The sequence below is a fragment of the Hippichthys cyanospilos genome, chromosome 8 (assembly GCF_059441005.1).
Source record: "Hippichthys cyanospilos isolate Australia breed blue-spotted pipefish chromosome 8, RoL_Hcya_1.0, whole genome shotgun sequence".
NCBI classification, from domain to species: domain Eukaryota; kingdom Metazoa; phylum Chordata; class Actinopteri; order Syngnathiformes; family Syngnathidae; genus Hippichthys; species Hippichthys cyanospilos.
This window is the reverse complement of record NC_142376.1, coordinates 8,445,736-8,567,631: the sequence shown is the minus strand read 5'-3', so window position 1 is coordinate 8,567,631 and position 121,896 is coordinate 8,445,736. Positions and strand designations below refer to the sequence as shown.

The 121,896-nt window shown below is 39.3% G+C and overlaps 9 protein-coding genes across 16 annotated transcripts in view; 5 read left to right on the top strand and 4 right to left on the bottom strand.

Annotated features, from left to right (window-relative positions):
- Positions 1-560: 560 nt before the first annotated feature.
- On the bottom strand, positions 561-7,724 carry LOC148420052 (polyunsaturated fatty acid 5-lipoxygenase-like). Its single transcript, XM_088421459.1, has 14 exons — positions 7,480-7,724; positions 5,139-5,337; positions 4,988-5,069; positions 4,800-4,922; positions 4,437-4,543; positions 4,188-4,360; positions 3,970-4,116; positions 3,698-3,901; positions 3,544-3,630; positions 2,871-3,049; positions 2,677-2,798; positions 2,499-2,599; positions 1,765-1,935; positions 561-1,689 (listed from the first exon to the last, which is right to left on the bottom strand). Exons 1-14 carry the CDS (start codon positions 7,630-7,632, stop codon positions 1,510-1,512), a joined length of 2,028 nt encoding a protein of 675 aa, XP_088277585.1. The 5' UTR covers positions 7,633-7,724; the 3' UTR covers positions 561-1,509.
- A 1,614-nt stretch (positions 7,725-9,338) lies between these two features.
- Positions 9,339-17,074, bottom strand: LOC148420051 (polyunsaturated fatty acid 5-lipoxygenase-like). Its single transcript, XM_088421416.1, has 14 exons — positions 16,822-17,074; positions 15,476-15,674; positions 15,322-15,403; positions 15,127-15,249; positions 14,455-14,561; positions 14,169-14,341; positions 13,809-13,955; positions 11,402-11,605; positions 11,242-11,328; positions 10,831-11,009; positions 10,273-10,394; positions 10,018-10,118; positions 9,774-9,944; positions 9,339-9,582 (listed from the first exon to the last, which is right to left on the bottom strand). The coding sequence occupies exons 1-14, from the start codon at positions 16,969-16,971 to the stop codon at positions 9,403-9,405; spliced, it is 2,025 nt and encodes a 674-aa protein (XP_088277542.1). The 5' UTR covers positions 16,972-17,074; the 3' UTR covers positions 9,339-9,402.
- A 414-nt stretch (positions 17,075-17,488) lies between these two features.
- slc25a16 (solute carrier family 25 member 16) lies at positions 17,489-44,038 on the bottom strand. 3 transcript variants are annotated; one of them, XM_088420851.1, is made up of 12 exons: positions 43,592-44,038; positions 38,846-38,995; positions 22,399-24,490; positions 22,111-22,242; positions 21,200-21,292; positions 20,983-21,116; positions 20,811-20,874; positions 20,283-20,404; positions 20,114-20,180; positions 19,806-19,968; positions 19,661-19,729; positions 17,489-19,583 (listed from the first exon to the last, which is right to left on the bottom strand). In XM_088420851.1, exons 4-12 carry the CDS (start codon positions 22,208-22,210, stop codon positions 19,427-19,429), a joined length of 969 nt encoding a protein of 322 aa, XP_088276977.1. In that variant the 5' UTR covers positions 22,211-22,242; positions 22,399-24,490; positions 38,846-38,995; positions 43,592-44,038; the 3' UTR covers positions 17,489-19,426. The 3 variants fall into 3 exon arrangements, with proteins under 3 accessions (XP_088276977.1, XP_088276978.1, XP_088276979.1); XM_088420852.1 differs by having other exon boundaries at positions 38,846-38,989; XM_088420853.1 differs by lacking the exon at positions 22,399-24,490.
- Positions 24,401-57,904, top strand: tet1 (tet methylcytosine dioxygenase 1). Its single transcript, XM_088420850.1, has 12 exons — positions 24,401-24,736; positions 26,268-28,252; positions 47,427-49,539; positions 49,679-49,769; positions 51,195-51,288; positions 51,398-51,606; positions 51,931-52,081; positions 52,205-52,294; positions 52,425-52,562; positions 52,687-52,863; positions 52,956-53,103; positions 54,457-57,904. The coding sequence occupies exons 2-12, from the start codon at positions 26,390-26,392 to the stop codon at positions 55,293-55,295; spliced, it is 5,913 nt and encodes a 1,970-aa protein (XP_088276976.1). The 5' UTR covers positions 24,401-24,736; positions 26,268-26,389; the 3' UTR covers positions 55,296-57,904.
- Positions 57,905-58,943: 1,039 nt separating this feature from the next.
- On the top strand, positions 58,944-65,240 carry eif4e1c (eukaryotic translation initiation factor 4E family member 1c). Its single transcript, XM_088421395.1, has 7 exons — positions 58,944-59,030; positions 60,156-60,238; positions 61,857-61,952; positions 63,260-63,323; positions 63,405-63,518; positions 63,653-63,792; positions 64,344-65,240. The coding sequence occupies exons 1-7, from the start codon at positions 59,013-59,015 to the stop codon at positions 64,456-64,458; spliced, it is 630 nt and encodes a 209-aa protein (XP_088277521.1). The 5' UTR covers positions 58,944-59,012; the 3' UTR covers positions 64,459-65,240.
- Positions 65,241-66,029: 789 nt separating this feature from the next.
- Positions 66,030-72,306, bottom strand: LOC148420047 (transmembrane protein 150A). 2 transcript variants are annotated; one of them, XM_088421393.1, is made up of 8 exons: positions 72,074-72,306; positions 71,924-71,990; positions 70,967-71,014; positions 70,827-70,889; positions 70,677-70,744; positions 69,659-69,789; positions 68,544-68,721; positions 66,031-67,443 (listed from the first exon to the last, which is right to left on the bottom strand). In XM_088421393.1, exons 2-8 carry the CDS (start codon positions 71,986-71,988, stop codon positions 67,256-67,258), a joined length of 741 nt encoding a protein of 246 aa, XP_088277519.1. In that variant the 5' UTR covers positions 71,989-71,990; positions 72,074-72,306; the 3' UTR covers positions 66,031-67,255. The 2 variants fall into 2 exon arrangements, with proteins under 2 accessions (XP_088277520.1, XP_088277519.1); XM_088421394.1 differs by lacking the exon at positions 72,074-72,306 and having other exon boundaries at positions 66,030-67,443; positions 71,924-72,011.
- On the top strand, positions 71,931-77,226 carry LOC148420046 (NFU1 iron-sulfur cluster scaffold homolog, mitochondrial). 2 transcript variants are annotated; one of them, XM_088421392.1, is made up of 8 exons: positions 71,931-72,035; positions 73,691-73,779; positions 73,867-74,002; positions 74,122-74,188; positions 75,223-75,334; positions 75,402-75,465; positions 76,069-76,243; positions 76,713-77,226. In XM_088421392.1, exons 1-8 carry the CDS (start codon positions 72,007-72,009, stop codon positions 76,779-76,781), a joined length of 741 nt encoding a protein of 246 aa, XP_088277518.1. In that variant the 5' UTR covers positions 71,931-72,006; the 3' UTR covers positions 76,782-77,226. The 2 variants fall into 2 exon arrangements, with proteins under 2 accessions (XP_088277518.1, XP_088277517.1); XM_088421391.1 differs by lacking the exon at positions 71,931-72,035 and adding an exon at positions 73,213-73,305.
- Positions 77,227-77,863: 637 nt separating this feature from the next.
- Positions 77,864-92,846, top strand: ccar1 (cell division cycle and apoptosis regulator 1). Of its 4 annotated transcripts, none has more exons than XM_088421896.1 (26): positions 77,864-77,894; positions 78,714-78,880; positions 79,787-79,968; positions 80,052-80,150; positions 80,814-80,846; positions 80,935-81,125; positions 81,697-81,823; positions 82,012-82,131; positions 82,782-82,971; positions 83,080-83,212; positions 83,963-84,118; positions 84,211-84,436; positions 84,823-84,936; positions 85,732-85,898; positions 86,532-86,742; positions 87,814-87,897; positions 88,382-88,570; positions 88,641-88,832; positions 89,535-89,774; positions 89,854-89,980; positions 90,174-90,256; positions 90,666-90,806; positions 90,884-91,004; positions 91,091-91,273; positions 91,513-91,718; positions 92,145-92,846. In XM_088421896.1, exons 2-26 carry the CDS (start codon positions 78,763-78,765, stop codon positions 92,217-92,219), a joined length of 3,708 nt encoding a protein of 1,235 aa, XP_088278022.1. In that variant the 5' UTR covers positions 77,864-77,894; positions 78,714-78,762; the 3' UTR covers positions 92,220-92,846. The 4 variants fall into 4 exon arrangements, with proteins under 4 accessions (XP_088278022.1, XP_088278021.1, XP_088278020.1 ...); XM_088421895.1 differs by having other exon boundaries at positions 90,663-90,806; XM_088421894.1 differs by having other exon boundaries at positions 83,068-83,212.
- A 15,154-nt stretch (positions 92,847-108,000) lies between these two features.
- stox1 (storkhead box 1) overlaps positions 108,001-121,896 on the top strand; it is an 18,633-nt gene continuing 4,737 nt past the window's right edge. The window contains exon 1 of the mRNA XM_088421592.1: positions 108,001-108,466. Within this exon, the coding sequence (XP_088277718.1) occupies positions 108,139-108,466 (328 nt within the window). The 5' untranslated portion in view covers positions 108,001-108,138. The remainder of the gene's footprint in view (positions 108,467-121,896) is intronic.

The window sequence follows — 121,896 nt, the reverse complement described above, 5'->3', positions numbered from 1 at the left end:
GCATAAAAAGGCTTCCTAAACTGTACATGGTCGTTTTTCATTTTAAAAAAAAATGAATTAGCGGTATTTTTTTTAATACTGTACATGGTCTGTACTGTACAAGCCTTACTATACATGGTCAGGTTGTTTCACAAAAAAAAAAGCCATACATGGACATTTTTTTCATGAAAAACCTTAGTAAAGATAGTTCTTTATTTCATGAAAAAAACCTCACTGAACACGGTCAAGGTTTGTTTTAAGGTTATTTTTGTGATAAACCCTACTAAACGTTTTATGTGAGAAAAAAAAAAGCCTTACATGTTTGTTTTATCATTAAAAAAAGCCTTAGTAAAGAAAAGCCTTACAATACATGGTGGTTATGATTATTTATTTTGACAAAAAAACCTTACAATACATAGTCGTTTTTCCAAGAAAATAAACTCAAGAAATAGTGGTTTGAAAAAAAAAAAGGGTTTACTCTTCAAGGTAATTTTGAGGCAAAAGGTCTTATTTTAAGTGATCATTTTTTTCATGTATAAAACCTTACACAAAAAGACAAAATACAAGATTTATATGCAAAAAAATCAGAACACTTTTATTACATGTTGAGGCAAAGTAAAGAATTTTAAAAAAGCATGCATGCAGCATGTTTGCTTTCAACTCAGGGTTTGTTCCGTAATTCTCCGCGTACAAGTCACCTCATGTCGACCCTCTTTACTTCAATTTGAGTGAATTTTACAAAAACGTGAGTACAAGTCTACCCCTGACAAGTGGTTACGCATATCATGGCTGTCCGAATAAAACACCCTGTGTGTGTTATTAAAGGACAAAATTGCTGTACTTTTAGACCTATTCCTTCCATCATATAGCGAATAACATACCGTTGTGGTTGTTGGGGGGGCAGAAACGAAAAGTGTGAGGCAATATGTGCGCGCGCGCAGACAAATGTTGACTTTATGTTACAATAAAACTATTTGAAGCTTCAATACTTGTTTTTTTTGACAGATGAATACGAATTTGTCTATCTCCCCCCGCCTGCTGACATCCACGTGTGCTATGCCGTGCTCCTGCATTTTTGTCATGAACAGACAAGTCAAGCCATATTTTCCTTTTCATAATGAGTCAAAGTCCGCCGGAAAAATGATCAGCCTCGTTGACAACAAAGACGCAATAAGGCGGCCCTTGACGAAACGGATGCATACTATATCGAATTAGACATGTAAATAATCATTTTAAGCCTTGTAAATGACTTGACTTATTTCACATTTGTATTAATGTGATTCAAACAGAAAATTGGTCTGGTTTTGAGTTATGCAGGTATAAGTCGACCCCCCCATATGGGGGTTGAAAATGAGGGAAAAAAATTGACTTGTACACGTAGGAATACGGTATTTAGGACCTAAGCCATTGAGCGAATTTGCTGCTAGATACACCATGGATTCCTGGATGCTAGCTTGGAAGTTCAAAACGTTACTACAGTTAGCTCACAATTTCCCTATTTGGATAGTAAAAATTTGGAGATTCCTGTGTTTAAACAGCGACACTGTTGGGTATCTTATCGGGGGACATGTTGTGGTAGGGCATTTTCTGTCCCTCATTCCGCCTCTTGATGCTGCTGCTGATCTCTGTCAGATTCTCCCGGAAAGTCTCCATGGAAGCTTTCACCGACTTATCCAGGAAGTGCTCGTCTCGGTATGTTCCCAAGAAGAGCTGGAAGACGGAAAGCACAGCGTGCAAGTGGAGGCGGCTTTCTCGAGTGCAGACTTGTCAAGACGGATGTCGTACCTCATTCTTCTGATACTGGCTGAGGGCCCAGACGGCCCCCAGGTGCCAGCTGGAGCGTCCTCGATCAGGGAGGCTGTCCATGATCAGTGCGGGATTTGCCAAACCCTTTTGATCGGGCGGGGGCTTTCGCATGGTGGACGGGGCGTTGGGAATCCAGGAATACCAATCGTACTTTGGAAGTGAAAAGAAAATTTCAATGTCAATGTCAATGTCCTGATATTTGTGACAGCTCCAACAAAACATAAAAAGACTGGGTCTCAGGAATTATTTTTTGACGATTTACGCTATACTATATATGCTTTACGGCATCAACAACTGTCATGACCTGTGGGGTTGGTTGTGTTTATGTTATTTTGCCTCCCTCTTCAGCCGCTTTTAGGTAATTGTTCTTATTTTCTGTTCGCGTCAAACTGCCTGCGCTGCACCACGTGATGTTAAAGCAAGAAGATGGTGATTCGTGTCGTAACGAAGCTGGAGATAATCGATATCAATATAAGGACAAATAATTTAGTCAAATGTTCAATTTATGATTCATTTAGTTCACATTCATTGAACGTGTTAAGGATTGCATTCAGTAAAATAAATAATCATTACCTCATTCACTGCCAATGACGGCTAGAGACGTCAAAGATTCATTCTTACTGGGTTATAAGTCAGTAAAATGAGTTAAATGTATCAGTCTAGAACACCCGACAACAATTTTTTTTAATAGCTATCACAAATCTATACTATACTTGTCCAAAGTTGACGGCTGCATGTTGGGCTGAAGCATTGAATACGATGATGGTTAAATATTCGATCAGTTCCTCATGGGATTCAAGCGATCTTGGGAATTCTACACAGGAAGACACAAAAATTCAATAAGCTAGCGTATTGTTTATGATATATCAGTAGTGCGTCAGGGATACCCACCACAGTCGTTGAAGTCTTTCATACCATAATCCCGCACATCTTTAACGAAGGCCTGGATTTCCTCATCTCCCTGCACCTTCTCATCGCTGCTGTAGTAAGTGCGGATCACATCCGAAATAAAACTACAAAAAGGAAGATCCAAGTCAAGAACGGAGAACCAAAAAATTCTTTTTGTTGCTCAAAACAGTCTTCACCTCTTGGTGGCCTCCCACACTTTGTAGCCGTCATCTCGGTAGAAGTAGGCGGGCAGCTCCTCCTTGCTGTCCACGCCACGAGATTTGATCATATCGGGGAAGCAGAGGGACCGGAAGGTCAGGGTCTTCATGGTCTTCTGAATCAGCTGCACATGACCACCTCCACCGGTTGCATTTGCCTTGAGAGAAAAAAATTAAATAACAGACCGCAGACTTGAAAACCCTAATTTGAAACTCTAGTTTGAAATCCTACTTTGAAAACTCAATCACAGTTTAACGCCCTAATTTGAAATCCAACCCTATATTGAAACTCCAACTTTGATTTAAAACCCTACTTTGAAATGCTAACTATTCACATCTTTTAAGTTTGTTTCATGTGTTTTTTGTTTCATGGTTGACCCATTGAACACACATTTGTTTCCCAGGTGGATCGCTCCCTGGTGGCTAGCAAAAAAAAAAACAAAAAAAAACAAAACAAATCATAAGACGCACTGGACTATAAGCCGCAGGGCTCAAATCATGAGAAAAAAGGTGCATCTTGTAGTCTGAAAAATACGGTAGATGGATAATTTCCTACGGTGCACCTGACTATCTCTCACAGAAGACAGTGGTTGAAAAACACTGGTTACGAGTGATGCCCGCCCACCCCGTTGGCCTCACCCTCTGCACTTACCTTATCAAAGAGACCACGTTGACAGATGAGTTGCTCTCTGGCCTTGGTGTTAATAGCGATGGTGAAACGCACATGTGGAATAAGAAGCTGCAAAGGAGCGCGTCGTTTGCTACTTCTCATCCCTTCGTTCAGTCTAATGAACCAGAGTTTTTACCTTAAAGACGGGGTGGACCGCGGGGAGCTGCCTGAACATAGCAATGGCAAACATCTCTGAGATCAGATGCGTTCTGAGCAGGTGCGTGACCGTCTGATGGTGCTGGAAATCGGATGAGCGCACCCACATCTTTGCTAAGAGCCAATCGTATTCGCTGTCTGTGGGCAGGAAGATTGGATTGTCCTCACCGGGAGTCTGACCCAACTGTAAGGCGACAAGGGAAAATATTGTGAAAGTAGAACAAGGTTTGCACATAACCGATAGCGCCGTACCTGAATGGCTATGGGCACGATCTCGTTCTGGGTGTTCTTGTACAGGAGACAGATGGGAGCTGTCATGTATTGCGGGGTCCTCGGGTCTGTGTCGTTTGCTTTAATGCCATCCAACACTTCATAATCCACCATGTAGATGTTACCTGCCTGGAACGATGATTCAAGCAGGAAAACCAGTACTTTCAATCTAATACTTTCATTTAAGTAAGCAAGTCTACCTTGACTTCCTGTTGGAGAGTCAACTCCCTCTCCAGGCTGGAAGCAACCATTTCATTGGTGACTGGTAACTTTTCAGGAAGTTTGTTGATCTTGCGGATGAGGACAGGATTGCAGCCGTTCAGGAACTGGTAGCCGAACATGAAATCCTCTTTCCAGTGTTGCATCACATACTCTGAAGTTAGTAATTCAAGTGAAAGGTGAACCATCAAACAAATATGATGTAAAATGATCAATAGTATAAATTTGACCTGAAGTTGGATTTTGGATCTTCAAAAAGATCTTCTTAAAATGGGCAAAGTCGTCCCAGGATGACTGGAACATGTGCAGGAAGTGGTTCAAGAGCAGATTTTTGATTCTGGGAAAAAAAAAAATCAAATTCATGCTTATAATGAATAATTATATATATATATATATATATATATATATATATATATATATATATATATATATATATATATATATATATATATATATATATGGTTGTTTTTTTTTTGTTCGACTACTAAAATGCTTGATTATCTATTTTCCAAAATCAAAGTAAGCCACAACACAAGAATTAGAACATACGGATTATAGTTGCTCAAGGATATTCCAGGCTACACAATACATACGCTTTCCTGTAATTTAATACAAAATCCACTTCTTTCTCGCTGTCAAACTGGACATCCCGGGGCAAATCTTGGTGTCTTTTTCCATCTATGCTCATAGGAAACCCGGGCTGCCACTCCATCCATCTAAAGTGGGAAAAATCGGTTAGTTTCCCGTGCCCATTAATAGTATAAAGTCAAATGAAGCACACCTGTAGGTGTTCTGTCTCATTTTCAGCTCTTCTTGTCTGTGCTGCTTCAACAAGCCGATTTCATCATCCTGAGGCAGGCGAGCTAACAAACCAGAGATGCTGAATGAGCAATTGAAATGAATATCTTGTCCTTTATAAAATATGACAATACCTCGGCCATCCCGTAGGACCATTTCTTTGTCATCTACCAGCCAGCGGTAACACGGGAACTCCACATTGTCTCCGCCTGGAGTCCTCACTGACACGTATCTGCAGTACCAGTCGTCCTTTGCCAAGTGTATTTTCTTCTCCAGTTTGACCAACAAAATTTCACCTAGCTTGTCCTCCACCTGGACTGGGTAGGAATCCACCTGCGGGCAAAGACGCGTGTCATCGGTTTCACCTTTACGCGCGATGTGCTCAAATGTTTTGGCACTCTCAGTGTGTAAATTGTAGAAAGTGATTATCAACTTTTTTTTAGTGAAATATCGTTTCAGCCAAGTACTCCTTAACTTGTGCATATTGTTTTGGGGTATAAAAAAAAAGACTTAAAACATGTCATCAGTGTCTGATTTATTAAATAAACGTAAGTTGTATTGGGCCACAAAAAAATAATCAATCTAAAATGTCCTCTTTTGGGTCATAGAAACAATCTGGTATCAAAAAGAAATAACATTGGTAATTATTAATTAATGTTTCCACAAATAAACTGCCATACCTGTTTTGGGATTACAGTAGAGATATCTTCACAAAAATAAATCATTCACTTGATTATTAATAGATATTTATCCCCCCAAAATAATCAATATAAAGTGTCAGATCTGTTCTTAAAAACAAATGATTATAAATAAGTATTTGTCCAAAGAAAAATATTCAATTTAAAGTGTCCTCTTTTGGGATCATAGTAGAGATGTGTTCACAAAAATAAATCATGAACCTGACAGGTAACGAGAGGTGGAAGCCGGAACTAAGTTGGAAATAAAACAGATGTGGTCTATCTTCTGGACTTTCTAAATGAAATGTGCCAAGAGAGATCACTCCAAGAGTAGTTCCAAAGTTTAAAGAGCTCCTTCCTTCAGGGTGGAGATCTAGTGTCCTGTTACGCAGGACAAATAAGGTCAGACACTCCTTTTTTTTCCCAGACCGATAAGATTACAAAATTCTCAAGCACCATCAAGCGCTAAAGTAAAACCAGTGCATAATATGATCTATGTATGATCTTGTTTTTACCTGTCAAAAGTCAACATTTTTACTTTTTGAAAAAGCTGTACTGTTTTCAATATTGTTCACAGTTTTTGTCCTGAATTTTGTCTTGCAAGATGACTTTCCACGAAAAAAAATAAAAATTACACTGTAACTGATGTATTAAAAGTTAGCCACGAGTGTCATCTATCCATTCATTAAAAAAAAAAAAAGTAGTTGTAGTTTTAGCCTTGTCACTGGCACACAGCCTAAGTATTAGGGTTTGCACGATTATGGCCAAAATAATAATCACGATTATTTTGGTCATTATTGAAATCCTGTTTATTAATCACGATTATTCATCATGTTATTCATCAACATGTCAATTTATTGCCTTTTTTTTTTTACAAGTAGTATATAAACAAGGCTTCCAGGCTTGATACTTACAAATAATAATGATAAAACATGGCACAAAACAAGGCAAAAACTTGGCACACAGGGCAACACAGCTAACTTAGTTGCTGGGTGCAAACCAATGAAAAAAATAAGCCTACTTAGAACTAAAACCGTTATTTACTTTTAAGCTAATTTTAATCAATTAGCCGTCAAAATGTCATTTTCCGTCACTTCAAAACAAATTTATTTCAGTTTATTTGTCAATCGCACTTTTTAAAATGGATCTCAATTGACTGTTGGGAAACAATACCCCCTAGTGGTAAGATGGCAAAATGCTTGATATGACTTGTAATTTTAAAAAGTGCTTGACTTTTTAAATAATATCGCAAATGATCAGCTTAATTAATCGTGGCAGCCAATATCAAGATCGCAATTAAAATTCGATGAATTGTGCAGCCCTACTAAGTATTTTACACGATGAAAATTATCGTCCATGGCACTGAAAGAGGTAAGCAAGGTAAAATTTTACGAGTGCAGTATTTGGGCCAATCCTTTGATTTTTACATCCAAAACATTTCAAATCAATAAGGAAAGAACTGAAAAAGGCACTAGGGAGCTGAAATTTCACGAAAATGGTGACAATGTCAAACTTCAACATGGCACGAAGATTTAGTTATCTTATCACTTATCACTAAGTCCTTTGGTGTAAGAAAATGACCCAAAAATGATCAAAATACTCCACAAGGGTTAAGCTGTTTTGTCATCAGAAATGAAGCGCAGGACGTGAATGTGGTGCTGTTTGCATAACTTCTTCAGGCAATATTTTGGAATGCGACGTGTTAATCTAAGACAGCTGCAGATGTTTTCTTACAGCGACTTTGTTGCCTTTGTTTTCCCTGATCATCTGAAGAATCGCGTAGGAAAATGTCTCTTACCGATCCCCTCTCAAAGTCATCGTGTTGAGGTTTGTCCAGTCGAGTCTTCTGGCTGCAGCCCTCGGTGCCCACCAGTGTTACAGCGATGTAGTTATCGGTCCCCGACCTGCCTTGTGTCCCGGTGGCCACACTTACAATGTATGTGTACGCCATTGCTGTCAGGAAAATTGAAAAACTCTAATAGACAAAGTCTTTGAAATATGAAGTGAGAAGAAGAGGGCATTGCACTGCATTTATAGTCTCCTCCCTAGCCCCTCCTTAAATACTCCAGTAAGAATCTTATTTTAATCTTATTTTAAGAAGTTTATTTTAAGGCACATGTTTTATATTATAATTTACAATGTCACAGAAAAAAAATGCTACAAAAAGTCCAGTTCTGTCCTGTCCACTCCCTTCCGGTCCTATCCGATCCTGCCGCATCCTGTCCTGTTTGTGTTCCTCCCTCAAAGAGCGTAATCTAGTTTTATCCTAGCAAATTTAGATAATCCTGTCCTATCGAGTCATGCCGCATGGTTCCTTATTTTGTAGTCATTCGTCAGTGGAGCACTGGCGTCCCAGTCCTATCCTGTCCTACAGCACTACTTCACTAGTCCAGTCCAATCCTGTCTTTTATTTACTACTTGTTGCGTTACTTTTTCACAGAGTGTAATCTAGTTTTATTCTGTCATATGTACTAACTAGATAATCCAGGCCTATCCAATCCTATCCCATGGTTCCTTATTTTCAAGTCATTTTTCAGTCTTTCAGTATTTTTTCAGTTCACGGATTTCTCCATCCTGTCATACTGCGACTTGTTACGTCCCTATCTGGTATCGCCTTGCTTCCCCAGTCCATCTAAAGATCGAATCCAGTCCCAGTCCATCCTGTCTTGACCCGTTCAGTCTGGTTCTTCCCCATCCAGTTATAGTCGCATCTTTTTGGAAGTTGCATCAAATCAAGTCTGTTCCAGCCTTTTGTGTCCAGTTTAGAGAATTTCCCATCCTGTCATAGTCAGACTTGTTGTGTCCATTCCTCACTGGGGGTAACACTGCATTCCTTGTCATAGTTGCAACTTCTTACGTCGCTAGGAGGAAGCACAATCATTTTAGACCATATACAGATATGATTCGGTTTTTGCTTGTGACGTTCATTCTAGTGTCACAGTTGCAACTGTTGCGTTAGCTTCCTTACAGGGTGTAGCACCGCCATTTCAGGTCACATACAGATAAATGCAGTGTTATCTTGTCACGTCCAGTGCAGTCCAATTCTGTCGTTTTGCACCGCCATTTCAGACCAGATACAGAAAAAAAACTCAGTTTTATCTTGTCTTGTCCTTCCTTGGTCTATCACAGAAGCTTCCCAAATCACATATGCAGTGCAGTAGATTCAAACCAATTCTGTTCCGCCATGTCTAAAGCCATTTTTACTCATCATCTGTCCCCTTTCAAACCTCCGTTCATTCGTAAAGCACTTGTAATAAATATCCATCTCAAAATAGGTAACAGAAGGAGTGTATCAAACTCCTGTTGCGCAGTTTAACTTGGAAGCAATGCTGCCACCTAGCGTACATTTTTAGTGTGCAACTGTCTTCTGAAGAAGCTGACTAACAATTCAGCAGTAGTAGTTAAATATTTTACAGAACATACAGTACCACCATAAAAAATTGCTCTCCAAGAGCCGCCACCATGAACAGAATTCAAATATCAGCGTAAGAGGTTATCAAGTTTGTTCTTTTTTTCTCCAAGCGGTCTAATATTGGTGTACTGGATGAAAATAAACTTTAGTCACTTTAATATTACAATATTGAAAAGCTAATTCCATAATTATTCATATACAGCTTGCTTACCACACTTCCACACAGAAGCCCAAAAGCTGTTAAGTATAAGTAAACGTGTCATTTTATTGTTTTCATTTATGAAAATAAGCAAAAAACTGACATGTCCCTCAAACAGCGACACTGTTGGGTATCTTATCGGGGGACATATTGTAGTAGGGCAGTTTCTTTCCCTGGTTCCTCGACTTGATGGTGCTGCTGATCTCCGCCAGGCTCTTCCTGAATTTCTCCATGGCCTCCTTCACTGGCTTCTCGATGAAGTGCTCATCGGGGTACATTCCCAAATAGAGCTGCAAGAGGAAAGTTTACAACGACACATTTTTTTTTTAACCCTTCTCATGCAAAATGGTAATAACGGACGAATTCATGCACATTCTGGAAGAGCATAACTGACTTGCTGTGTGGTTGCATTTCTTTCTTGCAAGAAATCTCATTTCCTCTCTTGTAGATGTTGTATACTGTACATCATTTAAAGGCCCACCTCATTGTCCTGGTATTGGCTGAGGGCCCAGACAGCTCCCAGGTGCCAGCTGGAACGTCCTCGATCCGGGAGGCTTTCGATGATCAAGGTGATATCAGCCAAACCCTTCTGCGTGGGCGGAGGCTTCCGCATGGTGGACGGAGCGTTGGGAATCCAGGAACACCAGTCGTACTTGATACAGTCACAACGGGTTGACAGTTGGGAAAATACATTAACATTTGAAACGCACATATGTTGTACGTACTTGTCCAAAGTTGACTGCTGCGTGTTGAGCCGATGCAGTGAACACGATGACGGTCAAGTACTCAATTAGCTCCTCGCGAGATTTCAGTGCCTTGGGGAACTCTGCAAACAATTGGCAAATCCCCGTGATGACGTAAGCTTCTGAGACGCAATCAGACACCGTGACCAAATAAAGGAAGGCTCGTTTCTCAACACCTGACCTCGTTTGTTCCTTCCGTGCATTTTTTATGTTGACATTAGATTTCGGTTTACTTACCACAAGACTCAAAGTCCTGCATGCCGAAGGTGCACACGTCTTTAACAAAAGCCTGGATTTCCTCATCTCCCTGCACCTTCTCGTTGCTGCTGTAGTAAATAGTGACTATGTCCGAAACAAAGCTGCAAAAAAAAAAAAAAGACGCAATCAAGTGTGTAAAGGAGCTTACATGAATAGTCAAGTTTGAAGCCCTAACTCGAAGCTTAAAAGTGAAACACATGATTAAAACTTTAATAAACCCAACCCAATTAACCCTTGTGCAGAATTTATGTCTAGCTCTTTGGTATATACACAATGGCATTTCACACCAAAGGGAAAGCAATGAGAAAAGACACTAGGTAGCTGAAATTTCACCCGATGATGACAACATATCAAATTTCAACATGGTATGACCATTTAGTCATCACACGAGCAAAAGTGTGTCAAAAATTGTCTAAATAATTAATAAGGATTCAAACCCTACATTGAAAGCCTAGCCTGTCTAAAACCCCCAATGACAAACCGTAATCCCTGCTTGAAATCAAAACTTAAAACCCCAACCCTCAAAACAGGCCTCACCTCTTGGTGGCTTCCCACACCTTGTAGCCATCGTCTCTGTAGAAGTAGGTTGGCAGCTCCTGCTTGCTGTCCACTCCACGAGATTTGATCATGTCGGGGAAGCAGAGAGACCTGAAGGTCAGGGATTTCGTGGCCTTGCTGACCAGCTGCATGTGACCACCTCCGCCTGTGGCGTTCGCCTTGTCGGCCGGAGGAAACACATTTGAAAATCAAGTACATATTACAAGTACATGGATGAGCAGTCGTTTCCAGTAGTTTGTTTTTATTCGAGTGAAAGAATATGATATTGATATTGATATCAATATCAATATCATATGATATTGATATTAAGTGATATCAAGTGAATTCTCTGCACTTTTTTCCCATAACCCCAAAACAGGTTCACTGAAGATGCTCCCCACATAGACTTACCTTGTCAAAGATGCCACACTCACAGATGAGCTGCTCTCTGGCTTTGGTGTTAATAGCGATGGTGAAACGGACGTGTGGAATGAGTAGCTGTTGAGGAGCACATAGGACACCGGCTTGTCATCTTTCCACTCACTGATAGATTCATCGATGAGGGTCTGACCTTAAAGACGGGGTGAACGGCGGGGAGCTGCCTGAACATAGCGATGGCGAACATCTCTGAGATCAGATGCGTCCTGAGCAGGTGCGTGACTGTCTGGTGATGCTGGAAGTCGGCCGAGCGAACCCAGATCTTTGCCAGGAGCCAGTCGTACTGACTGTCCGTGGGCAAGAAGATGGGGTTGTCCTTGCCTGGAGTCTGAGACAACTGGGAGACAAGCAGAGACGAGAAAGGTATCTTTTGATTCCAAAATCTGCATAGTTTTGATTTATTGATAGACATGTCCATTTCGGAATTTCTACAAGAACAACCTACTTTAGTTCTTGACTTTCATTCCCCTACAAACAAAAGGTTCAAAACAGAATTCACCAGTGAATGATGGCAAAACACATTTTTCTCAAAATTAGGGATTTCAACTTAGCAGCATTCATATTGCTGTAACGTCGATTTTTGATTTTATGCCATGTAATATTTTGAAGGGAAAGAGTTAAAATATATCAAGATCGCAGGTTAATATATATATATATATATATATATATATATATATATATATATATATATATATATATATATATATATATATATATATATATATATATATATATAGATAGATAGATAGATAGATAGATAGATAGATAGATAGATAGATAGATAGATAGATAGATAGATATAGATATATATTAGGGATTTCAACTTAGCAGCATTCATATTGCTGTAACGTTGTCGATTTTTGATTTCCTGCCATGTAATATTTTGAAGGGAAAGAGTTAAAATATATCAAGATCTCATGTTGTATATATATATATATATATATATATATATATATATATATATATATATATATATATATATATATATATATATATATATATATATATAGATAGATAGATAGATAGATAGATAGATAGATAGATAGATAGATAGATATATAGTTATATATATATATATATATATATATATATATATATATATATATATATATATAGATAGATAGATAGATAGTTATATATATCTATATATATATATATATATATATATATATATATATATATATATATATATAGATATATAGATATATATATATATATATATATATATATATATATATATATATATATATATATATATATATATATATAGAGAGAGAGAGAGAGAGAGAGAGAGAGAGAGAGAGATACAGTATATAGTATTTTAGTATTTTTCACACTATAAGGTGCAACTAAAAGCCTTCAATTCCCTCAAAAGCTGAGCGTGCACCATTTTGGGGGAACAAAAATATAAAATAACTTAATCATCATGTAAATGTCTTCTATTTTTACTTCTGAATTTCAGGTATAAATGTATTTTTTTACAATTAAAATTGTTATAAAACGCTACTTGAGATTTTGATATGCACCAATTTTTAATCAATTTATACGGGGACAAGGTGCAAAACTTGTGAGTTTTTGTAAAAGAAATTGTGATTTTTATAAACTAAATCCAGAAACCGTTTTTAAATCACCAATACATCATATTTTCAGGATTTTGGTTTCATTTTGATTAAAAAAAGAAAAAAAATGTTTAATATTTAATTGAATAATAATGTTATTTTAAACTCTTAATTTGTCATGGCATTAATATAAACAGTTTTTAATGTAATAGAGAGGTATTTTTTCACATTCTTCAGATAGTACTTTCCACAAATCTTCTTTATTCTTAATTTGTGATTGTTTAACTGACTTAACTGATAGTTTTGTTGACATTCCCTATAGTGCAGCTCCATCAAGTGGATGCATAACACAACCCCAGTCACTACTTTAGCTTCTATTCCATGTGACTTATAATGTGGTGCATCCTACATTTGAAAACAGTTTTAATAGTGCAGAAAATACAGTATATATTTAAATTCACACACAAAGGAAAGACAAAGATGGATGTTTGCATAGTTTAGCTTAAAAAAAGTTGCTAAAATGTTGCTTGCCAGCTCTAAACCCATTGGTGAGAAGTTTTTAGAATTGTTTCTAAGAAAAGACTATAAGTAAAAAAGTTCTGTAAAGACGAGTCAAAATTATTAGTTTTGCTCACCAGATGTAATTTAAGGAGTTGTAATTATAGGAATTGTAATTTAAAGGATCAAAGGAAGCTATTACAAAAGTTTTTGAAACGATTTTTTTTTCTCAATAGAATATAATGCAAAAAATATATATTTTTCCAAAAAAAAGCAATGACCCTCCTTTGACAAAATTAAGAATTGTATAAAGTACAAATATAGAGAATAAAAGTAAATAATCATCAGAAAATTGCTCACGTACAGATACCTAAAAATCAACCTAAATACAATAACAAAGTATCAGTACTCTGTTATTTAGTATAACTTTACTAGTTGGGAAATGATTGTAAAAGTGGTGTAAGACTTCATATATTACCATACCTGGATGGCTATCGGCAGGATCTTGTTCTGTGTATTCTTGTAAAGAAGACAGAGGGGAGCTGCCAAGTACTGCACGGTACACGGATCTGTACAGTTTGGTCTGATGCCATCCAACACTTCGTAGTCCACCATGTAGATGTTACCTGCCTGGAGCAATGATTGAAGTCGGACACGTATCGGTCGATTCATGGATTATACTTCTGTTACAATTTTAAATGACCCAAACCATAACGGAATTAGCTGTCCAAAAGGGAAACATGGAACAGAAAAGAGGCAAAGAACTGAACCTTGGGGAACACCTTGGCACTGGGGATGTCTGTGATATCGCAAGATAAATTGCAATGACTGTGGTAAGTCTACCTTCACTTCCTCTTCCAGAGACAACTCTCTCTCCAGGCTGACAGCAACCATCTCGTTAGTGACGGGAAACTTGTCTGGAAGTTTGGTGAGCTTTTGGATGACGACAGGATTGCAGCCGTTCAGGAACTGGTAGCCGAACATGAAATCCTCTTTCCAGTGTTGCATCACGTACTCTGAAGTGAAATTGAGTGAAAGGTGAACTATCAAACAAACATGAAGTGAAGTCATCAATATATAAAATGTGAAAGAAAATACAAATAACTCAAAAGACGAATCCGTGGCTGACCTGAAATTGTGTTTTTGATCCTCAAAAAGATCCTCTCAAAATCGGCAAAATCGCTCCAGGACGTCTGGAACATGTGCATGAAGTGGTTCACAAACAGGTTTTCGATTCTGAAAAAGCAAATTTTTTAATCAATTCTCTGTTTGTTATGCAACAAAAGATATCAACAGAAGGTTAATACATTCACTGCCAACTTAAAGAATTTTTTTTTTTCTATCTATAGAAATGGCTATAGATAGTGGTAGTGAATGGCTTAAGTCGAAAGTGTGGAAACACTCACTAATTCTAATTCTTTTTTTTTTTTTTAAATCGTGAATAGTCATAAAAAGTGGAAAAAATCTTCAATGTTGGCATCTGTTGCCCATGCTTTGCAAATTTCATACTTTTAGTCAGCTTGATGACGTGGAAGATGTTTTAGGAACTGAAATGGTCTCCAGTTCACATCTGTGCATTTTCAAATGTTAGAAGCCTTAATTTCTTGACCTCCTAATGCGTTCAAGCTCATTTGAACTTGACGGTCTTTCCAAACATTTTGACTTGAACTGAAAAGGTTTTCCTGCAAGATACATACACTGTCTCTCCATTTTATAGAGAACCACAGTCACAATTATCGCACACAGCTCCTAATACCGCGCAGTTGAGGTTTACAAATAAGCAATCGGGGGCAATACATACGCTTTGCTGTAGTTAAGTACGAAATCCACCCCCTTCTCACTATCAAACTGGATGTCCCGGGGCAAGTCCTGATGCCTGTTTGCATCAATGCTCATAGGGAAGCCGGGCTGCCACTCCATCCATCTACAAGTTTCAAGATTTCTGTTAATAATGACGAGAGCTCAGTAAGAAACTTCAATGTCAGATAAAGAATACCTGTAGACTTTCCGCCTCATTTCCAGCTCGTTTTGCCTGTGCTGCTTGACCAGACTCGTCTTATCATCCTGAGGCAGGCGAGCTAACAAGCCAAAGAGATGCAAAGGGATGGACTGATGAGGATATCTAACCCCTGCAGTTTATTGACACTGACCTCGGCCATCCCGTAGCACCACTTCTTTGTCGTCCACAAGCCAGCGATAGCACGGGAACTCCACATTGTCTCCGCCGGGAGTCTTTACAGAGATGTAGCTGCAGTACCAGTCGTCTTGCACCCAGTACTTCCTCTTCTCCATCTTGACCAACACAAGCTCGCCCAGATTCTCGTCCACCCTCACCAGGTAGGAATCCACCTGGGAAGAAATCCACTTCTTGCATCATCTGTTCGCTAAAGCAGTGGTTCTCAACATTTTTTTTCTATTATATAACCCCAGGGGGAGTGATTCAACTTTAGAACTACTTTTAGTCGTGGTATCTCTAGGCATATTTTATTCAGTAACTCCAAAAGATAACTTGTGTAACGTCATGTAACGTCAAATTTGCATCACTATTGACAATGTACACTGCATCTATGAAAAACTTAATGTAGTAAAACCATACCATAAGAAAAATTAGCAACGAGTGTTTTCATGTTCCAATTATCCATACATTCGTTTTCTACAGTCGCTTAATCTCACTAGGGTCGCTGGTTTGCTACATCCTGAACTGGTTGGCAGCCAATTGCTTGGCACACAAGGAGGAACAACTATTCTCGCACCCAATCACACCTATGGAGAATTTAGAGTGTCCAGTACACCTAGCATGCATGTTTTTGGAATGTGGAAGGAAGCTGGACTATCCCGGAGAAACACACGAAGGCTCGGGGAGATCATGCAAATTTCACACAGAAAGCCTGGAGCGAGCTGGAATTGAACTTGGGACTTTGAACTGTGAGGTGTACGTGCTAACCCATCGATTTGCCTCATATTCCAATTAATTTGCTCTTAATTTGAAAAAAAAAAAGAAATACTGATCCTGTCGCAGCATCCAGTAAACATTACATTAGACCAGTCCATCTCAAATAGTGTGGGTGTTGGGGGGGGGCGATGCTGGCGGGTTACCCTACGTGTGTAACTGCAATAAAACATGGATTGACATCATTTATTTTTGGGGAAATTTGACGCACTTGGGTTATTTTATTGCTGTTCTAGACAAACTTATTCCTATCACATTACCCTAATTTGAGACCACTTTTCGAAAGATAAATCCTTCAAGCATTCTAATAGTGTTTCGTGTTAGCGTGTTATTTTGTCATAGTGCTTAATTCCAGAACAGTTGTGCTATCTTTACTGAGTTTGACTCTATAAAGAAGCCATTACTTGGACAAGGTGTGCAATAGGTCGGTTAAAATGTCATCACTGTCTTTTCCATTGCATCTTCCTCTTTTAACATCAGAATGGTGTACTGTATCACATACCCAAAGTATATTTTTCTCAGCAATCTTTGTGTGGACTCACTTACCGCTCCTCTCTCAAAATCATTGTACAGAGGTTTGTCCAGCAGAGTCCTATCACTGCAACTCTCTGTGCCCACCAGCGTTATGTAGATGTAGTCATCTGTCCCTGCAAACCACTGGCTCCCAGTAGCAATGGTCACTGTGTACGATGGCATTGATGGAAAGATTCCCCAAAAAAAAAACACTCTCCTGGTTTCAAATGCTAAATTCCACTGCCCATTAATGTTTGTTAGGTCCCAAAAGTGCACTTCTCACTTTTTCAGATGTCCTCACTACTCTTATGCAAATGCAACAAGGATGTGTAACTCGGTAAAGCAAATGTGGGCGGAGCGTTACAGGAACAGTAGATTCTCCCTGCTTCATTCAACCTGAGGACACACTTTTTACCTTTTACAATCCAAAACAGGAAAAGGAGTGTGTTTAATCGAAGTCTCATATGAGACATCACATTTTCTAGTCAAATCAGTATGTGACACTGGACAATGTTAGGTAGTATGCCAATGCAAATAACAAAGTACTACAGTGCATCAAGGCATTGTGACCATAACCATCAATTATTACCTAGTAAAAGTTTAGATAAAACAGTGAAACTCAATTTCCAAATTCGATCATCATCGCAATGAAAAAAAAGGGGTGTGCAGGCCTGTTTTTATCACATAGATTTTTCAATAATAGGACACATATTTTGTTTTATTTTGCATGACTTTCTTCAGCTATAAATGTAAACCACATCATTTCTGTAAGCAAAGTCACTGCCCAGCGGGCAGCATGTATAACAATCAATAAATAAGAAGAAAAAGGTAAACAGTTAAAGTGCAATTTTTTTCCCCTTCAGCCCATTGGTTGATCCAAACATGTTGGATCTAACAATCATCACAGATTAGAATATGGACATCAACAAGAAAAATCAGAGCACATAAGAATATATATACCGCTATCACGGAATAGCAAGATTATAAGATCCACACGCATTAAGGATCTGTGTGCATGACAAAAAAATAATAAAAAAAATCATGATACAGTTCAAACTTTGGCAGAAAACAATAATAATTCACAAACTGGTCAGTTTTAAAAAGACATTTAAACAAAAGACAGTCTGCATACTGTTTGTAGACTAGGCAAATATGCCACTTACACCCCATGAACACTTATAAACACCTGAATCCTGAATAATACATTTAGATAGTTTTCAGTGTATCAAACTCATCACAAAAAATACAAAGAAATATGTGGATTTCATGACACTCAAATGGTAGAATCATTTACTCTTGTTTCCAGCTGCTTGTGGTAAACATGATAGTGATGGTAGGTGGAGTGGTACCCTGATTTAAGAGTTTTTTGGGATGCAAGTCGCCACTGGACGCTTTTGTCTCGATCTTACGAAATAAATTTTAGTTCCAAACACAAGAACGGGTGAATGATTTGTTTAAAAAAAATACAATAAAAAAAGAGGTCAAGTGATTGATTCAAGCTTTTTACTGCCACTCCCTGTTTAAATTTAGTGTAAAACCAAACATAATACAAGAAGAATTACTGTACGCATATGTTTTCAACCAAATCACAAAACGTATAAACATCAGCAGGCAAGATTCTAACACAATGCAAAAATCCAAATAGTGGCTAATGAAACTAGCAATTATGTTGAAGCTGTCTTTAATAGGGCAATGGCCAATACTAGATTCTAACACCACACAGAAAATCACAGCATTACGTAAAAGATCACTGCTCTAAAATGACCATTTGGAAATATTTGGGTGAATAAAAATTGCACTTTTATCCATTTATCATAATCTATTATAACCTACTTTTTAAAAAATATATATATACTACAAAACTAGAGTTTGAATCACTCATCTGATATACGACCCTAGTGTGGATAAGCAGCTCTAGAAAATGGATGGATGGATGGATTGAATATATACAGCGTCTCTATTTCCTTGCCCCCACCTTACGGTACGCATAACTGCAATTGCCATCAGTAAAGCGGTTCATTTATTCAACTGCAATTAGCTGATCATATTGTGTCCCTTCAAAATAAGTTCTAGTTATGAGTTTTTATGAGGTTTATTTTAAAACTGAACTGTTAAAACCAAACTCAATCATCAAACCAGTCCATGTTTACCAATAAGCCACTTACATTTCAAATACTACAGAGAGTTTGACAATACTTGAAGGCATATATTCTTCTTCCTCTTCAAAAAAAGAATGACTATTTCTGCAAGTGAGTCAATTGTCACCTTGTCACTCATGAATGTTTTCTACTCATGTGTTGGTGTTACAATGCCCCTGCTGGCCAGGAATTTAAAGGACAAAATTATGATGCGTAAACTGTTTAATTCAGTACACTGTACATATATTTTAATTCAGTAAAATTCTAGAGAGGCCAAATTTTTTCCCATTAAAAATACTTTTGAAACTTTTACTGATGTGGTTAAGGAACGAAATGAATGTATAAGTCAAGGCACCACTGTAGTACAGAAATGAAGGAAAAAGTAAAAAACATTTGCTCTTCCTTCCCACACGACAATAACAGATTCACTGTGGTTGAGTCTGAAGAGTTTAAGACATACCGAGTAATCATCTGAATGAGTCAGATGATTGATGCGAACTCTAGTTGAGGTGGAGGAGCTGCTTCATGAATTCGTATGTGGTGAAGGCCACAGCCTGTGAGGGCACACAGCGAATATAGTTGAGCGAGAGCCCTCTGTACAGGCCGTTCTTGATGCCATATTCCTTGTAGACGTAGGACAGGGTCTTGCTCAGGGAGCTGCTCAGGGGCACAAGAGACAATAATCAAACATTTGTTTTGTGAATAAAATGTCCGGTAACAATATTGGTACTTACACACACTTGTGTGCGTCAGGAAGCACCGATCCCAGCTGCATCCTTCGCCGTGCCACATCTAAGGGATAGCTAGTAGGGGAAAAAAAAAAAGACTAATCAACAGGCTGTCACCAGGCCTCGTCACATGTCATGCACTCCCACTTACGATATCGTCTGGGCGATGGCACCAGCAACCCCTCCACACAGCAGGTTGACTTTGGTCTTTAGAACAAGGACATCTGGGTTGTCCGATGACGGGCGTCCCAGCGTCTCTGGGAAATGTTTCAAACCAAGGCTTTTCAGGGTCCCAAAGGTGAAGAAAGAGAAACCTACAACGTCAAAACACACACTTTAAAATGTACAGGTTGAATTTCTCCAAATGGCCTGCACCTTTAATCCAAATTTTTTTTTGTATATCAGAAAATGTATATTTAAGGTACCACTGGGTTTACAGATATCGATGACTGCAATCACCTGCATACGGGGCCATTCCAATAAGGGTGGGGGTGAGTCCCCGATAGAAGCCCCAAATTCCCCCTTCCTATGCCACAATGCAAATAAAAAGAGCACGATAAGTGACCAGGCAGTGACAATAACATTGACAATCATGCTTTCTTTTTGTATTTATGCAGAAGTTGCTCACCGTCAGATAGATAGTGTGAAAGGCATTTGCAATCCCAGTGTAGCGGTGCTCCCCAGTCACCTGGAAGGCCAGTCTGGCTCGAACCATGTCCAGCGGATAGGTGCATATTACTGCCGTCATACCTGACAAAACAAGCATTGAGCATTTATCTGTACAAATCCATATAATATATTGCACACAATAGAGCAATAGTAATGTAATGGTATTACTACAGGGTCAACTGCTTGGCACATTCTCCAGGCAGTGGTGAAGGTGCACATGGTGCATTCAAAAATTGAAAAAACATAACAGTTAAACCTAAATAACACAGATACCATCAAATGGGGTCAAAGTAATCATTTTATTGTTCTATAGGCTGAGCAAAAAACAGTCAGTAGACATGTTCTTAGCAAATAATGGATGGGGACATAATTTTTGGGGACATAGATAATTTGTGATTTGATTAGGGGACATTGATACTTATTTTAATTTTTTTAAGGAATTTAAGATTTCATTTAAGGAAATACCAAAGATTGTTTTCTAATCTACCTGCCATGGATCCAGCCATCAAGCGGTGAATATGTCCAGAGATCCCAAGTTGATTACTAAGCAACTGTGGAGCAAATGAAAAGGCATCTGTTGGTGCAAATTGTCATTATAGGCCAAGTGGAACACATTTTCCCTTTAAAACATTGACTCCACAGTAGAGGGAGCACTGTACCTTTTTATAATTGTCAAAGGCCATGAACTGGATTGCGCCATAAGGAAATATCCTCACCATCATTGCCCCATTACCCTTGTACAGGCCACGGAACCCTTCTTTTTTTGGCACTGCTTTTAAAGTTGAAAAAACACCTGCACAGAAAGAGGTACAAGAAAGTAATGTTTCTAGAACTATGGGGTGATGTAAATGATGTTTTTTTTTCTAGTCATGTTACCCAGGTGTTTGTAGTGGGGATTCTGGGCCTGAAGAAGAATCTTTACTCGGTCTAGAGGAGCAATTGTAGTCTTGGCACAACATCCTGCGACACCTACGGCAGAGAAGCATTGAATGAACATGCTTCTCAATCTAGCAAATACACTGTATAATGAAATGCTGACTTTTCAACTGTCGCTAGATGGGACCATAAAGTAAGTGCCTGTTCACCTCAATGTACCCCTTTAAAGGAGTACACAACCCCTTACCCTTACCTACCAGAACCTTGTTCCAGCCCTCACTAACATTTGAAAATCAAAGGGAACGTTGCCTGGCGTACTGTTGGGCCTGTGCTACAATTGGATCGCAAGGGTGTGTGGACTGGCTGTGATAAACAACATCAGTTACATTGCAGGGATGTTTCAACTCCAACTCGCTAATGAGCCGTTTGCAAAACAAAATGACTGTTAGAATCACTAAATATCTTGTCGTCAAATGAGAGGACAGTCTAACAACAGTGAAAACCTATTTATACAGTTTATCAGCAAAAAAAGTTGATTAGGGGTTGAGTAGCCCAATAAGAAAGAGCAAAATGTGTAGACATATAATTTATTATTCATAGGGATGTATTCTTCATCCTATTCATAAAATTAAGACTGTGAATGTTTCCTTATATAGCTATATGCTTGTTACAATGCCCCTAGGTGGCCAAGGAGCACATACGAGAAGTACCACAATGTTAAAATAAAAAAAAGCTTATCTTCATTCATTTACTGGTGTAATTCAACTGAACAATAGGGACAGCAACAATGACAATACTGCTTTACTTCTTTAGTTTTGTTTTGAAGAAGGAAACATCAGGCAAAGCAGGAAGCACATTTATTTGTGGTGCTCCGAAATGACGTGGCTCAATAACATTGTGTAAGTTCCTACCTCCAGCTACAAAAGAGCGGAGAAAAAAGTAGTCTCTTTGGGCTGGAGTGCTGCTTAAGGTTGAAGGTGTGGAGACAGTAGCAGCAGCCTCCGATGTCATCCTGGATGCTCACAAATCCACCGCATGCATAGCTGTGTACATATCGATAATACTGTCACTATTAACACGTGACATTAATCGTTATCAATGTAAATGACTTTAGCATTATTTATCCAATAAACCAGACTTTTTTGCGTTGAGTGAAATTGACATCAAGACATAAAAATATCGTTCTTTACTGTACTTACGAAGTGACATTTCTGTACATTCGCCGCTAACGGCAACGTGGAAGGTCGATGGAACGAATATTCCCACAGGAAGATGACTTCTCCGCCGCCTTTTTCCTCGACGAGACACTCGCTCACACAAGACGCAAGCGAACCAAATATTGATGTCACCAAACATTCACGAGCTGACAGCCGAAGCCGTCAAATAAGAAGATAATTCAATGATTCGAGGTTCACGTAATATTTGGACAAGTGCCCTTCGCTCTTGGACCTCAAGCGCTCACTGGTGACGTGATATGACGTCATTTTAGCGCGCCACGGAGAAGTCGCGCATTGGTTCTAAATCATTTGGAAGACAATTGTATAAACAAATTTATTAATACATACTGTAAATGCAATAATTTTCTGATTTATGACGATTGCGTCCTACGTTTTAATGAATATTATTAAGTTACACCAATTGTTTAAATAATTAAAAAATAGTTTGATTACATTTTCATATAACTGTGCATTAAATGTACCTGGCAGTGACAAAATGGCCTTGCAAGGGGACAGCAGTCAAATTGTATACAGTACTGTACTTTTTCTGTAAATATTACACATCCAAAAGCCCATCCAAAAATATTTGTAATTGAAAATAGTTGCCACAAGATGACGCCCAAGCAATGTATTACTATCAGACTTTTAGCCTAAGAAAAAAATGGGTATTTTAGTGACTTTAAAATCAAAATCCAAAACATGTCTACAAATGCAACACCGTACTGTATATTTATCCCTCCTTCAAAATATAAAGTTTTCCCTTTCTAAATCTGATTATCATAATTGTACATAATTCCCCCCAAAATATAACCAAGTAGTCAACACTTTTTTTATCAAAGCAATACAATCTTTTTCTTGTTTTACAATAATAATTATTTACCCCCAAAAATGCATGAGATTTTAACTTGACCAAATACAAAAATGTTCTTGAAAGCATATTGTAGGAGCCTATTGTCATTGAAAATCTTTTTTCTTGAAAATATTTTTTTCTTGAAAACTACCAACGTTCCGTGGTCGTAATATTTTTTGTTGTTGAAAATACGACTGTATTCTTGTCAAATATAATAACGTTCTCTCAAAATATTTATTTTTTTTATGTAGATAACACAGTAAACAAGTTTCTCATAGACATGCTTTGTCCCAGATCTTTTTATCATGTACTTTTTTAAAAAAGAATATTGCTTTTTAAAAAGTATAATACCTTTAAAATATGTGAAATTTCTCACAAAAAACTAAAGAAACGGAAAAATGGCAATCGAAAACTCAAACAAAAACCAGACTAGAAAATTAGAAGCAAAAACCGCCATTAAAAGATAAAACACTATGTAAAAGCATACGAAAATAGCAATCACAAGCAAAAAGATAACAACACATTACAAAAGACAAAATTCATTAAACAATTAAAAACAATTCATTAAAACAATTCATTAAAAAATATCACAATTAAAAAATACAAAAGAAACATCTGCAAAAAACAGATTCCTGATTGCAGTTGTTTCTCGCAAAGTTATTTTTTTGTTTGTGATTTGTTTTTATTTGTATGCTTTTTTTGTTTGGATTCTTGAGCATTTGTTTCATCTTTTGTACTTTTTAAAAATGGTTTACAATAACGTATTAGTTTGCCGAGTTATTTGTTTTTAATAGGAAAATAAGGAAAGATAAATTCGACTCCTCAAAAATATACAACTATACTCTAATTCAACAGTCTTTATTACAATGATTTTTCCAGAAAAAACATAAAAACATTGCATACAACAACCTTTCTCAAAAAAATAAAATAAACAAGACCCCGCCCCCTAAAAATGTGTGCGACTTATTTCAGCAGCAACTTTTTCTGAGAGAAATGACTTTTTTCACACTTGATGGGAGACGAGTGGCGGGAAAACGCAGTGACACGCGTTTCTCCTTCCGATCCGGGACCCACTGACAGCTGCCATCCGTGTCTGGTTTTCGCGCCTCCCTTCCAACCCGGAGAAGACGAGCTCGACCGGGGCCGAGCCCGAAGAAGGTTGGCGTCTGGTAGGAGGGAACGAGGAGCGCGGAGAGCGAGCGAGCGGGGCTGCCCTGGCTGTGGCTGTGACACAAGAGGGTTTGACGTTTTGACGGCGCGAAGCGATCGAACCGCACGGCGACGTGGCCACCGGGGCCCCCCAACCCGCCCGCCTGTCATGTCCGCGTCGGGGCGGGAGCCCAGCAGCCTACCCACTCGCCATCAGCAGCGGCGGGCTAAATTTGCCGAGGAGGGGAAACGCATACAAGGTCTCGCTGTCTCCGTGGAGTATTATTAGCACTTCAGACGGCGCAACTGGCTTTCTCTCTGGTATGTCAAGCATTTTCTGCCTCAAAAACGCGTCGATAAACCCACACGAGCGACAGATCTGTGTGAAAGTGGCGTTGGTCTTCGTCCCCTCCAGTCACCCCCCCCCCCTTCCAACTAGGCGATTTAAACGCGGACGGTCAAGTGCAAAAAAAAAAAAAAAGAAAAAAAGAATAAAAGGGCGACGCAGGAGTCGTTTGTAAGGTTGTAATAAGCACATTTGACAACAGGATCTGGCCTCAAGCCCTACTCAGCAACGTGCTTTGCCCTTTAAACTGCTCAAGCCAAAGAGGAACAGCTCTTATTTGTGTTAAGAACAACTTATTATGCTTATCTATCTTTGACTCGACGTTTCTGACACAAAGCTGTCAGACAGGACATAAGTCAGGCGTGGCCAAACTGTCACTCTAGACAAGGTGAAGACAAGTTTGGGAGTTTTTTTTATTGTTATTTATCTTATCTGACAATTAATTTAAAAAATTATTATCGGTCTCATTGGACCTTAGCTAAACCACCTAGCAGTTCAGAGGTTCTGGTGTCAAATCTAGGCGCCGGCCTTGTATGTTTTTCTCATGTTCTCCCAGTACTTGGGTTGGTTTTTCCTCTGTGCTTAGAATTCCACATTCCTACAACTTTTACATAAAGTCCACTGAAGACACTAAATAACTGGTGTCAAACAAAAGGCTTGAGGGCAAGACTTGGCTCATCACGTGATTATTTTGTGGTCCACTGAAGCAAATCATGCCGACTTCAAACTGGATCAAAATTGCTACTTATCTTCACCTTTGAGATATGTGTACTTTTTAATTAATTTTTTAAGATACAATTAATCACTGAACAAGACCCTCTTGGGCAAACTACAATGCAGCATACGGCAACCCAACAACAATCATTTGCAGAAGGGTGGGGGCACACGAAAGGATCTTTATGCATTTTTGTGTGTAGTGTTTAGGTCTGTAAATTAATACAATAAATGCTCTAAACTAAAGAGAATGTTTTTAAACGGTCTAGGGTCCCAAGCAATCAAATGTGCTAGCCTAATAGCAAGTCTGACCCTGCTTATTCTCCATATATATATCTTCACACACACACATAGATTACATTCTTCTACTTTGCACTACTCACAGTGGAGTCAAAGGTCCAACGACAATGGTGCCGTGACCTAAGAGTTTAATTCATTACATTACCAAGCTCGTAACTGGTACTGTAGTGGTAGATGGAATAAATCATTTGCTCCAGAATATACTTTACACAACAGATGTTTTACAACACTTAGAAGATTTCCAGTGATATAGTTTCTCTGGAGAAAATGATATTTTATGTTAATCTTTAATTTTTTTCTTGCAGCTATCAATATCTTTAAAGGATTTTTGGCTCTGTCCTTCTGAGTCATTTCCAAGATACTGTAGAGGATTGTGAACAAGATTTTGAAACAAGACACAGATTTTAAAACCAAAAATGGAGGGTGATTTGGCACATAAGTGTTTCGCTGTGTTTTTATTATTCTGGTTACCTGTTCATTCTTTCTTCATAGGTCATGCACCATCAGCTTCCACACCCAAATTGCAACAAGAGAGGTGGATTTTAGATAGAAGTTTGATAAAAATCTGGCTCCCATGCTGGCTGTAAAAAACCCTCCCCTCCATACACTCAACCATGCCAGCCACCACCAAATCCGCAAGGAGACAAACCCCCACTCAGAGAAAAAATGGCCAGAAAATCGCAGGTACAAAACGGAAAACCAGCAACTCAAATAAAGGCAGAGACCGAGTATCGGAGCGCCTCCAAAAAGTCCCAACTACCCCCACAAGGTCGAGTGCCAGGCCTCAGGCGCGGTCGGGCCGGAGCTCTCGAGGACGAAGTATAGGTAGCCGGTCGTCAGGCCAGGGCAGTGCATCCCCTGGTAGAGTTAACCGTGCTCTAAGTGCAACAGGATCCACAAGGCTTAGAGGGTTGAGCAAGGTGACTGACCGTTGCAGTGAGTTAGATGACACCCTGTGTCGAAGAAAGTCTCCACGAGGGGCGCAGCTGTCAACTGATTCCTTCTCGCCACCCAAAATATGCAGGGGCACAAGGAAGACCAGGGGAGGGGCCAACACCAAAACCCAGCCATCAAAGACGAGGAACAACAACCCCACTACTGATGATGACCTCAAAAAAGCAGATCCTGAGCAATTTCTGCCGGTTTCTCTGAAAGATTTTCAAGGCCCTGGTCATGTCAAAGGTGCTAAAGAAGGAAGCCCCCTCAAAGCTGACTCACCGCCCCGCAATGACAACATGGAGGACTGTGTTCCACGAGACAACCAGACAAGCATAATCAGTGAGGTTGTGACCGAAGCCACTGCAGGTGAAAACCTGGAGCCGGACCTCTGTAATGACGGAAGTCAAGATAGCCCCCGTGAACTGGATGCTACAAGGGTTGCCTCTCCTGTTTTGCAAGGACTGCAAACGCCATCTTTTACAGGACACAATTCCAGTCACGTCAAAGATGATGTTTATGTGAGCTTGGGAAAGACAAGGACTGACAACATGGTTGACTCTGTGATAATTCCGGACACTGTGGAGAAAATTTCAGAGGACTTGGATAAGCTCGAACAAAAAACGGGCGTTCCAAAGGAGCTGGCCGATGGAGAGGGACAACCAAAACAGTGCAATCCTGCTGAGTCTCTCGTCAGTGCTTCAGTTCTATCACAACCTACAGATAAATGTCAGTTCATGGAGGGATTGCCAGAACAGTTGTTTGACAAGGTGCTAACTGTCCCAAACACAGCTACCTCAAATCCCACCAAAGCTCCCAACGCCTCAGAGTCACCAGAGGTTCCGAGGGAGGCCAGGACACAAATGCAAACTATCGTTCAAGGTGCTAAACCTCTAGTTCTGAGATCCTCTGCTGTACCAGAGACCTCTATGTCACAACAGACCAACACAATAGCAAGGAGTACCCCTGTTATTATCCGGAGTGACTCAGTGAAAGCAAGGAGCTTCTGGGAGCGTCTGCAAAGTCTGGAGAACCCTCCCCTTCCTTCTCCGCAAGCCAAAGATAGAAAACCCTCTGTAGAACTATTGGAGAGCCAGGCTAAGACTCCTGCTGAGTGTAATCCAGTTCTGACTGAGGATAAGATTGCAGCAGTCTGCGCACCTGAGCTAGATCTGCCACCAAAGATCTTAACCCCTTCTCTGGACGGCAGTTCAGCCTTCTCTTGCAGCTCCGAAAGTACGCGCTCCTCCTTCTCCTTGGAAACAGAGTCAGAGTCAGGCTACGGGGAATTCTCTGTTCTTTCAGTATCCTTGGGGTTAGAGGGAGGAGGACCCCCGCCCTCTTGGAATCAACAGCAACGCAAGGAGAGGCGAAAGAGGAGCAGGTGCGGGAGGTGCGAGCCGTGCCTGAGGACCATCAGCTGCGGCCGGTGCAGCTGCTGCCTCAACCGCAGGACCGGCCATCAGATTTGTAAACTGAGAAAGTGTGTGGAACTGAAAAGGAGGCGGCAGATCACTTCGCTCACTCTCCCTGCTGTACAGGTTAGTTTTTCTATTTTAGCCCAAAACCCCCAAGATCTGTCTTACCCTGAGAAGAAAACTGAACATTTTTAGTGGTACACTGAGATTGCCCAGACATGGTGCAGCCTTCCTGCGAAATATTTGAGTGGGGGGAAGGGGCGTGGAGAATACACATCCCATGTGAATGCATGTGTGACTAAATTGAGTATGCTGGATGATGCCTTCTTTGTTTTCATGACCAGCAGCCGCTCAGCACGTGGTTGCAGTAAAGCGCCTGTTATGTGTTAGTTTGTGTGTGAGACCTCAATTATTAACACTGAGATTTCTTCTCTTTGATCTTTTTCAATATGGTGCCATAATTTTTCAATGTTTTGTTGAAAACAGTCCAAGTAGAGGGTACCTCGTTGGCCCTGTGTTTAGCACAACTGTCTCTTAGTTCTCAGGTTCTGGGTTCATATCTCGGCTGTGGCATTACTGTGAGGGGTTTCCTTACACATTTCACAGACATGCATGTAAATGTCATTGAAGATCCAGAATTTTCCTGTGTGAATATATGTGTCAAAGGTTAATTGCCTCAGTGTATACTGGGATTGGGTAGCAACCTGTCCATGGTTCCCCAAAGTCACCTGAAGTATGCGGATAATGTGAAGAAACCCCAGTGTTGACATTCGAACTCTGAACCTCAGAACTATAAGTCATACCTGCCTTCCACTAAACCACTGTGCTGTCCCTCTTTCTTTTACGCTTATATATACATATGTATGTATGTATGTATGTATGTATGTATGTATGTATGTATGTATGTATATTGGACACCCTAAAAAGACAACATGGTGGTTAAACCCTAATGTTGCTTTGTGCTCATCATGTGTCATACAGCAGCTGTTTCCTAATGCAGCTAATGGGTCAAAATTTGTTTATGCGATAACTTGTTTGGGGATGATTCTCCCTACCTTGGGGCCTTGGCATTGTGCCCAAATTTTTATTATGACACATGCCTATTTGTGGCTCGGCAGAAATGGCCTCATTCATTGATGAGGGTTTTCTGAGGCACGCCGTGCACCATGTGCGTCGCACAATGGTGTCCATGCGGCTGGGGGGAGGGAGAAACTGAATGTGAGGGTCCATGTGGCTCTGTGTGTGTGTGTGTATGTGAGCGTGCGAGTGCATTGACTGAATCGCTCTCCCCGTCAGAGGCATAGGCAGATTAGGACTGACTGTTATATAACACCTGCAGACTCATTCAGCGGAGACCTTTGAGCGCCATTGCCGAGCAGAAGAGGCGACACGGAGGCAGGAGTCTGCAAACGTATTATTAGGAAGTACCCAAAATGTGGGTCAGTCTGGGCTTGTGTGGCTTTAAGGCTCACTGGGATTGGTTTATCTACACACATACAAAATATACTTACACACGTGCATGCTGGCTGGTAGAACGTAAACTCCCTGTCAGAATTCCTCTCATTCAGAGTGGACTGATTCTTCTATTTCGCTGAACTAACATGACATTGGCACTCATCTCTAAGGTTGCAATACATTTTTTCATGGAAATAACAGATGTAGACCTTATTAACTCTACCGATAAAGCAGTGGCTGACTGACTAGTAGTAACATTTTAACCAGCTTAACTGTCAAGAGTAGCTGACCTGAAGAGACTCAAGCCCCAAACCTGCTAACTGTGAGGAAGATTCACTAACTGCTATTCCACTGTGTTGTCTAAATACTATCCACCCTGTTAGTCACGGTGAATTGGGATGAACCTTTTTCACAAAAAGCAAAAATCTGCAAACAACGGACGAACCCCAAGAAGATGTTTGTAATTCCCGCGTGTGTAGATGCCACATGTTGGAAGCAAAGCACCTAAAATAAAAAAAAGGCTTATAAAAAAGGCTTATAAAGCGTTATAGCCGTGGATTAGCATGTACAATTATGAACACAAATAACATAAGCTACTACATTCAGTAAGTAAATGATAACCTTGAACAAAACACTTTAACGTGTGGCTTCCCAATAACATTAGCTAGCAGATAGCCTCAAAAACGTTGCCCATACTGACATGACCCCGTGCAATCTTAAATGAAAATAAATTGCCAAACGTAGCACATGTAAGGCAAGGTAATACCATATATTATGATATTTTAATTCACAGCTTGTATGGGTGCCCATTGAGTCGAGCCGAGGGTGAGCATTACAACCGCATATACCAAGCACGCGCCATTACAATATGTAGCAATACTGTATGTCAATATAGGCTCGGTGGCTAGTCTTGCTGATGAAGCTCACACACCCTTCCTGACAAACGTCTCTTCCACATGATTGTGAAAAAGGGCAGAGGCCAAGTGGAGCAGCTCGTGTAGTGGCTTGCCTATAGCTGTTCCTGTTTTCCTCAACACAGCGAGCACTAACGCCCACTGTGGTTTGTTTTGGTCCCATGTAATAATAGTAATAATAACAGAAGACTGATTGTAAGGAGCTGAAAATATACTCAGAACAATTTGGCCAACAAAAAGCTTCTCTGGTTTGGGTGAGCAGTATTGTAATGGAGGTTTCCCTTTTTAAAAAAGGTCTGGTTTCACTCAGGCTTGCTTGATGGCTCCCTCATGGCCTCGCCTTACGTCGGTCAGTCAAGAGAAGGCCTTGGCCCTAAAGGCGCACACACATGCACATTAGCACCGCTCGCAAAATGCTGCCTTTCATAGTACAAAATCCCCCTTCAGAACAGTCCTTACATGGGACAGCACAATGACTGAGTGGTTTGCACGTCTGCTCCAGAGTTCTGAGGTTCGGGCTTGGATTCATCACTGTGGATTTCCTGTGTGGCGTTTATATGTCACCAGAGTGAGGACTATATTGATCAATCTTAGTCTTAACATGGTAACCCTCTTTTTTATGGTTGACCAATAGACAGCTAATACAGTATCAGTAAAATCCCCCTCTCATGCCAAACAATACATATGGTCATCATCTATTTCAAACCAAGGGGAAATGACTGATTTTGAAATCATTTAAACCTCTTCAGTCACCCAAAAGTGCCTTGTTGAATTCAAACACAAATCCCTCTAGAATGATAAAGAAATTCCTGGAAGGGTAAAATTGGGTAGGATAAAATTTCCTTCAATTACATTTTTCCCATGGGAAATACAGTCATGAAAACTTTGCAGGCTCAAACTAACCATTCCAAAAACCTTTATAAATTGGACAAGAAAGACTGAAGTGGACGATTGCAAAAATCAGTCAGCAACTCATCGAACACAAAGTATTGTTCACGGATTGACAAGCTGATGTATAGTAAAAACTATGCGCCTGTATCCGGTTTTAAGGCTCCACGTACAATATACTCCACTGCATTTTTCTTTTTTAATCAACCACATGACACGATTGTCAAGGAATAAGCAGTATGGATGCCATCCAGACAGTATTTGTTCCACATTTGGGATAGGGAGGTAGTAGTATTTGAGACACACCTGATTTTGTGTTTTTCACAAAGTGGTCTTGTGCATTTTTGACTTGATTTTTATAACTTCAACATTTCAAAGCCAAATACCGGTGATTCTAATTTTGAATGGCATCTTTAACGGAGCTCCGCTGTTGGCCACTCATGAAAACCTGCTGCTGAATACAACACGTTGCGAGACACACTGCTCAGCGGTTAGTGTGCTGTGGGCTTGATGTGATGCAAAATACACAAAAAATGAAAATATTCCAAATATGTCATTCTTTTGTACAGGTGCAGACAGTCATAACAGACCGTTCTGTGCATGGTTTTCAAGTTCCCCACTGAATACTGTTGCTACTGCGCATCATAAATAAAGACATTTATGATGCACAATTTGAAGATTCTTATCTTCCTTGATGTAACACACACTGATGACTCTAAAATCCATTTTAGTCCAAAAAGTAATAAGCAAAATATTTGTTCCTCATGACTTCCAGTTCTCACCACTGTCTGCAAGACCGTGCATGCTGTCAGGCTATATTTGCTGGCCGAGCATCCCAGAGGACTTAATTTGAGCTTCCCATAACCTGCTTTAGCCTCCAACTAGCTCGGCCCAGCTCCTTCAGCCAGCTCATTAAGCTCTCAGACTTCTTTTTTTAAAAACTGTGGCGGTGAATTTGTAGTAACCCAGCTGAGATAACACGTGTATCATGAAAACACTTGCACATCCCCCAGAGAGAGAGGAGAGAGATGGAGCTTTGGGGGATGTGCAATTGTTGTTTCGCCTCACTAAAGCGGTGCATTTATGTGCATCTATGGAAAGCTGTTTGAGCATTTAACGTTTGATATCCAGTTGAAGGTCAATTGACAACGATGCATTTTTTCCCCATTACTACTATGAACAACTGTATAACATTTTTCATAAGAGTATCAAGGACATTAAACTTGCCATAAGGCTATTTAAAAATGTATTCAAACTGTACTATTTTTCATTTCTAGTATACATCGTAGATGTCCTAATTTTTGTAATAGGACAATTTTTGCATATAACTAGGACAACAACATTTTACTTGTGTGGTGGTAAAACTGCACCAGATGATCAGATGCTAGTAGACAATGTTATAAATGTTGCTTGGTGCAATTTTGCTACTTTGGCACTGAAAGGGTTAATTGCCACACATTGGATGTTGATCCTAAATGCCAACTAAAGCACAGGTTTGCCTCACTAGTAGCAAGCATATTGTTGTCCTACTAGTGAGGACAAAGAGCATGTTACTACAAGGACATTAAGATGCGTATCAATGGCATCAAATACATGATCACATTGCTTACCCGATACACTACATGCTTTTCATTCATTAATATTTGAATGTTCGGGTTCATGTACAGGGCTTGTACTGCAGCAAGCCACCCTCTCTATTGTTACCAAAATGGGACCCTCCTTAATGTAAAGCAAGAGTGATTTGTTTTGAGCAGACGCTCCCGTCAAGCCGTTTCCCCCCACTCTGAGCCTTCAGAGGTCTTCAGTGCTGACGGTTGCCACGGCGACCTCATTGTCTGCCGCCCACCTTTGACCCGCCTGCCTACTCTGACAGAGTATTCTCAGGGTCATAATGAGGCTTAGCCAGAGATAACCGGCGGACACGCACCACCGCCACAGTTTAAGACTTTGAACTCAGTAACCTGCATCCAGGTAATTAGGGTAAACTATAATCTGTATACCTCAATCTAGTATTGAGATGTTAGAATATTAAAATACATGCAGTAATACTTCATCGTACCCGTTTAATTTATTTGTGATCAAGCTTGTAAAATAATTTGATTCATAATGAATAAATGTGCCCACTGAGATAAGTTAACACACCATTAAGCTTTTCCAGTCCTCCAAATAACTAGTTCTTGGTTACTTTTTTTGTAATGAAGAAAAACAGCATGGTGTTGTATTAATAATAATGGTAAATCCTTCTTTTGTGTGTGTGTGTGTAATTACTCGATGTATTGTGTACCATTCATGTGTTGTCTCTCAGAGGGGCATAGCCTACTAAGTGACATGCTGAATATGTTTGGCCAGTTAGTCCCATGTTAGAATACAAGTTTGCATTTTGGCCTAAATATATGATCTAAAACAATGCTAATTGATGAAAGTACCTCTGAAATAAATACAACAATTAGTTGACAAACAACACAAGCTAAATGACAACATTTACAAGGAGCTGCTGTAAACCACAACTCAAGCCCAGACTCTCACACACCATCTTAGGCTACTTTCAAACAACAGGGCTTAATGCTTAGTTCTGATTTCTTGTGAAATTCAATTTTTTTGTGAGATCGGTCATGTTTACAAATAAATAAAGTGTTTATGGAGGTCCCACAATGAATGGCCGAATGAGTACCTGGCTATAAATGGATGTCATACCAAAGTAGGACTATTTTCAATTTGTCAAATTTTCGGAGGGAATTGAGAAGGAGGATCTTTTTGTTTTTTTGCCTCATCCACCATTATTATTTTGTTTTTCTTCCAACCCGTTTCAGCCTTTTTGAGGGGAGAAATGTGATGTTTGTTGCTTGTCGATCATGTTTGGGTCCAACAAGTTATCTAGCCATTCAGACTGAAATGAATTGGTTTCAGGACTTGAAGAGGCCTGATTTGCATTCAAAGAAAAAAAATGGATGCGTGTTTTTCAAACTCATTAAAAGATCAGATACATACATGTCATGTAGCACAGGGGGCCAAAAACAATTGGAATTGGGTCACTTCAATCTGCTGTCTGAACACAGCTCAAATGCCCAGCCCTACTCCAGCTCCTGATGTAACTCATTAAGTCATGCTACTTAAAGGCACACAACCAACTCACAAATAAACTACTTTCTTTACATTCACACGATATAGCGCTATTTTTTATGTATCTAAAAAAAATGCTTTAAAGGGCTGGAATAAATGAAATACATATCAATTTGTTTCAGTTGGGAAATTTAATGTCATATAACGTAGGTGTAAAAAAGGTAATGAGCGTGGTCACAAATTAAACTCAATCATCAGATTCCCCCCACACTCAAGTGTGGGTGCTTTCTCAATCGGCAGAAGGACGCACATGTGCACCGCCATTCATCGACTAAACATGTGGGACAGAAGGAGTGTCCGCGTGGTGTGTTCAAAGCGTCAGGGACGGTGCCAACATTTCCATCGAGCCAACCTGCTTTGCCTCTACCTCAGACTCTGTTCAATGCAGCAGGCCTATACTGTATTTCCTTTCAAGCCGGTCCAAGCCAATTAGCTGGAAATTAGCCTTGTAAAGACAGATGCAAGTAACAGCCACATTGCTTGCTTAGTAACCCCAGAAAAGTGCAGAAGAGGAGGAAATGTCTTTTTTATGAGAATGTGGCTCTCAGTTCTTCTGCCAGAGGCCAGTAAACTTCAGTGCAGATGTACTGATGAGCACGCACACTGCTTAAAAACAACCGGAGATTACATGATGGACGTGCTGTAGTAGCCCAAACCAATAATGCAAAAATGCAAATGCTTTTTCTTCACCAAAAGTGAACCAATAGACCAGCGGTTCTCAAATGGGGAAACGAGTACCCCTGAGAGTATGTGAAGGCATCTTTGAGTATAGGTGGAATTCCAACAAGACTTCTACAGGTACCAGCAATTCCAACATCATGTATTTTTTTAAGCAGTGAAAGTAACAGTACAGCTTTCTTTTCAAACTAAAAGCAAATTATTTGGCGCATGTTTCAACATTCTGCTAAATTGTGTTCAAATGAGTCCTTTGCAAAACATTGTATGCCATCATTTTGTTGTTTTACAGATGCTCATTGTCCAGCCAAAAATAAAACATGATGTTACATGGTCTATCGTCTTGAGTCGATGACTAAATTAATATCCATACAGGTAGTTACAACATTTATTAAATCAGGCATGGATGGCAAAGCTCTCTTTTTTAAGTTGGATTATTTTTTTCTACAGAGGGTACATCATTTAAAAAAGGTTGAGAACCAGTGGCCTAAGTTTGTGACATTTTGAACCTATGTGCAATTTCATCCAAATTTCATTCATTACCCTTTACTTGTGTGGTTCATTTGTGCTTTAAATACATGTGCGCACATGTGCTGACTCACCATAACACAAACTCAAAAAGCCTTTTCTGCTCTCCTCACAAGCAGCCACGAGGCCCCTGCGGGGCCTGGGAGGGGGTGGGGTACTTGCTTGCCTGCATAGTTTGCGCATGTGTGTTTTTTGTGTCTCTGTGGGTCAACGCGTACATTTGCGTAAACTGAACTCGTGCTCACCTTTCTGTGTCCTTCCCAAGGTGGAGATTATACAAATTCAGATTTTGCTGAAACTCTAAAGCTCCAGAATAGTATTAGCTGGAGTCAGCATGCGTTGAAGGATTAAATGATATACTTTAAACTGTGTTTTTTTTTTTTCATTTATTTATTATATATATATATATATATATATATATATATATATATATATATATATATATATATATATATATATATATATATATACACACACATAAATTGTGTTTATAAGCTACATAGGTTGTGCTTTTAAGATTACTGTGCTTTTAAGAAGCCGTAAATTGCAAATATTTGAAAACTAGCTTGACGTATGGAAGCATGATTTTGGAAAACAATGTAGTGGCGGCTTTTTTTTTTAAATCAAGATTTTGATGCAACTTAATATGTATTTTTTCAAGATACTCTTTTCACCAGTTTGAATAATTATTTTCTGCAATTTAAACAGTTTTAGTGCAGTTTTTTTCGGCTGTCCTGTATTTTTTGGTCATGATATTTTCATGACAATTGTTTTTATTTTTACAGGGCGCCTCTGTTGAGGAGTCCTTAGCATGTCTGTCTCACAGTTAAGGAACCAAAGTTCAGTTCTAGCTAGCTTTGGCGTTCTTGTGTGAGGTTTGCATATTCTCCCCGAGCCCGCTTGGGCTCTCTCCGGGCACTCTGGCTTCGTGCCACACTCCAAAAACATGCGTGATAGGTGTATTGGACACACTAAATTGTCCTTAGGTGTGATTGGGTGCATGAATGGCTGTTCATTCCCTGTGCACTGCAATCTAGTTGGCAATCAGTTCAGAGTGTCCCCCGCCCACTGCCCAAAGTTTGCTGGGGTAGGCCCCAGCAAGTCTGTAACCCTTGTGATGATAAGCGGCTATAGAAAAGTGATGATTTTTTTTTTTTTTTACATTGTTCTTCAACACACGAAGAAGGATAATAGCACAACACGTGTGGGTATATATTATTTATCCTCTGCAAAGAACCAATTTAATGACAATTTGTTCCACCTCTACGTCAATTTATGTCTGAATCGCACTGTCCCACAGTTGGCCAAGGCGCATTTACACAAAAGACTAGCACAATGTCTATTGACCTGAAGCAAAAAAAGTGCCAAAAATGTTTTTCATTCCTTACATTATTATGTCATTTCGGAAGGCACAATATTACATTGAGCCATTTTCTTATGGAAAGAAAGCCTTGAATAAATAAATGAATGTTGAATCACAAGAACGAGGAGAAAACAATTCCAATTAAGATTTTTTTCAAACTGATCAGAAATGGAATTGCAAAACAATGAACACAAGATCAAAATTCTCAGTGTGCACCTTGTACTGCTGTCTTTGCAACATTTTACATCTCAGTCTCTCCTCTATTGCTCCATCTCAAAATACTCCTTAACTGTAACCAATATTCCACTGCACCCTTCATTTTCAGCTTTTAAAGGTGCCACATGTTTTTTCTCTTTAATAAGGAGTCTGGCTCTTGTTAGGAAGAAGTAGTTTGGACATTAATCACCTTCAAATACATTACATGTGAGCGGCTCCACAACACAGTCGCTAACTGTCCCGAAACATCTGGCAGCTCGAACCCCACTGGAGCCCGGCCCAGCCAAACGAGACCGTTGCCAACAGTTGTCATTAATGCCGCAGCTAATGTAAATGTGCTTCTCATTGGCCAACGAGTGGTGACAACCGCAAGCAAACAGGAAAGCACACATTTTGGTCTTTGGAGTCAACATTAAAAGACTAAAAATAATCAGTGTTAATCTAGCAAACATTTCCATTTAGCAAACCCGGGGTAGGAAGGTGGTGAAAGATTATTTTTGACTTGAAAGTTGGACTTTTTCGTCACCCAAGATGAAGCACTCGACTAGATTGACACCACTTAGCCTGTTCTTAATTTAGCTTCTTTCTTACCACCACTAAAATGTTATTCAGTAATGCTTGAGGCGGTTTTTGAATTTATGTACAGCAATATCTCAGCAGAATTATTTTAGAAGAATGTTCATGATGAGTGAGTGGTAATATTGGGAAAGGACACAACTCATTTCACACATAATACAGTCTTATCTTTTGCCTTCATCTTTTCCAGTATGACTAATATCAGTACAGCTTGCTGAGATGTTTTTGACTCGCTCTATTTGCTGGTGTGGGGCAAAAACGTAATTTTAAACATTAAAATTCCATCATCAAAGAAAGAAAACAATTTTCAACACATTTGATTGGTCAATCATTTGTCAAAATAAAACCCTCATGGGTGGACTGGCCTTTATTTGATTTTAGTTTTTTTTTTTTTTTTTTTTCAATATTAAATTAACCAAATTGTCACTTATTTTAGGCCTAGCACCGATAATATTTATGTGTTTGTATTACACTGGAACCGGATACTGTCCATTGACTAGGAGCAAATCTGTGACAAAAAGTGATTTATTTTGTACATTCTATTTATTTAAGTCATTACTCTATGCCAGGGGCTGGTCACAGTATTGGTTTGGTAGATTGTAACCACATTCTTATGGGCGTATTCAAATTAACATTCTCATCTGAGTGATATCATAGTGTTTACAAGACCTAAGTGCAGTCCTTTTGAGTTGTACCAGCAAAAAACAAAACTATTAAGGTTTGTTGTGCAGTCTTCAGTGTTATCCTCACAGCCACAATAACTCAAATGGCAGTGTGCATTCAACCTTACCTGAATGAGTGACTGCCCCCCCCCCATTTTGCTTAACAAGCATGATCATGGAACTAATTTAGTTTCACCAAATGTTGTGGCATAATACATTTTCACAACTTGTTAACACAACTTCAAATTTGACAATTGTACTTTTATCGGAAGATATGGATTTCCTTTAGCATGAAGTAGTTGTATTGCGCATACAGTACCGTTCAACTTTCTGGCTTTGGTAGTCAGGAATCGATCCTCCTCCACTTCTTGTTGTTTGCCCCGGTGTGTAGTTAGTAGTTTTTTTTGCCATTGTCAAACCTGTTCGACAAGCAGTGGCAGCTCCCAGTTTAATCGCAGCTCATCTGTAACTGACACAAGATGGTATTAACATTGTATTTTGGGACAGAGGTATACACTTCCTACATACCTAATTATTCAAATGACAAAATTCAGTTTTGTTTTGTTTTGTTTTTTTGCTTACAAGTGGCACGATTGAGATTTGGTACTAGAAAGCCGAAAGACAGAAAATGCATAGAAGCTGATATCTTCGGATTAGAATCAGGCTTCCAAATGTGGAGAAAAATCAGGTATTAAGTATCACTATCTGATGACTGACCAACAAGCAATCTTGCTGTCGATGTTTTATCAAGAAATGAATATTGTGAGATTGCATGGCAGACTGCGGTGTTCTGTGAAGCCCTTTAACACTTGTTATAGACTGAGGTGTTCTTTTTTTAAGCCTCCTTTAGCAAGCATTATAAGGCCATACGTTTACTGACCCCCAACTTAGGATATTTCCTCTACTGAACGCAACACAGCGCAATCATTTCCGCTGTGTGTGTTGCGAATTGTTTGCCTCCTCTATGAAATGCTCAGCTGAGGTGTCCTCACTAGAGTGTTACACCCAGCCACATGGTCACACTCCACTCATGTTGTCCTGGTATGACCCTGACGTCTCTTACCTTTAAACTCGCTCCTATCTTTTTTTGTTCTTTGTCTTGTGCTCCCTAACTCATTGTTTGTCTCAGTATATCAGGGTAGTGAGCATCCTTTCCCTCTAATCAGCTGCGGTCATCATAAATAACGCACTTACATACAGTTACACAGCGCGTAGTATCATAGATCACATGTCTTATGTTGAGGAAGTTATTTGCAAGGGAGGTCAGTGTCACAGTCATGTGAGGGCAAGGAATGCGCTGTATAAAAACACTTCAGACCAGACAGAACTTTTTGACACTGATTTAATATCCAAAGTAGTAATGCCTAAAATAATTGACAGAGTAATTTTTAGCTAAGAATTAGGTTGAAAGCATTTTATCCATGCGGCAAATTACTGTACATAAAAAAAAAATTCGACAATAAGCTGCCTTAGCTTTATTCACGGAAATTATGGGAAAGTAGGACATTTCCTAAGAAAGTGAAAAGGGAATTATATTGTACATTGAAACATTTGTGGTTCAAGAGGTGACAAGCTCTAGTGGGGACTGGGTCGGGCCATAAAAAGCAAACCCGAAAAGGCTTAAGAAATACCCGTAGATGCCACAGGATCGCTCACAACATTGTTTTTTCAGACAGCGATTTTGCTTTTAAATAAGTCATCCCCTCAAAAACTCAACTTAGTTTTGCTCTGTCTGTCTGTACCATGCCATCAAAAGGTCACAAGAGGGATCCCAAACAGTACACGACTTTGACTACATCCTTTCCAACAAGATGCTAAAAAATTGTGCCCAGAACTACTTTTAGACTGGGCTTTGCTTTGTCTAATAGAAGCTCCTGTCCAAACGCCAACATAGTTTAACAAGAAGTCAAGCTTATTCGCTACTTTTATTTGAGACAGGGTTTTGGCCTGTCTAATACAAGTTCCTTCACTTTAACTCAGTTCACTTGCCAGTCCAGTAAAAAAAATATCTTTAATTTCAGTAGTCATCAATGGCAACGAATAAGTCAACATTGTTTTTGTTTTCTTTGTTTATATACTTTTCTGCTGGACAGGGCTTTACTCTCTTCATCTGTTTAACTTTTAACATAGTTCCTTAGCATCAAACAGCCACAAGATGGTGCTAAAATAAAAACTTCTGAGCTCTTGAAGCATCGTAAGGAACTTCAGAATACTAGCGATCAAGTAACTAGGTCCCCCAGAAAAATCAGTGAAAGGGGAATAGCGAATCACCAGTAAGCATGTGAACAATGTATTTCTCTTCCTAATCATTTGCATAACATTTTACTCCACAAAGTCTTAACAATCAATTCTGTTAACTGAGATATCACTGTAACGGATCCTCAATTTTCCCAACAAAGAACTAAGGGAAATTGGTTAAATTCCAATACTTAATATCCCCAAATGGTTCAGTTCAGCTTCAGTTCTTTCAGTAGCACCACGTGGTGCCTTAGGGGTTAATCTCTCCTAATCACAGTGTGTGTTGTTCACAGAGCCAGATCCAGCCCATGTGCACCGTCCATTCCACAGCTTGCCTCCGATCCCTGCGCATAGTGCTGGAGTAAAAAGCCCACATAGGGGATCCTTTGTTTAGGGGAGTCTAGGCATGGAAGATAATTTACAAACCGCGAAGGTCCTCACGCCATTGGCTGATGAGCCCCTGTCTGCCTCTTGCCAAAGGCATCTCGTGTGTGTGTATATATGCATGTGTCTGTGTGTGTCTCTCTGCGTGTCTCTCTTACATGTGTGTATGTAACCTTCAGCTGTGGCAGTTTGGCTACTGCCGACCATAGTCACCTTTGTCATGACACCCAGGAGCTTGCCCTGCGCCAGGCTACGGTAGCCTGTCTTTTGAGGCAAAGCAAGATGGCTACCAATACCTTTTAGTGGGTTGAGAGAGGGTGGGTTGGGGTGGGGGTTATGCTGCCGAAAACAGAGGGGCTTCCTCCCAGGACGGATAAGGTAAAAAAAAAAAAAAAAGGCTAAGTGTGTGACTTAGTGGCAAAAGTGGAGCTGCAGTTGAGCTCATCCCTTGGATTTAGCTGATTGGAGTGCTTTATTTGGAAGCTGGTTTTGATTCTGACTGAGGACCTTGAGGGTGTTTGGCTTGTCGTTTCCAGGTGGGTTTAAAGGACCTCTCTCCGACAGCGCTTTGTTTCGGGACAATTTTCTTGCCCCGCGTCATTTTGTATTACTTTCAAGAGACCCTTTTCAAGAGCCGTACTTGTGCACCTGCTGTTTTTCTGATGAGCTCAGCATGTTTGTAATCCTAACAGATTTGTCAGACAACACCAACAGCAACTATTTGCTTCTCCCTTTCCACCAACACAGTTCTTTATAAAGTTTTATCATCGTGGTGCTTTTTTTTAAGGGCAGGAAATGAGCTCAAGTGAATGAAGAAATAGTCTCACGTGTGTAGACAAGCACACACGCAAACCGCTCACTTCCACTCTCAGGCAGGAAAGGGGGACACGCTTTTTTTAGCATAGCGTCAAATCAACTCTTTACATGCTGTGATGCGTGTTTGTTTCCGAGTAGAAGCGGAGAAGCACTCCAAACCTCCCTGGAGACGCGTCGCCCAGAGAGAGGTTTGTTAGGATTCAAGCGTCTGTGACACCGGTGTTGCTAGGGTTTGTCTCTGAGCGTGTGTAAAGCTCTCAGTCCCAAATACTCAAGTGTTTTGTCAACCCTTAAACACTTACACAAGCAAGAGAGTTATCTAAGGAAGAGCAAAGAACATCATTTGTTCTCATGGAAAATGTTGCACACATAATGAAAGCTTTTAGAGAATTTACACAATATCCTTGATATCCAGCTTATGCTCAGTGTACTAGTATGCTTCTTGTCCTTGCTATTACAACAATTCAGCACAATATGACTGGTAATGTTTTCCCACTACTAGAGCCACTTTTAGCCTCCTGGTGTGAGATTAAACCTTACTACTGTACTACTGTGCTGTTCTCGTAAAGTTACTAGACGGCGTGAAATGTAGAACTGTAGTTGGATTGGCAGTACAGGTATAACAGTACTTGTACTCGTGCGCTCTTGGTACCGAATTGTCTTAGAAGTAAAGTAGAAGGTACAACTATAAGGTGGATTTTAAGAGTATCAAAAAAAAAACCTTTCCAAAAATCTATTCATTCAATTTACTTGATATCCATCTTAAGGTACAATGTATTATAATCATTCATTTTCATCATTGCTAATAGGACTAATTGAACATACTTTTAAGTGGGCAACAACATGTGGCAAAATAGTGCACTAATTGGTACATGTGTGCTATTAGTGACATAATGAAAGTCTATTACTTCCCCTAGCACTTCACCAGGAAACTAGTCGCATGCAAATGTCAACTACTAGCATGTAGTTGTATCACTAAGCCAAAACTGACCTACTGTGTTCAGAAATATCATAATGTAAAAAAGACATTACAATTGTGAAAAAGTTCATTTTACTGGTGCGCCACATAGTCTAATTAGTCAAGATAAAAGGCATACTAGTGCAAGAACCTTAATCTGGATGTCAATATCTACCGGTTAATCACTTTGCATGTGACTATAGGTAACGTGAGGCAAACAGACACTAAGACAAGATCCTGATAAGCAAATGATGCATATGCATTGATATTCTGCAATAAGAAATATATATTTTTTTGTAATTGCAAGGCTATAGGAAGAATAATTAAATGGAGCTGCACCATTTGATATGAGGTTTGAAAAATCCACAGCATACAACACGTGTGTGTGACGCAATATTGGAAGACGGCCAGCAACGCTTTGTCATTGACAGCAGTTTTTTTTTGCGACAGGCATCTCCCCATAAACTGAGCACTAGCCTCCTTGAGTGTTGCCAATCTTTTCTTATACAGTATGCATCCAAAGGTTATCCAAAGAATGCATGCATCCGCATGTGCGTTATTGATGCAATCGATTAAGATGACTAATTCAAAAATAAAATAATAATAGAAAAAAATCATATACTCATAGCTGAACGAAATTAGACAAAGGAAAATTAAAACTACTTGTACCTTGATTTTACAAGATCTCCAGTTGAAGAATTCTGTGATGTCCCATAGCCTACCGCACTGCTCAGCAGATCTCAAATTAACTGGGCTCCTTAAAATTCTTTCATTCCGGAATCGCTGTCAATCTGGAAAAACATAGAAATATAAGTTATATATCTCATAAAATGAACGAAACACACTAGCACACAAACACATATTTAGCATACTGAATTAAAAACGATAAGAAAGCCCCGCTAGCTTGTTAACATCCATTGAAAACAATGGAAAGTAACGTTAACTTAAGGTATGTCTTGATAAATGTAATCTCTTGTTTTCTACTGTGCCTAAACATTTTATAAGTATGATGCCTGAATACAAAATGACCCTAAAAAGCAAACGTTTTCGGCCTCTTAGCAAGGAACAAAGAAATATTTATAATTAGCTTTCCTGCTGTCTGTTACTCTCTAACTTCCTGTTGTCTGGACCCAAACTTCCTGTTTTCCAAATAAGCTACAGGAAATCTAGAGGCTCAGAATTAATATTATTTACTGAACACACGATTTTTTATGTTTATAAGCCGTCTTTTTTTTATAGTTAATTATAGCTTTGCTTTCTGTTGTGAGCCAAAGTCTGACATACAAGTGCGCTTGAGATATGTTCATTTAAAGAGTGAGAGGCAAAATAAAACATTAAACAATTTGTACACTTAATTGGCCAATTTATATTTATAATCTTATTTGTTTGAACAATTATGTGCTATTTTCATTCGATAAAAACTGAATTATGGAGTATCTACTAATTTTAATTGTGAATTTTTACTTGCTTTTTCATATTGATGAAATGTTTAAAAACAAAAACATGCATATTAGTTTGATTAAAGACCCTGAATCATTGATAACTGTGAATGTAAGCATGATTTTTCCTATATGGACCTTGACAGGCAACCAGTCCAGGGTGTACCCTACCTTTTATCCACACACTGTTGGGATAGGCTCCAACTTCCCCACAACCCTAATGAATGGATGGATAGACCATCAGCTACATAGCCTACACAAGAAAATTGTTCTTCAGTTAAGACTGATTCAAGTCAAAGCTTCTTCAAAAATGATGTCTAATCCTTGTATCTTTTTTTTTAATACATACCGTCAATCCCAGGTACTGCCTATTGTTTTCCACTGGTTAATAGTATGGCAAAAGGTTTTGAGTCATTTGTTAATCAGCAACGGGTGCGAAAGATGTAGCCAAGCTGTAGCTCAAGTCGGTCATAATGCCTGCTTGCCTGCTGCCAACAAAAACAAGACTCGTCCACTGTGGAATCGGAGGTTCCATAACAATAACAAAATGTAGTGGTTTGCTTATCTGCATCCACGTTTGAAATGTTAATCGTTCTTCCTCAGTCCGTGTGTGGTCAAGAAAAAGGCAAAACATGTACTGTGATGCTTAGGGGACCTTTTTCCTGTCAGAGTCTATTTCCTTTCCAAAATGTTTTTGGAGGCTTGTATTGAAAATATTAAAAAAGTGTTTGGAGCATGGCAGGTTTAATGTTTTGGATCATTTCATAACAGTTCCTCTGAGGTTTGGCCTTTAGGTTATGTTAGGACAACTGACTCGTATGGTACAGAACTATAGTGTATCACAATTAAAGGATATCTGGTGACTTACATTGTGCATTTGTAGTTTGGAATCAAATGAAAATTTTATACTCTTTTCAATGTGCTCATGTGAAGTCATCAGTCCTTGAAAAGAGGCATTGTTACATGTTTCCACAAGTATAATAATCCAGACTGAAATGAATTTTGTGAGCTTTGGTTCCTGTCCTGTGTCCTGCTTTTCATGCTCTTTTCCTAAAGTAATAAAATAAGCTCAAATTTGTTGTTTTCCCCCCAGTCAAACGTGGGAACTCTTGTTTTTTTTTTCACTCCATTGACCTCTTCCTCTCTTTTAACTCTGACCCATTGTTGTCCAGTCCAGGATGTCTCTGTACTTTTGGAGCAGATCAAATCCAGAGTCATGTTTAGAGTCATGCCTCAAGCCAGCTCTAAAGTCAACAGTTAGAATGAAATACAGTTGTTGATCAACTTAAAGTGGAAACCTAAACATGCTCACTCAATATCTTAATATTTGGTCAGTTAGTTCATTGGGGTGTGTTGAAACTGATTATGATGATCAATGAGTCTGTTTGACACTGATAGCGTTTGTGAGGCGTTTCTCCCATGTAAAAAGAGAAGCCATGCAACTCCATGAGATGAGCTCTCATGTTGCAATCTTCCTGTCACACACTGAAACAGCCTTCAAATCCCCTTTTCATCTGAGTACAGCACATCTTTTGTTTATGTAATGTAATTTCTTGAAATAATAATTTGTGGGTATTTGTTAACTGTAAGTATAATCATCATTATTTTAAATAATTCATACAAATTGTTTATCTTCTTTTGTAGTGAATTCACGTTTTGAATTGAAATGACGGAAATAAAAATGATCATGACATTGTATTATAATTAAGATGCACCATATGTACAGGAACCAAGAATCAAGTTTAACACGTATTCTATGTCAACATATCAACTGGCAGAGGCGTCAGTTTCTTCTTACACAATCGTTTATACAAATAAAGCTCTCCACCTACTTCTAACAGACATTCTGTGGCACTATTTGTTGAAATATGATAATTACATCAAAATCCTGGACTCTCTGATATTCACAGACTTGACGAAAGAATTACTCTTTAAGTAGGAGTACAGGTCAACTCATGTAAGTGAAAATGTACATACAGTACAGATGAATTTTTCACAGCCACACAAATATGTATATATACTGTATTAGCCATTTTGATACCTTGGCGCAGTGAAAAGAACACAAAGTACACAAACTTGCATGTTGTTTCATACCAAGAGTTGCTACGATTACCTCAACTTTCACATATATATTATCTAAAAAGGGTCATAGCGTTATAAATATGTTCCAAGCTTTGCTAACATTGCACGTTGAGAAAACTGAAAGCCTAATTAGCTAACTATTGGAAAATGCTATCTTAGTATATACTAAAGAAGTATATATATTTTTAAATTACATCTAAAGTTTTGAATACCAAATGCTGGTGGTTTTTAGGCTAGCAGAGGACACAACACATTCACTGTGAATCATTCATGATTGTAGCCGACTACATTAAAAAATAATCTTCACGCTTGCTTTTTAAAATGTGATAAGATGTAGTCATAAATGCACACCGATATACATTCTTTAATTCTGTTCCTGTATCCGAATCAATCAAGATCACAGCTGAGGTTGATATAACACTTTTATTGATGCCTTTTTTTATGTTGTTGGAAGAAGTAAGCGCTCATTTGGACAAAGTGTGCAAAGTATATCTGTTTTTAAATAGAAAAGCAAAAAGTTGCTTAAAATAGTCAAAATATCATTGCTTGAAAATTCTACTGAATTACAACAACCAAGTATTCGTGTGCATCTGTGATGCAATCTTCTTGGTGTGCTGCAGATGAGAATATGCACATGTGCCTGTACACACACACACACACACACATGCATGCTCCCACACTCAAAACACACTTACGATTGGTAGTGATGCAATCCTAAACCTCGCTCCACTCGAATCATCAAGTTATGAGTCTGGCAATACTCAGCAACTGAGCCCCCATTGAAACCTTGAATGTGCATCTTTTGTTGCCTCATGCTTGTACTCTTTGTTTGCCACAATATTTTCAACCGTCTTGATGGTGGAGGTGGCGAATGCCCTCACCATGCTGAGAGGAGGTTTGTTGTGTTCTTGACTGATGCTGAGTCACGCATACCAGCACACCACAGTGAGTCACCATTTTCTTTCTTTCTCCTTTTGGCACAGGTGGTTCCAGAAAGCGTGTCGCTCAATGGCAAAGGGGAGGCACAGATGGATATCACCCACATGGCGGCAGAGGAGGACGAGGAGGAGGAAGGGCACATACGGCGTACAAAAACTCCTCCCGTCACCAACTCGCTTCGGCACAACCCGGACCTCGGTGGACAGCCGACACTTCAACGAGAGCTCGGGCTGCAGCGGAGCAACATTGCACTTCATCAACATGTACGCTCTTCTGTGAATTTCCACAACGGCTCTACCGAAGACCCGACAAAATCTAATGGTGCTAATGTGACCGCCGGGTGTCACCCTGACCTGAAGTCTGCATATCACAGGACTACAATGGCCTCTGAGCCTCAACGAAGCATAATCACCACTCAGAATGGACCCAAGACTTCTCTGTATGACATGTCAGGCTCACTGAAGAGGATAAAACTGGAGGAGGACGAAGAAGCAATTGCTGCACATTTTAGCGATAAAGATGATGTGTGCGAAGACCCTCTGTCCACATTGGCGGCGGTGGTGTGTCTCTCCGTCACTGAGAGGCGAGGGCTTGAGGAGAAACTCTTTAGCTCACGTCCTTCCGCTCTTCGGTGCATCAAATCAGAACCACCAGATTTGCACTTAATCAAGAAAGAATCTGAGGACTTTAGGAATGAATTGTGTCGCACTCAGGGGAGCCCACCAACGGCTCCCCAGACTATCAAGCGTGAACCGCCTTCAAATGACCTGTTACCAAGCGTGCAGTCTTTGGCAGAGAAGAGGAATCTTAGTTTTGACCAGGCTGTCGCCATTGAGGCCTTAACTCAACTGGCAGCTATACCTCAATGCACACCAGTGTTCATTAAAACCGAAGGAAAGTATGAACCTCGAGATTCTACGATCACACTGCAAGCAACGTCAACGCAAGAAGCGAAATCAACAGCAGGAATCCGCTACAACAAAGTCTCTGTCATAAGCTCACCAATTCACCAGAGGTCAGTGATACACCCGCCCGTGGCCAGACAGAGTAATGTCATCCAGCGTTGCCAGGGCACGAGGCCGGCTAACCTGTCAGGTGATGGTAATGTGGTACCCGGTCGAAGGATTTACCAAAGCTTTGGCTCCCATCCCATCAAGTCGGAATATGACAACATGGATCACCGAAGCATGAAGCTTGGTAAAGATCATGAACGTCGTTTTTGGGAGGACCGGGAGAGACCAAGGACAATGAGGAATCGGGACGAGGAAGAAGTGGCCGCACAATTGGCCGATTTGGCTTTCATCATTCAGTCCCGGCAGAGCCAAGTGTCCCAGGGCAATCACATGAAGGGAACCCCCGTGTCAGCCATCAAATACAACTACCACTCACAGTTATCCCCCAGTCAGAAAAAGACTCCTGTAAAGAAAGCTAAAACAACTCCTTCAAAACCCCGGAAGAAGAAGATCAATGAAGGACCACAGGAAGGAACCAACCGGAGGACCCCTCTCTCAAAACGTATGGCTAATGGAGACGCATCCCATCGAAGCAGAGGAAAGAAAACTCCCCTGCTTGGCAAATCGGGTCTCCACCATAGGAGGAATCTGTTTCTTCCTCAAGCTCAGATTGATCTGAAGAGATATCAAACTGACTCCCAGGAGGAAGCAAGGCAACTCATCCATCAAAATACGCAGTTTCAGCACTACAGGACCAACCAGAGCCTCGGCCCTGAAAACCAGCTGTTGTCATATCTGCACAATCCACTCCACCGCCACAATCCTGATGAAAGTCCAGTACACGAAAGGTGCTCGTTAACTCAGGTAGCACAGCCCTGCCAAAGGCTGTTACACGGTGCTGACCCCGGGGCAGGTCACCTCGGTCACGTCCCCGACCCCGGTCCTGCCAACGGGCTCTTGGGTGCTCGGCAGTCCCCGCCTCCAAGCCAACAAAGCTACTATAAACTTGAGAGGTCAGGACCTGTCACTGTCTTATCTACGTCTACTGACATAGATGCAAGCCATTCGGCGGAGTCGACTCCATCCAAGCACAGTGTCAACAGCTTTTTGGAGTCTCCAATGGCTTTTCTGGACACCCCGACAAAGAATCTGCTCAACACTCCCTCTAAAAAGCTGTCTGATCTTCCTTGCTGTCAATGCGTGGGTGGGTTGATTCTACTAGGCATTTAAACATTTAGTTTTGAACTTACTTCTACTTGTTGGTACACTTACCTGATTATTCCCACAATACCATTGGGTCCTCTTGTCAAGCGGGGTTACAACTGATTATTTTTCTCCTGCAGACCAAATCATTGAAAAAGAAGAAGGTCCTTACTACACTCACCTTGGAGCAGGACCCAGTGTTGAAGCTGTGAGGGAACTGATGGAGAACAGGTAGACTACTATTCCGCCATTCACTATGACTATTGAAAAAACATTTTGACAATTTACTCCATATCCGTGATATCTATGTTAAGGCGTGTGTACTAGTATTCTTTGTAGTAACGAGTCAGGCAATTCAAGCAAGTGAGCGTTTAAAGTACTGTATATGAACATTTATTCACAGTGTGCTAGTTTTCATCCATAATTCAGCACACTAGTAGGATGTTGAATAAATGTTCAAACAGCTTGCTGTAAAGCCTTTTAAGCATTTATTTACAGTGAAGTAGTTTCATTCATAATTCAGCACACTTGTAGGGTCTACAAGCTTTATACAGTATAATGTATTACCACTACTGCAACTACGACTACTACTACTACTACTACTACTTACCACTACTACACCTGAGATGATTGTTATTATTTGGCTGGATGTGTGTGGGCGTGTTCTCCACCGAACACGCTGAGCATGTCAAGTACGGGCTTGACGGAATGCAGCGAGGTCACCGCCAAGGTGCCTGCCATTAAAAGGGAACACGCTCAGCATGTGCACCTGAGACACACATATGACACTACGCTCACACACACAGTTACAAAGAACAAGTTGAGGCCGGGAAAATGTGATGTAACCGACATGAGAGACTGTATATAACATCAGTATTTAGGTTAGGAGTGTCAAACATGTTTTCATTTAGACAGCGTCATAGTTATGGTTGCCCTCAGGAGACCGTTTACAGAAAACAGAGAAACCACATCAATGTTCATGGCGAGAGAGAGAATCTGTGCTGTACTGAGTTTGTTTACTGGAAGTCAAGGCAGTTACCATCTTGTTCTAAACCTGTGAATATACAGCTCAGGGACAAAAAGAGAAAACTCCAAAATTGTCTGTTACGCAGATTTAGCGGTGGATATACTGATGCCTTGAGAAAGGAGTTCATTCATTGGATGGCCATGGTCGTAACTCAAATCACTCGAATCTCAAATCATCTTTCCCTAAACGAATGGAATTGACAATCATCCATTTCATAAACGACAAAATGAATGTTTATGAACATTTTGATGGTTTTACCCATGTTAGAATGTTAATTTCTCATCTCCAAAATGTTGTTTTCCTTCATTGATCCATTTCAAATGGATTCGATGCTGCCCTACCAGAGCAGACTTGAGAGTGTTATTATGAAGATAGCAGGGTTTTTTTGTTTTTGTTTTGATTTTTTTCTGGGGTGGTGTGGCAACCGGGAACCCAAATAAAGATCCACACATCATAATTTACCCTGTATTTTGTAATTAACATTTATATGCTTATTTTTGAATGGAGGTAAACCAGAGATTTTACAGGCCACATAAAATTATGTTGAATGCCAGATCTGGCCCACGGGCCTTGAGTTAGGCTCACCTAATGAATTGTCAATGTCTCTTATGCATATTTGTGTGTGGCAGATATGGCGCCAAGGGAAATGCAGTGCGGTTGGAAGTTGTAGTCTACACTGGAAAAGAAGGAAAGAGCTCCCAGGGATGTCCAATTGCTAAATGGGTAAGTGACAACCACGACCCAATATTTATTCATATGGACTATGTATGCAGTATACATGCATGAAACATGTAAATGAATATTGCGTATGCGTATGTATTATCACATATAGGTGGTCCGACGTGGCAGTGAGGAGGAGAAGCTGTTGTGTTTAGTACGGCAGAGGCCAGGGCACCACTGTGACACCGCCGTGCTGGTCATCCTCATCCTGGCCTGGGAGGGAATTCCGCGGGCGGTGGCGGACCACCTCTACCAGGAGCTTACGGAGACCCTCTTCAAATATGGCTCTCCCACAAGCCGACGCTGCGCCCTTAATGAAGAGTAAGCATTTTAGCTTCATTTATACAGTGTTTGCAGTATGCATTTTGACTGTTTATTTCTGCGTATTTAAGTCTTGCTATACGGTTAAGTGTGTTGCCATTTATGCAATAGGATTTGGATGTTTATTTCTCAATATGATTGTGTTGCTGTCTTGGAGGCTGCTGATTCCCAAAGGCTCAATGACACATTCCTGATTTTACTATGGAAGCCAGTATGCACCACATCTATGCAATTTTTCCTTCCAGGGCCTGAACTGTGATTTTTATGAGCATCAAGAAGTTAGTGTTGATGTGCTTTTATACTTCTCCCTTCTCCCCTCCAAAGTCGAACCTGTGCCTGTCAAGGGTTGGACCCGGATACCTGCGGGGCATCCTTTTCCTTCGGCTGCTCATGGAGTATGTACTTCAATGGCTGCAAGTTTGCCCGTAGCAAAGTGCCACGCAAATTCCGCTTAATTGGTGAATACCGAGAACAAGTAAGTCATTGTTGTCAACGATGGATTTATAAATTGTAATTTGATGGTTCTCAACCCTTTTAGACAAATTTCCACTTAAAAATCCTGTGGGTTTTACTTTCTACTAATCTTTATGACTTTTAGGAAGAAAAGGTAGAGAAGAACCTCCAGAGTCTTGCCACTGACCTTGCACCACTGTACAAGTGCCTCGCTCCTGAAGCCTTCCAGAACCAGGTACAAAACATAAAAGTCCAGTAATTACTCTTTATGAACCTTTAGGGTTCCTAGAGACTTGAGACAAACTCCAACATGATTTCTTCTTTGTCATCACCTCCAACCAAATGTTGCTGGTTCTCTTCTCTAGGTGGAACAAGAGGAGAAAGGCAATTCCTGTCGGCTTGGCTGGAGGGCGGGACGTCCTTTTTCGGGAGTTACGGCTTGTGTGGACTTCTGTGCCCACGCTCACAAGGACAACCACAACATGAATAACGGCAGCACTGTGGTAAGCGAGTCACTCTATACACTGCAGCCGCAGTCTCCTCTCCCAACCACCAAGTGGTCCTGGCCCATTTGGTACAGGGTCAAACAAAGAAATTGACCCTTGGTTCCTTCTTTATCTTATTCAGGTTTGCACTTTAACAAAGGAAGATAACCGCGCGGTTCGGAATATACCTGAAGATGAGCAGCTCCATGTTCTTCCACTCTACAAGATCTCCGACAGGGATGAGTTTGGTCGTGTTGAAGGACAGTGGGCAAAGATACAAACCGGTGCACTCCAGGTTTTGTCATCCTTCCCAAGAGAGGTCAGCAGAAACTGAATTTTCTAACACGGGAATAGCACCAATAACGCTATGAAATGTGAATTAGAACATTATCTATGTCTGTTTCTTGGTAGGTGCGTCTGCTAGCAGAGCCGGTGAAATCAGCGCGCAAGATAAGGCAAGAAGCTCGTTTGAAAGCTCAAGCTGAGAAGCTGGAAAAGAAGCTTGGCCTGAGCCCTCTCACTCCTTCTAAAATAAAACGAGAAACCCCCACCAAAGGTGGTAAGTCCAAGGCGCCGTCATTGGTGAAGTTACACATGACTTTCAATACATATTCAGTACCAACACCAAGATCAAACATATTGTCTTATGGGACATGGTCAAACTGTTCCCCATGGGAAACATGCATAATTAAATTCACAAAATGCATCACTTTAGAACATAAGTGTAAACTATCCAATCTGGCTGTCGGTGAATAGCTTTGTAGTTATTTTTTTGATGCATCGTGTTAGTTTGATAGGATTTCAAACGTTTACTCTATCCCCCTGGCCTGCAGGCGATTCCTGATGAGAGTGAGGCAGGTCCTAGTCAGTCAAGAAAGGATCTACCAGGAGTCAGCTGCTGTAGAAAAAGACTTTATGAGGAAGGAGAGACAAAAGGAATCAAGACACAAGAAGCAGGGACAGAACAAGGAGAGATGGGAGGTGACACAAAGAGAAGCAGATGACATACCAATAGGATTTACAAAACAAATGAACCCGACTCTAACGTGAAACTCCCTGTGTTATGATTAGATCATGCCATACAGTAGATAAGGGCTCACCTGTATAAAAATAACTGTGTATTGTTATTACTGAACCAAAAATAAAATGTCAAGAGATGTGTACACAACTAGTACCTGACTACAAAACAGCCATAGATATGATTAGGTGGCTACAATATTCTCATTTTGAAATGCATGCCAACAGCGATAATAAGATAATGTCCATGCTTTCCATCACCTTTGATGGACAATGGCATCTGCTAAAATGGGCGCCACATTGATACATGTTTTAGCCTAGTTTAGTCTACTGTAAACATGTGTATCGATGACAAGAGAGCAGCGCAAACAGAAAACAAATCCTGGAACAAACAGACTTTCAAAGTTACTGTACAAAGGGGCGCTTTGAATGGAGTGGATGCAATTTTTTTCATTGAGTCCTGGTTCGTTGCTTCTGTTAAATCGATTCCACTGTATTTGGAAACAAATCAGGAAAAAGTATATTGCAGGACATTTAAATCAAGGTGGCAAGTTGACAGCATCACACACAGAGGTTGTGGATCGTGGGTTCGGTTCCAGCCATGCCCTTCTTTGGTTGAGTTTGCATTTCCTCCCCATGCCATCTCTGGGGGCTCCAATTTCATCCCGCATTTCAAAAACATGCATGGCAAGGATATTGGACATTCTAAATTGTCCGTAGGTGTGATTGGGAGCAGGAATGGTTGTTCGTCCCTGTGTGCCCTGAAGGGGATATCCCGTTTACTGCCCGAAGACAACTGGGATAGGCTCCTGCATGCCCACGAACCTCATGAGGATAAGCGGTTAAGAAAATGGATGGATGCTATTGAAATCAATATGTTTTCTGTTTCCAACAGAGCAACATACCCTTTACAACAAAACATCGCCTCGCCCTGGCAGCGTGGATCGGTGCCAGACCAGCACTTACAGTCAAAGCACCAGCAACTACTACCAACAGAGGGACCTCATTTCCCCCAACCAACAACACCACCCGCACGGGTTCCCGTTAGGAGCGAACAGCTCGGTCTCGCCGTATCAGCCAACCAGCCATGTGAACTACCCCTGTACTTTTAAAAGTAAGCCTGGTGAGGCGTACTCACCCCTGCAAAGACCCTTGGCCAGTGAGAGCGCCCCTCCATCCTCATCCTTCTCCCCTCAACCTACTTCTGAGGGCCTCTACAGCAGACTGAACGGACTCCACAAGTTTGAGGAGGAAGTGAAGCAGGAGGAGGTGTGGTCGGACAGCGAGCACAACTTCCTGGACCACGACATCGGCGGAGTGGCAGTGGCGCCGTCGCACGGTTCCATCCTCATCGAGTGCGCGAGGCGGGAACTGCACGCCACCACACCCATCCTCAAACCCGACCGCCGTCACCCCACACGCATCTCCCTGGTCTTCTACCAGCACAAGTCCCTCAACGAGCCAGGCCACGGGATGGCCATGTGGGATGCCAAGATGGCCAAGAGGGAGCGGGAGAGAGAGGAAGAAGAGGAGGAGGAGCGATTGAGGAGGGAGGAAGGCGGGAGTGGAGGACGAAGGGAGAATGAGGGGGGTGCCGGGTTGGACGGCGAGGGCACATGGAAGGCCAGGGACGTCCCCACACGGCAAACGTGGACGCTACCGAGTGACGGAGTCATCACCGTGTCCCCTTACGCTCTCACTCAAGTGACAGGTCCTTACAATAGCTGGACTTAGTCAACACACACACACACATGCACACAAACACACACACTGTGCTTATTTATGCCTTACCTCAATCAACTTGAGACTGCTTCTCTTGTTTTTTTTTCTACCTGGTTTTAATCATGCTCTTCTGATCCCTGACTATAGGAAGCCCTTTGAGTATTTATTCAATATCCTTGATAATAAGTTTAAGAACTTTTGATATAATTGGACAACTTTGGCACTCAAGTAGGACAACTATTTGTTAATAGTGAGGTAAAACTGTCCACTAGTTGACATCTGCACTCTCTTAGAAACATTGTTTTATCGTGTTTTCGATAGCATTGATATCCATCTTTTAAGGCCCATGTACTAGTATGCACTTTGTCCAAACTAGTAGAACATGTGTCAACTAGCCAATCTAGTCATAGTATGTAGTTGTCCCATGCCAGAATTGTCTTACTAGTGTAGAAAAGTGTGCAAGTTCACACATACAGTTAAGGCTTTATTGAAAGCTATTTCTGCATTTATTCTATATCAGATATCCATCTTAACCTTATTTGGCATGATGGAACTTTTTTTTTAATCCCTGATATCCATCTTAAAACACATGTACTACTCTGCTCTTTTTTCACTACTTGTGTTCAATCTTAAAATAGATATCAAGTATTTCAAGTCGTAAACAGCTTTCCATACTATTAGAGCATGGATGCCAACTTGTGCACAGTTTTGCCTCATTAATAAACATAGTTTTGTTACAAGTATGCCCAGTGTGCAGAAATGTCATGCAGTTAGGGAAAAAAAAATACTAGTAAGATGGAGTCATTCTACCACTAACCTGTCTTACTAGTTTAATGGTAGGGAGGAAAAGTTATGCATAAGACTGTTGTGCTTGGATAACAAAAAAAAAATACTCAAACAGCTAGCTTTGTGCTCCTCGTCTTCCTCGGAGCAGAAGACATATTTTGGGGCTTTTATTTTTTTTTCTTTTGTTATAACTGTGAGTTTTATGTTTATAAAAGAGATGGTGCTTTGAAGCATTTTAAGTAATTTTGTAACTGGTTTTATATATACGATATATACAGCATACAGTGTATATGTATGCACATGATAAAGAACAAAAAACATGATTATTTATTTCTGATCATTTCTATTTAATTTCTGGTGTTAAGCCTGTTTACTGCAAGAGCTCTATGATTTGATAACCTGTTGCATCACAATTAGAATGACAGTGGTACCTTGCTTTCGTTTCTAGTTCAGTGCCATTCTCACTGTACACACTATATCATTTCTATATTTACTACGGATGATCTCATGTAGCATTATGGCTTCCCATACCTGCTCTCCTGGTTTCTGTTATTACTGAAAGAAGTGATTTGTTGTCTGGAAGGTTGCTAAGAAGCACTTTTTTTTTTAATCATTTTCTCTCAAGCCTCACTTGAAAAATTGTCCCAAACGTTTGGCCAAATTATGTATGTACAGATTGGGAATTTTATATGAAAATATATTTTACAGTTTTATTTTACAGTTTTCTTGCATTTAAAAAAACAAAAACAAAAAAACACTTAGAATTCAGAGCAATTATGATTTACATCAACAACAAAGTGCTTATGAGTGGCACTTATTTCATGTATGTTCACTTTCTTGAAAAATTGGAATGACCAGAGTTGGGATAATAGGATTTTGGAACTTTTTCTGACTCTATATTTTATTGGTGCTCATTCAAACATATGGTTGTCACTTATGCCAAAATATTGCCAGTTAGTACTGTATTTGCATACAAACAAATCTGTAAATCAAGGTGCAAAAAAAAAAAGAAAAGATTTCCATCATCTAATCGATTTTTTAAAATATTAGACTGGGAATGAGAACCCTTTATTTCAACTTTTGTTGGGGGAAAAATCATTTATTTAAGCAGTCATAGAAAATGTCATACTTTGAGTCTAAATAAGAATATTTGATTTTATTTTGAAATCCATTACATCATTTAAAGTACTCTTGAAAAAAATATCTGCACAAATGTCACACAACTTGTAATGTAATTTACTCTCGGTGCTAGTAGGACAAGTTAATTCACTGACTCAACCTGGTTTTATACTTTATATGGATGGTGCTCTTTTTAAACTGAAAAAAAAAGTACTGGAACCAATACAAAAAGTTGTTTTCATGCTGTTTATCATGATGTATTTGTACTAATCATAGTCCAGTTCTAATGTCTTCTGGAGCTGCAAACACACAATTAAATGAATGTAAGCATGTTTGGAATCAATTGATTTGTAGGAAACTCCATTTTGAAAAACACAACACGATTCAATTATTGTATGAGTCCACATTACAAAACGATGTTAATTTTTTTTCCATCAACGACAAGCTATCACCAGCATTGAAAAACTTGGAGACAAAAAAAGTTTTTACTCGTTAAAACCTTATGTAAATATGTATGTGAACAATATTGTTTTTACTGTTTTGTGTGTAGACTATGGATTCTCGTATTTTGCAACAGAATTACTGTATGCGGCAAACAAGATTATATCCATTTTAGACTTGAGAAAAGACTAAATTTTGCATTTCTTTTATGGATGTCTGATCTCTTTTGAGATTGTGAAATAAAGTCATATTTATATTTTGGACTCAATCATAAACCTGTTTATGGTGTTGTCTCCTTTATAGGCCTCTGTACGTACAATATTGGCTCTGCTTTTATTTAATTTTGTAAGGTGCTGTTTTACAGTTAACCCAAAGATTAATGTTTATTTTCACAACACAGTGCAGTGCTTGAGGACGTACTTCATTGACTCACTGTTGTGGAATTTAGACTTTGTTCTCTTCATGTCTAAGGATGAGTCACTCACCTAATTTGATGTGGGGTGACTCCGGAATCAATGATGGATTGGCTTTCAAATACGAGACAGTAGACGTAATTTAAAAAAAAAAAAAAAAAACATTTAAAAGAAACAATAATGTAACAAATACATCTGCATTTTTAAATTGGGTAATTTATTTCAAAGTCTTTCTAAAACATTTAAAATATGACAAAAACAATATTTTTCATACATTTAAAAACGTTTTTAATGAAGTATGTATTATCATTGGACATTAGGTCTGAAATTAAAATGTCGTTATTGTATGTCAAAATAATCGTTTTAGACTAGTGAGAGTATTACGTTTTTGGACTGCCTCACCTTCAGCAGACAAACATACCATTCCCATATATTTTTGTATTTATTTTCACATTCATTTTAAACGTGGAAAATTAACCTTTATTTCGGATTTTCTTCAAATGACAAGAGGTGTTCATTGATATTCTATGTGGTCAAATTATTGCCAGTCGTTTAAATTTGTGATAAATGACTTCCCGTTCTGTACTGTACTAGACTTTTTTTCTTCTTTTTTTTTTTTTTTTACTGTAGTAGACGCCAGTTTGTTTTTTTATATTCTAGACGTCATGAGATAGCATTAATGTCGTAAGGATGCCCATATAAAGTTATGTAAAGTTTTTGCTGTGATTGGTCAGTCATATTTGGGCGGTATTTGGTACATATGTTGAATTACTTTTTTTTATTCTAATTTAGAAAAACAGCGTGTCCATTATCAAACGTGATTGTTTTTTTTCTTATGATAAGGGAGTGGTCATATGTATTTATGTAGCCCTGAGGTGGTCAACTTTGTTTGGGTGAAAGCGGCTTCCGTACGTGAGAGGCTACGTTGTGACGCAGTGGGCTTAACGGGCAGATCATTTCTACTGTCAAGATGGCGACATCGGAACCGGTAAGTGGAGCAAGCGCTAACTCAGAAAATCGACCGGTTTGCCTCGCAAAAAAGGCGGCCGCATTTCTCTTTATTTCCCCATGTTGTAACTCATGCGAACCTAGTTAAAAGACATCTGATGTTTTCCATTATGTCCTTGTGGTGTCGTTCACCTCGGGCGGTTTCTTTTTGGCGTGGGTAGCTGTTAGCAGCATTTAGCATCCAGCGAGTGACTCACTTTGTCGGCTGGGAGGGAGGTTTAGCTAACTAGACGTCGCATCATTCAAACTCCATTCAGTCACTTGTTGGGATAAAATAAACGAAAACGAAAGTGTACCTAATATAATTGAAAACGAGTCTACGATTTCGTCGCAGCTTTCATAAGCTTTAAATGAACATCGTCTTGAATCGTTAATTAAATTGTGACACGTGTGTGTATGTAAGCTGGAAGCTATGCTAGCCGTAATGCTAACACCGCAGACTAAATAAATACATCATGAACGACAAAGAAAACTGCGGCACTGTTAACAGTCGTGCTTTTATCAACGTGTCAATCTGTAAATGTCCGATTCGTAGTCACCATCAGCTGTGAAGAAGTTTATCATGAAGTCAACTTGTGTGGGCTTTGGTTTCTGGAACTTAGATTTGATCCGTTTCTGTTCATCATTTTGCCCATTGCGTGATCTGAAAAGCTACATGACTGCGAGTTCATGCACACAAGCTAAAATACGCGATCGCATATTCGCTCGATATGTTCAACCAATGTTGGTAACGTTGCCATTCCAAGCCATCGATCTTTCGAATCAGCTCCCATTGAAATGAACTCAAATGGTGTTATTCCGTTCCTGACTACACAAAACCACCACATCGTTGAGCGTATTTTTTTAATTGAGAATAATATCACTAAATTAGTGACATCAAATTTCAAGCAGCATTGTGGTGCCTTAATGTTGACAACGCCGTGTACTGTACAAATCCCAACTAATAGTAAACACACTATACTATAGTATAAAGCCACAGTACATGTTCAAATGGAAAACAAAACTATGTTTTAGGTATGTTCCACATATTAAGTTGCTCAATAGTGATTGGTATGATGTGCTTAAATAAAAAGTACGAGCACCAATGTGTCTTGTCTTCTTGTAGAAGGCAACTGAAACTGAAGAGTCGCAACCTGACAGCCAAATCGCAAACCAGGAACAGTACATCAAACACCCTTTGCAAAACAGGTGAGTAAATGCATGAAAATGAAAATGGCCCATGCTTGTGCTTCTGAAACCCAAAAGAAAGATCATCCCCACCAGATACCATTTATGGTAGAAGTTTTGTTTTTACATGGCAGAACACAGCATAGGAGGGAAAACACCAGGACGGCCTCTATTGAACACACTTAGTTTAGTAGCTCGAATGACTCGAAAAATATAAATCAAAAGCAAATGTACAGAACAGTGGACACAAATGAACAGTCTGGGTCTCAGGTGAACATATGAATTTCTTGTCTTGTTGCTAGATCTCATAACCTAATAGATAATACTGTATCTGCCAGTATGGAGTAGTACGGGAAATTTAAGTAACAAATAAACGACCATAAATATTATGAACGTGCCAATGAGAGTGAAAATGTCATGATTGTGAACTAATGTTACTTATGTAGGACACGTTACAGTTTACACTAAGGATTTCTTAAAAATATTTATCTAAATGCATTTGTATAAAAAAAACAAATCTGTTTTGTTTTTTTTACTCTAAAATATCATTTTTTAAAGCCAAAGTAAAGACATGCATTCAATAGTAAAGTGATTAATTATATCAAGTACTTGCTCTGAGACATTTTCTATGCGAACCTTCATGTGTAGTAAAACAAAGTTTTTGAAATGCCTTGTCCAATGCAAGTCTAATGTCCAACCCTTGTGCAGTATTTTGACTATTTTTGGGTCATTTTCTTCCACATCATTCTCATAAGGGATGGCACACTCCAGGTCGTGTGATAACTGCTCGGGCCTTGTTGAATTTTGATGTTGTCACCACCTTGGTGAAATTTCAGCTCTACTTTTAATGCTTTCTCTTTGATTTGAAAGTCTGTGGTCCCTTGAAGGACTTGTCAAAATGTCCTAAAATGGCTGGCAGTGGATGAACAAAAAAGCGTTCTAGAAAAAAAGAACAGGAAACTGAGCAAAAAAATTAAATCCCGCTATAATTCTTAGATGAAATAATTTGTTGCCATTCTTGACTGCAGTTATGGGAACCTATTCATTCTTTTTTGACTGTGGTCGTTTGTTAATAGTTCTCATTCTAAGTGGTTTCTGGACCATTCCACTTGTCCAGGCTTATCCTGTATGTCGGTGCTGCCTCGTGTTGTTATAGTAGACAATGAGCATCTTCGCGCCTGGTCCACTGTTGAAGAGTGTAAACAGACAGGCATATACCCTATCAGTGTTTATGGCTTGGGTGCAGGATGAGTGTGTGTGGCCGGATGGAATAAATGTAGCAAAGGGGAGTCATGGAGTTCAGCTGATGGCCCCACGTTGCCCCCACTGTCCCCGCCCACTCTCCAGACAAATGAAAGAATCACCTCAGTGGCCATAAACAAAGGCTGCACTTGTGCTGCACTTTTCACTCTTGCCCAGCATTCATACGCATTGCCGTCTTCCGCTACATCCCTCATTTATTGCTCTAATCAAATCATGCTTGTTATCGAAACGGGCAAATGTTGGACATGTGAGCGTATCAGAGACTATAAGAGAGTGTTCGTCCATTAGAGACCTCATTAATTCATTCAAATGTTTTTTTTCCACCACATCTGAAAACTGACCGTTTGTTGTTGTGTGTCCCCCCCCCCCCTCTCAGATGGGCCCTGTGGTATTTCAAAAACGACAAGAGCAAAAGCTGGACAGAGAACTTGCGACTTATTTCCAAATTTGACACAGTGGAGGACTTCTGGGCGTAAGTAATCTTTGCTTGTGCAATCAAATCAGCATTTTAATCACTGTCCTCCCAGGAATTCCATGGTAGTATTTCCATATGTTTTTTTTTGTTTTTGTTTTGTTGGCGGGGGGGGGGGGGGGGGGGGCGCTCAATAATTTTGTAAAATAATATTGTGTTTTCGCTCCTTTGCTGTGTTTTTTTTTTTTTTTTTTTTACACCAAGGTCCACTCATGTATTTTTCAGTAAACACAAAACATTTATCTGCAAATGATCAATGACATAATCTGAAATGGTTAAATGGCTAAAAGGATTAATTAATCGAATTTCGGTTAGTCGTGTTGGCAGAGTTTAATACACATCTGACTGCCCTTTTGGACAACTGTTAAAATGGGCGGCTCTGTGGCGCAGTGAATAAGCTCGTCCACCTCAGAGTTCAAGGGACCCGAGTTCAAATCCACCTGGCTCCGGCCTCCTTGTGTGGAGTTTGCATGTTCTACCAGAGCCCGCGTGGGTTCCCTCTGGGCACACCGGCTTCCTCCCACACTCCCAAAAAAAAACATGCATGGCAGGTGAATTGGTCATACTAAATTGTTCTTAGGTATGATTGGGTCCGTGAATAGTTGTCTGTCTCTGTGTGCCCTGCGATTGTCTGGCAAACAGTTCAGGGTGTCCCCCGCCTTAGAAAATAGATGGATAGATGTTATCATTGATTTCATGGCAAGAACCAAGCCGCTAACCCAAGAAAAACGAGGGGCCATCCTAAATTAGAAGTTGAATGAGATGGTGTCCAAACCTTCGGCCTGTATTTTTTTTTCAAAATATATATCTCAGCAATGTTGAAAACCAAGCTTCAATATCAACTGTCTAAAGGTGCCATGAGTCACCACCATTGGTACTTGTCTTTTTACCATACAAGAAAGGATCCAGACTAACTTGAAATATCTTGAAATATCTTGAAATTTCAATCACTAACGCAAGTAGTTTCAGAAAGAATTGACTTTGAATGAGTACTATTTCTAAATCATGTCATTGAACAGACAAATATAAAACTGAAACTCTCGAGGGAGAAGACAATCTCGTCTGAGCAGATTGTCTCTTTCAGTAATATTTCCCAGAACAAATAATGGCAATTGAAAGTGGCTGTTCCTTCTTTTTACTGTTATGAACTGGACATGACCAGTTCTCAATAATATTTTTAACATTGCCTCAGCACCCTCGCTGAGATTCTCATCTGATCCAATTTGCTTTTATAGAGTTGCATGCCATTCATTGGTCAGTTTGATTCATTATTTCTTTTTCCTGAGCCTATGATTTGCTTCTTTCAGATTATACAACCACATACAGCAACCCAGCAAACTCGTCTTTGGCTGTGATTACTGCTTATTCAAGGTAGGTTCTCCTGGCATCCCACAAAGCTCACACATATGCTGCTTGTGACAACTGTAATTAAACGCCTGTGGGATGTTCCAGGATGGCATCAAACCCATGTGGGAGGATGACCGCAACAAACTGGGGGGGCGGTGGCTAATGACCCTCAATAAAGTCCAGCGGCACAATGACCTCGATCGCTACTGGATGGAGACGGTGAGTCCACACAACAGTATTTCACAGTAATAGATTCCATTTGTAAAGGATTTTGAGGTATAATATTTGTCTAAAAAGAGATGCATAAATACGGTTTTGATTGATTGAATGATCGATGACATGTGTTTTCACAGCTTCTGTGTTTAGTGGGTGAGTCGTTCGATGAGGCGAGTGATGATGTTTGCGGCGCCGTGGTCAACGTCAGACACAAAGCAGACAAAATATCCATCTGGACCAGCAACTGCCAAAACAGGGACGCCATCATGACGATAGGGTAAGCCAAAATGTCGGCCAAATGGAAGAGTGGAATAAAATCCTGGCCAAAGCCAAGATCCTATGGCATTTTAGGGGGAAAATGCTGTTTTGAGCATATAATTTTGTTTGAATGTATTTGAATTTCTTTTCAATTAATTTGCCAGTCGAAAATGTCTACTCCTCATTAGCTGCACACTTCTTCGGTTATTTCCTTGTTTGTAAGAATTTGCATCTAAGCGCTGAGGACACAAAAGGTTCCACCAGAGGGCGCCGAAGTAATTAAAGTAAAAGTCAAGTCAAAGTAATTCAACAAAACCCCTGTCAAATTTTAAAAGCAAATACGTAAAAGACAAATTAAAAAAAAAGGAAATAATAAGAATGTTTGACTTGTTCATGATGTAACCTTTTTGTTGGTTTTGTTCATTGAATGATAAATGTTTGGGGCTAAACTTTTCTTTTTTACATTGATAAACAAATTGAGCACAAGAAGACGACACAGGCCTTATAGTTATTATAGTGTTCTATAGTATATTATTATAGTGTATTTTGTTTGTTTACTTCCCATTGCAGACAAACCTATAAGGAGCTTCTGAGCATCCCCAGCAAAGCCATGCTGGGCTACCAGTCACACGACGACACGTCCAGCAAGAGCGGCTCCACCACCAAGAATATGTACTCCGTTTGAAAGGCCCCACGGTTGCTGCGTTTAGATTTTAACAACATTTGCAAGTCCAAATCATCATCATCGTGGTAACATTTTCACTCATAGACAACTACCACAGTGTTATTCCTTTTCACAAAGAAAAAAATCACTACTGTTCAATTTCAGTGTGTTCTGGTTTGCAACATGGCAAAAATAACAATGTTTTTTGTTTGAGGGGAACCATATGCATCAGAAATAGTTGTTGGGCGGTGTTAACTTGGTTTATTTTGTCAAGTGTTACACAATGAGCTGACACACCATCTGCAAGAAGCTACAATATCTTAAAGGTTTGGTAATTAAAAAAAATAAAATAAAAAAAAAATCATTGCCACGTTCCCCAGTGGTTTAGATTTTTAAGGCCACTTATTGTTTCAGCCATGCTGGAATTGTGGATTATTGCTTGTAGTTTTTGTTTTTTGTTTACCCCCTTTTGCCCTCTTTACATTTATTTATAATGTATGCCTTGCAGTTGAGGTCAAATTATTATTTTTTTTTTTGTTACGGATGAAAATGTTGACTACTGCATTCTTAGATGACATTTTTTACAGTGTACCATACAGTAAAGATACTTACGCAAATTTTTTGTGTACTTTTCACTGTTATCTCGCTAACTAAATTGTAGATAGACACACTCCCTATCGCACTCTCTATTGATGCAACTTTAAAAGATAATTGTGGAGTGACTTGCATAGTGTATCTTTATCCCCCCCAAGATGTATATTACTTTCTTTCAAGTAAAGGTTCAGTGCTTTGCATTAATACCACATGCTACCCCGTGTTGTTTTTGTGGTACAAGCAGAGATCTCAAAAGTTGCTTTAAATGCTTTCTTTTGCAGATTTGGTTTATTTTATTATTATTTTTGCCCCTATTCGTATCCGTATCTGATCTTTTGCTGTTAGTTTGAATGACACAGCTCTGATTTTTTTTTTTCTCTCTCCCCATTGCAGCTCGGGCCACTTGAATATGTGGTACTAAATCCGATGCGTATCAAATTTTTTTGACATGTGACTTCAGTCTGAACAGCCAGGTCGCAAAACCTCTGACTTGGAAGTAACAAACAAGAAACAAACTTCACAATTCTGTATTCAAACAGGCGAACTAAGTTTGGAAAAAACGAAACAACAATAGTGGGCGAGGCGGAGATAACCCAATGAAGGGAGAATGAGGGGTATTTTGTCTCTTTCTCGCTCGGAGCAAGTGAGCTGCTTGCCCGAAGCAAGCAAGAGAGACATTGCTGGAATGCACAAAACCCCATGACAAAAAAACTTCCCCCTCCCCTCCTTAATTTGCTCCTTAAATTTTTACAGATTGAAAACATTCAGGCTCCAGTATGACAGCTATTTCAACATCCCCAGGTACTTCCGTAGACATTACCGTTAAGCACACTCTGTAATGTCATAATTTCCACAGTGTGCATGTGAGACCGTTTCAAGCCGTCTGCCATTCAAATACAGGTCATATCCATGTCACATTTTTTTGGAAATGGGAACGGCCACTCAAAAAATGGGAATTGGATTTAAAAAAACAAAACACCGAATTGAGCATTGAGCCCAGCAGTGTGCTCCTAGCCTTAGAGACCTTGTCTTTAAAACTGCTGCAGAGACAATTTTTCAGAGCCACTTTTTATCGGAGACAAGATGGCACATTCTTAACACTATCATCTCTCGTGGAATTATGGAAAGCTGTTTATATGTCAAAAGCAAAACCTAGGCAGAGCTGCAGTGAGTTTTGGTGGGATGCACAGGAAAGCTTTAGCAAGGTGATGTGCAGTTAGTCCTGCTCGCGATGCCTTGAGATGTGAGTTAAATTAGTTCCATGACCATGTTTTCACTGAAAATTCATCACGAAGCATCTTTGCCCGTCGAAAAATAGAACGTTTGCCAAAAACAAAAGATTTGTCATGTGGAAAAAAGACACCCAGTAAGGTTTTGCCATAGTCTTCACCAATAGTTAAGTCTATGGTTTTACTTTCAAATATACATCAAGGACATACATAATTAAATAGAATGTAAACTTTTTGGACTGCAATTGCACATTGTGCAACACTTGATGGTCAGCTCCTGAGTAAGACACTGTAATTCATTTAGAAGTCATTGCTGAGGATAAAGAATATCACACATTGGGAGTATTGTTAGTCTAAACGTTGCTGCACCATTTGTGTTCCAATACTGGTTGCTGGAGGAGTTATAACAATCAAACCGTAGCAGTAGCTTGGTTAGCCTGTCTGTGTTTCCCATTGTATTAGCATTATGGTAGCAGACAAGTGAGCAGATGGCAGTAAACAGCTTGAATCTTTTTTTCTTTCCTCTTCAATTGTTCACTATTTGCCGAACTTCACTCAATTCAATGCGTATAGCTGAAATCTTTGCCAAGTCATATCATACTATCATTCATTCGACAGCTCAAATCTTGAAACCGGTGACTCCCAAAACCTCACTTCGCAACACTCTGTTTTGCGTGAATGAAGTCTTTCATAAAAATTTCCAGTACCTTACGATTACAAAAGCTGTTTGCTTTAAGCACATGAACATCAGCCAGGTTTGACAACACACCTTGACAAGTCGATGTCAGCATCCACCAAAATAGGCATGACCATTGTCCCAGCAATCCAGTGCTACAGGATTTTTTTTTTTTTTTTTCCAAACCGAAGGATTAAAGGCGTTAACGCAACATAGGCTGTCTTAACAATGAAAGCTCAGCCATTAATAAATATGGTTTAGTTCCAGCTACCCCTTCTTGGGCTGGACCTGGGCAGCCTCTTTGCAAGTCTTAAGTCTGTCAGGCCAACATGAAGGGTCTCTCCTCTTCGCGTTGGCTGTACAAATTGGATAACATGTAGGGGGAGAAGAAGCTGAATTCCACTATGTAGCTGAGCTCAAAAAGTTCCAGGTTGGCGCTCAGGATCCACTCGAAAACGGCCGAGAGGTGCACATAGTAGTAGTCGTGGTGGGCAAAGCAGAAAGCGTCTGAGAGGGAATTAGGGTTATGGATTATCAGGATTCAGGGAGAAAGCGGAATACAGTATCAATGGACACATTTTCTCTGATAGTGGACCACAGCTTCACATTTTGTGATTGTTTTTTTCTGTATCAAAACTATTTTAAATTTAAGAATTCAAAGTCAATATCTTAAACATAGACAGTTTCCCAGAAAAAAATTGTGTATATGTCAGAACATTTTTTGGATCCTAGCGAAAAATAAAATTTATTATTTATTTTGTAGAATTTTTTGTAGGGAAATTGTTTATAATTTAGTATAACTTGTAAGAAAATGTGCCATTTGTACTAAGTCATTTGTTTTTTAAATTTGAGAAGTTTTGTATGTTTCAGGAAAAGTCAGGTTTATAAAAGTGTCTAGAAAAGTTATTTTTTTTGGAAAATATGCAATCGGAACACCAGAGAGTCATACAAGGAAAAATACTTTTTTTGGGGAAAAAAAAGGGTTTTTTTGAAAATGAAAGTCATCGTTCTTAAGAGGCAAAGGTACTTTTAGATTTTTTTTTGGCAGGCGCATTTTTGCAAGTTGATTTTTTTTTGTGTACATTGATAAAGCTCTGTTTTTGAGAAAAACATTCTTGTTAGTAAAACGTTTTTTAGTTAATATTTTTTATAAATCCGAAAAATTTGATATTTTCTTTAAAAGTTATCCATTTTAAATGTATATGTATAATGCAAAAAGTTTAATTTCCAATTTGCCTTTTTTTTTTTTTAAAGACTTGTTAAACCATTGAGCAGCTAAAAACAAAACGACTGCAGTGAAATGTGACTCGGGCAGGTTGAGACAATACATGGCAGTGCTGTAGCCGGGCCCACTTTGTCAATAGGAGGACGTTATCTCAGATCAGAGTTGGCCAGGTCTCTCACATCCTGTTCCAACACCACTAAATGACTCGATTGCACAAATACAGCATGGCGCTTCTTCAAATTTTTACACAAAGTACCACCTCAAAAGTATACATTTAGTATTTTTGTGGGTCACTTTAACATTACACTGTACGAACAGTTAATTTTGTGATTTCGCAATCACTTCGACAATCGCAATAATAAACGATTTTAAAAAAGGATACAGCAAAGGGTGAGGATGGTTTGTTGCACCGTGGACACGACACGTAGCGGGTAGAGGAGGTTCTCGTATCCCGTCAGGTGACATCTATCGGTCAGTACGGTGAGCAGGACCGTGTAGCAGCAGATGCACATGAAGCTTATGCCGGCCCCCACGTGGTGGAGCAGGGTCAGGTACCCAGGCTGGGGAGCATGAGAACAAAATGTGTAGAATCCAAAACGAATGTTTTGTTTTAACCAGCGACTTTTGCTCATTTTTCTCGAACAGCAATACAGTCTCTGGGTCGATATGACCCGGAGATGTGTGCATTTATCCAAATGCGTCAAAAACTCTTTTTCCATTTTAAATCTACTCCCCAAAATAACAAAGGCAACACTTAATTTACACGTGTGTTACTTTTTTTTTTTCTTCCTTTGGTATAGTATTTGCATCCTGGGTCAATTTGACCCAAGGTAATGCCTTATTATTTAAAAGCTTCATAATTTTTTTTTTGTTGTTGTAACCCTGCTAACTAACAAACCTTGTCCCCCCTCCTCAGAAACTGCAACAATATTCTTGAGTAATTTTGACCCAGGTGGCTTATTTCTCAATTAATTGCAAAAAATTTAAATATAGTTACATTACATTCTAAAAGCATTGCATAGTGATGGCATTTTCGATGTATATTTTATACATTTTATACATCAAGCTAAAGAACTCCATTTAACTTTCATATGGGTCAGTTTGACCCAGCACGAAACCGGAGGACAAAAAGCAGAGTGAAAAATGACTGACCGGTCACAAACGCTACTGTAGGTCTGCCACTGCTATGTTTATTATGTTAATGCCGCTTAATAAATTGAGTATTGCATGACAGTGACATGAATAAACATGGAATGAATGACCAGTCAAGGAACAGCCTGCTATGTGTTGAATGAGGATTATTCTGGTCAAAAATCTTTGAACTGCATTTCCAGTCTGTCAACCGTGCACTTCCCTAATTTGTAAAACAAGCCTGGGTGCATAGTTTAGGAATGGCGTGTTATCCTAACACGTGTGAGGACCCCTAAACAGGTTTGTTTGCTGATTGTTTTTTTTTTTTTTTTTGCTAGCTAGCTAGGTATCTGTTCTACAACTTACGTTGCAATTTCCGGCAGCGAATGATCCCATGGAGGCCACCACGCCAAAGGCCAACGCAAACCTGCTCAGGGTGGCATGACTTGCGTTTTTTTCCATGATGTGGGCATGGTGGAAGATGCAGAAGAGGAAAACTTCAAAAATAGAAGGTCATATCAACACAGGTTTCTGTATTTTTGTTTTGTGTGTTTTTTTTTTTTAATATATACAGTGCATCTAGAAAGTACCAAATATGACAAAGGAAATATTTAATTGTGGTAATCAAAAAGGTATAATGTGCAGACCATCATTTGTCAGTTTAAAAAAATAGTGTATAATATGTGCACCGAATCTTGGCCACAAAATAGGCAAAACATGCACAACAAATCCTTATACTAAATTAGAAAGTGGTCAAGCACCACTTTGTACCCACAATATACTAATTAGTGGCTCCAAAATACTTAAATTTTGCAAGGTAAAATACAAAAAAAACATTGATTTGTGGCTACAAAGTAGCAATCACATTCACACAAAGTAATCATTTTGTGACAAGGATTAGGTATATTGTGTGTGCGATATAACAATTTTGTTGCCACAAAATCCTAATTAATGCCAAACTTGATGTGCATGCCAAACAATTTGTGCGCATTTGTGACCGCTTTAAAGCCATTTAAACGACGAATTGACAATATAGTATTAATGTGTCCATTAATACTGTATTTCCAACCTTACTTAAGGTATAACTTAAGGTATAACTTGTGTCGCAGGTTCCAATGTAGGCGTGCTTCTTTTGCATACCAATGAGTACATGTTGTACATGTCATTGGTTTGAAACATACACACTAGTGCTTTGTGCTTAGGTTTTACCTTTTTCAAGGACACAAATGATCTTTTTATCGCCATGTTAAGTTTTGAGGGAAAAAATGGAATTCATCTAGGAACAAGGTTGTACCATAAAAGGTGGACGAAATAAAATTGTAATTTCCAGATGCACTGTATTGTTTCCCAAGTCTTGCTTCAAGTCTTGAGTGAGTGAACTCACACAGAAAGGAGCCGGCATTGATGACCGCTGTGAAAAGTGAATTCTCCGGGGCGTAGGTCCCGCTTGTGCTGCACATTTGATTTTTGCATTAACTGTACTGTAATTATAAGTTCAATAATACAGTCCCTGATGATTTGGATAAATTCTTACCTTATGGTGGGTACCTTACAGCAGTTAGTAGTGTGATTGGCTGTACAGAAATTCTCCCCCCACCTTAGAAATTACAACATCGTCAAGAATTCTTATTATAATTGTACTGCTTTTCTTGTCATCAATGAGCTCAAACTCACCAGTCAGTGATCGAACACACGTGTTGGTTGGTGTAGGCCAAGCCATATCTGGAAATGGAGACCACACGCAATCCAAAAATAAAAGATTAAAACACAGAAAAAATAAAGAAAATGTGAATTAGAAAATGTAATTATAACTGCAAAAATTCCATTAAAAATAGTAACATTGAATTAAGCACTACAAAGTTACATTGAAATCCTTTACAAGAAGGTCATTAGAACAGGATGTAAACAAAGAAACATCAAATCAAACAAGTTCAAGTAAGCAAATAAGTAAAAATATAAAATTCAAAACTTTTTTTCTGTGATTCTCTGACTTTTTGCGAAGTGCCCCTCCTGTCTCTTGTTTATTCAGAGATCACACGTCATTCAAATGATACGAAATTTCAATGATGTAACCAGAGTTGTGCAATTTAGAAGAATATAATTTCAAAATGTCACAATTATGATTTAACAAGCAACAATGACTTTTTCTATGCACTTCTTAAGCGCTGACGCTAACCCTATCTAGACAGTAGCCCCACTGTAAAAGAATGAATAAATAAAGCACAACATACTGGTCAAAAGTTTGAGAACACCTTCAAATTCAAACCCTCTCTCACACATCTAAAAGCTATTGATTCTTGAAAACCATGAGTGGTTCCACATCATAAAGCTGACTAAAAAAATACCAAATTGCGCAATGGTGCCTCCTTTGAAAAATCTAAAACATAATATGAACTTTATTATATGATTTCTTCAGCGTTGCTGCGTAGTCTGAATGACATCATTATTCATTTACAATGTAAGGGTTGAATTTGAAAGCATTTCCAAACTTTTTATTGGTAACGTCCATAATTAAAGCATGATATACAGTAGTCTAACTGTTATGTTTCTTAAAATTATATTGATGAAACCCATCACAATTCCGCACGGTAACTATAAGGAAGAGGGAAAAAAAAAATCAAGGGTACTTACATAGCCCACGTTCCGATGAAGGATGTCAACGAGAGGGCCAAAGGAAAGAAAATCCACAGCCACATGTCTTGGAAAAGGATGGAATGATAACAAATAAAGTGTGCACTACTACGTAAGTCACTGTGCTCTTACTGCTAGCTTTATACCTACATGCTTCTTATCAAGTCCGAGATGTTGCAGTGTGTTCTCTTCACTTCACTTGGACTACAAGTTCGTCTCCACCCTGCCTACTAGTCACACCTCGCAAATGTGCTAGAACAAAGGCGACGTAGGACGTGGGCTGGAACACCAGTTTGTTCTTGAAGAATTGCAATCCCGGTTTCATTGTGTCTCAGATAACAATTATCTATACTTATTTTCATTGGTCATTCATTTGTGGGAATTCTAAATCATCCAGTTGCATTTTTCTTGTTTGTTGAGGATGTTTCACCGTCACTTCAAAAGGCTTTTACTCACAGAACAAGTCATATTTAAGTAAAAACTAATACTTCTTCTGACGGTTAACTTTCCCTAAAATGCCTCTGATCTAAGAAGCCACAGTTGACACAAACTCAAATATGATTACATAAAGGAGAACATGCTGGCGCACTTATTTTGGCTTGTGAACCTTCACAACATTTGGTCATACTGTGCGTACCACCTTATCCATATATACTTTCTCCCAAAGTAGAACATTACACAATTGATAATTAAAAAAAAAAAAAGTGTAATTACTTTTCTCCATTTAAAAATGTAATTCTCAAGCATCGTCACCTTTTTTACTTTAAACGGAACAAAGAAATACAATGTTGTTTGAAAATAAAGTATATTAACTAAAAATATAAATTGTAATAGAGAAACCAACTGCCTTTGTTATATATAAGTATAATATTTACCAAAAAACGGAAGCTCCTATAAATACCCCCCCCAAGCAGGCATAAAAAAGGTGTAGCTCAGCATTAACTTGCTCGAAGTCTTTTCACGCATTTTCAGCTTTTATCTGTAGAAACATTTCACTGAGATCATTTTAGAAGAAGGGCTTTTATGTGGGGCGTTAAAACAAAAACAAGGTTCTGTAAATAAAGCTTACACTTAATATATAAAACACAAATACATGAATGAATAAAACAAACCAATACACGGTGAAATCAAATCATGCATTTTTTATTATTTGTTTGAGAACCACTTGATAATAACAAAGTTAAAAACTTTTTCGGTTAATTTAATTATTTAATGCGCGAATCTGCCATGAGGAACACACTTATTTTGATGACGACCTGGGGTTATTAAATACAATATGACGTCATCATCCTCATTTTTTTCAAAACAGTTAAGATGGCGGCGCACACTAGATGGGCTCTGTGTACATTACTACGGACGGCACGAAATACCACTTTGATTCGGTTTGACGTTTCTACCATTACATTGTTTCATTTTTTGAGCATTGTGTGAGCCTGGCGGGATGAAGTGTCAAGTTAAACGCGTAGTTTACATGTCGTAACGAGTATAGCTAACTCATTAGCGTGCTTTTGCAAGGAAGCAGTTTTTCAATCGAAACATTCGTCTCCCCTTTGTGTCGATTACGTTCGACAATTTACTTGGTAATTGTGATAACAAGCATGTCTTCATAGAGTGTACCGCTGATATAGTTTTAAGTTTGAATTAGCTTCGCCCTGATTACATTTCAGAGGTTTGCACAAGCTAATTGCTAACTATGCGTTACTAAGTAAAGCAAACGGATTGACTCTTTTCCCTGCATAATAATGGACAAATTCCTATTGATTTAAGGTTTCCAGAGAGGACTGGAATTTCATACCACACCCTCTTTGAAAGGAGAGTCCCTTCTGAACCCACCTCTAGAATCACGCACGGCCCAAGTAAGCAGCTGTTTGGATCTCTTGACCACTGCCAGCCATTTTCTTCACCCAACTTGACCCTCGTCTTGCTCGATTTTTATATTGTAGTACGACAAGTTTCCATCCAGACTGAAGACACCCCTAACCCAAGAAGCTTGAAGTTTCTTCCAGATAAGCCAGTTTTAGGAAGCGGAACACTGGATTTTCCTTCTCAGAGCTCAGCCGAGTGTTCATCTTTAGCGAGGTTTGGATTGTTATTTTTTTTCCTTTTACTCTTATATTCTCCACTATTGTTCTGCCATTTTTAATTCTTCAAGCTTGATTGAGCACACAATAACATGTCAGCATCCGTATGTACTACAGAGACCTATTTGAAATCGAGGGAGTGAAAAGTGTGTTCTTTGGCCCAGATTTCATCACCGTCACTAAGGTAAGCAGTACGTCAGGTTTCCACGCACTTGGGTCATTGGAGTGGTGGGAGTGACCAGAATTACACGTTTTTCAAGACCCATGTAGTCTTTTTTAAACGTTTGTTTTGAGAGGGAAAAATGTCACACCACTGGGGAATTTTTGCAATGAGCAAGACAGCTCAGGTACATACATTTGTTAAAAAGAGGCTTTAGATGTTTAATGGCGTTGGAGTCAAACTACACTTAAACTAAGAAGGTTACACACTGCCACAAAACTTTTACTTTATCCCTATTTGCTTCCTGCTAATACAAAATGAGAAATGGGATAGATACACTTAGAAATAGCTTCATTGTCAAAGTATTAACCTCCGCAATTAGAACTAAATGATGACACAAAAAAATGTTAATGCCTCGCTGTTTGCAGAGGACAGGCACTGCATATAATGGGTGCCCACTGAAATCCATTGGAAATGTTTTTTTTTTTTTTTTTAATTGTTCAAAAACCTCAAATGAACAACCATGTTATGGGTGGTTACTGTAAACAATAATATGATAATACTCACTGGTATGTTTTTATCCCGCATAATGAACTGAAACTAATTATGGTTAAAAGGAATATTCCACTGATTGACTTGTATTACTTGCTTTTATTTTAAGCAGTGAAAAGATATGAATTAGACTTAATTAAAATAATTGCAACCCTCTTGTGCAATTAAGTTTTAGAAACACGTTTTGCCACTTTCTGTTGATTGAAAACATCGCCTGTGCTGAAGGCTCAAGTAATGGCCAATCCAACTTCAGCATGTGAATGTCACATGAGCAACACGAGGGTTGGTACTCAAGCTTTGAGCACAGGTGATGTCATTTTCAGTTGATAACAAGTTGAAAATTGTGTTTTAAAGGTCTTAACTGAACATCATAATTTATCAAATTACATTTTTTTTCACATTGTCTTTATTTTTATTTTTTTATTATATTTTGTTTATGAACCATACCCTATCGCAAAGCACAAATATACTGAGAACCTAAACAACCATGCTGTGTTCTCTAAAAGATGGACGAGGACTTGGAGTGGACGGATATCAAGCGCAATGCGTTGGAGGCCATGGCTAAATTTTTTGAGAGCGGTGACCCCATCACAACAGGAGACGTTCACCTAGAAAGCAGTGAGTATAGGATTAGCTGAGGCGATAGCTACGAAAATGAATCAAATGTGGACTTTGTTACATGTAGGTGTCTCCGAAGATGACGACGAAGTGGTACTGATGATAAAGGAGCTTCTTGACACCAGAATTAGGTAAAAACGAGAGTAATATTTAGGCTTGTGCTGTGGAACATATTAGCTAACATTCAAGTGTCTAATTTTTATCAAGCATTTTCCCTCATTGTAAATATTGAAAATTGAGTTAATTCATCCCAGGTGGGACAAAACCTTAAACTGTACAGATAATGTTATGATGTGTGTTACTGACATTGCTGTAATCTTAACAGTCGTCTAAAGAAATTCAAAATTCAAGAGATTTATTGTCATATGTATGATTGTACCACACGATGAACTTCTGAGTGTTGCACTTCCCCGAGCAGCACACTACATTCCACAATCGAGCAATAAATAGCAAAAAATAAATATCAATAAACAACAAACAAAGAATGGTGATAATAAAGTAATGCAGAATATCATGTTGAGCAAAATTTTAATGCACGAGGAGGAGGCAGATAAGTTGGTGAGGGATTTTTTGAGAATCCGGATGGCTTCTAGGAAGAAGCTGTTTGCCAGTCCTGGCCCTCAGGCTCCTGTAGCGTCTGCCTGATGCCAGCAGTTCAAACAGATCGTTTTGTGGGTGTGTCTTGTCATTGAGGCCTAATGACTAATGTCTCTCCATTCCTCTGATCCATGCAGACCGACAGTTCAAGAAGACGGCGGCGATGTGGTCTTCAAGGGCTTTGTGGATGGCACGGTTCAGCTGAAGCTGGTGGGCTCCTGCACGGGATGCCCTAGCTCCACGGTGACACTGAAGAATGGCATTCAGAACATGATGCAGTTCTACATACCTGAAGTCAAAGCAGTGGAGCAGGTGACTGTTAACTGACAGTACCGGGCAGAAGTTTGAAAATGCTCTCTAATTGTGTGTGTGTGTGTGTGCACGTGTGCTTGTTTTTTAAATGTGCTTTTGTAAATCAATATTTAGATCATCAACAGTATGAAAACATAATGATTGAGTTATTTGGTGAAGAAGTACGATCATAAAAATGAAGTGTTTTACCATTTACTGTATATTCCTAAAAGTTAGACCTTTTGCTAAGATAACAGTTTTTCCATCTCCGTCAAACATACTTTATGACCTGGGATGACTCTTAATCTGTAGCTGCGCGTTATTCAAGATTAATAGCTTCCATTTAATGAGCTTGTGTTTTGAGACCATATGAATTTAAAGGTGTTATCAATTTTTTGACTGGTACTGTAGACATCATAATGTTATACAATCAATTTGTTTGTAGAACAAGCATCATCGTAAACGTGACTGGTATTTTCTTCCCATGTAGGTGGAAGATGAAGTGGACGAAGTCAATGCAAAGGTTTTCTCAGATCTGGAACGAAAGTTACAAGAGTAATCAGAAAGTTGATTCGCAAATGTGCCAAGTGATCAGCTCCGCATCACAAAGAAGAAAAAGGACTTGTTGCTGTGCATTTGTGCCTGCTCTTTACTGTTAAAATAGTTTTCACGTTTCTTCAGAAATGTCAAGACATTAAGCGAAAGAAGCTAATGTGCTGTGAAAATATACTTTTTCAATACTGTGTCAAATTTTGTCAAGTTGCATTTGTGGCGGCTGCAAATGTCGTGCTTTATTTATTTTTCCTGTATAAATACTGTATTTTTGGAATGTTTTGCACAGTCTCATGGAGAATGTCAATGATGTAATTCCTGCTCTTTTAAACATATCTATTGGGAGACTGTGTTTAAGATGTGGAAGGAGGAAAATCCTAAGTAAAAAACACAGCTGTTTTGTAGTGTTTTGCTCTGTGCACTGCATCACAATAAAGTTCACAAAAACTGGACACTGACTCACAATGATGTTCATTGTAAAAGCTGTTTTTTTTTCCACACTTTTCAGCGTGATAAAGATTCATCAAAAAGTCATCATTACAAACAATGCAGTGAGACATTTAATCATTCAATAAAACCGTATTTGGTCATACATTATTTATCTTCTGCGCCGAGTCGAGTTATTTAGACTACTTATAATTACTGGATTTCAGCGGTTATTTTTTATAATTTGAAGACAGGTCTGCATGGAAAATCGTTATATTTGACATCCATTGAAATGTTATATTTCTTTTAAAAAAATGGATAAACCCCTAATACCCCCTCCCCTCAAAAAAAACAAAAACAAAAAAAAAACAGTTGGATAAATGTACGAATAAGTGCATCTGGGCTTGCCGAACCGCTTGGTTTATTATGCAGTATAGTACAGAGGTCCATGTAAACCATGCCTATACTGCCCCAAGTGGCCAAAACGGGCAGCGGCAGAATATTCCATTGATGCGAGGTAAGAAAACAAAAAGAAATATTTTATATTTTTTATTCAATTAAGTTACGAATGTATGTTTTCTTTTTTTACAATCAGAAAATTATAGAGTTATTTTACCGATTTATTTTGTTGTTGTTCGTTGCGCGCATGCGTCGTATTGGTCTGCTCTCCAACGGCCGTGTGCAGTGGGCAGCGGTAAGTCAACCTCTTTTGGTACTCATTGTAAAAAAAAGCCCAACTTAACCTCACAATTTGCTCTTGTTACTTTCCGCCTGATGTCAGAATGACGTGTTTTGCAACCAGGCTTTTTACCGTATGTTCGTTACTTGTGTTTAGCGTTAGTGACGACGAGTCAGCTGCTCTTGTCAGCAAAACATTCGCTTCGGCCTCCATAACAAATCCTGCACGAGGCTACTCTGACCATGAAGCTAATGCTAATTGTTTCCTCGTGGTCCGTGTAGTATTTATCTTAATAATATTGGTTCTGAACTCCAAACATAGTTGGAGCAAGGCATACCCCAGTCGTTCAACCGCGGTGATTTAAATGCGTATCAGAATTAACGATATTTAGTTGATATTTTTAAGCGTTAGCCTTCTGCCATTTGATAGTGGCTAAGTGTAGCCTGATAGCTTTCGGGATTTGCTATGTCAGCAGGTGCAATTTAAGTAAAAGTCTGGCTAATAGCAAGTGTAATGTGTCAAAATGGTAACATGCCAGCGAGTCGTGGAAAAGTAACGCTTATTAGCCGCTATTTGTTGTTAAATGGGAGAAACTATTAGTCTGAACGCGTTTCAAAGCAAGATTAAAGTAATTTACGTTCAGTTCTTTCTACGTATTTTGACAAATTAAAGGTAAAGATATCCGTATACTCACGTTGTAACTGTTGGTTTTTATCAGCTTGAAAATGCCCAGCTCACTATACCTCGATCAACGTGTGCTTTACTGCCTATACTTTACTAGTCCTTGATTACGTCATTTTCATTCATTGCTTTTTTGTTGAATGTATTTTTTAGGGATAAGCAATAAGCCACAAGTGGAGACGAGCTTTCATCCAAGTGAGTCATGGCCCAGTTTGGGGGACAAAAAAATCCGCCCTGGGCGACTCAGTTTGCCGCCCCCTCTGTGTCCCAGCCAGGCCACACGGGCCACACGGCCCAGTCGCTTGACATTAACTTGCACTGTGAGTATAACATAACACCCGCTAAAGTATGATGAAAATGGAATTCATTGTGAAAGTACAACATCAACAATACATTTAATTTAATCTCAAGTATGTTCTCTAAAGCTCAGGGTGCAAAAACCTGTGATTCATGGTATGTACAGTACAGGCCAAAAGTTTGGACACACCTTTTCATTGATTTGTTTTTTGAAATCACTATTTCCTTTGTTGAGTTTCACTGGAAGCCTCAAAATTAAAACTGAACGTGTGGAGTTATGTACGTAAAAATCTATGTATAAAAAGATGAAATAACTAACCCTTTTGTATATTCTTGTTTATTGAAAATAGCCACCTTAGCTCTCATTACTGCTTTGCACACTCTTGGCATTCCCTCATTGAGCTTCAAGAAAAAATTTTTCGGTAAAATTGATTTCTTTTCACTTGCGTTCTTATTCACATTGAGTTGCAAAATTTCTTCTTTATAAATGGAGCTGGGACCATTTTTTTTTCTTCTGAAATTCATCTGAAATCGCACTCAAAAAGTGATTTCGTTATCAAATTAAGTATAGACAAAACCTTAACCACACCTGAAAATGGCTAAATAGGTTTAGAATCCCTTTTTGAAAAAAAGAAAAAATCTATATCGTGTTTTGTGGTATTGTTGCTCACTCTTCCATGAAATAAACTGCAAACTTTCAATAAAAAATCCTCAAATTAGTAAGAAACTGTAGACACCACAATGATCTATACCATATACTGTAAAATAAGATTCACAAAAGTGCCATAGCAGTAGATTTTTTAGGCGTTGAGTGGTGAAAGCAAATGCCACAGTCACTGCTGAACAATCTGAAATATATGCCAAAAATACGACTTTGGTTTCATCTGAAGACCCTCATCAAGTATTCTTATGTTTCTGTCTTCCTGCAGCTCTAGGCGTGCAGCAGCCTTCCCTCCTGGGAGCCTCTCCCGCCGTTTACTCTCAGCAGCAGTCGGCCTTGGCCGCCGCCTCTCTCAGCAACCAGTCGGCCGCCAACTATCAGTTGTCTCAGCAAACGGCCGCCTTGCAGCAGCAGGCCGCCGCAGCCGCTGCTGCCGCTGCACTGCAGCAGGTCAGTCACGGCGCGAAAAGTGAGTAGCGGATGTGTAGAAACGGCACACTTGAGCCTTATCAGCTGGACGCGCGTTTCTGTAGTCGCAGATCAATTCGGCCCTTCAGCAGTATCAGCAGCAACAGCAGCAGCCACCCCCACAGCAACCGCCGCAGCAACCACTGTACAGTGTTCCTCATCAGGTGATATATGCTCTTTGCATCACATCGCAGGGATTATTTAATTAACAAGTACAAGTGCTGCGCTCTATTTCTTTAAGCCTAGGACCGTATACCCAAACACTCTAAAAGTAATTAACAATTGGCAACTCATTTTTTGAGTGGCCAAGTATGTGTCATTCTCTTTCATTTTCACAAAGAAGGAGCTGATAAAAGGCCTAGAATAATTTCATGTGTGGTCTTATTAATTTGGAATCCGTTGGGATCTTACTATAAGCTTCAGAGCCTGGCAGTGTCGATCAGTGAAGCGTGCCATCATTAAGTTGAAAAATCCAAACAACTCTCAGTGCTCTATTTTGTGTGTGTGTGTGTGTGTGTGTGTGTGTGTGTGTGAGTGCGCACACACACACGCATTTATTTATTTTCTGTAGCCACTTGTCCTCATTAGGGTTGCTGGCTTGCTGGTTTCTATCCCAGCTATATCCAGGCAATAGGCAAGGGACTTTTTGCTCTAGTCAACTAGTAATATACAATAACACAGTAGCCACAATTACAATAAATATTTGTTTAGAAAAACACTTCATTGTATGAAGATGTATTAAAGTGCTTTTCAAAGTACTTAATTGAATGTCAGCCAAGGACCCCTACTTTTAAATGTTAACTCCTTTTTTTTTTCTCCCCCCCAAGCTTCCACAGCCTCAACCAGCACTGCTATCACAGGTATGCAATAATCAGCATTGCAATGAAAATCCCCTCGAAAGGTAATTTGGTTAGAAATGTCTTAATACTTCTCCTTGCTATTCCTTAGCCACCAGTAGCTTTGCCCACGAGCTTGAGTCTATCCAATCCCCAGCAGACGGCCCAGATCACCGTGTCATATCCGACGCCACGCTCCAGCCACCAGCAGCAGCCGCAGAAACAGCGTGTCTTCACCGGCGTTGTCAACAAGCTGCACGACACATTCGGTTTTGTGGATGAAGATGTCTTCTTTCAGCTCAGGTGAATGAGAGCACAAGCAGCGCTCAGTTCTGCAGATACTGTAGCTAAGACTTCTTCAAATGCTTTCTCAACTCACAACCATCGCAGCAAACAGTGTGCTGTACTTGGAGCAAAAAATTGTCATACAGCAAAAACAATATATTAAATAACATGACAGTCGTAAACATCTCAAAACACTAAAACATTACTGTCCTATGCTGACGCAAAAGCCATAAAATAAAATGTTGTAAGGCAAGTTTTGAAGAGGAGTTTTGCCTAAAGTATAACGGGAGCGGGTTCCTAAGTGAGATACGGGCACCAGATCCTGCTCAATCAATAATAAATTCAAAAGCTGTAGATACAAAAACAGCACAGGCCCCTGAATTGAACCCTGTGGTTCATTGTATGGCAGTGGGTTAGAGCGAGACTGAGAGCAGCCAACGTTAAGATCAAAAAATGTTGTCAAATAGGATTTAAGTTGGATCTTCAGTCTTTCTTTATGTTGTTTGTCATGAATGTTCATTCAAAGCACAGAGAAACCCGCAAAATATTTTTTTCAACCAAATTTACATGCTTGTTTGTCATCATCTAGCGCTGTCAAAGGGAAAACACCGCAGGTGGGCGACAGGGTGCTGGTGGAGGCGGTGTACAACGCCAACCTGCCCTTCAAGTGGAACGCCCAACGCATCCAGACCTTACCTCAGCTCGCAAACCAGTCGGTGAGCGCATTTACAGTTTGAACGTGAACATGTACATTAAGGTGGTGAAATCCTTTGGTGCGCCTCCCTTTCAGTCTTAGGTCTGAACAATTTTCACTGAATGAGACTTCAACATGTTTTTATGCCCTATTTCCCCCCCGTCCTGTTTTTGCCACTGATTGACTGTTGTGTTCTCAATCCCTCCTCAGCATCAGCAACAGCCTCAGCCTTTACCTCAAGCTTCCCCACAGCTGGGCAGCCTTTACAATGAGCCCGGGATACAACTGCGCTACTCTGACTTGCACGCCGCAGCGGATGGCAGACAAAATGTAACCACATAGACCTTCAATCACACACTCTCTGTCCTTCTGCTTGCTTTATTATTTGGTTCCGTTTTTAACTTCAACCATAATCACAGCTCTCTTCTCAACAGTATTTGCTTTGGCAGTTTAACCCCCCATTTTTTTTGTAGCGCCTTACGCCTTATCATGGAACCTTGACTTTGCATGTTTTTGCTTAGGTGCTGTCTTAATCTAGATACCATACAATATATGTGTGCATTTAAATAACTTAAGTTTTCTTTCAGCTCTGTCTCGCGTTATTATGGTAGAAATGATTGCAGTAAGATGCAAGTAGTGCCTTTGTGCTGTGTGAAATAGAGGGCCTAACTTTTATGGTGATGTTTTAGCAAATGTGATTCCTTGGCTTCAGGTTCTCTGATTTCAGCACCATTATGTTTAAAATTTTAAAATGATGCCATTTCATTATTTTCAAGTATAACACTGTAAAAGAGACGGATTATGAAAACTCACAATCCTCATTGATTGGTAAAGCATTCTTCTAATTTTATCACAGTTTAAGGGGGGCATTTTAAGACGGTGAAATCAAACCCCTCAAGATGCAGAGTGACACAGACATTCATTCTTTGTTATTTTTAATTACATTTTTCATCTTCCCTTTTTCCCATTTTATTTTCTAGAGTCACCCACCACCTCCTAACATGATGAAAGCTCCCCCCATCCTTCAGTCGCTACCTCCTCCGACCACGTTCAGTGTCCCTCCCCCGGCTGCTCCTCCTTCTTTACTTCAGGCCCAGCTGTCTGCCGCCTCACTAGGCCCTCTGCTCCAAAACCCACCTCAGCCTCTGCTGCCACAGCCGCCTCCGAAAGGTAAAAGAGAGTTCACCAGTGTAGGCTCACCTCTGGATAAAAATGATTCATATTTGGGTGTGAAACAGCCAAAGCCAGTATGACATTGTTCTCTAGCTGTGTTTTCAGGGGGTCTTCTTCAGCCCCCGGTGAGACTCATGCCACAGCCTCAGCCTGTGAGACGGATCGAGCCTCCTCCGCGCTTCCCTCCTCGCAATGATCGCCCCCCTGAGCTCATCCTCCGCAGTAAAGAGGATCGCAGGTCATTGCGGTTTATCAAACTGTTGACCATTTTTACATGACGCCTCACGTTTTCTGGTGACAGAAGGCAGAGCTTCTCACCGAAAACAAACCCTTTTGTGTCATTTAATTTAGAATTTGAGAAAACATGAAAACTATATATTTTTGCCCACTTCACTAGACTTTGCGCAGATCTAATCAGATTGGCAGATATTTTGAATTTTATATAACGTTGGCGATTGGTTGGAATGTCACAGTTGCAAACACAGTAATTTATTCCAAGGATGTTCTGTGCCACCGTTAATCCAATCCTCAGTTTCTCATTATATGCTGTCAGTTATTTCCCCAACACACACACACACATACACACATATATATATATGCGTATATATATATATATATATATATATATATATATATATATATATATATATATATATATATATATATATATATATATATATGCGTATATTATGCATGTATGTGTGTTTTCACGATACATTGAATGTTTATCAGGTTTTTGGGGACAACCTATATCATGGGGTTCAACTGCACTATAAGTTATTTATATGCATGGCAGGTTTATTCATCTTCTGATTGGATATGTAATCACCCCTCACGCTGCAGAATTTTGATTACGTAAAGCCTGCTTTTACATTTCTCTACCAACTTTGGGGCCTATTGTTTCTAACATGTTCAAAAGGACCATCAAAAAGTTACTAGGGACACTTTTTTTTTTATGCTTTTTTTTTTTTTTTTTTTTCACCTTTAGCCGAGACAGAGAGCGAGATCGCAGGCGGTCGAGAGAGCGCTCGCCGGTGCGCAAACGCTCCAGAGAGCGCTCCCCAAGACGGGAGCGCTCGCCGCGACGTCCTCGCAGGGTGGTCCCTCGTTACACGGTTCAGTTTTCAAAGTTCAGTTTGGACACGTGAGTCGAACACTGCCGCACCAGATCAAAGATGGGAATTGGGCAATAGTGCGAAACGTGTGACATATTTTTGTTCCCCCCCACCGCAATAGTTCAAGCTGTGACATGATGGAGCTGAGGCGGCGCTATCAGAATCTGTATATCCCCAGTGACTTTTTTGGAGCAGCCTTCACATGGGTGGACGGCTTCCCTCTGACGCGGCCCTTTCAGTTCAGCAATGCATGTAACTTCCACATTTTGCACAAGGAAGTAGATCCTTTTGTCAAAAATACAGCTGTGCTGGATCCACCTGATGCCAACCACACGTACAGTGCCAAGGTAGGCTTCGTCACTGTTTCACAAACCCCTTTATCTGACTATTTTGAAATAATATGAATTGAAATGTAAATAATACGGAGTGTTTTAATTATGCACGTATAATTAAAACACTCCGTGTTGTGCAGTATTTCATTTAATTCAATGCAAAGGTAGAAATAAAAAATTTGAAGCGACAATTATAATCACAAGGAAAATACTTTTCTGATGCCTGATACTACCAAATTCCTAAACAAAAAAGAATACATCTGGATTGTTCGTCATCACTTCACTTGAGATTGTTATATTTTGGAGTTTCCTTAGCTGTAATTTAAATATATATATATTTTTTAATTTATTGTTTGGCGACAGTATTATGATTGTGACTTTTTTTTAAATCTTTTCTGTAGGTGATGCTGCTCGCTAACCCTAGTTTAGAGGAGTTATATCACAAGTCATGTGCCCTTGCAGAAGATTCCCAGGAGGTCAGAGACTCCTTCCAGCATCCTGCCAGACTCATCAAGGTACCTGTCGCTCTTCACTGCAGATTGACATCATCTTACCTCAAGACTTCAAATCAGGGATGTGTCTATCAATTATTTTAATACATTAATGACATTTTTAAATTAACCCGATTTTTTTTTTTTTTTTTTTAACAATTTAATTTTCACTCACATTTTCACAAATTGACTGCTGTTTTTTTTTTTTTTTTTTTTTTTTTTTTCCCCCAATTGCTGTTTTGGGCCATAGGAAATAGATTAAAATATTGACTTTTCCAAAGTAAAAGCAAATATTTGTAACGTTCTTAAATAACGGATTTTGTTTAAACACAATGACCAGTCTACTGTCTAAATCAGAAAATGCTTGTTCTTTTGACACTTAAATGAGGATTTAGGCATTTTTAAGTTTATCAACAATTAGTCTGTCAAAAATAATCAAATTACAACCATCAAATAAGTTGATTACAAAAACGAAAGTTGAAGCCTGACTCAAAGATTTGCCGTAGATAATTTTTTAATAGACGATGAAGGTACTGCGAACTTGGGTACCATCCTGTGTAGAAATAAGATGGTATGGCAAACAGACCGGAGGAAAAAGCGGTTAAATAAAATTTTGGGATGATTTCACACTTGAACAAAGAGGATAACCTGCGCTGTCTTTTGCAAAACTGAACTAACGTACCGCATGAGCACAGCCAGTCAGGGGAACGGTAGGATAAGATTGTTGATCTGATGCCATTCTATCTGTTATCACTCTTCTCTATCTAACCTTTATTCTTCGGCTTTCCTCTGTGCCCTCGCTACCTTCTTCACATTCAGTTTTTAGTGGGAATGAGAGGCAAAGACGAGGCCATGGCCATCGGTGGCCACTGGTCTCCATCTTTGGACGGAGCCGAGCCAGAGAAGGATCCCTCAGTCCTGATAAAGACAGCCATACGCTGTTGCAAGGCACTCACAGGCATAGATCTTAGTCTGTGCACTCAGTGGTAAGAGCTCTCCTTCTCATTCGTCAGTATGATCTGAATATGTTTCGTGTTGTTAATTTATTACCACTTATTTACTATCATTTATAGAATTTCCATTTTGTTTGTTGTCGTCTCGGCTCTCTTTCTGTCACTCTGAATTGACACACACATTTCAGCGTGATAACAAACCAAACACTCGGGACTGTAGCTGGGAGCAGTAGCCCGGACCAGACGACACAGCTGCCACTTTTGTTTTATTCTTGTGTTCCTCTATTCTCCTTGTTTTAAATATTACATATTTATTGAACTGGCTTTCACATTCTTTTCTTGTTTGCACATTCAAATGTATCCCAGGTTAAAAGCGGAGCTCTGTAATGTGGGGTGGGAGGGCTACATGGGCTGTGATATCATGTGATGTTTGTCAACCTTCTCAAACTGGCTCCCGTCACCTTGACAACCGTTGGAAAGCAGCAGATCGGGCCCGTCTGTGTTTGTATGTGAGGGAGGGGGTCACTGTAAAAACTCAAAAGGTCATTCGGTGAAGGAAGTGAAGGCAGGGATAGCTAAAGAAGGTTAGCCCTAGCCAGGCTAGCCCGTTGTGCTTTTCCCTGACCAGAATGTTTCTTTCCAATGCACCCTCTTCCTTTGCGACAGGTATCGTTTTGCAGAGATTCGCTATCACCGGCCAGAGGAGACACACAAGGGGCGGACAGTCCCCGCTCATGTGGAGACAGTGGTTTTGTTTCTTCCGGATGTTTGGCATTGTCTTCCTACCCGCTCAGAGTGGGAGGCGCTGTCGCGGCGACTCCGGGAGCAGCTGGCTGAGAAGCTGTCGGCCGAGCGAAAGGAGGCGGATGGAGAACAGGCACTGAACCCGCTAATCCCTCTCTTCTCATTTCCGCTTCTCACAGGAAGGCACAGGAATTTACAAAAAAATAAGACACACACACCTCACGCCACATGCCCAAAACACTGACACAGTTTACTACTCCAGCCAACCTCACCTAGTTGTCCTCTGTGTACCCCTCCACCTATCCCCTTCCTCTTCTCCTCCATCCCACCATCAGCACTCAGCACCTTCCCCCACATCCAGCAGACACACACAGTGGCAGCAGTGAGACTAGCTTGTGTTTGTTTGTGTACGCTCCCCTTTGCAACTGGTAAAACAGCTTCCAGCTAATTTTCAGCTAATCTGGGTCCAATCCTTTGAATTTCTTTCTGCAGTTGCCTGATAATTCCAAACATTCTCTTCTTAATTTGAGGTGATTTCAACCAGTGGTAATTTGTTTGTTAAATGCTGGCATGCGGAACTGGATTGCTGCTGGAATCTGTGGAGTCAGTTGCATGTCGACAATGTGTTTTTTTTTGTAGCAATGTCTTATTTTCTTATGATTTCTCACACCAAATTGATTGGGATACGAGAGCCTTCCCCCAAGTCAAGTGTTCCTTGTCTGTGCTTCTTGTTGGCTTCTACGTTTTCTTATTTGGACAACATGTAGATTTTTAACGCTTCCAGTGCAGATGAATGAACATGTAGTTCCTTAAATCCCCCACAATTGGCAAAGCTGGTAGTTGTTAGGGTCACCCTCAACCCATTTTTTTTTGGTTATTTATTTATTTATTTATTTATTTTACTTGTTTGTGTTCCACAGATTGATTGTTTTGGCAGCTGGTTGCTAAAGAGCTAGGGAGCTTTCCTGTGTACCCCTCAGTAGCAGTGGATTAAAGCACAGTTGAGCTCACTAGAATGAGACCTTTTTAAAAATTTGTTTTGTTCTTTTTGTTTGTTTGTTTGTTTGTTTTTTGAGGAAACATTTGTGATCTTGCACGGATCACCTTGAAAGATTGCGAGGATCAAAAGCAACATGCTGACTTTGTCCTGTCCCCCCTCTTTTTTTTTCATACTCTCTTTCTGACTCGATGACTTTCTCTCAAGGAGGAAGAGGATAAGGATGGTGATGAATCCAAGGATGTCTGCACCCCTACTCACTGGACCAAACTTGATCCGAAATCAATGAAGGTAACGTTTAAGCACACTTGGTGTCAATCATTTTGGTCCATAACCCTATTGCAGTAATGCACGGGTGTTTTTCTTTTCAATTTTAGCATGTCAGTAATAGATATTAGAATCCGTTTTAACGGGTTTTAAAATACCGCTATGTTCGCCGCCATACTAGTGGACAGAAGCTGTGGACAGAGTACATAAAATATTTGAGGTCATCGTTGGCTAATTTTAATTTGCAAGCTACACTCTGTGTCAGACCTCCAGCTGGACTGTGGTCTAACTCAATTTGAGCTTTGCTACATTGAACTCCAGGCCCACCTCATTCAGCATTCTTGTTTTTGTGACTGCTGTGACAGATGGACTGGTACATTGCCTCCTTGATATTTTCTACTGAGGTTTCTTGCTTCATGGCGCCAACAAATGAGCATAAGCATGTTTGTGGTGCAAATTTTGATAGCACTGTGTAAATCATGGTTTCGCATTCCCAACTGCGATGTAGGTGAATGACCTGCGCAAGGAGCTCGACTGCCGCGCTCTGAGCTCCAAGGGCTTAAAGTCACAGCTGATTGCCCGACTCACCAAGCAGCTGAAGGTGGAGGAGCAGCTGGAAGAGTCCAAGGAACCTGAGAAGCCTGAAATCAAACCTCCAGAGGAGGAAGAACTGTGCCGCACCGAGGAGGACAAAGAGGTGCATGAGGCTTTTCGTCGCTAACAATATGAAGTTTGAGATGATTGAGACACTATCTCATCTTTGCCAGGAGGAGGAAAGGAAGAAGCTAGAGGAGCTAGAGCGCCAACGCCGGGAAAGACGCTACATTCTCCCTGATGAGCCCACCATTCTCGTTCACCCTAATTGGGCAGCCAAGAACGGCAAGTTTGACTGCAGTGTGATGTCTCTCAGCGTACTGTTGGACTACAGGCTGGAGGACAATAAGGAGACCTCTTTTGAGGTGAGAACTATCGAGACACCATGTTTGCCTATGGTTGAACATGTAACTGCTTGCAGAACTCATTGAACCATATGTTCTAAGTTAAATAGACTCTCAAGTTAAATATTTCTTCTTGGCATACGGAGGAAGCGTGACGAGAAAAGGTTAGATCTAAAGGGCTGTATCAAGGAAATACAAATTTGGAAACTTCAACCATGTTGTAAAGTTAATTTCTCACGATAAACACTCCCAAAGTGTTATATTTCCCTCTTTGATGTATTTCCCCAAAAATCCTTCCTTATTCTGCGCTATCAGACGAAAGGACCTCCACTGTCGCCTCTACTTGTTACGTCACACGTAGAAGGAAGGCCCTTTGTAGTGCCTCCAAAACGCCCGTGCAAGAGTAAATACATGCCCGCATTATTCGAGATCATCACTTTTTTTTTTTTTTTTACTTATGGTTTCATTCGGGTGTTGGGGGGGAGATATTTGCACCAAGTTGGCCAAGTAAACATGTTTGATTATTAGTAACAAAGTTTTACTGGAGAAAAATGTTCAAGTGGCAAAAATATGTGTTTGTGAGAACACGGCCGAACTATCTAGTACATAATTCACCCACAGAACTGTTGTTATGAGTAATGGTTTTTCGAGTCCATCGATTTGATCAGACAGTAAAATGCCTGTTTTTGGTCCATTCATTCACTCCGCCATCTTGTCCTGCAGGTTTCCCTCTTCGCCGAGCTGTTCAACGAGATGCTGCAGAGAGATTTCGGTTACCGCATATATAAAGCCCTTGCTGCTATCCCTGCCAAGGAAGAAAAGAAGGAAAAGGAGAAGAAGGCAAAAAAAGAGGCAGAGAAAAGGGAGCCGGAAAAGCGGGAAATAAAGAAGGAGAAAGACGAAGACAGTGACGAGCCAGCAGCAAAGAAATCGAGAGAGGAAGATGAGGTTGAGAGGAGGAAGGTGAGCAGCACAATACCTGCCACTTTCATGAGGGCTTATTTGTTTTCATGACATGTTTTTTATTTGCCCACGTAAATAGAGTGATGACAAGGTTGTGAAGAAGGAAGAGTCACGTGACGAGGACGACAACGAAGATGATGGCAGCACAGCCAACGCAGACGAGTATGACCCCATGGAGGCTGAAGATGAAGATGATGACGATGATGGTAATGCTCTTTTTGTTTGTCAATTTTGAAATCTCGTTAATTACAATGGTGGCCAATGATGAGAAATCATGCACCACTCTGAAACGCTGATAGATCCAGTTCCACTTTCTCTGAGGCTGTTTGTGTTGACCTTTTAAATTCAAACATCATGGGAAATATGTTCACTTTGACACTTTAAATTTTGGGCTTTTAGACAAGGATGATGATGATGAGAGAGAGAGAAGAGACCGCAAAGATGATCGCAAATCTCCAAAAGACAAGAATTTAAAAGACAAGGTAAGCTGTTTCAGTTGAACTGTTGGAGACAGATGTAAAAGTTGCTCAATTTGAAACTTGGTTTGACTGCATTTTACATAGTTTGTCACATTTAAGCAGTCTTTGTCAAATAGGAGGGCTGGGGGCGATGCAGGGAAAAGACTTTGTTTTTGCCATGTGAAGTGTAATCGCTATAAACTAAGGGTTGGATAAAAATGTTACAGTTCTAGGTATACTTAGACAATTTGTAGAGGATCTTTATAGTCAGTATATCTTTATAGTCAGTGTGGCAAGTGTGTGTGTGTGTGTGTGTGTGGGGGGGGGTCTCTTTCTTAGGGGTGACTTTGCAAAATATAATTGAGAAGCATGGCCATAAAGTTACATTGCCTTTGCCATAAAAGTACAATATGGTGTTTTGTTTTCCCAGCAGGACAAGAACCAGATGGTCACGCACAACAAGGAACTGCTGATGGCATTTGTTTACTTTGACCAAAGTCACTGGGGCTACCTGCTGGAGAAAGACTTGGAGGAAATCTTGTACACGCTTGGGTTGCACCTTTCACGTGCTCAGGTCAGCAAAAAAGTAAAACATCTCATTCGGGTCACTGCAAGCACTCAATTCCTAATGGTTCATTTTGTCTATTTTAGATAAAGAAGCTGCTGAACAAACCGGTAGTACGAGAGTCGTGTTATTACCGCAAACTAACAGACAGGCCCAAGGATGAGCACGATTTGTCCCCCACTGAACCACAAACGGAAAATCTCTTAGGTAAGGCCACGTTTGACGCTGACTGCACAAAAGTTAGTTTATAAAAAACAAGAAAAGAAAAGTTAATTGTGTTTTCTTCATGTCAGGCAACAGAGATCTACTTCCCGCTCCGAAGCAGTGTGCTCGATCAGAAAGCAGCGAGTCTGGTAATTTGATTGTGTACAATGGCGCCATGGTGGATGTTGGCAGCTTGATGCAGAAGCTGGAGAAGAGTGAAAAGGCACGAGAGGAGATCGAGCACAAGCTCATGGTGCAGGATGCTAAGATGGGTAAATATTTAAGCTTCAGCTCCACCTGTTTGAATGGCTATTAATGATTTCTGTGATAGGTGATTTTTTTTTTTTTTTTTTACAATTTTTTAAACATCTTATAGCTGTTTTTAATTCAGTAGAGCAAAAGCATTTTCAGAGGTAGGCAGATACCCAAACATTTACTTGTGTCCTCCCCCCACACTTGATGGGTGGCTGCCACTTCAGCTGCCATCAAAAATGTCATGTTTTTATGTCAGAGGAAGACGCTAAGGTGAAAGCCCAACTGGAACAAGACAACAGGGCCTTGTCAAAGGATCTGGATGAGACTCGAAGCACCCTGAAGCAAACGGAAAATGCGCTGAAGGATGCTGAGGAGCAGAAGAGCGTCTACCACCAGCAGTTCACAAAGACCTGCAAGACTCTGACAGACATGGTCAAAGGGCTCACGGCAGTGATGACAAAGGTAATCACTTCCGCATAAAGTACTTGAAAGCACAAGTTGCCTCCGAACAAAACTGGATGAAGTACAGTAGTGATTGAGTAAAAATGTTACATTTGCTGACCTTTGTGAAAGACGATTTTCTGACCATGTAATTTATGAACCAAAGTATTTGGAATTTTATTCGATTTTTGTTTATTATAATTATATATTCGGATTGACAATAACTAGCACACATGAACTTTGTCACCACGTTAATTGATTGCCTAATAAGCTCACAACTAAAAGGTTTGAATTCTTGGGAAAAATAGTATTTAACTCTTAGATTAATTGTTGGAGAGGGGCACTTCATTCACTGTGCAAAAAAAATGCTTGACATGTACCACTGGATTTGAATTTTGTTTCCCCCCCCCAAACCTTGAGTTGCATTGAAAATGTTTTTCCCCACAGGATCAAGATGGAAATGACCAGGAGGAAAATGTTCCACTTCAAATGAACGGCGCCGAAGAACAAGCCACCTCTTAAATGAGCAATGGCCAACCTGCTGCCTGCGGGCCATATAAGTGGCCCTCCATGCAATGCTAAAAACAAATAAAACCTCAGAGGAACTAATGGGGAAAGACCCAAAAACTTTAAACCCAAGAATATGTTTGTGCTGACATGAAAATGACCCCCACCCACACTTTTTTTTTTTTTTTGCATGCCCCTTTGTGTGGGGAAAACGTTCTCTACTGCTGTCATAACAACTGACTTAAAACACTCGTTGTCTTCACTTGTAAATATTCACTAAAGCTATTTTAATTGTTCTGGACCTCGTCTCAAATCGCATTTTGGGTTTAGTCATTAATTTTTTTATTGACCTGTGTACATATTTAATTTTTACAATGCTTCGTCGAGTGCTCGCTTTCTAACGTTTTTTTTCCCCACATCTCTTGTGCCAGTTTGTGTCATAGTTTTGCAAAGAAGAAATATAGGTTGTTTTTTTTTTTTTTTTAATAAGCATTGCCGATGGTATGTGCAAAAGAATTTCTAATTATCTGTATTTAAATGACGACAACTTTGGATTTCACGAGGGTCAGCTAACTTGTCTTGTAAATAGAACCCTATCCACTGTTTAAAATTGTGTAATAAACACAAGGGTTTTTTTTTGTATCTATTTGCACTGATTTGATCATTTGAAGTGTTTTTGGCCCAACTCACTGATGCCTATACATCCATCTACCACTGGAAAGTCACTGTGCCCATGCTTGAAAGGGGGACAAACATTTGGTTTCAGACTAGAGGATGCAGTAGTGGAAGCTATTGATTCTCTGGCAATTTTTACTACAATTTAACTTGACTTAGCATTCGACGTATTCTAGTTGTAGTGCCACTTCTCGCCGGCAGAGGGAGGCAGTCGCTAAAGTTGTGACATGCTTGTGTTCGTTTTCTAACATTTTATTTGAAGCTCTGTTGACAGGTGGGCTTCAACACTAGTGGTTAAGAATGTGACCCGTGACTGAAGGGCCTTTGGCTCGATTTCTCGCATGATGTGCCCTTCAGCGAGCCATCAAACACCCTTCAGGGTATTGGAAAAAAATTCCGATACTTCATTGAGCCATCAATGGTGAGTGCATGTCTTCTGAAAGATGTGGAGGTTATTAGAATTTACCCTAAAAGTAATCAAACACAAGGTTTGTACTTGACATGATGCCTTCGGGATGAAGAATAATAATCTTGTTGCAACACAGGCTTTAAGTGGTGCTTTATTGGATCTTTTTACCTTTTGAACTTTTTCCTATTTATGTCCCCTGATGTTCTCACACCTACATGCCCACAGCATTCTCTACACTTGCACAATCTTGAAATCCAATACATTTACACTATATAAGAAAATGCTTGCATTTGAAAGAAACCTATTGGAGGCCTGAATTTTCGATTGATCTATGTACATTATTGTCTTGTTGGTTTACGTAGGCTAACCATCTTGTTTCGGACTGACACCAGCCTTGTTTTACAGCATTGGGTACTCATAAATGCTCCTGGTGCGAGGTTGTATTACTTAAGATAGAAACCTGACATCTTGTATGTTCTTTCCTTTGTTTTAGTTCATGTATCGTATTTTAATTTGGATACAGCTACACGGTGACTACATTAATTAGCCCAACAGCTCACAAGGTAATAAAAAGAATACCAAAAGTATTTTGGAGAATTTAGTTCTTCATCACCAAAAGAGCACAATAATTTGATGTTTTTGGTGGCAGTATCCCTAGACTACAGATGGAAAGGATCTTATAGCTATTTCTGGTCTTGCCCACTTATTTGTATGATGTCCCTGTTACATAAAATAGTGAAAATACCTTTGTACAGTCGCTAGAGCAAAGAAAGTTAAGAAAAACTTAATATGAGCTTTGTTTGGTGTTAATTGAGCACTTTAAATGTTGGCAGATTTAAAATAACTTTCTAAAACACATTTGTGCCACCACAAATCCCATTTTAAACCTTCTGGAAAGATTAGTTTTTCCCTCCAATGTAGTTGTGCTCCTAAGTAACATTCATTTTGGAAAAAAAAAATCACAGGAAGCATCTCTGTGCAGTGCCTGCAGCTTGTCTGTATCATTTCCTTGAGAACAATGTGCATCTGTCAGCCAGCACTTTGCTTATGTGACTTGCTTTTGTCTCGCTGCTCAGCACCCAATAGTTGACAAACAAACCTCATTTGTTTCCCCCACAAGGAACAGACACACGCGGAGACACAGCCTTTGCACTTGCAAGCTTATGCGTATGCATGCGACGTGTGAAATGAAAAGGCGGTGCAGAGAGCAGGCCAGGTAAGCCCACTCGCTCCCCAGGCTTCAACAGAAGCCCATTGTGGGGCCCCCCTTATATCAAAGAGCTTGTGCTCTCGCAGGCTGACAATCAGCCCGTTTCAATGCGGGGTCACACGCCAGATGAGGTTAGTTAAAAAAAAATGCAGAACTGATCAAATTTGCCCTTTCCTGCACTGATCCGTGCCCTCCATGTGAATGAGGTCCGTGGAATCCTTGTTTCAGTGCTGAAAAGTCTGATGCATTGACCCACATTTACTGATACATAGCGATAAATTGGAAAAAGCTGGAAGAAGTAGTTCTATATTAAAAATAAAGGATTTCCATATTTTTGTCATGCGCAATTGTTGGCACATCCGCCTCAGATCTTGCGGACCAGAGTTCAAATCCACCTCGCTCTAGGTACAAAAAGCAACTGAAACTATATTACAGTAGAACTGGGACAAAACAGACATTAAATTAGTCCTCACAGGCTCAAAAAGCTGGCCCTTGATTACATCTGTATTTTTCTGCCTTTTGATTGGTTGATCAGAGCAAAACCCCTTACAATTTTGACCAGAAAACTAAACAAAACACTTAAGAGGTCTGCACACATTAATTTAAGCATTGTTCTTGTCATGTTTTAAGTAAATTGTGATTCTGAAGTGCTCCGGGTACTAAACCCATAACCCACTACTGCGTTTGATTCAACCTCAAACCCTAGTGTCTTCTTTTTTCTCCCTTATCTCCATTCTCATCACTCAGCACATTGCCTAATCACTCTCCTCCATTATCAGCCCCCTCTCTCCATCCTATGTGCATGTCAAAAGTTCAGAGCGGTACTTATCATGACAAAAGCTGCTCCCCGTCCCTCACACACTGCCCGCTGTGTCGCCTTTTCAACTCTGTGTCAGGAGTCGGCATTTAGTAGGCCACGCAATTGTCTCAGGTCACCCCGCCCACCATTTGGACAACATAGGAAACTAATCCCGGCCCACGTGAGGGTGCAGAACAGGCTTGTTTGTGTGAATTAAGGGAGATTTTCTGGACTGAAAGGGTATGAAAACCAAGGGTCTTTATTTCTGCAGGTGAAAAGTGGACATTTTTGCAAACAAAAATGTTGTCATTGGTCTTTTGCTGTGAAAATGCACCATGCGCATATCACATGTCCCAGTTTTCCCAGTTTTCCCAGAGTGGGCATGTTGCATGGGAATTACCTCTAGTGATGAAACTGTATTCTTTCTGAAAAAGCTCTTTAAATTTGTTTTATTCATTTACTTTTCTATTGTGCTTGCAATTGTTTTCAGTATAGGATATAGGACTGCAGATACTTTTGGTGTTCTTTTACTCTACAAGAAATCCAAATTGAATATCGAATATTCTGATAACCATTTTTTTTTTTTTTTTTGGCTTAGTTAAAAACACAAACACAATAGACCAAATAACACATTTCTACTTAATTATGAATGACCAACTTTGATACTTTTTGATGATGAACATCACTTTTTATCCTAAATTTAAACTGCACTTAGCAGCTCACTACTTTCCTCTCTAAGAAGATAAAATTTTAGACAAATCCTTCTCCATAAACTTTACTCAATGTGAGACCAATGTTTTTTTAGACTGTGATCAGTAGGAACGGCTACTGTGTCATTTATGACTATAAAGCCAGCCTATATTGAGCACTCGGGTGCTGCTAGCTTACAGCTAATTTATGCTAGGCACAACAATAACAGAAACACTGGCAACAGGTGCCTTATGTTAATGTAAGATAAATTAAGTATTTATTTATTTTTGGTGCCCTGAACAGACAATCCAACTTGATTTTGGAACAATGTATTTGTCGGGAGCAACAACTGAGGAAAGACTCGTCAAGTTTTTAGGTTGTGTCATGCTGCAGGGAACAAGATCAAATGACTAGTGGAAATACACACACAAAAAAAGTTTCTATTAACATTTTTTCCCATTACTTCTAATTTGATGACATGTCTCAAAAAACACCCTATAAGATCATAAAAGCTTTATTTTAAAAGTTTTTTAAAAGTTAAAATAAAACCTGTCTCCAGGAGCTCCACTACTCAGCGGTTGGGGACTGGGGAGCGCTGCTGTAAAGGGCGGCAAATATTTGTAATGCATCTGTCACGCTTCCTGCGTCTGCAATTTGAGGACTGCGAGAAAGAAAGGAGAGAGTCATGAGGTTCGCATTTAGGCACAAAATCACCATTACGTGGTGATGAATTCTATGTAATATATGCAACTGCAACAAGAAGGATCCCTTTACGTGTCCTCTGGGGTCCATAAATCTCGTTCCCCGTCATTGTTCACCGGTAGAGGTTTGCCAGAAATGCCCTGGCCACCACAATCAAACAAACAAGTCAACCACCCTCTTCGGGGCTGTTTGGTATTTTATGTAATTGATACATAAGAGGCTCCTTTTGCTGGTCCCTCACGGCCCAGTGCGCCGAGAGAGAGGGCCCCCTGTTCGTGGTGAGGACCTCACCGCAAGAAGCCTACTTCCTATGGGGTGGCACTACGAAGTGGTGTTGTCGAGGAAGCGATTTTCCCCCCGCCTCCATTCCACCTCTCAGGGAATACTGGCTTTCACTGTGAGAGAGTTGCACCCTTGTTTTTGACAGGGTGCCTGCGAGGCGTTCACGATAACCCTCACCCCCACCCCGCAGTGTTGTCGTTGTCTGTGAATGATGAGACGCTTCCTTTGCTTGACGAATTATCGCAATGGGACACCAAACTGAAGCCGGTGTCATCTTTCAGGCGCCTTAACAATAGTTGGGCCAAAAAAACAACACGTTCAAGTCAGGTTTTGGATTTGCACTTCAGGGGTAAAAGGCAGATAGTCTTTTAATTGCCTCGGCGTTAGAATCCCTCCCGGGGGCTACTATGTCACTTAATAGGATACGGTAGGAACATCTGATTGAGTGTGAAAACAAACCATGGCGGATTTTTGCATCGTGCATGCAATTGTGGGCCAAAAGAAGCACTGCACGATAATTTAGTCGCTAGTTGTCCAATAATACAGCAACTTGGGCTACTATGTTCAGGGGCCTTGCGTTTGCCCTGTCTAGTGTAATTGCACATCTATGGCACCAGGTAGTGCTGTGGCACTCTCATTGTTAAAGTATGTGCGGGAGTTCTAAACGTTTTTTAATCTGTCAACATTTTTTTTTCTCTAAAGCAAATTAATGATTGTAATATAGAAAAAAAAATCAGCACATTGTTTGATACGTCTTTCTTCAGGTTTAAATATCCAAGATATTGAAGTTAATGTTCCAGATCATTTTACATTAATTATTATGTATAAATTTAATAGTTTTTTCGGCAGCAAATGGTTCAGTTTGTCAACAAATGTTCTAGTTTAAATAAGGATTGACATAATTTTTTTATTCCATACGCTTTGATACACTTTTAGCTATTTTTTTCAGATTCAAAACAAGCTGTAACCTTTATAAACCCTTGTGTAAAGTAATTTTGCTGGAGGTTTATGTACAGTAAAAGGTTATTTTTATTCATGTTCAAAATGATAAAAGTGTTGTACTTCTACAATTTTCATCAATAATGATCTCATTTATTGTCAACTAAATGAGAAGCACTGGCCCTAAGCAACTTTTTTTTTTAATTCAGCAATAATAATACGGCCATAACAATTTTCATGATTACATCATGTTATTTTTTTGCGCATTAAATAAACAAATATATGAATCAAAAATAGAAAAAAATCTTCACTTTTTTTAAAGTGTCTGCTAACTCAAAGGCTTGTTTCTTGCTAAAATCCTCCCCTGCTTGACATGGCTACTCTACAGAAAACTTGCAATGTGACTTGAACATGCAGCCTTCATGAGAATACAATCTTTTTTTCCCCCACTGTGACATTCGCAAACCAAGAACAGGTAAATCGATGAGGCTCACAGATCAGAATTTACTGAGCAAATGGTGGTGTAAAACTGCTTATTTCGACCCTTGCTTGACCCCGATGTTGACAACAAAATGGATGAAATTCCTTCTAAATTGTCATGATAACAGGCTGCCGTGACAGCGTGTTTTTATGCATTGTTTTCAAGCATTGGTCTCCTTGACTTTTGTTTCCATCACTTCCTCGCACCAGGAGTACATGGCGAGACATTTCCTGCATGCTTTTGTCGCCCTGACTGAAGGGAAGCACGCCCCCCATCCCCACCCCCCACCGTACTCGCCTGCGTGCGTTTGTGTCGACTAACTGCAGTCCATGCTATTTCTGTGTTCCTGCGCCCGTAGTGCGCCTCACTAATGAGGCACATATGCAGCCCCTTTTTTTTTGTTTTATAAGTCATATGGCCACCAAGGTCTTCAAAGCAGTTCAAAGATTCTGTTTCCGTTTAGCTAGAGGCTGCCTGGATCTATAATTTGGTGCTCGGTGACAGATTGCAGGCGACAAAGACGGCCATCAGTAGCTAATTGAAACTGATGTCAGCTGCGTTTGGTTTTGGTTGAACACAAAAAGACATTTCAGAAGGTAAATGACATGTACCAAAACTGTACGATAAATATTAGATTTATCAATGTTGTAGATGGCTATGAGATGTTTTCTTCTGACCAATCAAGTGACGGAAAAATGCAGACGTTGAGAGTCAGCGTTGTGGCCCTATGATCATGAATTTGAAATCCGATTGGATAAATAAAAAGTATTTAATGTAATTTAAGTTATGCAAGACAAGAAATTATAAGCGTCACTTAAAATTACAATCAGAAAAGTGAAATACAAATGACTGTTATACAGTACATAACATAGCGCAAACTCAAAGCAATAGGTATCACTGTAGAAAATGACAGCATCGTTGTAATATCCTGTCAGAAGTCTGGCCTTCAAAATAAAAGCAGGAAGTAGAATATTGTTTTTTTAATTTAGAGGATGGTTCCTTTTGCAGCGACATTCAAGTAGTTCTTTCATTGAAAGTGTGATGAAAGTATTATTCTTTTGTTTATCCATGTAGAAGAGGTTGATTTTTTTCCCCTCCCCTATTTAGGTTGTTTCTTTCATAAACAAAAAACCTATAATGGCATATACATATTTTTCTTTTCTGGTCCTACTTAAAGTGGAGGGTAAATAAATCAAGAAAAATACTGGAGAGACAAATTTAAAAAAGAAAATAGCTATTTTTGTGCTGGTCTAACTCAAAAAGGAAAAAAAAAGATTAAAAAAAAAAAAAAACATTACCCCCTCAGTAGAACGTTATAGTGTGACAGAAAGAAGCTGCATTAACCACCCTACGATGTTACAAGGGAACACTGCATACCACAGATGTCGAACTCCAGTTCTGGAGGGCCGGTATCCCACATGTTTTTGAAGACTTCTCGTTCAAACACACCTGATTTAAATTACAGGGATTATTTGAAGCTCCCGCAGAGCTTGCTAATAAGCTAATCATTTGAATCAGGTGCGTTGGTTTGAGAAAACAATAAAACATGCAGGATACCTACTGGCCCTCGAGGAATGGAGTTCGACATATATGCTTTTATTTTGTAGGTTTAGACAGGACGCCAGGACGTTAACATTTACAAGGTGTTTCAGATAAATGTGTATGAATTTCCGTTTTTATTTCTCTGCTTATTTATTTGTTCGAAAACCAAAAGGGAGATATAAAAACTGTGATCAAATTCTAACAAAACTATCATAAAAAAAAACAAGGTCCCACCTCCATTTGAATGCATCATTATTTAGCTACTTTTTGTTTGTTTTGTTTTCCTGTACTTAAGTTCTAGTTAACGCTGTACCTGAGTCACAGAGTTATGTTCATTTTTATGGCCGTGCACGTTGAACCTGCCACACGGCTATCCGCACTCACGCTGCTCCATAAAGCAGCTGATCAATGCATTTATTTGTAACTTTATGTCTTCCATAAAGCAGCCTATGCTTTTTCTTTTTGCCCCCTGGTGTTATTCCATAAAGTCATGAGAAAGTGCTCACATGGGAGCGCTTAAGCTACTCGCCCATTACGGCTCAGTGGCGCACCTGTAAACACTAAAATGAGAGCAGCACTTGGTCACCGGGATTAGCCGAAAACTACATGACTGATTGCCACTGCTTATGCAGTATTTTGCTAAGAATCTGGATGAAGGCGCGGCTATTTATTTTAAGTGAAACAAATAGTGCCACTCCCAAAAATGTCTCGTGGATTTCATAGAACTCTGCACAAAAGTGACCAGCTTTGTGACAGAAGTCATCTTTGGGAGTTTTTCAGGCCGTGAAGTATTTTCTTATCCAAGTAGTCCCCAAACCAATTGTCACTAATGACGTTGCCCATCCGTATAAAACTTAACAAAATAAAGACATACAACAATTTACAAAAGTCACTAAAACACAATTTAGCAATAAGTTGTTTAATGGTCCAATTAATTCAATCCCAAAGCTGTATTTTTTACAGTAATGTTTTTTTTTTAATCTAGACATTCAATTCCAGGTACGTAATATTTTTTCCAAATATTTTTTTCAAGTGTTTGGCTAGCCGTTAGACAGCCTGTGCTTTATGTATTAAGTATTGTTTGCAATTGATTACACAAGTACTTAAAGTAATTAATTACTTAGGCGACTTTAGTATTTTACCAAAAGGAATTGATTCCTATAGTACTTAAGTAGTAGGTATTTCACTACTAAAGTAATCAATTACCTAAGTAATTGATTGATTACAAACCTAATTGATTCCTGTAGTACTTAAGTATCTAACGTAATTGACTACATAATTTGTAGGAATCAACTAGATATATGCTGTAATATACTATTTATATAAAACTATATATATAAAGTACTGTAGGAATCAACAGGAATTGATTCCTGCGGTACTTTAGTAGTAGGTACTTTAGTACTCAAGTAATCAATTACCAAAGTAATTGACTGATTACAAATGTAATTGGTATATTTAATACTGAATTACCTAGAGTAATAGATTACTCAGTTCATTAAATACCAGTTATTTCTAGACCCTCGTTTTGCCAAGTATTTGACAAAATATACATACTTTTCCGAAGACATAAGCCTGTTTTTGTGAAACTGCATTACAATTGTCTATCTTCAAACATTTTTTGTTTTGTTTTTGTTTTCAAGTTATGCTTTGCTTCATACATAGTTTGAGCTATTTTCTAATCCGCAAATCTTTAAATTTGACATTTCAAATCCTTTTTTAAAAAAGAATGTTGTTTTAGTGTAGTTTTTATTGTTTTTAGTTGTTGCTGACATTGGAAAATTTAGAATTACCCTCATAGTACTGCTATAAACTTGACAAAAACATTTTTGCTATACTGTAATTTTATACTGTAGTTTTTTTTAGTCTTGTGAAAGTTAAATGTACTTTTTATTTTTTTAAAACCTTTTTTAAATTCATATTTTTTTTTTGTCTTTTATTTAAATTGTCTTTAAAATTATCTTGCTAGGAATCGTCTTAATGGGGACATTTTTATTTCCATCCCATCTTCTGAAACACATAAGTTCTCATAAAAACACCTGGTCCCGTCTGCGCACTATTTCTGTGAATATCTTTGCATTCTCAGTCATAACTAACAATTGTAAGAACCCAAATTGCATCCATCCCATTGTTGTTTTACTATCCTGTTAACACCGTCGGCTACGCTATTTACATAGCGCACGTCCGTCCCGCCTTCCCACTCTGTTGTGGCAACGCTTTAGCATTCCCGAGTGCATCGTAGCTCGACTTGGTGTAAACGTGACATTTTGGAGGCTCCGAGTGCAGCTGGCAGACATCTCGCACGTAACTGTGACATGTTCACGTCTACGGGGCCTTTGTGTGCGCACGCTGCATGAGGAAGTGGGTGTAAACTTTCAGTCGTCTCCTGTTAACTCTACTACAAAGCGCTAAAAAAAACTTTTTATTCTGTGATTCAGTGGTAGCATTCAACATTTCAAAGAGAATCTCCGATTTGGTTTCAAAATGCATGTTGATTTGTTGCCTTGAATGAGGGGATGCACACACACGTCCACGCGCATGCTTTCGAGTCGGAGGCTGAGACCCAAGTGCTGAAATGTGGGAATAGTAATAACAGACTAGCGGGGAAATATGATGAAAACATGTTCAATCAAATGTCAAAGAGCAGATGAATGAAACCTCAAATTGGGACTTGGTCTTATTAAATCAACATTGAGCTTTTCTAAAATATCTATATGTGTCAAATGCAATCTAACTCCAGCGAACCCCTAATTTGGGAAGATTTTGAAAGAACTTCATCATTGTTGGTATTTGGAAATTGAAGGACCAAACTTTCCACATCATAAATAACCCATAATAAAACCTTAAACCGCTGTTGATAATAAAATGTAAGTTGTTATTCAGTCAGTAAGTCACATAATTATGAACCGTATTATATACATTTTCCATGGTGAAGAAGATAAATATGTTTTTTCAAAGTCAGCAGTCATATCAGCACCAAATAATACATTTCAGTTTGAGCCTTTTTGTATCATCTAGACCAGGGGTGCCTAAACTTTTTTTTGCCCCCCCGAGATCTACTTAGTGAAAACCAATGATGGGCGGCCAATATAGCTCAGAACCAATATATTAAATTAATAGCTCCTCTTATATTGCTAAACAAAGAGTAAACTAACCCAGGCGAGATAGACACATTTGCTGGGCTGTAGTTTATAAGGATAGGATGAGATCTGTATTTTTTTTTTTTTAAGCCTTCTGAGCCAGAAGCGCAATGAAATACATGGAGAGAATACGCTGCCTGTCAATCTACTCCATGATAGTAAAACAGCCGAACGTAAGAATGCCAGTCAATGCTTCAAAATAAACTACCGTAACAAGTCATGTATGATACAACCGACCTTAGTGCGCTTTTTATTTTTTCGCATAGGGCAGAGAGAGTCGTTTTTGCTTTTATCTGTTTCTGTGAATTTGAAGTTTAAGGCGATTGGATGGTTGCGCCTGAGGCCTGCTCTTGCAGAACTAAGTCCTGAGAGACTGGAGGTGGAGTTCACCTGGAAGCTTCCAGGACGTGGTAATCCCAGACTGTCTCCCATTCAAGTATGAACCAGGCCCAACCCCGTGTAGCGTCCCAAATCGGCAATAAAAGTTGATATTTTATTGATTTATTTTTTTAGATAAAGTAATGTCTTCTAAAACCCTGTTTACATTATGATGGTAAAATGGCATTGGCAATACATGCCCTTCTTTTTCCGGTATTTTTTTTATTTTTTTTTTAGCCCTAGCTAGCATGGACTAGTTTAAGAGTCAGATGAGTTTTAACTCCACTTAAGAAAAAAAAATTGCCCCTGAGCGCCTCTCACTAAGTGTAACGTTATATCTTTAATCCAGACAAAGCTGTTTTGCTCATGTTTTGCCTCGCTGCTAAGGCAAAAGTGGTAATTGCACACCACCTCAATTTTGCCACAAGTTCGGACAAGAGTTTAGACAGAAATTGTGCAAAAACATGATGCGCTAGCTCTTCACTGAGTCATTTTTCGAAAAAAAGACGTTTCAAGATCTTTATTGCTACCCCTAGTTGAAGTTTACTGGCAGAGAATTTGTGTGCTTAAAAAACAACTAGCTTAGCCTTACAGTCTTACTAGCTCAATGCTAATACTAAATAGCATCTAAGTTGCGACACTCTAAACCACTAAGTAACACATTGAAACAAAAGGACAATAAAACCTTATACACAGTATATATTCTTTATCATCTGCAAAGACCGGTAATATTAGTGCCGTACTGATGAGCAAAGATTAGTAAGGACTCACAATTTGTCTTTTGAGCAGCTCGTAAGCGTCAACGATGGGACTTGAATCTTAAGGTTTTGGGGTTTGTTTTTTGTTTAGTCGAGTAAGGTTTTTGCTACGCTACGTCACACTATGCTACGTTACATCACGTAACAAATTAAATGTGACCATCAAGATATGGCATTTGCATTAGCATATTGGCAGGTCATTAAATAGGCCGATGGTAGTGTGCGAAACGACGATTCGGGTCAAATTCATTCCTGGCGCGGTGGTAAATAGGAAGCCCTCTGGGTTGTTTTGGTTTGATCCCCAGAGCCAAGTTTCTCCTCGTAGGACCAGATGTTTGTGAGACACTGATCACATTCCAAATACGCGCCTTGATCGCATCAAGGCCGTCGGCCCCACGCAAGCACCTGAGACTACTTAGCGTATGGAAATGGACAGGCCGGGGGTGCGGGATTTGCTGTAATTATGCTAACTGATGGCTCAACTTTTGCTTCTTGATAATCATTCCCACAGGCAGACTAAACATTTGGGAAGAAAGACACCTCACATTTGCCGCATTGTCCAACAACAATATTTGTCATATTTTTCATCTGGACTGCATTAGTCTCAAACAATGGGAACAGTTTTACAAATTTCCTTCTAATGCATATTGCGTCAAAAATGGCTATAGCATGCCTGCTGTGTGTGTTTTTCTACCACGTATCTGATCTACTTTTGATTGTTAACAGAGTTTTTACAATAGCAACATACAGGAAATCGCCAATTGTTGGAGTTGGGAATGGTTTATTGTAGGTGTAACCAAGATATAAATCAACGGCTCCAAGAATAAATAACCAAGTCAAGAAAAATAATTACTGTGGAACCGCTAAAGTCACATTTGTGGAAAATTTCCACGTGAGACTTGATCTCACTGGCTGTCCAAAGCAGTGAGGTGGGATGAGAAACACCTTTGTACATTTTTATCAAGCGTTCGGAATTTGTAATCCCTTACAACAGATTTTTTCAACTTTTTTTTTTAACATTGCACACATTGCAATAATATTATAACTAACTGTCAAACATCAAACCAAATCAGTATTCTCAATCATGTCTTCTCATTTTTTCATCCTTGACAATCACACCATGCTTTTATGGTTCAATACAACAATTTGCCATCAATTTCATGAGATTTTAAAGAAAATTAGACCCAGTACTGTAATAAACAGGTCTTTCTTTAAAATCGGTCAATGTTTTTGGAGAGTATTTTTGTGTCTTAAAAGTACCAGTGGTGTCGGTACCTAGTATCGGGTCTACTCGGGTATGAGTACTTATACTGGTATCTGGGGAAAAAAGTGGAATTTGAACATCCCTAATTATAACGATCAGTGCTTATTCTCACTTTTTTTTTTCTTTTCTTAGTCCACATGCACTTTATCCTTGACAATCACACCATGTTTTTGTGGTTCAGTTAAGACCTAATACAGGATAGTGTTTTCTGTATGGAACCTGAAAATGAAATCCAACACTAAAAAAAACTATTTTTCACAATTAAAATAAAGCAATAGCTAACAATATTGTCATTTTATTATATATTATGTTCTAAATGAATACAATAAAAATATAGAAAATATAATCTAGATTTTAGTATACATAAATTCATATTATATAATTAATTACTGATTTATATTTAGTAAATAATGATTAAATTTGTCCCTTAATAATTATCCATGAGTAGTTGAATAGAAAATTTAAATAAAATGTTTTTTGATATGTGAATTACATTTCATTACTGCAATTTTGCATCTTTGTTATTTACACATTTAGAATGTTTCTCAAATCCACTTATTAAATGGCTAATTACTAAATGTCTCATTCTATTAATATTTAATTGATAATATCACTTGTAATCTGTTGCCTTATTTGAATTGTAAATGTCTTTTTTTTAACATTGAGTGTCTCATGTTTCTAGGTGTGCAGCAAGGCTTAGCAGAAGGTTTTGCAAATAATGTATGTCATTTAATGCCAATAAAACAATTGTCCACAATGTCGTAAACATTCCCACACAATTCCAGCAAAATCAACCCAGACAGAGTAGCAATTTTCAGAATTTTCAAACTGTACATCGTACACTTTTTTTTGTTCCCGTCAAATCGCAAATGCAACGCATTTGACCTTTGACCTTTTCAACACCGTTCTAAAGGGATGAAGTCAGTCATGGCGCGTTGGCCGCGCCGCCGTATTCTTTTCAAGTGCAGAGGAAGCTCAATATCCTGTTGCACGCAGTCTCTTAATACTAACAGTCAGAATAGAAGCCGGGGCCTCCCGGGGGCCAGCGCGCCGCTTAAAAGTCAGGCCAAAAAAGCTTTCTGAGCGTGTGATATACGAGGTGGGCCTGGCTAAAAGCTTGCTCTAATAGGCAAAAGAGGAGATGTGGTTCTCATTTTGGAGGTAAGATGTTGTAATGAGACAAGTCGCCGCAGGAGAACAAATGCAAAGTTTGGAAATGAGCTTGTCTGACTCACTTTTTATTTTCCTGACATATGGACGGCAGTTTGGGTCATGTTTCGGCCATTACGTTGGTTACATCTGCACAATCTATTGAGAGCTACGTTCAACTTTTTTTCTTACAAAGATTCCAATGCACATTTGTGTGGTATTAGTTTGGCAGTATTTATTAGTGTCACTGTAGTATGCGATAAGCTAAGCAACATCATAAGGGCAGCAAGATGGAGTGCAAGTTTCTATGACTGTAAAATTATATTCATTTAAAGATAAGTCGCCGATTAACTCTCTGGTTATGTTTGATTACAAGGAAAAGCAATCATGTCCCTGGGTCGCTTTGACCCGGGCTTGTGTAAGTTTCTGAAACCTTTTGTGTGTAACACTGCTAACCAACACATCTCGTGATTCCTTTTTTTCCCCCCTACAAAAAATGGTAATAATAATCTTGGGTCATTTTGACCTGAGTTTTGCTTATTTATCAAAAAGTTTGCAAATTTAAAAAAATATTTTTTAGAAATTCATATACAAATCATTGGATATGGTGTTGTTTTACATAAGGCAAGCAGACGTTTTGTACTTAAAAACTACGTTTACTTTAACTGTCACATGGGTCAGTTTGACCCACAACATATCAGGAGGGTTAAGCCTATCTGTGAATAAATGCAGTTACGTTATATTTGGCAAATGTTTTTTAAATGGTTTTGTTTTAAAAAAAAAAAGAGAGTATTATTTGTGTCAGCTGTTACTTTTAAGGGGGAAGTCAACCTAAAAGTATTAGTGGAGATTTTTTTTTTTTCATACCCTGGCAACAGGTTTTGTTTTTTTCCTCTCCCGCTGTTGGGTCACGTGACATTCACAAGCTTATCCGGGATTGGTCATTACCGGAGTCCAAAGTGGCAAAATGGCCGCCCCCAAAAATTGATAAAAATGGTCGTTTATTTTTCATATTCCACAAATGTACTGTAAATGAGAATACTGTTTTGATTAGTGTGCCTGCATCGAACATATTTGAAAGCAAATGTTCGAGTTTAGTTCGGCCTCAATGTACAATAGATATTAGCAAGTTAAGCTAAGAGAATGTATGCATATTATATTGGGAATAGTGGACCAGAAAGGAAGTTATTTTACATTATTCGTCTCTATTGAGTAAAGGGAGGGGGGGGTGTTAAAAAAAAACGTCAATGAAATTGAGAAATAATCGATAATTTATGCAAATGCAAACACCTGTAAGCAATGGGCGGTCCACCTGTGCCCCCCTTCCCTCCCCCCTCCCCATTTTCCTCTTGCACCCTCCTCCTCGTCTGCTTCTCTCTCGCACTCATGTCAGGACCCTCACAGCAGGCGGACGTCTCGCTCGCTCCCCGGCTATGTTTCCAAGAGACAAAGCTGTAGTTTATTAACTCCACAAGTCCACTGAAGCCGCCTTCAATTCGGAGCTCGGAGAGCCGCCGTCATGTCGCTCCACCCGCCGCGTATAGTGCAGCTCTCCGCCGCCTCCCTGGCGGTGGTCTTCGGTCCCGACGACGACGACGAGTCAGCGGAGGAGAACCGCCGGAATTCCGCCACCGGGCTGGAAGTGTTCGCCGACTTCAAGGCGCAGAACCTGCGCAGCTTCTGGAATAAGCGGCTGGTGAGGGCCATGAGCGAGGTGCACTTCCAGGGCTGGATGGACAGCTTGGTGCTTTTTATCCAAGGGAGTTCGGCTAGCTTGGAGGTGCTGAGGGAAGCGTGGATGAGAAGAGCGCTCAAGTCAGCAACCGGCTTGGTCATCAGAGCTGTGGGTAAGAAGTTTCGACACACTGCGCTTATCCGTACAACGCAGTTATGTACTGTATCTTAAATTACGGCAAGTGCCGCCTCAAATATATTGAGGTCCCCATGTATCACCACCATAGATTGCCTTTATCAAAAACAACTCCTAAAATGCATTCCCTGTATTTTTAATAAGATAAACAGCACGGCATCCTTTTGATGTACTCGCCCTGGCCACCGGGGGCAGTATAATTATGCATACGATCGCAAAAACTGTTCAGTCAGATGCAGTAATTGTTGTTTTTTGCAGAGGATAAAGAATAAGTGCTTATCAGCCTACAAGTTTTACCGTATAGCAGGTTTGTCAAAACTTTTCTGTCAGGGGGTCCTATAAGGAAAAATTGAAAGGACCACTTTGATGTTTTTTTTCACTTAATTTGTGAATATTAGTCAATGAATCATTTTTTTAAAAGCCGAACAGCCCTCTATATGGCAAATAGTTGAGGATTTTACATGATTTTGTGGTGGTCCAGACCCTGTAACCCACCAGAAAATATCAGACCCTGCACTCAACACCATCTGAATCCCACTACTACATTTAGAACCAAAACAGGAGCAGTCTTATCTATTTTTTGAGCCGTTACTTAGGAATCGTTCATGTGACATTCACAATTTGGACCTTAGCACAGGGCAGAAAATGGAGGAAAACCATTTTTCTTGTCAAAAGAAATGTTATTCACCAGTTGGATTTTGAAAAAAAGCTGTACAGTTTCAATAATATAAATAATAATTTATTATTAGCAAATGTAAGTTTTAGTACATGTTACAGGCTTCTCTAAAACTTGACAGCAGGCCACAAACGCCCCCCAGACCTTACTTTGGACACACCTATTTTGTAGCTGCTTCCTGTTAGCTACTTTACTAGCCCAGTTCCAACTGAAAAATCTACCCAACGTAGCGCGGAATAGATACCACTGTTGGAAACATGGCTTTCGTGCCCAAATATCTGTTCTTTGGTGCTTATTTCATTAGTCCTTCTATGAGGTTTAGCGTTGTATGTTAGCATTACGCTAACGAACCTTTCTCAGATTTTTTTTTGTTTAAAGGTCGTACTTTTTTTCAGAATTTTGCAGATTCTGAGACTTGTACTTAACAAGTTCCAAGTGGATGAAACTTAAGGCTACAGACTGCAGAAAAAAAAAAAATATGTTTAAAATAGTGGTAGGTGGCAATATTTGCCAAGCACCAAAAAGAGAAGCATAAATCACAGTAGTCCTGGCAACTAATGTGTGACATACAGCTAGCTTGCTACTTTAGCATGTAGCATCTGTTTTAACTAGTATTTGCTGTTTACAGCACCAAATGGTGTAATAACCAAGAAGGATTCTTACTTTGCTCACAATTTGACACAGAATTGTGGTTAAGGTAAGCCATTTTCAACTGAAAAAAAAAACCTTCCATAGTTGGATGTGTTTCGACAAGAACTGCTCTCATCATGATAAGAAAATGGGCATTTTGAGTGTCAGTCCTGTTCCTGTTCTTATTCTCGTTTTTTGTCAAATAAAATGTGATTTTTTTGTTTAGAATTTAAGTACTGTACTGTAGTATTCATGTGTTGATAGTCATGTTTGCAAGAAGTTAATAGTTCCATCAAGTTTTATTTGCTTACCACCAAGGCTTCAACATTTTACGTTTACAACTTTGATGAAAATGTGTCAAAGCCATTAAATAGGCCCTTTAAAAAAAATGTGTAAATCCAGTATAAACCAACTACTCACAACATTAGATACACCAGCACGATATCGATGATTCTTATTTTACCTGTCTCGTAATTGACAAAGTAACACAAATATTTAAAATTGCTCTCAAGATGGTTCAGTTATGCAAACAGCCATGGTAATAATCATTTTGTCAAACTAAAACGAGATCATTTTTATCCTTCGATGCAGCTTTTGTATCGTGTCCCAATAGTACCCAAGTATGTCGTTTCCTATGGCCTGATGTCATGTGTTGTTCATGCGTGACATCACCATCCACGAGTCAGGTGATAAGTAGGCCCTTGTGTGTTGTTTTAGCCCTAATGATAGCTTCTCGAGGTTGGTTACATCAGCTTATTTTTACCTTTTGTGACTTGACAATCAGGAATCCAAAGTTCAACTTTCCGCGCTTCGTGTATGGAAGATAGTAAATCAGGAGTTTGACATTGTAGCCAGAACTGATGCTTTGCAGACCTCACCTTGGCTTTGAGGCTGTTTAGTGATTGTGTAGGAAGTGGATGGGTTTTAAGTATGAATTTTCATATACGAATTATCATTGTCATAATGGGTGAACATGTGGTCATACCTATGCCAGGCCAGTAGATGGCGGTGTGGCTAAATCATTAACCATGGTTACTCAAAAATAATAAAGGTGGGTTAAGTCAAAGATTTCCTTTAGACAAGTATGTCCTATGTGCCCCTGTAGTGTAAACACAGCATTCTGGCATATGTATTAAGCAGAAAATTCATCAATTTTATATAAGGGCGTGGCCATTTTGTGATTTGTTGTCGACTGAAAAAGACATCACACTTGCTCAGGGCTTTGGTAACCAGTCCGCAAATCACGGCTTATCTGTTTTCGGGGTTTGGTCATGTGACATTTGCAAGCAATGAATGTGCACTTTCTGAAATGCCACTGAACAAGCAAAACGGGATTGTTTTTGGTGAATTAAGAGAATGCGTTTTTCTTCGTTTATCCATAGCAGAAAAATGGCGGGCAAACATGTCGGCCTGTTCTTAGACTCGCTTTTACGTTAAAAAATGTACATTAATGTGTGCATATTATTGAAATTATAGTGGGTTTTACAATTGAAAAAATAATTAATTCACCACTTAATAGCTCGAAATTCTACACACTGTCCCTTTAAACTTTGGATGTTAATGGCAATTTTGAAACCATCTTGAGACCCAATGTTAGTTAAAATGCCTTTTTCAAGTAAACGAATGTACACATCAGTTTTGAGTTAAAAGGGTGTGTTTTACCAGTAGAATCACGCATGTACACACACACACACAGGTTGTGGAGGAATGTGGAAGGGGGGACCACACAACTGGCAGGGTGTAATGTGATGGCCTGTTGGGGGGTGGGGTTTCTTGACCTCTCATCCCCATGTGAGACATTTTGTGCTCCTATAGACAACAATCAGGCACACAGGCACATACGAAACGCCTTATTATGCCAGCACAATGCACACAAGTTGTTTTCATGGCCGACCTCCAGATCCTCGTACGCGTCCTTGGCTTCACATCTCGGCAATTTGTATGGAAATGAGCTTCTTTACCGCCTTCTCGCAGAATGGCTGGTTTGCCAAATGGCTGACCACCACAATTAATGTGAGCCGACCACCCCGCCCCCTTACCCTGGGACTAGTTCATGTCGAGGGTTGCTCTCTTGCAGCGGCGATTGCGAGATTGATGTCAGGCCCCGCTATACAATAAATATGTCAGTTGGGAACACGAGGAATTGGCAGAAGTCACTTACAGGCAAAGGCCAAAAGAAGATTTATACCAGTTAATTGTAAGGTTTTATTTTCATTTCTTTTGTTTTCTGCTTGGGCTTTAAATCACGCACTTTTTCCATTTGGTTCCCCCCCAATAAAAATAAACCAGGGAGACATTTAGCATTCTGAACCTCAATTGGGCAACCGCAGATTTAAATGATCTATAGGAGCGGCTTCCACTTTGAGGTCTGCAAAGTACAGTGATACCTTGAGGCATTTATTTGTCATCCTTTCTGAAAAGCAGCTAATTTAAGTCGACCTTACTGAGTCTCTTACACTAGAACTCTTCTTCGTATTTGTGTCTATATTCTACTGCCTCCTGCTGGTCAATTTGTATTTAACAAAAAAAGCCACAATCATGATCATTAATCAATAAATCACCATTCGGTTGAGCCGTACCTGCAATCATATTGAATATACTTTTTTTGATAGACTCATAGACCAATGGTATCCGAACTACAGCCCGGGGGGCTTTTGCAGTCCGCTATCTACATTTTAGTGATCTGCAGCCTATGCCAGCCTAAGAAGAGGGGTTTATGTTTTTGGCCAACAGCTATCGTTTTGCCGTGGCCTCACAACGCACAAAAGCACGACAAGTGCTTTAAAAAAGCAGGAAAGAGGTCAAATGAGTGAGGGGAATCCTTCTTTTCCATCTGACACACGCGGCTTAATTTAGTTATCACAGTCATTTCAGTTAGACCTTAAAAACGTGGGAAAATGGGCCCAAGAAGGAATTTTTGACATACTGCGTCAGGCAGGAAAGAGCCTCAGTTGTACAGAAGTTGACCTCAGGTCTTCTTTTTTTTTTTTTTTACCGTTTGGCGCTTGCTTAAAGAATGATATCATATTCCCACAGAAGAATCGTTTTTATTAGTGACCGGAGACGGTAGCGTTTCTCGCAAATGTTTGTCTACACCTTTGAATGGAAGACAGAGAGGATTTTGCATCTATTTTAGTTTGTCTTTGTTTTCCTTAAATGTTACTTCAAGACGGCGGCAACATAGATGCTAATTAGCCTGAACTAGCAGTGCTTTTCTTTCAGAAATTTGGGTGTTTACAAACTGTTTTTGTTTAGTTTGATGGTGAACTTCATACGATCGAACAGAAAAACACAATTTAAAGCCTCGTTTTTTAAATTGTCCAGACGGCTCTTTACGGACTTAGTTCACTGTCAGCATGCCTGATGACTCCCTTTAACACTGAAAGTATTTCTCAATATCTCACATTGGCGTATTTGTTTTTCAAATGTCAATTTCTACATCCTTCTACATGTCTATATCATTTCTACACGAGGAATCATGTCTGATCCTGGCTGCTCTGCCATCGTCTCAATATTAAGCTTTGGTGGTTAGACAACATGCATAAAACACATGCACATATTAGTGTTTTGAGGTTTTTTTTTTTTTTTCATCATATTTCGCCAAGTGGGAAGAAAGTAATATCTCTGTTGGTGCTAACTGCTAGCTGCTGCATGTTGCCTCTGCATTATTTAGCCTCTTTCTTCTACCACCTTGAAACATTTATGCGGCTTTAGACGTGAGGTGTAATGAGGTATCCCGTGTCTCACCTACAGTAAAAACTATCCTCATCCATCCACCTTTGTGTGTTTAGCTTAGCGGTTAGCTTAGCTAAGCATTCCTGAAATGCTCTGTTAAAACTTTCCCCGGGATTTGTCTTCTCTCCCGCCCTTTACGTTTTTCCTTAAGTATCCTCCTACTTTCATATGATGAGCGCCTCCTCAAAGTGCTCCACTAATGGTCATAATTCTTCCAGATGTTAGCTTATTAACCACGATGCCCTCCCACAGTTTTTCACTGGGCTTTAAAATGCTTTGCGCTGTCCTAATTGAGTAGCGCAGGTCAAAGGTCAAAGCGTTACTGCAAGGAAGCTGCCATGGGTCAGGTGGCTTCACTAACAAACATACATCCATATGCTGTTGTGTAGGTTATATTCATTTTATTAATGACGCATATGTGATCATTAATGGATATTTAGCTTCATGTCGGTTTTTTTTTTTTTTTTTTTTTTGCTGATATAGTCTTAAAGTTTATGTGGTCTGAGTAATGGGTACATAAAAATCATTTGTTAGGCAGTGTCACACATCACATTTTTTTGCGTTCATAGCCAGAGTTAACATATTTGTTGCGGGTCAAGTATGATTCAGATTTCCCACATTTTGAGCGGTCAGTGAATGCTGCGCCAGTGTAACGTTGAATGCGCTCTGAGTTGTTGTTCTTTTTCCTCATGACGCAGCTATTTGGACATAAATACTTGAAGTTGCACACCATCCATGTTCCACCAAGTTAATGATTGTATGTATCTGCCAAAAGACCATAATTGATATGTCAAATGGAATATACTTCCGTGTTCTCTAACTTGTGCACACAGCCTAAAGTGCCACTCTTAACTGAATCAGCTGGAGATGTCATAAATTTGACCTGATCCTCTCAGTTTTGGTAATATTCTTGTGTGTTAACAATAATGGACTCTGGACTTTGGTTCAGCCTGCTGGCTTCTTTTATTGAAAATCATTGTAAACAAGAATACAGCCGATGTAAAAATGCGCATCTGTGCGTCAAAACTCCCCTAATGTGGCTGACACCTTGAATGGTGTCGAATAAAAACAATGTACAGTATAATCTTTATACTTTTGGCCTTCATGTTTGGGGAAAAAAGGTGCTTCTTAAATTTGGGAAAATACAATATATGTACACACAGACTTGCATGATGAGCAGTCGTGGCCAACCAGGCAGAAACTCCCACCTTTTTTTTCCCATGTGCTATGTTGAATGTTTACGCTAGCAGCCAGACAGCAGGAAGCCCTGACCTCCTTCACATTGCTTGCACGTGTTGTCTTCATCCTGCATCCTTTTTGCAGGGACATGAAAAATCCCACACAACCCCCCGATTCTGCCTGTTCCGCCCAAATTTGAAACAGTCAGAATGCTCGTACTGTAAAGAGAATACCTGTTCATAGCATCACATTTCAAGCTTAATTGTTCAAACCCCACTGGCAAACCATATAGGCCTTAAAAATATATATTTTTAAAAGACGCTTTTTACAGTATTCCCTAGCACTCATTCTCATTGTTTTTCTCACATGGTTCTCCAAATAAGAGGCACAGCATGCTTGCTTCAAGCTGTCTATTTGTCAATCTGTTGAATTGTACTGTCAAACTACGTAGAAAACATGAGAGAAGTAATTCTTGTTTGCGAATTGAAGCACCAGTGTTTGATAAAACCATATAAGTTTGTCAAAAATGTTAGCTTATTGCTAGCATATGACGTACAACACCAAAGAGGAATCAATCAAGTGCTAGGTTTACACTTTTAGAGCATATAAAAAAACATTTTCAATTGATGTAAAAGGTCAAAGGCCATAGTTTTTGCTATAAAATTAGGAAATGAAAAAATTCAAAGCTCTTTTCAACAATATAATGACTGAGTGACTCGTAGGTAGATTTTTTTTCCCAATAGGACGTAAAATTCATTAAAAAAAAACAACCTTCAGACTCATGTAAATAAACTTCAACAGTTCTAGTAAGCTTTTTCAAGTGCCTGTTGAAGCTCTCGTTTTTATCACAAAAGTCCGACGTGTTATTAGGGGTGCGTAGACTTTTTATATTGTATCCGTGGGAACAGCAACTATTTGAACCGCGACATACTGGAGAAGCGCTTGACTAACGGTTTTGATGCCAATACAAACAGTGGAGACGTTTGTCCACCATGTCAGCGGTAGCTTCGGTTTCCCCTCGTTGGATGTTTTGATTCTCACTCAAAGGACTCAGTTACAATATATTACGGTAAATTTACAATCAAAACATCCTCGGCTCTCCGTTTGTAGAAATTTCTAGGGACTGGGACAGATTAATTGAATTTCCATTCATTTTAATGGCGGATGATGATTTTGTTGTACGTTGAAAGCGTCAAAAATTTGGAAGGAAAGCCATCACGGTTGAAGAAGTGGAAGGAAACGGTCGGCATCTGCGTCCAATGAGGACCATCACTCTTGATTAGGCCGGTTTGGCGTGAGGGTGGGGGTCGGGTCCTGGGGGTGCATGCGGCCGGCGTCTCGCACACCGACGCTCAGGTTGGAGGTGAAAATGGAGGGAATGCTGAATAAATATTTAGCTGTAAGTTGATCCTCACACTTCACACTTGACCTTCAGCAATTCCTCCCAAGAAATCAAAAAGAAAGAAAAAGTAAAAAGCTGCAATGCCGTTTGACAAGGAAGTCATTAGGCCAGGCTGCAAATGAATTGGAACGTGGGGAATAGTTGACGGAGGGGCATGCTAATTATATAGCAGAGTGGGTGGAATTAAAGCTTCAATTTAATTCTTGTAAAAAAAAAAAAAAAAAAAAACCAGACTTTTCTCCTCCATCTTCTGCTAACTTCATGTAAAAGCAAAATTATAAAATGTTGTCTGTGCTTAATTTGCATTTATATCATACTGAAATGACTAAAACTGTTTCTGATAAAAAATTAAAAGGTTATACTTGCACACATTTTGTTTTATTTAGAAATGTTCCCTCTTGCCAGCATTACAACTATATCTGCGCAAAATTGTAACTACTTTTTTGCATTTCGAGTTCTTGTGCATGAAAAAAGCTCTTTTTTTTTTACTCTACAATCTAATTAAAATTAGATTAAAATTTCCCACACTTTGTTCCCATAATTTTCATTTTTTTCTCAACCCCCTTAATGCTGTACCTACAGTATTTTTTCTCCTGTACATCTTTTAACAATTTTGTTTGCCCCCTCATTGATCTGTACTCTTCAGTCTCCCTCTCAGTCTGATTTTTTTGTTTTGTTTAAAATAATTGCTCCCATCTAAGGCCACGAAGAATTTTGGACATATTTGCGATAGAGACGAGACATTCTCGTGACTCGGAATTGCACAACGTCTAATGCAACGAAAAAGCATTCAACAACATTAAGTTTGTGCGTCTGGCACTTTGTCAGTTCAAGCCCCCCCCCCCCCCCCCCCCCCCCCCCCCCCCCCCTTCCCTACACACCAGTGCATTAGTATCACATTTCACACTGGGCTCTCAAAGACACGTCTGTCTTGTTTCAAGTCTCAAGTTTTTTGCATCGGGTTCAGTCAGTGGCGGGACGTTTACTTGCTACCTTGAATGGGAACGCAGCCAACACAATCATATCACAATTAGAGAAGCTTTCTTAATCTTTTTTTTTTTTTTTTTTTTTCTAAGGATGTCATGTTTCCAAATGGATGGTTTTGCCCTCTTACATCGCACATCAACATGTCAAAAAAACATGTTTGATGTTTTAATTTTAATTTGTCATGCTATTTTTAATTACTAGTCAAATGTCTACAGTGTAATTCACACTTAGCTGCTTTATGGCTTTAAAGTTGGCTGAAGCATAATGTCAATGGCTTCCAAAGTGAGTTTAAAAAGCGCTTGCGGGGTTTGAAAGGGACACAATACCATCTTACTGCGCATTCTTCCCTTTTCTTTGGCTTTGATTGCTACCACACTAAAGGTTTCCAAGGCGACGACAGACAACACAAAACTTATTCAGTCGGGTTGTTTTACTAGTTGCTTTTTTTTTTCACACTTTCTTTTGAGGTGTTCCTGGATCGGTTTTCTCAACGCAGATTACATGTCCCAACACTTTATATTTCAAGAAAAGTCATTTATAGTTTGCCTTTGTCATGGCAACTGAAATATTGCAAGGTGAAGAATTTCATTTTTATGATGCTTTAAGTCCATAAGTAAAGCAGTAAATAGTTATGCGTTAAATTGTGACCATAAATAGTCTTCTGCACATCTATGGTTGCGTTAACCTTAACCCACTGCTCTGAATTTTTACATACAATGCTGATTCAAGATGTCCTTTAATTTACATTGACCTTAAATTGACTATTTTAGTAGTCTCTCCTGAACCACACAGGACACCTTCTATATTGTGCTAGTTTTAGCATGAGTGCTAACATCGCTCTTAAGTTGTGAGCATGTTAACATTGCCATGCTAACCAAAAATGACTTTCTTAACTCATTCAATCCCAAAGACGTGTTTTTTATGTTTTTTTTTTCTACATTTTATATATATATATATATATATATATATATATATATATATATATATATATATATATATATATATATATATATATCAGGCATTCAATCCCATGTTAATTATGTTTTTCAAATGTTTTCCTAAAAATATCTGGTAGTAGGTAATTGATTACCTGGGGAATTAAATACGAAGTAATCAACTATTTTGGTATTTAAGTACAAAAGTAAGAATTACTTTTTGTGCTAAAATATTGAATTAATGGATTACTTTTAGGTAAAACAAATCAATGAAATCAATGAACAAGCCAGATTCCCCCATGTGTTGCGCTAGTACTAGCATTATTGCTAACATTACTATTCAGCTGTTATATTGATAGCATTATAATTTATCATTACCTTGCTGACCATAATTGACTTTCTCATGTTGGTTTTCTCTAATAGTAGTGGATATGCTAGGGAACTACCCATGTTGCACTAGCATTAGCGTCATTGCTTTCCATTGTTGTGAGCTGTTTTCATGTTGTTGTTATACCCTTGCTTGCTGTGTCTGGAGCTATGTTATTGCTATGTACATTCTGCCTTTTATGAGGCCACTCGTAAAGTCTGAAAACGTCCTGCACAGACGCACAACTGCACATTACTCAGTTGGGCTTGGAGGAAGAATTTTGTGTGTGTGTGCGTGTGTGTGTGTGTATATTTATAGATATATATTTAGAATTTGGATCAGTGTAATCATGATCTTAAATGTTCCTGGCATCATATTCCCTTATCTCCAGCGAGTGTATACCTACTGCATTTTTATTGAACCGTATAGGAGACTTATTGTTGGAGTTAAGTGATGAAATGAGACTCATGCGGCAGCCATGTGGCACTCATCAGAGTCAGAAGACTTCCAAAAAAAAAAGAAAGATAAAATAAGAGGAAAAGGTAGAGATTTTCCCTGTTCACTCTCATGAGAGCGCTTCATTCTCACGTGGAAAGTTCACGGCTTTTTTTTTTTTATCACTTCATCAGTGTCGAAGTATTAAAGTACTTCTGTAGACCTGTTTGGTTTTTGCATTAGATCTTTTTGTGCCTTTAACATCTGCTTCCTACATTACCCATAATGCACTTCCATTGCAGCCCCTCACAAAGACACAACGGCGCTTAATCCGCTGCTTGATACCCAAGCCGTCTGCTCAGTGATACCGCTGTTGCCATGGCAGCCAGCCAGCAGGGTATTCATGCTACCTTTGACAAAACAAGTGCAATGGCGTCGCCTGCCCGTGCTTGGATTACACAAGTATAGTCACCTATCAACTTTTTCAAATAAGAATTCTGCATGAATTGTATTGTTTGTTAATGCTATTATTTTTTGAATCCTTGGTAGACTGAGACAAATAGTAGAAAAGCAGCACTAAATCATTCGTAAAAAATGGGATTATTTGGAGATTATTCATCTCACTGAAATTGATTGGTGCCTTCCCTCCACTCGAGCCCATTGGACTAACTTCCGCCCCCTCTTTCTTTTGCTCTGGTCATCTGACAGTGCGTGATTCGTGCGCATCGCATTCCTATAGGAAGAGACTACAATTGAGGAGACTAGTCAGCAGCACCAATTTAACGTTTCTCGTGTTCTGTGTGTGTGTTTTTAAATCCAAACCCTCTGTGTGTCATAGGATCAGTCTGACAAAAAAAGACCCCCATCTGTGAGCCTTATGAGCTTTAAACTGCTGTTAATTTCATGTTGTTTTACTTGCATAAGCACAAAATCATCCAAGTCCACCACACCGGTGTGGTTTTCTGTTTTATTGATTTAGAAAATGTTTAAAAAACAAGACTATTCATTGTTTCGTGTGTGCGCCCATGACAGATACGTTTTTGATTTGTTGTTTATTTGCCCTGTCTAGGGGCTAAGTGGCTCAAATGCCCCGGTTGTAAATGTTTAGTTTACATCAAGCGGGAGCTTTGCTGTGTTTGGGGGGCCGTGTGGCACATGTTGAAGCTTCAAGGCAAGTGGAAAGGCATGGATCATTTTCTATAGCGCTGCCATCAACGTATGTTCCCAACTCAACTTTTTTGGGGGGGGCACCACAGCTAAAACAAGAGTTCTATAATATGAATAAATGAAAAGAATTAAAAATAACACTAGCAGCGATACAAAAGTTAAAAACAACAAATCTAGTTTTAGTAATCCATTAAAATGTATTTATAACAAATTTATTCATTTCTGCTAGCTTCACTTTTTTGCATGTTTTGTATGTTACGTGTTTTTCCTAATGTTTTGTAATCCCCCCCCCCCCCCCCACTAGTGTTTATTCTATTCTCAATATATTTAAAAAAAAAAATTCTTTCAGTGTGGTAACTTTTTTTCACACTTTGTGGTAAAACATCTTAATGGTTTTGTTTTAAGCATGTAGTTGTGGTAGGTTTTTAGGGGATTTGTTTTTAGTTTGTATTTTCTACATTGTTTTTGTCATGCATTTTGCATTTACTATTACTTTTTTTGTACAATTTGCTTTCAAATTGCCAACTCTGACGTGACAATGTCTACACTTTTTTTGTTGCATAACTTTAGTATTTCAAATCTTTTTTTCCTAAAGTTTTTTTCTCCTTATAGTATTTATTTATTTTATTATGACCTTTTATTTTTTATTTTACAAATATTCATATTATTATTATGTATTTATTGTACTCTCAATATATTTAAAAAATATGTTCCCTTTTTTTCCAAATTTGATCATTTTTCCCAATTATTTATATATATATATATATATATATATATATATATATATATATATATATATATATATATATATATATATATATATATATATATATATATATATATATACACACACAACAACAACAAATTAACAATTTTTTTAGAATATAGTATAGGAGGATTTTTGTATTTTTTTCTCGTTTTTCAATATTTATTTTCTAAATTTGTTTTTATCATTGTTTATATTTAGTAATATTTTGGTTTTTTAAAATTTCACTTTCTGACTTGACAATATTCATGCACATACTAGAGTACATTTATGATTGATTAACTTGAGTCAGACTCTTAACTATGGTGGAGTTAATGTTTTGAATGTTCACTATTGGGTGTTTGTCTTGTCTAATCATTCACCTGGAATCAGATTTTGGAGCATTACTAATCTGCAGGTAACATTTCCCTCCTAAAATGAGTTGTTAAGTGAGAGCCTGCTCTACTGATGTGAAATTTCCATTGGGGTACTTTAGTTCAGGTTAAAATTTTAAAAGTTTGTAAAGAAATTCAAGCTATTGGTTCTTGATAATGCACAGCTGTAAAATGAAAGCCATTCTGATTCACCCACATCATAAAACTGATGTGCAAAGCAGTTATGTGCTCTAAATGTGCCTTCTTAATAAAAAAGTAAATTAAAAAACATTCCGCTTTTAATATTTTTTGCCAACCAAAAAAATTCCCCCAATATTGCTTCATAATCTCAAATGTTCAGGTATTCCTATAATTCAGTAAAGAGAAAAAAAGGAAAAACCTGAATTAGTGCGTATTTCTAAACTTTTGACTGGTACTGTTTTCACATTTGCATTTTACAGTTGCATTTCCAGACGTTTCCCATAAGGATACCGCCCGCCGTGCAAGTCCAATTTCGATGTGGTCAAAATCGCATGGAACCAGTTTGAGACTACAAGACAAAATATGTCAAGAAGTTCTCTCTGTCTTTTCACGGTCTTGTTTTTCCAAGGGTACCTCCATGACGTGGGAGTCGTTACGATACACGGGGGCGAGATATGCGATCCACCCAGCATGCGACCTGCGGTCACTGCTGTGGGAGTGGTGGAATTCTGCGGTTTGTCCTGGCGCTGCTGGAATGTCCGTAGCAGCCAGACTTTTACGGTTCATGTAACTT

Bases quoted from the DNA above. Each gene is read 5' to 3' on its own strand.
- LOC148420046 (XM_088421391.1), top strand. From the start codon at position 73,238: ATGGCGGCGCACACTAGATGGGCTCTGTGTACATTACTACGGACGGCA. The intron at 73,306-73,690 runs GTTTGACGTTTC...TATTGATTTAAG, and splicing joins CGAAATACCACTTTGATTCG to GTTTCCAGAGAGGACTGGAA. The intron at 73,780-73,866 runs GTAAGCAGCTGT...TTTATATTGTAG, and splicing joins TAGAATCACGCACGGCCCAA to TACGACAAGTTTCCATCCAG.
- eif4e1c (XM_088421395.1), top strand. The intron at 61,953-63,259 runs GTAAGTAATCTT...TGCTTCTTTCAG, and splicing joins ACAGTGGAGGACTTCTGGGC to ATTATACAACCACATACAGC. The intron at 63,519-63,652 runs GTGAGTCCACAC...GTGTTTTCACAG, and splicing joins ATCGCTACTGGATGGAGACG to CTTCTGTGTTTAGTGGGTGA.
- tet1 (XM_088420850.1), top strand. From the start codon at position 26,390: ATGCCAGCCACCACCAAATCCGCAAGGAGACAAACCCCCACTCAGAGA. The intron at 52,082-52,204 runs GTAAGTCATTGT...TATGACTTTTAG, and splicing joins TTGGTGAATACCGAGAACAA to GAAGAAAAGGTAGAGAAGAA. The intron at 52,295-52,424 runs GTACAAAACATA...TCTCTTCTCTAG, and splicing joins CTGAAGCCTTCCAGAACCAG to GTGGAACAAGAGGAGAAAGG.
- ccar1 (XM_088421893.1), top strand. From the start codon at position 78,763: ATGGCCCAGTTTGGGGGACAAAAAAATCCGCCCTGGGCGACTCAGTTT. The intron at 80,151-80,813 runs GTGATATATGCT...CTCCCCCCCAAG, and splicing joins TGTACAGTGTTCCTCATCAG to CTTCCACAGCCTCAACCAGC. The intron at 84,119-84,210 runs GTGAGTCGAACA...CCACCGCAATAG, and splicing joins TCAAAGTTCAGTTTGGACAC to TTCAAGCTGTGACATGATGG.
- LOC148420051 (XM_088421416.1), bottom strand. From the start codon at position 16,971: ATGCCATCGTACACAGTGACCATTGCTACTGGGAGCCAGTGGTTTGCA. The intron at 14,562-15,126 runs GTATGTATTGCC...TTGCTTTTTCAG, and splicing joins GTACTTAACTACAGCAAAGC to AATCGAAAACCTGTTTGTGA. The intron at 9,945-10,017 runs GTACGTACAACA...GACTGTATCAAG, and splicing joins CAGCAGTCAACTTTGGACAA to TACGACTGGTGTTCCTGGAT.
- slc25a16 (XM_088420851.1), bottom strand. From the start codon at position 22,210: ATGACATCGGAGGCTGCTGCTACTGTCTCCACACCTTCAACCTTAAGC. The intron at 20,181-20,282 runs GTGAGCAACTTC...ATTGTGGCATAG, and splicing joins TTCACACTATCTATCTGACG to GAAGGGGGAATTTGGGGCTT. The intron at 19,584-19,660 runs GTAAGTACCAAT...GCCCCTGAGCAG, and splicing joins CCTGACGCACACAAGTGTGT to CTCCCTGAGCAAGACCCTGT.
- LOC148420047 (XM_088421393.1), bottom strand. From the start codon at position 71,988: ATGTGGCTGTGGATTTTCTTTCCTTTGGCCCTCTCGTTGACATCCTTC. The intron at 70,890-70,966 runs GTGAGTTTGAGC...GTAATTTCTAAG, and splicing joins GTGTGTTCGATCACTGACTG to GTGGGGGGAGAATTTCTGTA. The intron at 67,444-68,543 runs GTATCCTTTTTT...ATTCCCTCTCAG, and splicing joins AACCATCCTCACCCTTTGCT to ACGCTTTCTGCTTTGCCCAC.
- LOC148420052 (XM_088421459.1), bottom strand. From the start codon at position 7,632: ATGGCGTACACATACATTGTAAGTGTGGCCACCGGGACACAAGGCAGG. The intron at 3,050-3,543 runs GTAAGTGCAGAG...TTTTCTCTCAAG, and splicing joins AACGTGGTCTCTTTGATAAG to GCAAATGCAACCGGTGGAGG. The intron at 2,799-2,870 runs GTGAAGACTGTT...TCCTTTTTGTAG, and splicing joins GTGTGGGAGGCCACCAAGAG to TTTTATTTCGGATGTGATCC.